This window comes from Scyliorhinus torazame, chromosome 12, assembly GCF_047496885.1.
Source record: "Scyliorhinus torazame isolate Kashiwa2021f chromosome 12, sScyTor2.1, whole genome shotgun sequence".
NCBI classification, from domain to species: Eukaryota; Metazoa; Chordata; class Chondrichthyes; order Carcharhiniformes; family Scyliorhinidae; genus Scyliorhinus; species Scyliorhinus torazame.
The window spans coordinates 200615304-200759482 of NC_092718.1; the positions used below are offsets into that span (position 1 = coordinate 200615304).

The 144179-nt window shown below is 47.2% G+C and overlaps 1 protein-coding gene across 7 annotated transcripts; it reads right to left on the minus strand.

Annotated features, from left to right (window-relative positions):
- Nucleotides 1–1159: 1159 nt before the first annotated feature.
- On the minus strand, nt 1160–111293 carry nek8 (NIMA-related kinase 8). 7 transcript variants are annotated; one of them, XM_072469653.1, is made up of 18 exons: nt 110914–111291; nt 110342–110479; nt 100308–100429; nt 99276–99391; nt 90153–90358; nt 87067–87296; nt 79984–80115; nt 67177–67385; nt 66934–67013; nt 57495–57679; nt 56276–56423; nt 51408–51484; nt 45495–45612; nt 34421–34571; nt 31973–32136; nt 14409–14567; nt 4036–4194; nt 1160–3761 (listed from the first exon to the last, which is right to left on the minus strand). In XM_072469653.1, exons 4-18 carry the CDS (start codon nt 99344–99346, stop codon nt 3733–3735), a joined length of 2118 nt encoding a protein of 705 aa, XP_072325754.1. In that variant the 5' UTR covers nt 99347–99391; nt 100308–100429; nt 110342–110479; nt 110914–111291; the 3' UTR covers nt 1160–3732. The 7 variants fall into 7 exon arrangements, with proteins under 7 accessions (XP_072325754.1, XP_072325753.1, XP_072325757.1 ...); XM_072469652.1 differs by having other exon boundaries at nt 100308–100434; XM_072469656.1 differs by lacking the exon at nt 99276–99391 and having other exon boundaries at nt 100308–100434; nt 110914–111290.
- Nucleotides 111294–144179: the final 32886 nt, after the last annotated feature.

The window sequence follows — 144179 nt, forward strand, 5'->3', positions numbered from 1 at the left end:
CAGTTCAGCCATGACCATATGAATGGCGGAACAGGCTCGAGGGGTTAAATAGCCTGCCCCTTCTGCTATTTCTTGTATTCTTAAATGCACTTCTTTCTTTTATACCTTCTACACCTATAGCTTTCCGGGACTGATGATTCTGAAATCTTTACACAATGGAAAAATCACTTCTTTCAGCTGCATGCTAAATTATCCTCCAACATCTGTTTTTCTGCCAACAGCACGTTTGACTATGATGTATTACAGCGGACTATATTTTTGTAAAATATTTCCAGCTCTTAATCTATTGGGGCTTCAGTGCTTCATGCTGATAGGATGCAAGGTTTTAGCTGATTAAACACCAACATTACACTTTCTGGGGAATATTTAAGACTCGGCTGTTGTCAACCTGTGCCTGAGCTGTCTGGATCTGGGTAAGGCAGAGCAGGCCTCAGAGGGGGAAATATGTGCACGTCTCATATTGATTGCCTTTGTGTGTCGATATCTCCGTCACTTTGGACTGAAACCTTTCGAACAAGGTGACCCCGCTTCTACATGTGCCAGCATCTGGCGGGACCCGCTCCTTCAAAAGGGAAAGAAAACAAATTGAGGATTTGAAAAAGAACAAAATGGGGCAAGTTGAAAGCAGTGCGCCCCATTGTATAATGCAGTTCAGGAAATTAGATAAAACCTCACATTGCCCGTTAAATGTTCAGTCTATGTAGAATATGACAGGTGATACACTTCAAGTCAGAAGTGCTTGCTCGCCATTTTGGGCCTTCATAATAATCTTTATTAATGTCACAAGTAGCCTTACATTAACACTGCAATGAAGTTACTGTGAAAATTCCCTAGTCGCCACAGTCCGGTGCCTGCTCGTGTACACTGAGGGAGAATTCAGAATGTCCAATTCACCTAGCAAGCGCGTCTTTCGGGACATATGGGAGGAAACCGGTGCACCAGGAGGAAACCCACGCAGAAACGGGGAGAACGTGCAGACTCCGCACAGACAGTGACCCAAGCCGGGAATCGAACCTAGCATCCTTGCGAAAGTTACAGAGGGTCTGAAACATGGACTTTACAGAGCCCCACTTTCTCAGTCGGTGCGTCTCAAATTAACCTGTACTTTACCACCTTTTACGCCTTCTCGTGAAATGCACGACACCACAACAAAAGAACGTCGTTGGAGAACAAATCATCAGTTTTAATTCAGATTTCAGTGCTTCTCAGCATTTATACAGTTAAACCCATTTTCTGGAGCACCATGACAGGCTTACGTACTGGTGTCATGGAATCTGGATTGAGAGGATAGAAAAGCAAGCTGAAAATTAGCAATGATTACAGAGCCCAACATAATGGAACATTTAAAGCTTGAACTCCATCCTCAATATGTATTTTATGCAAAAAGTGTAGACACCAGGGACTGAATTACAAAACAGTAACCGAAAATTAAGCATTCAGATAGTGTTCAGAGATGTTTATCACATTCCTTGATTGGGTTATGGTCTTGTAACTCACTCACAGGCATCCATTATTCTAGATGTAATTTCCTGTCAGACTAAAATGGACTACAAATAGATTGATGTTCTTGTGCATTAAAGCACATTTCTGGAAAAGACAACAGGGATAGAATTACAACAAGCAAATGTGATACAATGCATGAGGATCCTTAAGATTTCTAATGTGGTAACCTGGCTGGAGCGTCTGCTACGTGTCCAGACCCAATGAGCTAAATTTTAATTCAGGATATAAATCCACAGTGGTGCAAACCTGATGATTTTTAATAATCCTATTGAATGTGCAGAATAACTAAAGGGAACAGATTGCGTTCATTGACAAATAGGGACCTGGCACAAAGAAAAGAAAATACAACATATTGTATCGGTTAATATTACAATTGAATACTTAGAAGGAAAACTTACATGATTTCTAAAGGGCCAACATATTTAGTTAATAAAGGCAGTGAATCATTAGGCTATGCATGTCAGGAGATGCCACCAAATGTAGGTGTTGTTTCTCAGGATAGCAATCGCTCTCAGTGCTCCTAAAAGGGAGGGAAAGAAAAAATCAACAGTGGCTCCTGCTCACTAATCAGTCACCCCTGCTGAGATGTACAAGAGGGGACAGTGTGTGCCGTCATGATTGGCATTAATGGGGGGCAGCACGGTGGCGCAGTGGTAGCACTGAAGCCTCACGGCGCTGAGGTCCCAGGTTCGATCCCGGCTCTGGGTCACTGTCCGTGTGGAGTTTGCACATTCTCCCCGTGTTTGCGTGAGTTTCGCCCCCACAACCCAAAGATGTGCAGGGTAGATGAATTGGCCACAATAAATTGCCCCTTAATTGGAAAAATGAATTGGGTACTCTAAAACTTAAAAAATAATGATTGGCATTAATACTCTCCATAGTCAAATAGCCTGTTAATGCTCAGTGTCTGGGTTCACACTTGACAAAATGACACTAAAATGCACCAATGATATTGCACTGAATGTGAGTCTGCTTCTCCAAGTAATATGGGGGGACAAAACTGGTAGGAAAACTCAGATTTTTGAGAAAAGGAAGTAAATCGGCTTTATTTATATCCAATTAAATTCTCTCCTTTAAATTGTTCAAGTCACTGAACTCTTGAAGTGTCTGTCTTTAATACGGTTAGTTGGGAACATTCTACAATAACAGAACATCTTTCACAAACTGTGAAGGCTAACGTGAGCCATTTGAACAAAGTAATTTATTGGTAGCTTTCAGTGGCAGCTGTGAAATCCATTGGACTTTCTACCTAAATAAATACCAAAATAACAGCCTGGATTAGCTCCCAGAAAATGTCACAATAAACCGTAGAAAATTATAAATGCCTGCTCAAGATTTAATTTGCAGCTACTTTCTCTGGTCCTATGTTACATGTTATCATGCTCATTACTGGACGGAATACCTGGCACCGCTAACAAACCACAAATCTGGTTGCATTTAACCCTACGTCTTGGTTTAGTGTTTAATACCAAAGAGATTAATAGGGGCCCAAGTTTCCTAACGCTGGGATATATTAATGCTTCAATGGCAAAATGCAGCATATGACAACCAGGCATTTTGCAGTCTTAACTGTCTCATTTGAGGGCAGCACGGTAGCATAGTGGTTAGTACAATTGCTTCACAGCTTCAGGGTCCCAGGTTCGATTCCCGGCTTGGGTCACTGTCTGTGCGGAGCCTGCACGTTCTCCCCGTGTGTGCGTGGGTTTCCTCTGGGTGCCCTGGTTTACTCCCACAGTCCAAAGATGTGCAGGTTAGGTGGATTGGCCATGCTAAAAATTGCCCTTAGTGTCCAAAATTGCCCATAGTGTTGGGTGGGGTTACTGGGTTATGGGGATAGGGTGGGTGTGTGGGCCTGGGTAGGGTGCTCTTTCCAAGGGCCGGTGCAGACTCGATGGGCCGAATGGCCTCCTTCTGCACTGTAAATTCTATGAAATTAAGAACCATTTAGCATAGTCATAGTGCAGGTAGTAGGAAATTACACATTTAGTAGTATGGAATTTTGCTATCAAAACAGAATGTGACGATGTGGGGATATTTGGCTACTCATTGCCTATTCCCAAATGGCAACAATACCAGTCATTTGTGGTAATTAATATGAGAGGCATCTAGAGTGCTGCTGAAGAAGTCTGTCCTTTCTTTCAGGTTGGTCACCTTTTCTCCTGGCTACGTTTAGTTTTAGCCATTCTCCGATCCAGAGCAAAAACACCAGCGTCAACCGAATACTACCGATCATCTTGGAATGGATTCCTCGGCCAAAGCTAGAGAGTAAAAGAGGAAGTGGCATTTGAACACTCCTGTTTACTAGTTACAAAACAAAATTTCCCACCATAAACTAACATCAAAAATTCCAGTTTGCTTAAAACTGTTAATTTTTGTTTTATTTGGAAATGAATTATACTCGATGACTGTGTGTTAACTTTTGCTTGTCAACCACTAACAAAATGTTCAAGGAAAACACACTTCATTGAGAACTATACAACCACAGCAGATACTTAAATTAATTGAAAATTGTACCAAGTGGGGATGCCTTACGTTTTATTGCCAGCAATGTGTTTCCATGGCAACATGCGACAGAGGTAACAAAATAGAGATTATTTTCGTCCAGCTGCACTTGCTTAGGTATCCCCGTATCTTCCTCTTTCCTTCCCAGTCTTCCCCTGGCACCCTTTCCCCAGGTATACACTTCGCCTTCTGTTAGAATAAAAAGGAAATGACTCTGGCACCCTGCAGTAATGCAACTCATTTTTGCTGCTTTATTCAGACAAACTAAGGAGCTAGTTTTGCAAAATCATCACAAGATTCTCAGAGGTGTTGAAGTTTAAATATGTGAATCTTGCAGAGTGATATCTCTCGATAGTTCAGTGGCTAATCCTATCGCCTCGTGTGATACAATGACATGTAGGCCCAAAAGATCTTAAGTTCTATCTGTAGTTAATCTTAGCTTGGACATCGATTGGGTGCAACAAGTGGGTTCAGTGCCCCAGGGCTGGGATGATAACATCAGTGGGAAATCCTGCTTCATATTAGTATCCAATGATTTCTGCTGAAAAATGCACTTGAGTGGACGTCAGATGTGGACAATATCGAGGTCAATCATGATGCCCTTCAAGGTTATGCAGCTTGTTGCCTTTCACTGTCCAGGATCACAAATGAAGGATAATCATTTAGACAAGATACCATGAGACAGGGGGTGCTCATGGAACTGTATCCCAGTGAAAAGAGGTGTTCCCAAGAGAGGAAGGTGAGAAAAGTAGAGGTGGACGTGCAAAAGAGAGAAAGAGAAAAATAAATAAACCTCACTGAGCTGCTTTTCTAAGTTAAAGGGCATGGCATTCGTTTAAAAAAAAACACCGCCATTTAAGCACAATACCAGAGGCCAGGTTGTCCACATCACATATGGATTGCACAACAATTAGACTTTTATAGTCAGCACATTATAAACAAATGAAAATGCAAACAATACCAAGTAGTGTGGAATTAGCAGGCAAGTAGCAAACTGAGTAAAACTGTGGAAGGAAAGAGGGAATGAAATTAAGTGCAGTACCTGAGAGTAGTTGGAAATAGGTCATAATGTCTCACTGACTGATCTGGGACCACCCCCCACCTTTATGTCAAAGAATCAATGAGTTTGGACATAGGAAATAGGGAAAATGTGTCCAAATTTGCAGGCAAGACTGCAAATAGAAACTGGGTGATGTAGAAGAACAGAGATTTGGAGGTATAGGTTCATAAGGTACTGAAAGCACCTCAAGTGGATAGGCCATTAAAAAGCTGACAAGCACTTCCGGTTGCGGCGATGACCAGCTAAGCCGCACATTTCAGCGGCTCCAGCTCGAACGGACCTTCGAGCTCTTTTAAGAGCCCCAACGGGGAATTTTTTCGGGACGAAACCCGGTGTGGGGTGAGACAACAGGGAGTCACCTCCAACGAAAAAGAAAAATATCGGCGGCGGCGGCCAGATCGCGAAGCATCCTCGAGGACAGGGGCAGAAGAAAAAAAGGAGCAAGATGGCGGCGGAGAGAGCCCAGGCGACATGGGGGCCGGACCAAGACGAATTTTTGAGACGGTGTGTGGAGCTGCTTAAGAAGGAGGTGCTGGCCCCGATGCTACAGGCAATTGAGGGGCTTAAGGAGGCACAAAAGACCCAGGAGTTGGAGCTCCGCGTGGTGGAGCAGAAGGTGACGGACAACGAAGACGAGATCCTGGGCCTGGCGGTCAAAACGCAGACGCACGAGGCGCTCCACAAAAAGTGCATTGAAAGGATTGAAGTCCTAGAAAACAGATCACGGAGAAAGAACCTTCGGATCCTGGGTCTCCCCGAGGGAGTGGAAGGAGCGGACGGCGGGGCTTACGTGAGCACGATGCTATGCTCGCTAATGGGAGCTGAGGCCCCCTCGGGCCCCTTGGAAGTGGAAGGGGCTCATCAGGTCCCTGCGAGGAGACCAAAGGCGGGAGAACCACCTAGGGCGACGATCGTGCAATTTCATTGCTTCAATGACAGAGAGGTGGTTCTGAGATGGGCCAAAAAGGTACAAAGTAGTAGATGGGAGAATGCAGTGGTAGGGGTGTACCAGGATTGGAGTGTGGAGGTGGCGAGAAGGAGGGCGAGTTTTAATCGAGCCAAGGAGGTGCTACACAAGAAGGTGAAGTTCGGGATGCTGCAGCCGGCGTGACTGTGGGTCACGCACCAGGAGAGGCATCACTACTTCGAAACGGCGGAAGAAGCATGGACCTTCATTAAAAACGAGAAACTGGATCAGAACTGAGGGACTGATGTTAGAGGGGAAATGATAATGCCGATGTATATAGAGATGTAAATTGGGGAGGGGGGGACACTAAGAAATGTGGGCGCCGGTGGGGGGGAAGAAGAGACATAGGCGGGGGATGGGGAATGGGAGTGGGGCGGCAGAGGGAGCTGCGCCACAAGGGGCGGTACAACTATAGAGAACACGGGGCTTATTGTTCTTGTTCCCGCGCCAGAAAGATGATGGCGGGAAGATAGGCGCAAGGTAGATGGGAGTTCCCCACACGGGGGGGGGGTCAAGGAGAGAGCGGGAGAAGCCGGGGTCAGTTGAAGTCAGCTGACTTTCGGAAGCAATATGGGGGAGCAATCATGCTAGATGGGGATCTAGCGGGGGGGGGGGGGGATAACTGGGTTGCTGCTGCAGAAATCAAAGAGGAACTGGTAAAAGAAAGAGTGGTCGGGGCTGGAATGCGCCGCCGGGGGAACGGGTGGGTGCGCGGAACCGGGACGTGGGACTGGCCTAGAGAGGGTGATGGCTAGTCGACACGGGAAGGGGGCAGGTAGCCCCCCAGTTCGGCTGATCACGTGGAGCGTGAGAGGCCTAAATGGGCCGATTAAAAGGGCCTGAGTGTTCGCGCACTTGAAAGGACTGAGGGCAGACGTGGCTATGCTTCAGGAGACGCACCTAAAGGTGGCGGACCAAGTTAGGTTAAGGAAAGGATGGGTGGGACAGGTGTTCCACTCAGGGCTGGATGCAAAGAACAGAGGGGTGGCCATACTGGTGGGGAAACGGGTGTCATTCGAAGCTAGGAGCATTGTAGCAGACAGCGGAGGCAGATATGTGATGGTGAGTGGCAGACTGGAGGGAATGGAGGTCGTGTTGGTTAACGTATATGCCCCGAATTGGAATGATGCGGGATTTATGAAGCGGATGCTGGGATGTATCCCGGACCTGGAGGTAGGAAACCTGATAATGGGGGGGGGGGGGGGGGGGAGACTTCAACACCGTGTTGGACCCAGGGTTAGATAGATCTAGATCTAGGACCGGAAGAAGGCCGGCAGCGGCCAAGGTGCTTAGGGGGTTTATGGACCAAATGGGGGGAGTGGATCCGTGGCGATTTGTTAGGCCGAAGGCCAAAGAGTTCTCCTTCTTCTCCCATGTTCACAAGGTGTATTCCCGGATAGATTTCTTTGTTTTGGGAAGGTCACTGATCTCGAGGGTGGAAGGAACTGAGTATTCAGCCATGGCTGTTTCAGATCATGCCCCACACTGGGTGGACCTGGAACTAGGAGAGGAGAGGGAGCAGCGTTCACTCTGGCGGCTGGATGTGGGATTACTGGCGGATGAGGGTGTCTGCGGAAGGGTGTGGGGATGTATCGAGAGATACCTGGAGGCCAATGACGACGGGGAGGTCCGAGTGGGAGTAGTATGGGAAGCACTAAAGGCGGTGGTCAGAGGAGAGCTGATCTCCATCAGGGCCCACAAGGGGAAAATAGAGGCCAAGGAAAGGGAAAGACTACTGGGGGAGATTTTGAGGGTAGATAAAGAATACGCGGAGGCCCCGGAGGAAAGACTATACAGGGAGAGGCGACGACTCCAGACGGAGTTCGACCTGTTGACCACAAGGAGGGCGGAGGCACAGTGGAGGAAGGCACAGGGGATGAGATATGAATATGGGGAAAAGGCGAGTCGCCTGTTGGCCCATCAGCTGCGAAAGAGGACAGCGGCGAGGGAGATAGGGGGAATTAGGGATGAAAAGGGAGCTACGGTGCGGAGAGCAGGGAAGATAAACGAGGTGTTTAAGACCTTTTACGAGAGACTTTATAGGTCCCAACCCCCGGGGGGAAAAGAGGAGATGCGGCAGTTTTTGGACCAATTAAGGTTCCCGAGGGTGGAGGAGCAGGAGGTGGAAAGCCTGGGGGCGCCGATTGGGGTGGACGAGGTTACCAAGGGGCTGGGGAACATGCAGGCAGGGAAGGCCCCGGGACCAGATGGGTTCCCGGTGGAATTTTATAGAAAATATGTGGACTTGTTGGCCCCGCTGCTGGTAAGGACCTTTAACGAGGCCAGAGAAGGGGGGACCCTACCCCCGACAATGTCGGAGGCGACGATATCGCTAATCTTGAAGCGGGATAAAGATCCGCTGCAGTGCGGGTCCTATAGGCCTATCTCACTGCTAAATGTGGACGCCAAGCTGCTAGCAAAGATGCTGGCAACGAGGATAGAGGATTGTGTCTCGGGGGTGGTGCACGAAGACCAGACAGGGTTCGTAAAGGGGAGACAACTAAATGTCAACGTCCGACAGCTATTAGGGGTGATAATGATGCCCCCAGTAGAGGGAGAGGCAGAGATAGTGGCGGCAATGGATGCAGAGAAGGCATTTGACAAGGTGGAGTGGGAGTATCTATGGGAGGTGCTGAGGAGGTTTGGGGACAGGTTTGTCAGCTGGGTTAAACTCCTCTATGGGGCCCCAACGGCAAGTGTGGTCACAGGTCGGCAAAGGTCGGAGTATTTTCGACTATATAGGGGAACAAGACAGGGATGCCCGTTGTCCCCATTACTGTTCGCGTTGGCAATTGAACCACTGGCCATAGCGCTGAGACTCCAGAAAATGGAGAGAGGTGATTAGAGGGGGAGAGGAACACCGAGTGTCACTCTACGCGGATGACCTTCTGCTGTATGTGACGGACCCAGTGGGGGGGGATGACAGAGGTCATGCAGATATTGAGGGAGTTTGGAGATTTCTCGGGATATAGGCTTAACATGGGAAAGAGTGAGCTTTTTGTGATACACCCTGGGGACCAGAGTAGAGGGATAGATGGCCTACCGCTAAGGAGAGTGGAAAGAAACTTCCGATACCTGGGGATTCAGATAGCCAGGAGCTGGGGAACCTTACACAGACTTAATCTGACACGACTGGTGGAACAAATGGAAGAGGATTTCAAAAGGTGGGACATGCAGCCGCTGTCACTGGCGGGCAGAGTGCAGGCAATTAAGATGATGGTCCTCCCGAGGTTCCTATTTGTGTTCCAATGTCTCCCTATACTGATCACTAAGGCCTTTTTAAAAAAAATAGATAGGAGCATCACGAGCTTCGTGTGGGCAGGGAAGGTCCCGAGGGTAAGGGGGACTGGCATTGCCGAACTTGGGCGACTACTACTGGGCCGCCAATGTGGCGATGATTCGTAAATGGATGATAGAGGGAGAGGGAGCGGCGTGGAAAAGATTGGAGATGAAGTCCTGTAAAGGGACGAGTTTAAAAGCGCTGGTGACGGCGCCACTACCGCTCTCACCAAAAAGATTTACCACGAACCCAGTGGTGGCGGCAACATTAAGTATCTGGGGGCAATGGAGGCAACAGAGGAGTGTGCTGGGAGCCTCGGTGTGGTCCCCGATCAGGAACAACCATAGGTTTGCCCCAGGGAGGCTGGATGGAGGATTCCAGAGCTGGCACCGGGTAGGAATCAGGAGAGTGGGAGATTTATTTATAGACAGGACGTTTGCGAGCTTGGGCGCGCTTGAGGAAAAGTATAAGCTGCCCCGGGGAAATTTCTTTAGATATATGCAGGTGAGAGCGTTCACGAAACAACTGGTGAGGGAATTTCCGCTGCTCCCGACACAAGGGATCCAGGACAGGGTGCTTTCGGGGGTGTGGGTCGGGGAGGGCAAAGTGTCAGAGATATACCGGAAGATGAGAGAAGAGGGGGAGGAGTTGGTGGGCGAACTGAAGGGAAAATGGGAAGAAGAGCTTAGGGAGGAGATTGAGGAGGGTTTGTGGGCTGATGCCCTAAGTAGGGTAAATTCCTCTTCCTCGTGTGCCAGGCTTAGCCTGATCCAATTTAAGGTGCTGCATAGAGCACACATAACGGGAGCAAGGTTGAGCAGGTTCTTCGGAGTGGAGGACAAGTGTGGGAGGTGCGGGGGAAGCCCGGCGAACCACACACATATGTTTTGGTTGTGTCCGGCACTGGAGGGGTATTGGAGGGGAGTGACAGGAGTGATCTCGAAGGTGGTGAAGGTCCGGGTCAAACCAGGCTGGGGGTTAGCTTTATTTGGAGTTGCGGATGAGCCGGGAGTGCAGGAGGCGAAAGAGGCCGATGTCGTGGCCTTTGCGTCCCTAGTAGCCCGGCGTAGGATTTTACTCATGTGGAAGGAAGCAAAACCCCCCGGACTGGAGGCCTGGATAAACGATATGGCGGGGTTCATAAAACTGGAGCAGATGAAGTTTGCGCTGAGAGGATCGGCTCAAGGGTTCACCAGGCGGTGGCAACCGTTCCTCGACTACCTAGCGGAACGTTAGAGGGAAGATAGATGACCAGCAGCAGCAACCCGGGGGGGAGGTAAATTGTTTGGGTTTTTGGAGGGGGAGAGGGGGTGGGGGGGGAGTATTACTTTGTGTTATTTGGTTAGTTTACCATGTTAGTTACACAATGTCATATTGCAGTTATCATGTTACTTGTATTTTTATTTCTTTGATTTGTAAGGGAAAAAATTGTGTTTGAAAACTTTAATAAAATATATATTTTTTTAAAAAGCTGACAAGCGGGGGAGAATAGAAAAGTCAAGAACTAATGTTGAATCTATAATAACTCTTAGTAAGACCACTAAAATCACAGATGGAGTGCAATCTTGGGCTTCTACACTACTCAAAGGATGCGACAGTAATATTGCACAGATTCACTAGGAAGCTGCTTAGCTTGAAATATTATTGAAATGGTGAGGCTATTTTGGGAAGGGTAGATTAAATTACAGGGTGATTTGATAGAGATGGTTAAAATTATGAAAGCACGGGGCAGAATAGGTAGAAGTTCTCCAAGCAAGGACAGAGAGATAAGATCAAATACAAGAAATTTACAAGAGCGAGCAAGAGGAATTTGATTTTTCATACAAGGGCTGAGAGGCTGTGGAATGCGCTGTCAGTGACAGAAGAAGGTAGTGTTAATCATATCAACATTTAACAGTAGGCTAGTTAGATGGTTGAAAGAAAGGGGAGGAAAGGGATATGGGAAGAAAGAAAACATATGTGTTATTAAGATAACTGTTCCAAGTCAAGGTGGCACGTTGACGCAGTGGTGAGACACTGCTGTCTCACGGTGCTGACGACCCGGGTTCGACCCCGGCCCTGTGTCACTGTCCGTGTGGAGTTTGTACATTCTCCCTGTGTCTGCGTGGGTCTCACCCCCACAACCCGAAAAGATGTGCAGGGTAGGTGGATTGGCCACGCTAAAAAAAAAGATAAGTCAAGGATAAACCTGACACACACTGGTTAGGCAAAATGCCATGTTTTGCTGTTATTTTTTAACGCAAGTTCCCCAAAAATAGTATTGACAGGGAAAGACAACTTGTTCCTAACTTCAATCAACTTCTGTGTCATACTCAGCTTCAAATACATTGTTCCTGGCACGGATTCATTTTGGTCATTACTTCCAAAAACAAATCTAAAAGTCAGGTTTTTCACTCACTTGAGTGCAGCATTGATTGCTGTTGGATACCATCAGCAATTTATATTGACACGGGAATAGAAATTGCATACCTTGCGGAATGGAAATCTACTGATTTCTTTCTTCCACTCCAATTTATTCCCCTTAGCCTTTCTCTTCTGAAGTCAGTGACTTGTGTCTGGCTCCATTTCCACAGACATTTGCAGCAACCTATTACCTCATCCAAACATTGAATCTCAATTCTGGGTCGGGATTCTCCGCTACCCGGCGGGGCGGGGGGTCCCGGCGGGATGGAGTGGCGGGAACCACTCCGGCGCCGGGCCGCCCCAAAGGTGCAGATTTCTCCACGCTTTTAGGTGCCAAGCCCTCACCTTGAGGGGCTAGGCCCGCGCCGGAGTGGTTGGCGCGCCCCCAGCCGGCGGGAAAGGCCTTTGGCGCCACGCCAGCCGGGGCCGAAGGGACTTCGCCGGCTGGCGGAAGCCTGCACATGCGCGGGAGCGTCAGCCTCCGCGATGGCCAACCCGGTGGCGGATCGGTGGGCCACGATTGCGGGCCAGGCCATCGTGGGGGCACCACCCGGGGCCAGATCGCCCTGCGCCCCCCAAAGACCCCGAAGCCCACCAGTGCCGCCTGGTCCTGCCGGTAAGCGTAGTGGTTTGATTCACGCCGGCAGGACAGGCATTACAGCAGTGGGACTTCAGACCATCGCAGGCCGGAGAATCACCAGGGGGGGGGGGGGGGGCCGTTGACCGGCACGGCGCGATTCCCGCCCAGGCCGAATTTTCGGTGCCGGAGAATTCGGCGGCGGGCGGGGGCGACATTCACGCCGCTCCCCGGTGATTCTCCGACCCGGCGGGGGGGGTCGGAGAATCCCGCCCCTGATCCTGGACGACATGGGCTAGATTTTTCACCTGATTTATAATCATTTCACCAGCTCCCAGAAGGTTTTTCCACTCACTGAGGAGCAGCACTGATTGCTGTTGGATACCTTTAGCAATTTATATTGCTCGACCTGAGCTTGAGACAGAGGTTTCTTAAGCTGCCATTCCACACTCCACTCCACGAGAGCTCGTACTAGTGGTATCTCAGGAAAAGCTATTAGATCCACCCATGTATGATTGTCTGTATTGCAATGTCATGAAAATGATAAAAATATATCCTCCAACATATTAATCTTCATTTGTGCCATAACAATGCACTTCTTACCCGGAATTCATTTAATAAAAATAAATTCAGAGTACCCAATTAATTATTTTTCAATTATAGGGCAATTTAGCGTAGCCAATCCACCTACCCTGCACATCTTTGCGTTGTGGGGTGAGACCCATGCAGACAATACCTGGAATCCAAAATTTTATGAATGGTGAGCGGACCATTAATTTATAAAACAAAAAGCCCCTACACATTTCAGAACAACTAATTGAGGTGCAGTTTTATTAAAAGTAAAGGTTTTCCCTCATTTACCAGGCAGCATGCCAAGCCTACTCCAGCCAACCTCCGATCCCCTTCGGGCAGACTCGCAGCCACAGAATTGGTGTAAGACAAATGCAATGAGCCCTGCATTTAGCCTTCAAGGCCTGGTCAAGCTAATCTCTGCCTCGTTCCTCTTCTCCAAGCAGATTCACACCAGGGAGTTGGCCAAAACTGCAAACGATCCCGAGGTTAGTTTTTCTGTGGTCAGAGACGTCTCTTTAGACGCAAAAGGGGACAATCTCAGCCCGGACGGCAACAGGCTTTGATGTAGCAACCACTGGGTCATGATCAGCAACAGGGATCCCACAACCAGCTGCAGTGCTCCTGTTGTGATCCCAGCTGAAAATCTAGTCCAAAACAAGACAATAAAAGAGATCCTGGAGCTTTTCTGGTCTGTAACATACGATACAAGATCCTCCAGTATATTTATTCATTGGACCATTAGGATGCTATGTTTTATTATTGTTAAAAAAAAATCTCCCAATTTAAAAAAAATCTCTGCTCCTGACACTCTTTGCTTCCCTGTGTGCTTCATTCAGTAGTAATAAGCAGTCTGGAAATAATTAGCAACAAGAGGTTATTAACAATCTCTCTCCAAAGCTATGTAAACAAACAATAAAAAAAAACATCTTTCCTGTATGTGAAATAATAAAACTTAGTCCCAAGAATAAGGTATTAGAGCAATTTTCAGCACCTCAGGCAGACACTGTTTGATTACTCTACTTTTAACTAATGTGTGAAGCAACAGAACAGAGCAGGTTTTAATTATACAAATGTACTGCATTTCTGCAAGTAGAGGCATCAATATGTTCGGCACAATCATAATATTAAGAACAGAAAGTTGATCAAAAGTAGTTAATTTCCTGCACTGGGTTTTGTAATGATTCCGATCATCCAAAGGCTACTTTCAGATATTAACGGGAATAGATTCAACAAGATTAGTGTGATTTTTAAAAGCTGCCATTTGGGGCCCCTGCTGCCGGCAGAATATTCCGATCTCACCAAAGTCAATGGATGTTTGAGCGGCTCGCCGCATTTCAGAGCCCTGTACCCATCATAATGGGGGCCATAAAATTCAGCCCTTTGTTTCCATTAATAACACAACAGATTAGTCGAAGGGAGTGATTTCATTGTTCATAGCATGAAACACTAATCTGATCAACATATGATTGGATTTGCAATTTGGCATCCAGTAGAGATTTTATAAAATGCTAATTATACATCCATTGATTCAACTGCTACATACCTGCTCCAATCGCTACTGTGAAAGCATCACCACAAGCTACCATGGTAACCTTTACCCCACGCAGGTCAGAGACCAAGTACGGCAATCGATTGTTGTGACGTGTATTAGTGCCTAGCTGTCCATGTTGGTTACTGCCAAACGTATAACATTCTCCAGTTTCTGAAATGAACAAAGAAAGTTTTCGTTTAGAATTCTTAAACAAAAGACTGATGGCACAGCACAGTGCTGTACTCCCAGAAAAGTGAGTTAGGATAGATGTTTGGTACGAGAATCAACCACCCATCAGGTTAGGTCAAGTGGGAGGAGAAGAATATGAAGGGAAAAGTTGGCACCATTTGGATCAAGGCAATTCATACCAGATTGGAAATTGGAAGTGTCAAAGTGCACACCTCTTTGCAGCGAGCTTTGGGGCCGGTCTGGGTTCTTAGTTGGAGTATGGTTTATGCCTTGGGGAGTTTCGGGGTGACATTAAAGTAAAAGTGTGCACAATATAGTACCTTTCATATAGAAAAAACATTACAGGTGTTTCAGAGAAATAGAATCAAACAAAAACACATCTCAGGAAAAATAAAATGAAATGGCTGAAAGCAAATTACTGTGGATGCTAGAATCTGAAACAAAAACAGAAAATGCTGGACAATCTCAGCAGGTCTGCCAGCATCTGTGGAGAGAGAACAGAGCTACCATCTTGAGCCTGGATGACTCTTGGTCGGAACTGGAGAGAACTGGAAATAGGACATGATTTATATTGTAGCGGGGTGGGGATTGAAGTTGTAGGGCTGGGGAGAGATTGACAGAGATGTTGTGGACAAAAAGACAAAGGGAATGTAAATGATGGTGATAATGAGTATGAACGGTGCCGATAGTGGCACATTAAGAGATAAGAATATGTTAATAGAGAACAAAGATAAGCAGTATGTCAAAGGACAACATGGAACAGATGGCCCTGGTGGGGTAGGGGAACAGGGGTTTACCTGTTGTTTGGTCAAGGAATATTGACAGCTAGGATGTGGTCATCTGTTTCAAGCTGCAGCAGAGAGGTACCGAGCATTTTAGGATTGTTCGGCTTCTGTCATTCAGGTTGATAAGTGAAATATGACATCCAGATAGATTACTAATTAATCTTCTGTACCATTGCTCATTGCTAGCAACATCATTTTTTAAATAAGTACAGGCACACAATTTAATCAAAAGGTAAAATGCTGGCAGCACGGTGGCGCAGTGGGTTAGCCCTGCTGCCTCACGGCGCCGAGGTCCCAGGTTCGATCCCGGCTCTGGGTCACTGTCCGTGTGGAGTTTGCACATTCTCCCCGTGTTTGCGTGGGTTTCGCCCCCAACATCCCAAAGATGTGCAGGGTAGGTGGATTGGCCATGCTAAATTGCCCCTTAATTGGAAAAATGAATTGGGTACTCTAAATTTATTTTTTAAAATACTCACCCCAAAAAAAGGTAAAATGCTGCAGTGTAGATGTGCACCCCTTTACGCATGTTTTAATGATAGCACGCTTGCTGCTGCCTCAAGGCGCTGAGGACACAATTTCGATCCCGGCCCCAGGTCACTGTCGTGTGCAGTTTGTACGTTCTCCCCATATCTGCTTAAGTCTCTCCCCCACAACGCAAAAAGTGCAGTTTGTACGTTCTCCCCATATCTGCGTGAGTCTCTCCCCCACAACCCAAAAAGATGTGCAGGGTAGATGGATTGGCCATGCTAAATTGCCCCTTAATTGGAAAAAAAATAACTGGGTACTCTAAATTTATTAAAAATATTATAGCCCCTTGCATATTGAGTCAGGTGTTTGTGGGTTCTAGTCCCACTCCACAGACTTCAATACAAAATGCTGAAGCAGTTCATGTCCAAATGCAGCACGATCTGGACAATATCCAGGCATGGGCTGACAAGTAATATTTGCGCCACACAAGTGCCAAGCAATGACCATTTCCAGCAAGAGAAGATCTAACCATTGCCCCTTGACATTCAATGGCATTACCATCGCTAAATCCCCCACAGTCAACATCCTGAGGTTACCATTGACCAGAAATGGAACTGGACTGGCCATATAAATACTGTGGCTACAGAGCAGGTCAAAGGCTAAAAATCCTGCAGGGGGTAACTCACCTCCTGACCCCCCAAAGCCTGTCCATCATCTAGAAAGCACAAGTCAGGAGTGTACCAGAATACTCCCTACTTGCCTGGATGAGTGCATCTCCAACAACACTCAAGAAGCTCAACGCCATCTCGGACAAAGTAGCCCGTTTGATAGCTAGCCCTTCCACAAACAACCAATCCCTCCACCACCGATGAATAATAGTGTGTACCATCTACAAGATGCACTGCAGGAACTCACCAATGTACGCGTGCTATAATGTAAAAAAATAAATTGGCAGCATCTTCCAAACCCAGGACCACTACCATCTAGAGCAGTGCTTTTCAAAGTGCGGGTCACAACTTGCGGGTGGGTCTCAGGCATGTGTCAGGAGGGTTGTGGAACGATCGGTCGCAACATTCTGCAGTGGTCCCAATCCCGGGAGAAACGCCCAGCGGCCACTACTGGCATTTTTGTTGAGAATGGCAGCTGAGAAGGAAATTAGGCTGTGTGCAGTCTTCCGGCCAGAAATGGCAGTAGTGAGCAGGTCACACGCCATGCATGTATACTTGATGTCAAGCACCCTGTATGTACAAACTTTTGGTGTCAAATCACAGAGGAGAGCTTCTTCCATTTTCTAGCTTCTAGCAAACAAGGCAAGTGGACTGTCAAGATGGGTCGCTTGGTTGCAAGAACGAGCCCTGCCAGAGACGCGGATAGGCAAAGTATCTACTGACCAAGACCTCGCATCTGAATCTGGTGGAGAGAGCTGCTAAGGAGAGTCCAGGGCAGGACAGAGCAGTGCTAGTGTTAGTTCTGTACAGAGCGCTAGGGCCTCTGGTTAATAACCTACAAAGAAGAAACTTAACACAGGCCAAAGCAGTATGCAGATGATTTCTTGAGGCATGGCTCTGTCAATTGTGCCAACGTAAATAAGGATACAAAGCCCCTGTGCGTTCTGTGCAGGGAAGTACGGGCAAATAAGAGGAGAAATTTCAGATTTTGAAAGAGAAGTGGTGGGTGAAAAATTCCTTTTGAGGTTGAAACCCCAGAGTCAGTTTTTAACTTAAAGCTGACTGTAAATGAAAAGATTACGCTGCTGTAGCTGACCTGTGACAGTACATTAAAAACACGCAAAAACCTCATATGGCTGTCAGAATTCTGGAGTAGCATCTCCCAGGAGTATCCAGTGCTGAGCAAAACAAGCATTTTGTTGCTATTGCCCTTCACAACGACCAGCATGTGCGAGGTTAGATTTTCCGTTCTCACAAAGATGAAGACGGCACAAAGGAACTGGCTGAAGTTGCTCCTGATGGGCGCATTGCCCTCTCCTCCTGCGAGGACCAAGCAGACTCCCCTTGCATTAAAGGTAAATGAATGCGGTGTGGGTCACACAGGTCAGCCGGCTAGGATCACAAAGGCTGGCCGGCTTGGATCACGAAGGATAGCCGGTTGACAAAAGTGGGTCCTGAGAAACAAGTTTGAAAAACACAGATCTAGAAGGACAAGAGCAGCAGATACCCGAGAACATCACCAAGAGGAGGTTCCCCTCCATGTCACTCACCACCCTGACTTGGAAATATATCAATGTTCCTTCACTGTCGCTGGGTCAAAATCCTGGAACTCCCTCCCTAACAGCACTGTGGGTACAACTACACCTCATGGACTCCAACGGTTCAAGAAGGCAGCTCACCACCGCCTTCTGAAGGGAACTGAGGATGGGCAATAAATACTGGTCTAGCCAGGGATGCCCACATCCCGTAAATGCATTTTAAAAACTCAGCGCAACACTGAGGGTGTGCTTCAAAGGTACCGTTTTTTGGATGAGCCTTACCCCAAAGATCCTGTTTGTTCTCTCGGATTAAAGTAAATTATCCCACGGCATTATTTGGAAGAGGAGGAGGGCAGTTCACCCGCGTCCTCACCAACATTTATTCTTTAATCAACATCCCCAAAACAGTAATTATCACATTGCTGTTTATGGGAGCTTGCTGTGCACAAAGAACATTTTCCACAGGACAACCGTGACCACTTAAAAAAGTACTTCATCAACTGAAATGCCTTTGGGACATGCTATGAATGGCAATCTTGTATTTTTTCTTGATTGTTTTGCATTCTAGAAATCAATACCTAAATCATGTTCAGGTTAGATTGGTTCGATTTCTTTTGTAGCAACATAGCCCAAGCGCTAAATAGGCAGATGCAGAGCGGAATTATTTAATTTTGTTTGGTCAAACAATGCTAATACTGGGTAGGGCTCATCTATTTGTGATGTAGGTGAGAAACTAACTCAAGCCACATTGTTCTTTGCTCTGGGACGTAGGTGGACCAGAACAAAGCAATATTTATTGTCCATCCTTAGTTGTGCAGGCAAATCCTTCTGAAAGGACATTAGGAAACTAACTGCGTTTCTATGAGTTTGGCTCCATTCATGCTCATTTTACTGATGCCCATTTACAAACTGAATTCAGTTTCTACAACTTGACATGGTGGGAACTTAACCTCATGATCTCGAGATGACTGATGCAGTACCAGAGATACTAGGGCGTTGTTAAGTCACAGACGCTGCCTGACATGCTGAGCATTTTCAACATTTCTTGTATATATTTCTGACTTCCAGCACACACATTATTGTGCCTTTACACACTAAAGTCACTGGCTCTCTCTTTAAGTTTTCTGACTTAAATACCAAGTTTTCTGGCGGTCAATGACAGCCGATACTTTTCAGAGTGTACTCTTTGTCACTGTGTATTCGACAAAGAAGGTGGCATGGTGGTGCAGTGGTTAGCACTGCTGCTTCATGGCGCGTAGGACTCGGGTCACTGTGTGTGTGGAGTTTGCACATTCTCCCCGTGTCTGTGGGTCTCACCCCAGAACTGAAAGATGTGCAGGGTAGGTTGCTTGGCCACGCTAAATTGGAATTTTTTTTTTTTTTTTTTAAAAACACCAAATCATTCTAACCCTATTCCAGCACTTGGCCCATAGACATGCATGCCCTGGGATCACAAGTGCCCATCTAAATACTTCTAAAATGTTATGAAGGTCTCTGCCCCCACCACACTTACAGGCAGCAAGTTCCAAACTCCCACCACCCTCTGGGTAAAAAAGGGTTTCCTCACATCCCCTCTAAACCTCTTGCCCCTTACCTTAAATCTAACTGCCTGGTCACCGACCCATCCACCAAGGGGAAAAGTTTGTTCCTGTCTACTCTATTGAAGCCCCTCATAATTTTATACATCTGTCATGTCCCCCCTCAGTCTCCTCAGCTCCTAGGAAAAAAATTCAAGTCTATTCAATCTCTCATTATATCTAAAACTCTCCAGCTCAGGCAACATCCTGGTAAATAGCCTCTGCACCCTTTCCAGTGCTATCACATCCCTCCTGTAATGTGGATTCCAGAACTGCACACAATACTCTAGCTGTGGCCTAACCAATGTTTTATGCAGTTCCAGCATAACCTCCCTGCTCTTAAACCCTATGCCTCGGCTAATAAAGGCAAGCATACCATATGCCTTCTTAACCCCTGTATCCACCTGCTCTGCAATCTTAAGGGACTGGTGTACATGCACACCAAATTCCCTCTGATCCTCGGTGCTTCCCAGGTTCCTGCTGTTTATCATGTATTCCCTTGCCTTGTTTGTCCTGCCCAAGTGCATCACCTCACACTTATCCAGATTGAATTATATATGCCACTGATCAGCCCATCTGACCAGCCCATCTCTATCCTCCTGTAATCCAAGGCCACCATCCTCACTATTTACCACCCCATCAATTTTCGTATAATCCGCATGTTTACTGATCAACCCTCCTACATTCATATCTAAATCATTTATAGAAATCACAACCAGCGAGATCCCCAACACTGATCCCCGCAGTATCTCACTGGACACAGGCTTCCAGTCAGAAAATCATCCCTCGACCATCACCCTCTGCTTCCTGCCACTCCGCCAGTTTTGGATCCAATTGCCAAATTTCCTTGCATCCCATGGGCTCATATCTTCGCTATCAGTCTCCCATGTGTGACCTTATCAAAAGCTTTGGTGAAGTCCAAATACTCTACGTCAAATACATTGCCCTCATCTACACAAAGAACAAAGAAATGTACAGCACAGGAACAGGCCCTTCGGCCCTCCAAGCCCGTGCCGACCATGCTGCCCGACTAAACTACAATCTTCTACACTTCCTGGGTCCGTATCCCTCTATTCCCATCCTATTCATGTATTTGTCAAGGTGCCCCTTAAATGTCACTATCGCCCCTGCTTCCACCACCTCCTCCGGTAGCGAGTTCCAGGCACCCACTACCCTCTGCGTAAAAAACTTGCCTCGCACATCTACTCTAAACTTTGTCCCTCTCACCTTAAACCTATGCCCCTAGTAATTGACCCCTCTACCCCAGGGAAAAGCCTCTGACTATCCACTCTGTCTATGCCCCTCATAATTTTGTAGACCTCTATCAGGTCGCCCCTCAACCTCCTTCGTTCCAGTGAGAACAAACCGAGTTTATTCAACCGCTCCTCATAGCTAATGCCTCCATACCAGGCAACATTCTGGTAAATCTCTTCTGCACCCACTCTAAAGCCTCCACATCCTTCTGGTAGTGTGGCGACCAGAATTGAACACTATACTCCAAGTGTGGCCTAACTAAGGTTCTATACAGCTGCAACATGACTTGCCAATTCTTATACTCAATGCCCCGGCCAATGAAGGCAAGCATGCCGTCTGCCTTCTTGACTACCTTCTCCACCTGTGTTGCCTCTTTCAGTGACCTGTGGACCTGTACTCCTAGATCTCTTTGACTTTCAATACTCTTGAGGGTTCTACCATTCACTGTATATTCCCTACCTGCATTAGACCTTCCAAAATGCATTACCTCACATTTGTCCGGATTAAACTCCATCTGCCATCTCTCCGCCCAAGTCTCCAAACAATCTAAATCCTGCTGTATCCTCTGACAGTCCTCATCGCTATCCGCAATTCCACCAACCTTTGTGTCGTCTGCAAACTTACTAATCAGACCAGTTACATTTTCCTCCAAATCATTTATATATACTACAAACAGCAAAGGTCCCAGCACTGATCCCTGTGGAACACCACTGGTCACAGCCCTCTAATTAGAAAAGCATCCTTCCATTGCTACTCTCTGCCTTCTATGACCTAGCCAGTTCTGTATCCACCTTGCCAGCTCACCCCTGATCCCGTGTGACTTCACCTTTTGTACTAGTCTGCCATGAGGGACCTTGTCAAAGGCCTTACTGAAGTCCATATAGACAACATCCACTGCCCTACCTGCATCAATCATCTTAGTGCTCCTCTATCTCCCGCTGGCTGTTGGGAGGCCTGTAGTAAACCCCCAACATTGTGACTGCACCCTTCTTATTCCTGATCTCAACTCATATAGCCTCACTGCCCTCTGAGGTGTCCTCCCACAGTACAGCTGTGATATTCTCCCTAACCAGTAGCACAACTCCGCCTCCCCTTTTACATTCCCCTCTATCCCGCCTGAAACACCTGCTTACCTTCTCGAAAAATTCAATCAGGTTGGTCAAACATTTTTTTTAAAAAATCTTTTTATTGGCATTTCTCATATTTATAAACAGTAGGTTGGTCAGACATGACCTCCCCTCACCAAAATCATGCTGACTCTTCTCAATTAATCCCTGCCTCTCAAAATGCAGATTAATTCTGTCTCTCAGAATTGCTTCCAATAGTTTCTCCACCACTTGAGGTTAGACTGGCTGGCTTGTAGTTTCCTGAAGTATCCCTTCCTCCCTTTTTGAACAATGGTACCACATTGGCTATCCTCCAGTCCTCCTGCATATCTCCTGTGCCCAGAGAGGAACTGAAATTTTTTGCCAGCGCCCCTATTTCCTCTCTTGCCTCATTCAGCAGTCTGGGATACATTTCATCTGGCCCTGGAGATTTGTCTACTTTTAAGCCTGCCAGACCACTCAGAACCTCTTCTCTGGCTATGTTAATCTCTTTAATTTTATTACAGTCCTTCTCCCTGACTTCTATACCCATACTGTCCCTCTGAACAGTGAACACTGAAACAAAGAATTCATTTAGACCTCTAACTACATCCTCCGGCTCCACACACAAATTATCACTGTGGTCCTTAATGGGCCCCACTCTTTCCCTAGTTATCCTTTAACCCTTAATATACTTGTAAAATAACTTAGGATTTTCCTTTATTTTACCTGTCAGTGTCCTTTCATTTCCCCTTTTTGCTCTCCTAATTTTCCTTTTTAATTTCCCTCTTGCACATTCTATACACCTCTAGGCCTTCTGCTGTTTTGAGCCCTCGACATTTGCCATAAGCCTCCCTTTTTCTTCTTATCCAATGCTGTATATCCCTCAATATCCAGGGTTCACTGGATTGGTTGGTCCACCCTTTTTCTTGATTAGATCATGTTGGTCCTGTACTCCCCCTATTTCTTTTTTGAATGCGTCCCAGAAGTATCCGCTCCCAGTCCACTCTGGCCAAACCATATCTGATATCCCCCACTTTAGAACTTTGATCTCAGGCCCATCTTTGTCCTGTTCCATAACAATATTGAATCTAATGGTTACGATCCCTTTCTGCACAATACTCCCCCACTGATACATCAGCCATTTGCTGAACTTCGTTTTCGAAAATTAAGTCCACGACTGCCCCCTCTCTTGTAGCTCCTCCATTTTCTGCTTCAATTCAATGATTTTCATCAGCTCTATCTCCCTAGAGCTACACTTGCTAGAATGGATCCTGCCTGTGCGAGATGTCATTTGGCTCCTGCAACACCAAACATCATATGTTTTGGTCATGATCAAGGCTGGCTATATTCTGGTCCTCTGTGATCTTAACTTTTTCATGCATGTGTGGCAAATCTATTGATATTAGGGCAGCACGGTAGCATAGTGGTTAGCACAATTGCTTCACAGCTCCAGAGTCCCAGGTTCGATTCCTGGCTTGGGTCACTGTCTGTGCGGAGTCTGCACGTTCTCTCCGTGTGTGCGTGGGTTTCCTCCGGGTGCTCCGGTTTCCTCCCACAGTCCAAAGATGTGCAGGTTAGGTGGATTGGCCATGCTAAATTGCCCTTAGTGTCCAAAATTACCCTTTGTGTTGGGTGGGGTTACTGGGTTATGGGGATAGGGTGGAGATGTGGGCTTGGGTAGGGTGCTCCTTCCAAGAGCTGGTACAGACTCGATGGGCCGAATGGCCTCCTTCTGCACTGCAAATTCTATGAAATTAGTATTTCTGGGGTAATCAATAACAAGATCATCAGCAGTCAGGTGCTTTGGCCTTTGCCTCATTGTTTACAGGTCGATTTATTTTATTCAATTGGAAGATTGCGGGTTCCACCCTTCCATTTGCAATGGGTTGAGGAATTGATGACGATTCTTAACTTAAGATTCAATATACCTTGCACAGGTCAATTAAAATATTTGATTCAATCTGGCAACCTTTTATTCATTCTTTCAACAACCTTTCTTTTTCCTCTACAAGTTTTTGTATAATTCTTTTTTTTAAATTTAAGAGTACCCAATTCATTTTTTCCAATTAAGGGGCAATTTAGCGTGGCCAATCCACCTACCCTGCACATCTTTGGGTTGTGGGGGGGCGAAACCCACGCAAACACGGGTAGAATGTGCAAACTCCACGCGGACAGTGACCCAGAGCCGGGATAGAACCTGGGACCTCGGCGCCGTGAGGCAGCAGGGCTAACCCTCTGCGCCACCGTGCTGCCCTCAGTTTTTGTACAATTCTGCCTATTCCTCTTCCTTTTTCTTTCTCCTCGGTCTCTTTTTTCATCCTCTTTTCTTCTAACTTTTTCTTTGCCTGCATTTTACGATGTACCTTTTTGTAAAAGTTAATAAAGTTTGGGAAAGATTTGCGTCCTCAACAAAGTGTGACATGTAAACAAGCCAAACAATCTACAGTATCGCTGGCGATGATAAATCAGAAGAATGTTGTACTGTGTAAAATACGACGCATCATTCTACTGCTAAAGTATAACTGTACCGGTATTTTTTGAGGCTATAAGATTAATTAATACGAAGTAAACATGGAGCTGTACTCATTAAAATTTTAATTGTTGTAGATCAGAACACTGGCTCTGATCGAGAGAATATCAATTCAGACCCTACAGTCACTGCAGGGGTGGTATCTGTATGAGCAAAGAGATATTCTGTGCGTTGCAAATACCAGCACTTATATATATTTTTAAGAATTTGGAACTGGACAATATGTGACATCAGAAGTGTGACGGACAGGAGTGGGTAATTAAGCCAAGTGTTGAAATTATGGACTAAAGGCACAATCATGATGAGAAATTAGGTATTTTCATCACATGCCAGAGGCACAGCAACATGTATTGGTCACTGAAAGCTTCAACAAAAGGAGATTTCTCAAGAAACTGACTCAAAGAGCTTAGAAAGACTTGAACAATGTGGCAGGATAAGAGGCAAACTAGAATTTTCCCTAAATGCCTGTTGTGGCTCAGTAACTGATGTTCAACGCTACATTTAACTTGCAGTAAAAAATAGCTTCTCAGTTCCTCGTAACAATAAACAAGTTACAGGCAGCGGCAACGAGCAAATGTTATAGGGAAGTATGTAAAGCCTCTCGGCTAATGGTCCATTGTTGTGTAAAGGACAATATTCAAATCAGAATCTTTATACGAGTCCTCATATTGCTCGTTTTTCCTCAACTCCTGAAATTTAGTCTTCTATCGTAGCGCAGTCATGTTCTGCTCTTCCGCAGCCTTTCCTTGTCTCCACTTCTACCAGGTATTGTTCTGCAAGCGGAAGGAGCCCAGAAATACCTCACTAAATAATCATTCTTCATTCAAGGTACTGAATGCCAGTGGACTATTTGACTGTGCAAAGCATCACTGCCAAACTTTATTTAGTCACCAAAGTCCACATAAATATACTTTCCAGTAAGGAGCACTGAATGGCATGAAGGATTTTACATCCTAGCACAAGGGCAATAAAGCCACTTGCAATTCTTAAATGATGCCCTATGAAGTTAATGCTCTTCTATTTTTAACAGGAGAGCTAACATGGTTGCTATATGGTGCAGGTAATCGGAAGAGCACTTATACAGTGCCAAAACTGAATGTGGTATTGATTTTTGCTACCGAAGAGGGTACCCTGAGAACAGCTGTGTAGTACACAATGTGGTTGGTAGCTTCAAGCATGTAATTTTACTGGGATTTAAAACTTAACTACAGTAGAGCAAAGCAATTATCTGAACTGCTACTTCACATCATTTGTACAGCCTTATTTCTAAAAAAACTGCTTTAAATCAGAGCCTATGATCATATATAAGTTAGTGCATATCTTCGCAATGCAGTTTTAATGCCTGTTAGCACAGTGCAATTTTAATGCATATAGTTTTGTCACAGCGCAACGTACCATTCTGTTTTCTGTTCAGAATCTCAAATTTGTTCGTATAAAAGGAGGCCACGCGGCCCATTGAGTTTGCACCTGCTCTCAGAATGAGCATTTCCCTCAGTTCCATTCTCCCCTTTCTCTCTGTACCCCTGCACAGTCTGCCTTTTCAGACAACAGCAATTCCCTACTGAATGCTTCAATTGAACCTGCCTCCACCACACTCTTAGGCACTGCATCAAAAACAGGATGTTTCACAAGTTCTGTTTCACTGCATATTTAGCACATTATGAATCAGTGACTTAGAATTACCACTCTGCACTTTGGTTTCGAGGAAGATGCTTAGCGTTATCACATACAGTGGGTAATGTGTAAAATAGGCTAATTCTGAAGAACGATGAAAGCAGAGAATATCAATTTCTAGCAAGTGATGGATGATTTTTTTGTGGACAGAGCTATTGCAGATAAAATATGGTATACAATTTCTGAAGTTTGAGACTGGAAGTGATGAAAAGGGTCTTTATCAGTCCTTACAGTCCTTTGTTACTAAGGATATTAAGACATGGAGTGGGGTAGGGTGGTGGGAGGAGGAAAAGGGAAAGCAAGATACGCTCCTTAACTATATCTGGCGATGAATCATGGATAACTATTTTGCGTACTGTAGCTTACTTGATTATATTAAAAAGAGCCAGAGCGGAAGTTCCCCAAGTTTTTACCCTTGGTTAGAAGTTAACATTACTAATAGTGGAGTAGGTAATGCACTAAGCTGCGGTGTCCAACAAAACAAGGGAATATTAATGGGCCTGCTAGCACTGTCTTGCCTTTTTCATATATTAATAAAATTCTAACAGTGATATTGGGCACAGTTGAAGTTTAGGAAGGTGGAATATTTTCCCTGCAATTTCCTAATATCTCTCTAATGCTCGGGTACCTATGCCCAAGTGCCAATTATTCCAAACACAGGCGGACGCATGCTAATTGCTACCACTGTCTTAACTGAACTGTGCACAGAATCACTTTCATTGTTCTCAAATACAAATAAAAAATAAAATATTTCCTGTACAGCAGGTAACTATTTCAATTAATAGAATAGAATTTACAGTGTAGAAGGAGGCCATTCGGCCCATCGAGTCTGCACCGGCCGGCTCTTGGAAAGAGCACCCTACCCAAGGTCCACACCTCCACCCTGTCCCCATAACCCAGTAACCTCACCCAACACTAAGGGCAATTTTGGACACTAAGGGCAATTTAGCGTGGCCAATTCACCTAACCTGCACATCTTTGGACTGTGGGAGGAAACCAGAGCACCCAGAGGAAATCCACGCACACACGGGGAGAATGTGCAGACTCCGCACAGACAGTGACCCAAGCCGGGAATCGTACCTGGGACCCTGGAGCTGTGAAGCAATTGTGCTATCCACAATGCTACCGTGCTGCCCACTATATTCTGAATTATATTCTGAAATCACATGCCTTGTGGTGGAGCACTTTCGATCCAAATTAGCATGTGCAAGGGGATGCAGCACCATGCAGTGACTCCTCCAACCCCAGATCATTTTTAAAATGTGTTCATGGGATCTGGACATTGCTGGCTAGGCCAGCATTAATTGTCCTAGAAGGTGGTGGTGAGCTGCCTTCTTGAACCACTGGAGTCTCTCTGGAGTGGTATAAGTACACCCACTGTGATGTTAGGGAGGGAGTTTCAGGATTTTGACCCAGCGACAGTGAAGGAACGGTGATATATTTCCAAGTCAGGGTGAGGAGTGGCTTGGAGGGGAGCTTCCAGGTGAGAGTGTTCCCATGCTGCCTTTGTATTTCTAGGTATTAGAGGTCACCGGCTTAGAAGGTGCTGTCTATGGAGCTTTGGTGAGTTGCTGCAGTGCATCTTGTAGATGGTAACACACTGCTGTCACTGTACATTGGTGGTGGACGGGATGCCAAACAAGTGAGTTGCTTGGACCTGGATGCATCTGGCTGAAAACTAGCATTCCCAGAAACCCAAGAGCACTGGCCAGATGTGCAAACATCAGAAATAATGGAAATAGAATCACAGCCTGATCTTTCAAAAAGTAGGATTACAAAATTGAAGGTATAAATTTAGAGTTCTAGGCAAGTGAGACTTGCTTGCCTCAATACTTGGATCAGTTTGCATTGGATACAAACTGGAACATGCCTGGATTGGAGAAAAATAGACATTGAAACAATCCCTACAATGTTAGCAAAGAACCAAATTAATCAGTGTTTGTGGAGAAACCTATGCTCCAAGCCAATCTGATATGCAATGGAGAAAAGTAATGATAATCTTTATTATGGTCACAAGTAGGCTTACATTAATACTGCAATGAAGTTACTGTGAAAATCCCCTAGTCGCCACACTACGGCGCCTATTCGGGTATACTGAGGAAGAATTCAGAATGTCCAATTCACTTAACAAGTGCAACATCTACAAAGAAAGAGTTATCAATCATCACATTGGGGAGGTGATGACATAGTGGCATTGTCATTGGACCAGTAGTCCAGAGACCCACGGACTTGGGTTTGAATTGTTGAAATTTGAATTCAATTTTTTAAAAAGGCCTGGAACCAAAAGTCTAACGTTGACCATTAAACCATTGTCGATTGTCGTAAAACCCCATCTGGTCCACTAATGTCCTTGCGGGAAAGAAATCTGTCGTTCTTACCTGGTCTGGCCTACAAGTGACTCCAGATCCAGAACAATGGTGATTGCCTTCTAAATGCCCTCTGAAATGGCCTAGCAAGTTTAAAGGAAATGAGGGATGGGGCAGCAAATGCTAGCACATCCCACAAATGAATATTTAAAATGTTAAAATGACGACCTTAGCATTCAAAGGACAATTTTGACCAATGCAATGCATTTTATTACATTTATCCTGCTTATGGAAGCTAAACAGGAGAAAATCTAGGGTAAATATTGCAACACCCCAAATAACAGCAGTGCCCCACATGCAGCAAGAGCAGATCAAAAAGACTCTGGCAAATGGTAAGGTGGTTTGCAAATTGATTCTTGTATATTTCCAATAATTGGTTCCCCATTTCCTGACGCCAATCCATGCTGGGATACAGGTTGACATGCACGAGCAGCCCTTCAGCACTGCTTCATGACCATTATCCATAACTGAGCCCAGAGGCTGACAGAAGTACAGATGCGCCAGTTGTGCCCCACAAATGTCATGCCACACTAGGAACCCTGACTGATTTTATTCTCTTCCTTAACTAGGTGTACAACAGGCAGTTGTGACATTCTAACTGCTAACTTCCCCAAGACCAGGCCCAGATTTTGTGGTACTAATGATGGTAAAACTGTCAGTATTTTCTGTCATTAATCATCTGAAGCTGACACCAACGTCTGGAGTCCACACAGACATAGCTAAATACTGCAATGCAGAACTTTTTGTCAGTGATTCTACAGTTCCCCAGAGGGAACTAATGAGAGCTTTCCCTTTCACTCTGCTCGGCTTGCTGTTAAAGCCGTTGAAAAAAAATGCGCGCTCGATTATACTACATTTCAAGGAGCTGGTTACCGTCGACTGATGGGGGGAGGGAAGTGGGTTTAGGTTGTTGGGGAGGCGGGTTTGGGGTTTTGTGTTGGTTTTACTTTGTAATGCTAGGTGTTTTGAATGTTAAACTGTTAAAAACTTGAATAAAAATACTTTTTTTAAAAAGAAAACAAATTGCATCTTGAGGGCAGCACAGTAGCATGGTGGTTAGCACAATTGCTTCACAGCTCCAGGGTCCCAGGTTCGATTCCCGGCTTGGGTCACTGTCTGTGCGGAGTCTGCACGTTCTCCCCGTGTGTGCGTGGGTTTCCTCCGGGTGCTCCAGTTTCCTCCCACAGTCCAAAGGTGTGCAGGTTAGGTGGATTGGCCATGATAAATTGCCCTTAGTGTCTAAAAAATTGCCCTTAGTGTTGGGTGGGGTTACTGGGTTATGGGGATAGGGTGGAGGTGTGGGCTTGGGTAGGGTGCACTTTCAAAGAGCCGGTGCAGACTTGATGGGCCGAATGGCCTCCTTCTGCACTGTAATTTCTATGATTCTATAATTTCTATGAATGAGGGGTAACTTGTTGTTTTTATTAAACAGCTTACAAAGTTTATACATACCGCTGAACACCCTCATTGGTCCTGAACAAAACTCATATTTGGCATGTCAAATCTTTCCATTATTGAGTATACTGTAAACAAACTAGGTAGTCCCAGTCATTCATTCCTCTCTCTGTAAAATTCTGATTGTTCACCTCCTCTATGGCCTGGCGCTCTTGTGCAGGCTATTATGTCAGCAAATTTTTGAACCTGTCACGTGAGAGTACCTTTAAGAAATGGGTGATTATCAGTGATATCAGAGTGTGGGTGGAGCTGGACTGTCTGTCAGTTTTTTTTACTTTTGTTTTAGGCTGTTTGCTTCTGGGTGTGTTTTAGTTTTGTTTTCAGTGTTGGAGCTAAAGCCAGAGCAGGTGTACTGTTGATCTCTCTGCCATGAAAAGACTATCTCTTGATCATTTGGTGAATTCAGAATTATAAATGTTCTCAGTAGTGAACGTAAACCTAATGTGCTTCTGTTAAAAGGTGTTTCTTTTGTCTTCTGGGTGTTGTTTGGGAAGTTATTAAGGATTACTTAGTGTTGTATTCTTTGGGGGCTGTATTTGAATTAATGGTTGCTAAGATGTTCACTGTATGTTTTAAAAAGGTTAATTTGAGTTCATAGAATAAACATTGTTTTGCTTTAAAAAATACTTTTCCATTTTTGCTGTACTACACCTGTAGAGTGGGCCGTGTGCTCCCCATACCACAATCTATTAAAAGTTGTGGGTCGGGCAGCACGGTGGCACAGTGGTTAGCATTGCTGCCTATGGCGCTGAGGACCCGGGTTCGAGTCCTGGCCCTGGGTCACTGTCTGTGTGGAGTTTGCACATTCTCCCCGTGTCTGCGTGGGTTTCACCCCCAGAACCCAAAGATGTGCAGGATGGGCGAATTGGCCACACTGAGTTGCCCCTTAATTGGAAAAAATAATTGGATACTCTTAAAAAAAAAAATTTTTAATTAAAAATTAAAAAAAGTTGTGGGTCAGATGAACTCCATGATACACTTTGGGGTTCTCTAAGCCCTGGCCCATAACAAACCGGTGAGATGGTGGAGGCTCCCTCTTCCTCGTGTCGAGGGAAACCATATCTTGGTTTCCTTTTCTCCGTCTCCCTCAACTTTTAAATTGAATATTTAACGTGAGTGGATTTTTTTGTTGTCGATTTCTTACCGTCTGCAGCATTTTCCTGTGCAGGCTATTAGCCTCCTGCCTAGTTATTGGATGTCAAACTCATTCATTAGTGGCTAACTTGGAAAAGGCAGGGATGGCACAGTGGTTAGCACTGCTGCTTATGCCAAAAAGAAAAAAAAAAGTAGTAGTTTGTAGCCTCTGGGAATAGTCAATGTGACTGGCTGCTTACCTTTCTTCATGACATCACTGCAGCTGGGGGTGGGGGGGTTAGAGAGAGAGAGAGAACACGAGAGATGAACAAGCAGACAGCACAAAGCCAATGTGGGTTGCTTTCTTAAAGGTCAATGGCGAACACTGTCGTTTTGCTGTTGACAGTGAAATCAGGACCACGGTAACTCAACACAAACCAGGGCCCAAACATGATGCCATCTCCTCTGCATGCTCCTTACCCACTCAGCCATGAATAAAAACCTGTATTCATATCATCACCTTTTGCAACCTTGGGACTTGCCATCGTGCTTTACACGCAGTGAAGTATTTTTTACCTATAGTCACTTTATAATGTGGGAAACGTAACAGCCTATTTGTGCACAGCACCTTCCCACTAACTGCGACATGCTCATGAGCAGATAAATCAGTCTTTGCAATTTTGAGGGACGAATATTGGACAATGCCCCTACTCCTCTTCAAAATATTCCCATGAGTTCTTCCACATCCACTCAAGAGCAGGTAGAGCCTCGGTTTAACATCTGATCCAAAAGGTAGCACCTCAAAAAGCACAGCACTCTCTCAAGAGCTGCACTGGAGTGTCAGCCTAGAATTCTGAGCTCACGTCTCTGGAGCCAAAGGAGGCAATTACTTTTAAACAGCACCTCTCACCTGTAATTGCTGCAGAGTGAGCTGTCCCAACGTCTGCATGCACAATATTTCCTTCATTAAGGGGATATGATTGCACAGGAATGAAAATGCTAACTTCTTCAACTTGACTGGAGGGATGAGGGTGCTCAGCTGGAGTCAAGTTATCCAAACCGAGCTTGTTAAATCTGGGAAGCAGAATGTTGTTATAGTTAATATGCAGTAACAAAATCAAATCCAATACAGAAACGTATTTTAGGATTTATCACTAACACAAATTCTTCTGGCTGGTGAAAGGAATGGGCATGTTCTACACAAGGGAGCTTCACCCATTAACAGATGCTGGCAACCTGAAGAACTAAAATGGATAATGAGCGATAACTTTTCTTTGAGCTGCCATATGCCTGACATTCATGGAACTTGATCACTATGTTTTTTTTAATTATTTAATTTTTCCAAATAAGGGGCAATTTAGCATGGCCTATCCACCTACCCTACACAACTTTGGGTTGAGGGGGTGAGACCCACGCAGACACGGGGAGAATGTGCAAACTCCGCACGGACAGTGACCCTGGGCCGGATCGAACCCGGGTCCTCGGTGGCATAAGGCAGCAGTGCTAACCACTGCGCTACCCTCTGATCACCAGGTTTAAGAGTTTTTAGATCAAGCTACTGAACAATCTACACTCACCTGTAAGGTTTCTATGTGCTCAATGTAGAGCATTTATTCTCTCCTAATACAAATTTAATCTATTTACCCAAATCTAGAGTGAAGGCACAAGTTGCAAAGCTAAGACAGAAGGTTCGCCATGAGCATCTTGTTGTGTTATGCTTCTTCATGTAGCATAAGCTGCTTCCTTGATGTATACTCTGACAAAGGAAGGTTCAGACTTGGAGATAGGTTTAACACATTTATTGAACAGTTAACAATTCTCCTACTTGAGTTCGACTCTCCTGCTGATCTTGCTATCGTAACTCAATCTAACTAACCAGTCTGCTCTAATCCATGCGGTGGGTGTGATGCTTCCTGATCTGCCCCTGTCTCTCTAAGTGTCGCCTGTGGAAAGAGAAAGAGCATGTGTGCCCTGTCCTTTTATATGGGTAGCCCCCTTGTGGTAGTGTCACCTCTGGGTGTGTCTTGACTGCCCATTAATGACCTATTGGTTGAATGTCTGTGTGTCATGATGTCTCTGGTGCTCCCTCTAGTGTTTACTCAGTCCTAGTGTATCTACATTAACCCCTTGTGTATCTACAGTGATGCATATCACCACACATGTAAGGGTACTAATGGTGTTTCACGGTTTGTTCAACTAGATTCAAGTTAGCCATTGTGACATTGGCTTTTAGAGTCATCTAAAACGCAGCAGGATTAATCCTAGCTCTGATGACAAGTTAATCGCTCCAGATTCCTTAAGTGAGACATGATGGTCGGCCAATCATTAACAAGGATCTCGAGTATTGGAAACATGGATGATTCAGGTATAGGATTTCTCAAAGAAGCCAAACCTGGTTCCAGTTTCCATGGTGGGTATATAATTTTGTCAGTTCAACCTGAACGAGATCTTGCCCCATCGAGGAGCAGGGCCGGTTTAGCTCAGTGGGCTAGACAGCTGGTTTGTAATGCAGAACAAGGCCAGCAGCGTGGGTTCAATTCCCGTACCGGTTTACCCGAACAGGCGCCGGAATGAATATGAAAATATGAAAATCGCTTATTGTCACAAGTAGGCTTCAAATGAAGTTACTGTGAAAAGCCCCTAGTTGCCACATTCCGGCGCGTGTTCGGGGAGGCTGTTACGGGAATCGAACCGTGCTGCTGGCCTGCCCTGGTCTGCTTTCAAAGCCAGCGATTTAGCCCTGTGCTAAACAGCCTGATGTTTAATGTGGCGACTAGGGGATTTTCACAGTAACTTCATACTTGTGACAATAAAAGATTATTATTATTATAAGTATCACTCATTGGACATGAAACATCTGACAAATGTAGCTATGAGGTTTCAATGAGTGCACAGTTCAGAACTAGCATCATTAATAATACACCCCAAAATTTCTCAAAGCATATTAAGTCAAATTATGGTCATAGATTATCATAGAATTTACAGTGCAGAAGGAGGCCACCCGGCTCTTGGAAAGAGCACCCTACCCAAGGTCAACACCTCCACCCTATCCCCACAACCCAGCAACCCCACCCAACACTAAGGGCAATTTTGGACATGAAGGGCAATTTATCACGGCCAATCCACCTAACCTGCACATCTTTGGACTGTGGGAGGCAACCGGAGCACCCGGAGGAAACCCACGCACACACGGGGAGAACGTGCAGACTCCGCACAGCCAGTGACCCAAGCCGGAATCGAACCTGGGACCCTGGAGCTGTGAAGCAATTGTGCTATCCACAATGCTACCGTGCTGGTCAATCACAATGTAATTTTCTTGGAAAACATCGCTGATTATTTGATTTAAAGTCCCCATTACCTGTTACTCCCACAGGCCAAAATGTGATTCTGTGTTGTGAGAATCATTGAACAGTCAATTCCACACAAAACTCTCTGGGCTTCATGTTCGGAAGGGACATTCACTTGCTGAGGGGAATTATGAGACTCCTGAGTTTCCAAGCCAAGCCGACCTTCAACAGAAATAGAAAAGAAAATCAAGAACCAACGGAGAAGAGATTTGGTTCAAAAGCACTCGTTTTATCGATGCTAGGAGTGGACACTCAACCAGTGCCCTTGCTTAACCTTGCAGAGCTAACCATGCCTATTTTACGATTACTTACAGGTTCGTTGCTGGTTGATTTTTTCTGGCTGTGTTTCTATCTAATTTTACAGGCAGCACAGTGGTTAGCACTGTAGCCTCTTAGCGCCAGGGACCCAGGTTCAATTCTAATCTTGTGTGACAGAGTGCATGGGTTTCCTCTGGGTGCCCCGGTTTCCTCCGACAGTCCAAAGATGTGCAGGTTAGGTGGACTGGCCATGCCAAATTGTCCCTTGGTGTCCAAAGATTAGGTGGGGGGTTACAGGGTTACCAGGACAATGCAAGGGAGTGGGCCTACGTAGCATGCTCTTTCAGATGGTTGGGACAGACGTGATGGACTGAATGGCCTCCTTCCGCGCTGCAGGGAATTTCTAAGTGTTTGGTGTTTTCTATGTTGTTTCTCTGTTATTAACAGTGGGTCTAGTTTTGGTTGTCCTTCGTTAGGATCAATAAAGACTGCTGGAGGCATGACTCTTCATCAACTTTTATTAAGCATTATTCCAACTATGTACAGTAAAAGGTTTCTCGTAAAACTCTCTCAGCACACTGTGTTCATGTCATCTTACATCATTGATTATGTACACTGTCTATTTAGATATTTAACATTAACCCTTTACACTAGGGCAGCACGGTGGCCTAGTGGTTAGCACAGCTGCCTCACGGCACTGAGGTCCCAGGTTCGATCCTGGCTCTGGGTCAATGTCCGTGTGGAGTTTGCACATTCTCCCCGTGTCTGCGTGGGTTTTGCCCCCACAACCCAAAAATGTGCAGAGTAGGTGGATTGGCCATGCTAAATTGCCCCTTAATTGGAAAAAATAATTGGGTACTCTAAATTTATTTTTAAAAAACCTTTACACTAGTTTCAATCTGCAATGGTCTACAAGGAGTGTGGTGAACCTCAAGCCTTCTGCATTGACCAGTTGCTCCCAGGCACATGTACATTAACAGGCATTCTCATTGGAGTATAGAATGACTTGAATAGAGGCCATACTGAGCAGATCAAGCTGTTGGAAGAGGGGGGGGGGGGTATGCTGTCAGCAGGAGGTCATATCCACCCAGAGTGTTTGATCAGTGAGCAATCTTGCGAGAAAACTGCTCCTCAGTTAGGACATTCTCACTGAAATGTGCTATTTGCTGCAGCCACTATTGCAACCTCAGAACAGGTCGAGGGCTGCATTGCCAATGACTCTTGAGGATGAGCATGTCAATCATACTTCATGCTTCCAGTTCCTTCCAGGCTGGTCATGGAGAAATTGGCAACATCTCACAATTTGCCATCCAATGTAGCATGAGCGAGGCTACTGAGGCTCTCTTGTTAGACCAAGCAAACAGGGTGAACATGTCGCTTTGCTAGGATTACAGGCTTCCCAATGATCCAGGTACCACTGACTGCACACATATCACTTTGTGTATGTTGCATACCAGCACTGCCCTATTCCAGAACCAAAGTCCGTTGAGCTCATGTCATCTCTCTGCAAGAGCAATCCAGCTGGTCCCACTCTCCACCCTTTCACCCGTAACCTGCAATTATTCCCTTCATGTACTAATCTAATTGTATGTTTTAGCCGCCTTCTCAATGCACCAAGCATTTAGTTGTGCATGCCCCATCAGCGTTCTTCAGTAGCCTGTCACAAAGAGCCCTCATCCAAATCCTCTGGAGCAGAACCCATGTGCAATTCCATCCTCCAGTGAGCTGGCAGAAGTGCTAACCTTGTCCAGTGCCCTTACTGCAGCCCATAGATGTTCACTTTCTCACTGTGTACAGATCCCACCTCTAATTTCTCCTCCAAGATATTCCAAGTATCTGAGCTGGTAAATGCAAGTGGATAATCAAGTAGCAGTCCTTGTATTCATCAGCACTCTCATCTTTGGTGTAAATCTGTTGCCTGGACTGATAGCCAAAAAGGAAAAGGCACTCAGGCAGGTTTGAGGTGAGAAGTAAGCTCATGCTTACAGCATTAAGGAAGAGTTAAGGCAAGCAGGTGTATCTGTTCCCTCTGCTTAGCACCTGCTGCCTCCAGTTGTTTGCCATCTTTTCCTGCAAGAGAGAGGGAGTGTAGCCAGTGATTGTCTGGCTGAGGCAAATAATGGCTGAATAGCTGATTATGTGTGCAATCTCTGATTCAGATGGAAGGCTTGCAGCTTTCCTAATTTTGTGAAGGCAAGGTGAAGCAACTGAATGTTAGCCCTGAGGCCTGATTGATAGACTGCTGTTAGGTGAGTGATGGGGGACTGCAGTCATATAAGCAGTGGCTGAGGTTGGTGCTCCAGTTGGTAGGATCTGGCATTTGAAGATGCATTCATTCACATTGCCCACTTGTCTGACATTATTGAAGTGCTTACAGCACTAGAGCCAATTCCTTGGGCCACAACCCCTGGCATTAACTTCCATGGCTATGTACTCCTTTAGGATATATTTCTGGAGAACCCCCTGCAGATACAGGACATTTCTGCTCTTTCCTACCACCTCCTGCAAGGCATCCACGGTGCCCAAAAGCCTCAAAGCCTGCTCGCTTGTGCATATTGTTCCATTCCTCACCATTTCTCAGAGCAAGCTCTTTTCCGGCACGACTACTAGCACCACTGTACTTGTCACAGTATACATGGCCTTTAAGAAGTATTCGATAGCTTTAAGCAATACAGGTTCGTTTTAAGTGGTGCTAACTCATCCCTATTGATGCATCCATCACTGACTGGACACAGAAATCATACAAATGAACAGGTAAAGTGAAGTTAGTGTGCTGCCTTCATTACAATCAATGGGCTTGGGTTAATCGCACATTGTGATCTTGATGTCTCTTTTCAGGAGTTGTAGTATTTAGTCCCCCTTATTTCTAAAATTTTCTGATAATTCACTTCATAACTTAAAACAAAAGCCTTAAGAAGTCTTGTCTTATGAACTACTGTTATATGAATAGAATGTTAGACATTCAAGACTTTCTTTTATATTAACCTGTTTTGTAGGTACAACAAATTAGCATTTTAAAATGTAACATGAATCAAAACCACGGATATGTAAATAAATTGATGGATGGCTGGACAAGTTGACAGATTTGATTGTGGTTTTCGAGTTTGTCGAAGACCGCACATGTACAAGTGGTCCAAGTACTTAACCACCAAGGGATTTAGAATAGGTCTGCATCTCACCCCCAGCCATCTGTTTTTCAATGTAATCTAGTCAGGCTAATTTTGTCTTCTGAGAAAAGCTACATAACAGGCGTGATAGTTGGCAATGAATAGAAGACCAAATTACATCTGAAGTGCAGAATATCAGCAAAATAATTTGTGCCTTCTGTGATAAGAGTGTGAAGGCCATGAGGTTTACAGGGGGGAAAAAAACATATAGAGAAAGAAACAGAATTATGTGTCACATCAATATGAAAATCCTGAAAGAAATGCACATTTCCTGGAAACCTACAGGCATCGCAAAGTAGCCATATTCAGCCATGTTTATCTCCTTTGCTTTTTCTCTCTTTTAGGCAGGTGTTTAAATGACTGATTTCAGGCATAGCATTTTATAATGTTCTCGGTACCTTGCTGAGTCAACATGAGACACTATTATAATAAGAAAAAAAGGATAAACAACAAATTTTAAAGAGAGGTGCAATTTCTAAATCATCAGTGATTAGACAATTGCACTGCATTTTCATTGCCCCTCATCAACATGCATCCCAGATCTTTGAACGTGTTGTGTAAAACTCATTATTGAAGGGCAGCACGGTGGCACAGTGGTTAGCACTGCTGCCTCACGGCGCCGAGGCCCCAGGTTTGATCCCAGCTCTGGGTCACTGTCCATGTGGAGTTTGCACATTCTCCCCGTGTTTGCGTGGGTTTCGCCCCCACAACCCAAAGATGGGCAGGGGAGGTGGATTGGCCAAGCAAAATTGCTCCTTAATTGGGAAAAAAGGAATTGGGTACTGTAAATTTATTTTTTTGAAACTCATTATTGTGAAATGCAGTGAATGCCAATGTATAAGCAATATAGGAGCCATCTTAACCACAGTAAGATCCCACAGGCAGAAATGATAAGAATAACCAAATTGTGATGTTGGTTGAGGAAAGAATGTTGGCCACATAGCTCTTTCATTCTTTTTTTTATATATACCTTTCGAGAACCCAATTCTTTTTTTTTTCCAATTAAGGGGCAATTTAGTATGGCCAATTCACCTACCCTGCACATCTTTTTCGGTTGTGGGGGTGAGACCCACGCAGACACGGGGAGAATGTGCAAACTCCACACAGTGACCGGGGGCTGGGATCGGACCCGGGACTTCGGCACCCTGAGGCATCAGTGGTACCACTGCGCCACCATGCCGCTCAATCTGAGACCATCTGCAGCATTGAAAGGAGGCACGTTCATGGAACAGAAGGCAGTTAATTCCAATATGGACTCCAGACTGCAGTTTTGGGTTTCAGAAAATGAATAATTTATGCAGACCTCAAACCGCAAGTGAGCAATAAAAGGAAAGCCTCCTGTACAAGATGTCGCTCCAAGACAGACAAACACGCTTTGACCCTTCCTCCCCGCTTGAATAATGGTACGTCATTGGCTATCCCCCAGTCCTCTGGCATCTCTCCTGTGGCCAGAGAGGAATTTAAAACTATTGCAAGCACCCTTATTTCTTCCCTTTCCTCACTGAACAGCCTGAGATAAATTTTTATCTGGCCCTGGAGATTTATCTACCTTGCCTGTTTATTCATGCTGCGTAACAGTTCAATCAGCATTAGTTGCCCTTCAGTACCTCATACAAGTGCGAGCCTAAATGGCGATATTTGGTCTCTGGGAGTGCACAACAAAGTCGATTCTTCACCTATAATCTTCATGCACATTCCACTAGGCAACACTTTCCACTAGGAGACACTGAAAAGCAAAGAGCAGCAGGAACCCTAGCTGATATTTCTCCCGGTATGCAGGCACAGTGCCATTGTGGAAAGTGCATTTCACCAGCTGAGCCACAAGAGTAGACCACTAAAGAAATAGGTGAATGAAAAGTTTTTTAAAAAAAAATCACAACTCATTTTTGGCAACACAAATGAGCTCGCTGACCAGGTAATAATACCTAAACTTCACAATAAGAAAAACAAACCTCACTCCAGTCCATTGTGAGTTTTTAATCATTCTTTCCACTCAGAGAATGGTCAGTAACCAGAGGTTTAAGGTAATTGTCAAAACTCCAGGGGAGATCATTTTCTTTTAAATGCACGAGTTGTTCTGATCTGAAATACACTCTCTGAAAGTGTGGCAGAAATAGATTTGATAATAACTTGCAGAAGGGAATAATAGTAATAATAATCTTTATTGCCATAAGTCGGCTTACATTAACACTGCAATAAAGTTACTGTGAAAAGCCCCTAGTCGCCACATCCGGCGCCTGTTCGGGTACACTGAGGGAGAATTCAGAATGTCCAATTCACCGAACAGCACATCTTTCGGGACTTGTGAGAGGAAACCGGAGCACCCGGAAGAAACCCACACAGAAAAGAGGGAGAACGTGCAGACTCCACACAGACAGTGGCCCAATGCGGAAATCGAACCTGGGACCCTGGAGCTGTGAACCAACAATGCTAACCACTGTGCTACCGTGCCACCCAAAGTATATAAATGCTTAAAAGGAAACATTTGCAAGTCTGTGAGGAAAAAGGGTGGCATGTAGCGCAGTGGTTAGCACAGGCACTGCAGCGCTGAGGGCCTGGGTTCGAATCCTGGCCCTGGGTCACTGTCTATGTGGAGTTTGCACATTCTCCCCGTGTTTGCGTGGGTTTCACCCCCACAACCCAAAAGATGTGCTGGTTAGGTGGATTGGCCACGCTAAATTGCCCCTTCATTGGAAAAAGAAAAATAATTGGCTACTCTAAATTGAAAAAAAAAAGTCTATGAGGAAAAAGCGGGGATAATTGGATAGCCCTTCAAAGAGCTGACACAGGGACAAGGGGTCAAATGGCCTTCATCTGTGCATTTTTGTCATCAAATTAATCTGATGAATCTGTCAGGTGTACTCCTCTTTAAAGCACAGCTACGGGTTTCCATCTTCCTTCACCTTCACCCCCCCCCCCCCCCCCAAAAATCGGGGCCAATTTAACGTGGCCAACCCACCTACCGTGCAATCTTTGGATTCCAGGGGCGAGACCCATGAATACACGGGAGGAATGCAAAAAGTCCACACGGACACTAACCCGGGGCTGGGGAAGAACCCAGGTCCTCGGTGCCATGAGGCAGCAGTGCTAACCACTGCACAACCATTTTTTTTTTCTTTTCAATAAATTTAGAGTACCCAATTAATTCTTTCCAATTAAGGGGCAATTTAGCGTGGCCAATCCACCTACCCTGCACATCTTTGGGTTGTGGGGGCGGAACCCACGCAAACACGGGGAGAATGTGCAAACTCCGCACGGACAGTGACCCAGAGCCGGGATCAAACCTGGGACCTTGGCGCCGTGAGGCAGCAATTCTAACCACTGCACCACCATGCCGCCCTTTACAGGAATGCATCATGACATAAATCTGTTGTGACAGTGACATGCTGGTGGGGTTTTCTTTTAGGAATTTCCCTACCATGGACCTACAGGCAGAGATGTAGCAAATCCCAATATAAATTAGAGTCAGTGGCCGAAGGGGCTGGGGGGAAATTTCCTACTGTCCTCGGACTTTTGAGTTGCGTAAAAATGCAAAAGAAACATCTATAAAAGAAACTGTGGAATAAAAAGCTATTTAAGAGTCTTATCTTTGAATTGCATCAATGTTATTTATCTGATGTGACTAAGGTTTGACCACCAAATAAATTTGGAGCCTGGTCCATTGACTGCACAGTCCCAACAGGGCACTGTTATTTGCTGATAGCATTGTGTGTACAAGTATAGATGAATCTGTCCTCAGGTGACAAATGGCGAGGAAGCAACAGCATTGCAAATATTGCCCGCAGCATGCAGTTGGTGTCTCCACTGGTACCTTCATTAGCATGGCAAACATAGGTCTGATAACTGCCTGTTTGCTATTGCTGCTTGTTCAGTTTGAATTGTAGGGCTCTGGTGTTCATGTTCTGGCTCCCTGGGTACCTACTGCTGAAAACAGTCCACTTACTCTGACAGCAGAATTAAAGGCCTCATCTGCAATGAAACCAGTGGGAATAAGGGATCCAGTGTTTGCTCTGTAAATAGAGGAGGGCAGTGGAAGGTTGCTCATCGCCCATAATCCAAAACTAAGTAAGTGCCAGTGTAAAAGTGCCTCCCAACTGAACAAGAGGAAGGAAAAACTTGTGGTACCTTGAAATTTAATGCTGCATTCACATTCGTGTTCATATGTTAACAGATATTCCAGATACAAATTCATCCCCACTTCCTTCAGCAACAATAACTTACATCTCAATGGTTCACTTCCTACACAAAAAAGGTGGTGCAGAGTATTAGAGGGAAAATGTGATCATCAGGAAGGAGGAATAATGGAAAACAGGAAACGTTAGAGAAAGTGTGAACCACTGTCAAAGAGATGATTTTTTTAAAAAGAGGATTTTGGAAGCAAGGATGAAGGGGGAAAGGTGCAGGATTGGCTAACAGGTGAATCTCAGAAGTCAGAAGTGGAACAGTAATAAGTAGTCAACCTATAGTTTAGTATATAGGGCACTATTCTCCCCCCCCACGCCGGGTGGGAGACTGGCCGGGGCACGGCACGAATCGCGCCAAGCCGCCCCGACCCCCGCACGCGATTCTCCCACCCCCCCGGAAACCAGCGGCACGCGATTCGCACCGGGCCGCTCGGAGAACCGGCTAGCGGAGATTCTCCGGCCCGGATGGGCCGAGCGAAGGCTACGACACGACAGGTTCCCACTGGCGCCGTCCACCCCTGGTCGCTGCTGGCGGGAACTCTGCGAGAATGCTGGGGGGGGGGGGGGGGGGGGGGCGGCCTGTGGGGGAGGAAGGGGGGCTCCTTCACCGGGGTGGCCTCCATTGGGGTCTGGCCGGCCTCTCCCCCCCCCCCCCCCCCGGGCCTACCTCCTTCCGCGTGCGGCCCCAGAACACCGGCTCCATGTTGGTGAGGGGCCGACGTGCGTAAGACATTCCCATGCATGCGCTGGATGGCGCGGCCCAACTGCGCATGCGCAAGTTGGTGCGGCACCCATTTGGCGCCGCGTAAGGACGCTGGAGCGGCGTGAACCGCTCCAGCGCCGTGCTGGCCCCGTGGGGGCCAGAATAGGTCGTGCCCGGGCCCTGTTTGCGCCGTTGTGAAACGCGATGGCGTTCACGACGGCGCGAACACTTGGCCTCCATATCGGAGAATCGCCCCCATTGTATATAGGGTTTGATATACTATGAATCTGCAGACCTAGAATTATAGGACTGGATTTTACTTGCATATATTTGACACAATGATGTGGCTTGTGCAAGAGTGATATTAATTTACCCAGCTGACCAAACATATACTGAACTATTTAAAAAGGACTGTTTAAAAAACAAGAAAAGTACTGACTATAGATGGCTGCCGCAAATCATCTGACATCTGGTACTGCAGGTTGACCAGCTTCTGGAAAGTTCCACTGTGAATTCAGACATGCCACAACACACCTGAGAATGTCAGGAACCACTTCAAAAGATTAATTGAAACCTAGTGGACGTAACATTTTCATTTCTATAAGTTACCTCTCCAGCAGTGACAGAAAATCTACTAAAACAATGATCATATGAGGTTACATGTTCCTATCTCATCAAGCTGGATGCTGACTCATTCAGGGAGTTAATGGCTGGGATCTTACAGAATATATTCACAGCATCACCACTTCCCCCACCCGCTCACCTCTTTTCAGGCTATGGAACAAATGCAACCAGCGATTCATACGTCAGATAAACAAATCCGTTCTGAAATCGTATGGGTGGCAGAAGTCATTTGATTGAAGTGACCATTTTGAAATCTCTTTGATACATGCTTTTAAGGACAGAACAGTCTGGGAAACCTGCCATTCACTCTCCTGTCTCAGGTCCATTCCCTCACAGTTTTAAAAATTCAGAACAGAGATAGTGGGTGCAATTCTCCCATCGGGAGACTAAGTCCCGACGCTGGAGTGAAAACCGGAGTGTTTCACTCCAGCGTCGGAGGCCGTTACCAGCCCCCTATTCTCCCTCCCCCGGGGGGGGGGCTAGGAGCGGAGCCCCGCGTAAAAGCCGTCCTCCCCACGGCCACCCGCAAGAAGATGGGGGGGGGGGGGGAGGGGAGAATTCCACCCAGTGAATTTTCATTAAAAGGAACCTCAAGTGCAAAAATCATCGACTTCTGGAGGAGATCAATGACATTTTTAAAAGGATATTCTCTTCAGTAATTGGGAATTACATGGCTTGCAACTCAACTCCTGGAATCGAAAGGCGAACCTGGAAAAAGTTCTGCCACATCCACAGTGACCAGCAAAGGACTCAAACAGTAAAACGTTTAATTTTGTACCTTCCAGCATTGAACTTTACTTTGGCTAAGAAATTAACTACCCATGGTATAACTTGTAAATTTTGCTTGCTTGTTTGTGTGTGTGATATACAGTCACAAGAGGTTGAAATCCATGAGATTACCTTTTAAAATATTTCTGCGATATTTTTTTAAAATTTAGAGTACCCAATTCATTTTTTCCAATTAAAGGGCAATTTTGCGTGACCAATCCACCTAGCCTGCACATGTTTGGGGTTATGGGGGCGAAACCTACGCAAACACGGGGACAATGTGCAAACTCCACACGGACAGTGACCCAGAGCCGGGATCGAACCTGGGGCCTTGGCGCCGTGAGGCAGCAGAGCTAACCCACCGTGCTGCCCTTTATTTCTGCTATCTTTACGTGGGTGTTGTTTTTATAAAAAGCTCAGTGACAACTGACCCCTTTTTGTTTTAAACTTCAAGAAACCCTACCAGACTTGCTTCTCTGCAATCAGCACATGAATGGTTCAAAACAGACATTGAGAAAATTCCTTCATCATTGTGAATCCTTAATGAAACCTGTTAGTCAGGCTTGGAGTGAGAGGTCATCTTTACCCCTCCTCACATGATCATAACATCTTAACTGCAAAAATGTAAATAACCTCTACAATCAACCTGAAATTAGAAAGTATTAAACTACAGATGAATTATACGTCTGGAGAAATATATTTTAAATTAAAGTATTATTGTGGCATGGTCTTTTTCCCCCCCAAAAATGGATCAATTAATTTAATATGATGCAAAGCCATTTTACATTAACTAGATTTATACCTACTCTTACAATATTGTAACATTATGTTTAGAATTTCCTCCAGTGAGGTGACTTTTGGATCTTTAACAAAGCTCACATCAACTAAATAATTAAAAACTCTTTAATGTTTTAGAACAATTTATATAAAAGCCTGAAGATTAATAGCTTTTGGCTCCATTCAAGTGGTGCCAAGATAGTTCAGGTGGTAAACTGCCAAGATTGCAATTAAAAGGTTACAGGTTCAAATCTCATTGAAGTCCAACATTTGGCATTCCATCATCTCAAGGTAAGAGCATCACGACAAGGGTCATCAAAATGCACCTATGTGTTGCATTACCCAACCATGGAGACTTGTTAAATAGGTTTCCTGGCTCAAAGCCAAAGCAAAGAAAACGTGGCCCAACAGACCACATCAAAATGCTCTGAAGCTGGTGCTCTCAGAAAAGCCACCCCTGGCTCAGTTAGGCAACTGCTGAGGCATTTCGTTTAACAGCTAGCTTTCTGAAAGCCACATTAAATTTAAGAGGATTTGACTGAATGTTGTACAGCATTTTATAGAGGCTCTGTATTTCAAACAAACAAACAAAAAACATTCTCACCATTGTCGCCTCTTCCCCATGAGAACACTTCACGGTCATTGGTTGCTGCCAAAACATGTGATGCCCCACACGAAACCTGGGCAATCTCATATCCAAGCAATGCCTCAACAATTTTGGGCTGTGGGGAGGGATCAGAAACAGACTGATCACAACACATTAGCAGAAAATGCGATGTTCAATTGATTTCTGAGCAAACTACCTCGGCCTCTCCAAAAATGTTTTTTTAAGGTGCCAAAGGTGCTGCTGTAGCTAATGCCAGCAAAATTGTTCCTTTTAAACAATGGAGCAATCTACCATCCACACTGCGCCCGAAAAGCAGCAAGCGTGACCGGTAAAAAAGGGGAGACCCCGCTCCCGGGATCTACCCAGCTTGCTATGCCTTGCGACATCTAACATTTTTTTAAATATAAATTTCGAGTCGCCAATTATTTTTTTTCCAATTAAGGGGCAATTTAGCGTGGCCAATCCGCCTAACCTGCACATCTTTGGGTTGTGGGGGTGAAACCCACGCACACACGGGGAGAAAGAGCAGACCCTGCACAGACAGTGACCCAGCGGGGAATCAAACCTGGGACCCTGGCGCTGTGAAGCCACAGTGCTATCCACTTGAGCTACCGTGCTGCTCATAGAGCATATTAGAGCAAGTCAGCTAGTCTCAGTCGTGGGGGTCTCCCAGGGAGTCGGAGACCACCAGATGCATGCCGTGTGGGCAGGGCAAGCCTGGCAGTGCTAAGATGACAAGCTGGCATTTTGTGCGCTGCAGTGATTGGACCCAGGAGGGTGCCCTGTACATGTGAGAAGAGGTGGGAGTGGGGGGCGGGAGGACCCCCTTATAGGTGAGTTGAAGCTTGGGGGGTGGTTCAGGTGTTGAGAGATCAGGATGCTTTTAAAAATGGCCTCCCGATCTCTCCCTGCACTGAGGAGTTCCGGCGAGCGGGGATCCTCAGTGCAGGAAATGGGACTAAGTGCGGCCTCAGCACCGTGTTTCCCGCTGAGGCCCTGTATCTAACCGGAGTCGCGTTAGACAGTATTCTGTTTCTCAGCGTTGCGAGTGCCAGGAAACATGCAGCTAAATGCACTCGCTATGGCACTTAGATTACCATTCGATTCGATTGCATATTATATTATTTTTCCACTCTTGCTGCTAATTTTCTCCAAACTCCCCTTCCTCAATGCACATTAACTAAATGCTTGGGTATGTGATGAATGTAAGAAATTGTTATATATATTATATTTTAGATTTTGTTGTATTAATGCTATTACAATGTATCTGCTAAAACTGAGATTAAGGAGTCATAAAGGTGAGGTAATCATTGATTTCAACCATTTACTTGTTTACAGAGACATGGCAAATGGAATATTGTTTATAGAAATGGGATTCCCTGGTTCCCTGAGATTATTTATGTGGGATGGTGTTTAGTCCTAGCTAAGCAGGTTATGGCACATCTTAGTGGGATACAGATTATGTAATTAACGGGAGGAGCCAGGTCTGTGTGATTTTTGGCTGTTTTGCAATAGGGTTTGAGTCTGACAAGACAGAAGGATTTTCAGGTTGATCCTGAATGGGTCTCTCTCCAAAAGTCTGCACGGAGAGCATCAAGTAACCCTGTTACTAACATTATTTCTGAGTGGATTTTGAAATGCATTAGGTTGCTTGGTTGGAACATAAATAGTGGCAGGTAGTCAGTTAAAGTTTTTACTTTTATTTAAGAACGGTTTAACTGTTAATTATAAAGGTATCTATTTTGATGTTAATGTGGTCAGTTCTGTGCTTAAGTTAAAGTTTGTTTTAACATAAGGTATACCTGTTGGACAAAGTCACCACTTCTGAGGTGAAGTATCAATTCCTCACAGTTTTACAAACTGCAAATTGTTTGGGTTTTCACATCCGGAACCTAACAAAAATTGTGGCCTTGTCCAGTAACCCAACAGGTACAATAGAAGGCAAAGAATAGCAATGGAAGGGTGCTTTTCTGATTGGAGGGCTGTGACTAATGGTGTTCCGCAGGGATCAGTGCTGGGACCTTTGCTGTTCGTACTATACATAAATGATTTGGAGGAAAATGTAATTGGTCTGATTAGTAAGTTTGCGGATGACACAAAGGTTGGTGGAATTGCAGATAGCGATGAGAACTGTCAGAGGATACAGATCGTTTGGAGACTTGGGCGGAGAGATGGCAGATGGAGTTTAATCCGGACAAATATGAGGTAATGCATTTTGGAAGGTCTAATATAGGTAGGGAATATACAGTGAATGGTAGAACCCTCAAGACTATTGACAGTCAGCGAGATCGAGGTGTACAGGTCCACAGGTGATTGAAAGGGGCAACACAGGTGGAGAAGGTAGTCAAGAAGACATACTAAGAAGTTTTACAACACCAGGTTAAAGTCCAACAGGTTTGTTTCAAATCACTAGCTTTCGGAACACTGCTCCTTCCTCAGGTGAATGAAGCGGTAGGTTCCAGTAACATTTATATAGACAAAGTCAAAGATGCAAGGCGATACTTTGAATGCGAGCATTTGCAGGTAATTAAGTCTTTACAGAGCCAGAGATAGGGGTAACTCCAGGTTAAAGAGGTGTGAATTGTCTCAAGCCAGGACAGTTGGTAGGATTTTGCAAGCCCAGGCCAGATGGTGGGGGGGTGAATGTAATGCGACATGAATCCAAGGTCCCGGTTGAGGCCGTACTCATGTGTGCGGAACTTGGCTATAAGTTTCTGCTCGGCAATCCTTCATTGTTGTGCGTCCTGAAGGCTGCCTTGGAGAACGCTTACCCGAAGATCAGAGGCTGAATGCCCTTGACTGCTGAAGTGTTCCCCGAGTCATGTTGCAGCTGTATAGAACCTTTGTTAGGCCACACTTGGGAGTGTAGCGTTCAATTCTGGTCGCCACACTACCAGAAGGATGTCGAGGCTTTAGAGAGGGTGCACAAGCGATTTACCATTAGCTATGATGAGAGGTTGAATAAACTCGGTTTGTTCTCGCTGGAACAACAGAGGTTGAGGGGCGACCTGATAGAGGTCTACAAAATTATGAAGGGCATAGACAGAGTGGATAGTCAGAGACTTTTTCCCGGGGTAGAGAGGTCAATTACTAGGGGGCATTGGTTTAAGGTGCGATGGGCAAGGTTTAGAGGAGATGTACGAGGCAAGATTTTTTACACAGAGGGTAGTGGATGCCTGGAACTCGCTGCTGAAGTGTTGGGTACTCTGATACACAGACGAACCAACACGGTTGCGAATGGTACAACGTAGTTTTATTTCAATCAACTATTAACATAGTAAACTCTGGTACTCAGCACATGGTGAATGTCTGAGTGGCTGGCAATGAGGTCTGTGCCCTGAGCCATCTCCTGCTCGAGTGCCCAGGAAGTGTCGTGTTCCCTGTTTTGTACTGTGTATGCTCTTGTCTGTGATTGGCTGTCGTGTTGTGTGTGTTGATTGGTCCGTTGATCTGTCCATCATTATGTATGTATGTATGTGCTGTTATGTTCGCCTGAATATCATGACATCCCCCCCTTTTTTACAAGATTATGTGCCTACGTAGTTATAAATAGAGATGTGTACTGAGTGTAGCTAAATGTGTGTGCGCGTAATATTTACAGCATGTACATGGGGCTTAACTATATACAAGGGGCGATGTCGGGTGTGACATAATAACGAGGTTGTACCAAAACAAAGAACGGGGTAATGTTGAACGATAAAACAAATTCCTGTAACGACAAGAACATAAACATATTAACACAGTGGTTGCATGAGTTCAATGTATAAACAGTCTCATAAGTCCAGTCTAGCAGATGGGCGACAAATTCGGGTTGACCGTCAGGGTGGCACACCATTCATCACCCGGATTGATCGTGTTAACTCGGTTCCCATCAATGACCGCAACACGGAAGGCGTCTCGGTCATGTGTGTCACCGGTCTGGATGTCGCCTGGGCACGATTCGTAATGGGGAGTCTGAATGGTCCGCACGTCCCTGCTAGGTTGTCGGAGTTGTGGAAGATTGACAGGTTGAGCTGCTCGACAGTAAGCAGCGTAGTGGCCCACCTTGCCACAGCGTAGGCATTGTCGGGTTCTTGCGGGACATTGCCGCTTTAAACGTGCAGCTCCACAGTTGCCGTACGTCGTGACGTCATGGCATTCGTTGCGCCACTGCGCATGCGCAGTTCGGTCTTGCGTCGACCGCGCCTGCGCATCACGTCCCTCAGTGTTGCCGTAGGTTTGGGTGCGCACAAGCGGGCGAGGCCTCGAAAAGCGCGCAAAATGGCCGCCCTCATCCGGGCCGCGGGCCGGGAGGAACTCGATCGCCTGGACCCGTTCGGCCTCGTGGGGCACCTGGCTCGCCGATCCGGCCGCGTAGGACCCCCACCGCGCCGATTCGGTCTCCTGAAATTGGGCATAGCGGCTAGTCGTGTTTCCGTGCAGGACACAGGCTTCGATTGCGGAGGCTAAGGTGAGGCCTTTTATTTTTAAAAGCTGCTGGCATAGGGTGCCCGAAGCGACCCCAAAAACGATCTGTCCCGAATCATGGAATCTGAGGTGGTGTCATAACCGCAGGACTGCGCGAGGATGCGGAGATGCGTAAGGAATGACTGAAAGGGCTCATCCTTACCTTGCAGGTGCTGCTGGAAGACATACCTCTCGAAGCTCTTGTTGACCTCGCCGTTGAAGTGTTGGTCGAGCTTGAGAAGGACCGTCTTGTATTTGGATTTGTCCTCGCCTTCCACGAATACCAGGGAGTTGTAGACATGGATGGCGTGCTAACCTGCGGTGGTGAGGAGGATGGCGATCTTTCTGGTGTCCGAGGCGCTATCTTTTTCGTTGGCTTCCAGAAAGAGCTGGAAGCGCTGCTTGAATAGCTTCCAATTGACGCCGAGGTTCCCAGCGATTTGCAACGGCTGCGGTGTGTTGACGGTGTCCATGGCGCAGGATGGCAGATTTGTGGGTAGGTATCAAATCACTCCTGGTATAATGAAGTGTTGGGTACTCTGATACACAGACGAACCAACAAGGTTGCGAATGGTACAACGTAGTTTTATTTCAGTCAACTATTAACATAGTAAGCTCTGGTACTCAGCACATGGTGAATGTCTGAGTGGCTGGCAATGAGGTCTGTGCCCTGAGCCGTCTCCTGCTCGAGTGCCCAGGAAGTGTCATGTTCCCTGTTTTGTACTGTGTATGCTCTTGTCTGTGATTGGCTGTAGTGTTGTGTGTGTTGATTGGTCCGTTGATCTGTCCATCATTATGTATGTATGTACGTGCTGTGAAGTTCACCTGAATATCATGACAGCTGCCGGAGGAGGTGATGGAAGCAGGGACGATAGTGATGTTTAAGGGGCATCTTGACAAATACATGAATAGGATGGGGATAGAGGGATACGGACCCCGGAAGTGTAGAAGATTTTACTTTAGACGGGCAGCATGGTCGATGCAGGCTTGGAGGGCCGAAGGGCCTGTTCCTGTGCTGTACCTTTCTTTGTTCTTTGTTCTAATTCCACAGTGGGTAGATTATCTGAGTGCCATTATGTGTGTGTAACCCATAAGGACAAGCAGCATTTATCTGTCACTGTATGCGCCACTTCACTGGAACCACTTGACGCTTGGTTAATGCATTAGGGTTTAAGGAGCGTCTTACGGATGAGAAGTTTAGGGAGGGATATGCAGATACTATGGCCAAGGCTGCTGGAGACCCAGCTGCCAATGGTGGAGTATTGACACTGTGCATGCATAGGCTACTCTATAACAGGGGCATCACTACCAATCCTCCTACCAATCCTGAAATACTGAAGTGCAGCTGATTCAGTGGAACCATACACAGCAAGAACTGGAAGATTCAGGTGAGGAAAGAAATAAGCAAGAAAACAAAAACTTTAAGCATCACTGATATGAGTAAGGGAAAAAAATTGCACTTACTTGGGTGACATCATTAAAAGTGCCATGACCCAGACAACCATTGCTACCATTTCCAAATGACATTATTATCCCTCTGTCTGAAATAGAATAGTAGGAAAGTGTGAAACAGAAGTTTCTGAACAGTTAGGTCTTCTTCTACATATTTAATTGCAGTGCCTAATTCAAAGTCATAATTTGCACTCTCTACTTAACCTAATTCTGGGGCAGCACAGTGGGTAGCAGTGTAAATTCACAGCGCCAGGGTTCCAGGTTTAATTCTCGCTTGGGTCACTGTCTGTGTGGAGTCTGCACGTTCTCCCCCCTGTCTGCATGGGGTTTTCTCCGGGTGCTCCGGTTTCCTCGCACAAGTCCTGAAAGACGTGCTGTTAGGTGAATTAGACATTCTAAATTCTCCCTCTGTGTACCTGAACAGGCGCTGGAATGTGGCAACTAGGGGCTTTTCACAGTAACTTCATTGCAGTGTTTATGTAAGCCTACTTGTGACAAGAAAGATTATTTTTTTAAAAATTAGTAATTCTAAGTATTTTAATCATTCAATAGGTTTGTTTAATACACAGGGATGATCACCATCAAAGATATAGTACAACTCCTACAAAAAAGTAACATCAAGTTCTCCAAAAAATGGGAACAATGCCAAGTAATTATCCAAGACCCAGAGGACATGGCCCAGAAATATATTTGCAGAGTACTTCCCATTAGATTGTCCTATTTCTGAGTTTTCACTTGTAATATCAGTTGAGAATTCACTAAGGCAGGACTAGTTATTCAGCTTTTCATAGACCTTGCTGAAATTCACATAGGTGCCTGACAGAAAAGGAAGCACTCTTCCAAAAAACTTTGAAACATTGTGCTGCCACCATAGGGTTATGCTTAAGATTTTAATGATGCAAGAAATGTTCTCCCTCTGTGCTCTGTGGCAGGCTGAACATTTCATCCGTACCCCCAAACCTCTTGTCCACGGCTGCTCAGCCTAATGGTCACTTAATCATTAGAAGCACCACGATTAAATCTATCTACTGTTATAATCTTAATCGAGACCAGTGACTTTGCAACAGAATCAGAAATCCTAGTTATTTGCTGAAAAAAATGAAGCCAGAATTTTCCAGTTTAAAACAGAAGGGTTTTACTGTACAAGAGTCAAACAAATCACACACTGATTAACATCTTAGATAACCATCTCAGCATATATGTTCACAATCTGTCACAGAGTCCTCCAAAAGTCGGTCTTCCTCACAAACAATTTCAATTCCTCTTCGTTTAGGATTTAGCCTGATCACCAGCTGACAGCACCACAGAATCAACCCAAGTTGCTGAGGCACGGACTTCACCAAAAATGGCACAGGTCTATGCAACCTCCTTAATTCTGCTTATGGTCGTTTGGTTGGTGTGGATCTACTAATGGTATAGTCAAGTAACAGTAACAGCTGTAACAACTGTATATTCAACTATCCTCAGCTCTGGATCTAGTCCCTGCCTGTACTGTACCACTGGACCCATCACCTTCATCACCAAGCTCTGATGGCTCTGTCCCCTTTTATATAGCCTCAAGCAAAGTTTTGAGTTCCAATACAGTCTTAGTTTCCTTAACAAATGGGAGGATCAATTCCCCTTTGCAATTAGGGTCTATCTCAAAAATGTACAAGCTTTAATATTATGATCCCGAACGAGACGCCAACAGTTGGTAGGATACCGGACAGTAGCCCCAATATTATATTTAATTTGGAAAACTGTGAGGAAAGGACACTTCGCTCCAGGAGTGATTTAATGCACAAATAGGGATATGGTATATTAAAACAAACTTCATTACTAACACTGGTTAAACTAACTCCCACAGTCCAAGGATGTGCATGATAAATTGCCCTTAGTGTCCAAAAAGATTGGGTTACAGGGTTACGGGGATAGGGTGGAGGTGTGGGCTTAAGTGGGGTGCTCTTTCCAAGGGCCGGTGCAGACTCGATGGGCCGAATGGTCTCCTTCTGCACTGTAAAATCTATGAACATAAACATCATACAAGAACATTGCTTACAATTACCCATTAAAGAATGCTTAACAATGGCAACAGTAATTAACTGCTAACTTTTGTCTCCACTCAAGCAAAATCCACTTTTAAATACAGTTAGCCAGCCTACCCAGGAATACTTGCTGTACAAATTTGTATTTAATAAACTACTTTGAGAGATCCTTCAGGAAGCAGGTTGCATATTCTTGCCTGTGTCAAACTACTGTTTAACCTGCCAGCCTTTTCAGAAACTGCTGTTCTGTTCACAGGCAAAATCTTTTTAACTAAACTGCTTTGAGAGAAGCTGCTGGCCTATCTACAGTCAAACCTTTAACTGAACTCCAGAAACTGCTAGCCTGATCACAGACAGATCCAAACTGAACTCAATAACTGACTGCTTCAGCCCCTGGTTCCTCCCATTAATGACATCATCTTACTAATGCCAAACATAATGGGCGGGATTCTCCGGGAATTGGCGGGGCCGGCAGAAACAGCACAATGGAGTGGCGGGAACCACTCCGGCGTCGGGAACATAGGCTATTCCATATTCTAAGGGCAAGCTGCCATGCCAGCTGAGGCCAAGAAGTTCAACACAGACCTAAGGAACAAAAAAGCACCGATAGTTGTGACATTATAACCTGAGCTTTTAGTAGAACATTAAACCTGATTAAGTGAATTGGATTGCCTCCAATTTGGTGGGTAATATTTTCACATTTGAAGAGTTGCAGTTTCAAACAGGTTCTACTCAAGCAGAACTTTAACTTCTACAAGGCAGTAAATGATTTCTGTATTGATTAATTGTAGGGGTGCTTTGCTGATTAATTTGTTCCAAAAGGGAGAAGGGCAATTGACAAGTTGAACATATCACTGCACTAATGTTTAGCAAAAACATTTGTAGCTTTAAACAAAAATAAACCCGCAATAGCAAAATAAAAGGGAATGTATCAAAATTATTATGGTAACAATAAAATGTGCTGAGTCCAGATAGCTTCAAACACAGTAGGGTGGGGGGCGGCCCACCTTTGGCTGGCGGTGGGATTTTCTGGTCCAGCTGCTGTCAACGGGATTTCCTGTTGTATATACCGCATGCCGTTTGGTAATCTGTGGCAGCGGTGCACCATTGGCAGGACTGGAAGATCCTGCCAGCGTAAACAGCTGGAAAATTCCAGACAGTATTGCCTAACTTGAATGGAAAGCAACAGAAGGCCAGCACATATCGCACTTCATGACAACTGGACAAAGCGCTTTACAGTCAATTAAGTAATTTTAAAAAATAAATTTAGAGTATCCAATTTATTTTTCCAATTAAGGGGCAATTTAGCGTGGCCAATCCACCTACCCTGCATGTCTTTGGGTTGTGGGGGGGGCAAAACCTACGCAAACACGGGGAGAATGTGCAAACTCCACACGGACAGTGACCCAGCGCCGGGAACGAACCTGGGACCCCGGTGCCGTGAGGCAGCAGTGCTAACCACTATGCCACTGAGCTGCCCTTAATTAAGTACTTTTGAAGGTAGGTCTACCTGTTGTAATGTAGAAAACGCAGCAGCCAATTTGTGCATAACAAACTCCCACTAACAGCAATATGATAATGACCAGGTAATCGGTTGATTGAGGGATAAATATTGGCCAGGACACTGGGGATAACACTCCTGCTCTTTTTTAACAATACAGGCCGTCTGCGGACTTACAACACATTTGGTTCCCAAAAACTGAAACGTTGCAAGTCAAAACATCATAAGTCAGAACCGGTTTTCCTATGGGAATACTGTCTTAAATGGGGGATTGGTTCCTGAACCAATGTGTGATACGCTATTATCGTAAATGTCGCCACATTCCCAGAGGACTTTAGGCTGCTCTCCCCTTTGAGAGCTGACTAGTGGGGATTTAACCCGAGGGTCACCACACCTCTGGGGAGTGGCACGGTTCAGAGGTGGGGACCTTCATGAATAACCTCAGTCGGTGCAGGAATTGAACCCGTGCTGTTGGCATCGCTCCCCATTACGAACCAGCAGTCCAGCTAGCTGACCCCCTCACCCTATTATCATTGCATAGTGAAAGGTTTTTGAGATCTTGCTTCAGTATAATTGCCTTACAGTACTGTATTTCCCATGACATAATAGTGCCTTCACATTCAAAAATACTTTCATATATGAGAAGTAATTCCTGACGTTGTGAAAGGTGGAACATAAAGGAATATATCAGAAGGTAAAGAACAACTGTTCAGTGGCAAGGCGTCGTCAAGTCGAAACTGGCATAGTAAAGTCGCAACAGGGTGTGAATTTATAAACGGTGTAAGTGTCGTTCATCATAATCCGTACATCGCGGAATGTTTATAGTTACTTGGGTACTTTTACACGCACCCGAGCAGGCAGAAGGGACCTTGGTTTAATGTCTCAAAATAAAGATGGCACCACTGGCAGTGCTGCACTCCCCAAGTACTGCACCAGGGTGAGGAGACTGAATTCATTAAATCTTTTGAGCACAAGGAAAATATTTCAGTCAAGTATTTTATCCTACAGGGCAGCACGGTGGTGCAGTGGGTTAGCACTGCTGCCTCACGGAGTCAAGGTCCCAGGTTCAATTCCAGCTCTGGGTCACTGTCCGTGTGGAGTTTGTACATTCTCCCCCTGTTTGCGTGGGTTTCGCTCCCAAAACCCAAAGAGGTGCAGGGTACAAAGAACAACAAAGAACAAAGAAAATTACAGCACAGGAACAGGCCCTTCGGCCCTCCCAGCCTGCGCCGATCCAGATCCTTTTTCTAAGGTAGGTGGATTGCCATGTTAAATTGGCCCTTAATTGGAAAAAATTAATTGGGTACGCTAAATTTATTAAAATAATAAAAAATAGAAAAATAATTTTATCCTACCTGTAAGGCATGCTGTAAAAAGGTCTCCACAAGACACGTGCTTGATTGCCACTCCAGACTGACCTTCCAAAAATCTAGAGATAAACTGGGGCTGAGTTTGTTCCATGGAACCAGGGAGGGATGCATCTCTTGCACCTACAGGAGGAGCCTGAAAAAGAGTAGAGGCAGTTCGAAGCAGATTGAGCATTAGTTAAGGTACTTGCATGAGGAGAGTGATGCTATGTTAATCGTTATGTGCATTATCCTTCCAATATTTATAATTCAACAGTTGCGCAAAATGTAGAAGCAACAGGAAGTCAATCAGGAAACTGGAGAATTTTGTGGAGGGGATTATCGACCTGAAGTGTTAACTAGGTTTCTCTCCACACAGATACTGCCAGACCTGGTGAGTATTTCCAGCATTTCTGTTTTATTTCAGATTTGCAGAATCCACAGTATTTCTCTTTTACATCTGGAGAGCTGTGTATGTACAGTAAAATATTATGGATCTTGCCCTCGATCTCAAGTTCTAAAAAGGCTGCTCCTGGGATTAGCACCGTCACGTCTTCCTAATCTGCTCCTTAATTCATCTGGGCCGGTTGTGCGGTTGGCGAGAGTTACTCCGATGTCTTGTCCTCGGATTCTCTTGCCTCTTTGTGAGGAAATACCTACAGCCAGGAATGCACTTTGTGGGGAATGCTGCCGTCTGCCTCATCAGCAAGATAGCTAGACAGTGCCTACTGACAGGACTAATGATCTTCGACCTGAAAAAGATGCTTCACATCTATTGCACATGGCAGCTTCCCACTCTGTCCCTGTATCACTCCAATTCCTTCTTCCTAATCACAACTTCCATAAACTTCATAAAGTGCTTTGATTGTATGCTATAATATACAAGGCATGCATTGTAATAGCAGGATAATTTTTTTATTTTGAGCGTTGGTTGACGGCAGAATCTATGTCAGGGCATTGTATGAGCTTCCTGCCCATGATGCCATGAGATTGTCACCATTTACCTGAGCCACTAGTAGACTGCTTAATGCCTCTAAAAATGCAAAATTCTTTCAGATCGGCAGTACTGCATTAGTGTCAGCCAGAATTTTGCTCATTCTCTGGAAGAGGGTTTTCAGTCCAGAATCCACTGACCCCACAGGCAGTGTTGGCAGCTGTAATTTACATTTAATCATCACATCTTTTATCCCTTAAACATAAAATTTCTGCACAATTCTCTGAAGCTTACCTCCCACATGATGAGCCGTCCCGATCTGGTCACCCCTGCCTTTTGAGTTCTCCCGGCAGAGACCTGCACTACCTCAGTGTTGAGCATTGGCAGCCTGAGAGGAGAAATGATCCCACTTCCCCAGGTATACACAGTGGAAAGGGGAAGGGGTATTCCTGACTTACTGGAGTGTGCAAGGAACCCACCTGCCATCACAAAATAGAAGGAGAATTTGAAATCTGATTTAAGTGCACTGTACGTTTAGACTATCAAAAGATTTATATGACAATAAAATATGAGTGAATATCTGCTGGGTAATCTATTTTGCTGGTTAATCTTTGTGGCAGAAAATATAATGTTTTCAGTAGTAAGTTTTGAAGTTGCAGTGACAGTGTCTGCTTTTGTTTTAATACATTTAGAGTATCCAATTAATTTTTTCCAATTAAGGGGCAATTTAGCGTGGCCAATGCACATCTTTGGGTTGTGCGGGCGAAACCCACGGAGAATGTGCAAACTCGACACGGACAGTGACCCAAAGCCGGGATCGGACCTGGGACCTCGGCGCCGTGAGGCCGCTGTGCTAACCACTGCACTACCGTGCTGCCCGACAGTGTCTATGCTACCTGGCGTTATACTAAATAATGTTGTTCTTCTCAATTATATGGACTTTGGGTATGGAACCACAATCTCAAACTTTGAAGATGATACATAATTATGTAGCATGGAGATGACCGCAAGTAATTTCACAAGATATCTGTGGGTGAGGGAATTAACTTAATTTCCCCTTCACCGTTTCCTGGATGACTCCAGTGTTTTCACTTCCTGGTAGATATCCCAATTGTTAACCACTCTTTTCTTTAATTTAGAGAACCCAATTCATTTTTTTCAATTAAGGGGAAATTTTAAGACGGCCAATCCACCTACCCTGCACATCTTTGGGTTGTGGGGGCGAAACCCACGCAAACACGGGGAGAATATGAAAATTCCACATGGACAGTGACCCAAAGCCGGGATCGAACCTGGGACCTCGGCGCTGTTTGTTAATACTCTCAGATGTTGGGGAAACCAAAACTTCACAAACTGTATTTTTCTTTTAAAAATTGAAAGGCCATTGCATTATTATTATTTGGACGCTTGAATTTTCTTTTACTAAAAGATCATCGCGGGATTCTCCGTTCAGGGCTGGTTTAGCACACTGGGCTAAATCGCTGGCTTTAAAAGCAGACCAAGGCAGGCCAGCAGCACGGTTCGATTCCTGTACCGGTCTCCCCGAACAGGCGCCGGAATGTGGCGACTAGGGGCTTTTCACAGTAACTTCATTTGAAGCCTACTTGTGACAATAAGCGATTATCATTTCATTTTCCTGAGACTAAGTTTGACTTCGGGATAGAGTTTGCGAACTTCCACAACAGCAAAACTGGCGCCGCACCTGGACTGATTCAGCGACCGTTGAGGGCTAGCATCGGCGCCATGTGGAACATCGAACATACAGTGCAGGCCATTCGGCCCATCGGGCCTGTACCAACCCACTTAAGTCCTCACTTCCACCCTATCCCCATAACCCAATAACCCCCTGTCATGTGAGAGTACCTTTAAGACATGGATCTTTAAGCAATGTACCTTTAAGAAAACAGTGATGGACTTCCGGTGACGGCGGGCGGGAGGCAGCCACACAATGGAGGGCTCCCGTTCGGGAACGGGATTTTCGGGGCTTTAAGCCCGGTCCCAGGGTCCACGGAGGTGGCAAAAGCAGGGAGAAGGCACAGAGGCGGAACAGTGAAGGAAAATGTCGAGGGTGAGCAAAAAAACGGCCGTAAAGAAAACAGCTGAAGGTCCGTCGGGGAGTGGAAAGGTCAACGCGGGGTCACCAAGGAAATGGAGGCTGGAGCACCAGGGGAGGCCGCATTGCTTACGGCTGAAGAAATAACTAAGGTGATGGGTGCGGAATTCGAAAGGCAGTTTACAAAATACATGGAGACAATGAGGAAGGAGATGAGAGAGGTTTTGAGTGTGCTGGTGGAGGAGGCGATTTCCCCGGTGACGACGGCGGTGGCGAGCGCAGTAGCGGAGGTGCGGGAGCAAGGGGAGGCGCTGAAGGAAGTGGAGGAGACATTATTGCAGCACAGTGATCAACTTACCTCGATGGGGAAGGAGATGCGGAAGGTGATGGACATTAACAAGGATCTGCGAGGAAAAATGGAAGACCTGGAAAACAGATCCAGACGACAGAATTTGAGGATTGTGGGGCTGCCCAAAGGAGTTGAAGGACCGAGGCCAACTGAGTAATTTGCCGCAATGCTGGCGAAACTATTGGGGGAGGAGTAGGATCCCTCCCGATATGAACTGGATCGGGCTCATCGGTCGTGGAGGCCTGTACCAAAGCCGAGTGAGCCGCCAAGGGTAGTGACTCTGTGCCTCCGTAGGTACAGTGTGAAGGAGAAGGTCCTGTGCTGGGCCAAGCAGAAGCGGGTGGTGCAGTGGGCTGGAGCTGGTATACGTGTATACCAGGACTTTACGGTGGAGCTGGCGAGGAGGCGGGCTGTCTTCAACCGGGTGAAGAGGGCACTGTACATTAGCAAGGTGCGGTGCGGCATTGTATATCCAGCGAAGTTGAGGGTGACTTACAAGCTCAAGGACGTTTATTTTGGAACGGCGAAAGCAGCAGAGGAGTTTGCGAAGGCAGAAGGACTGTGGCAGAACTGAGAAATTGAGAAATGGCCATGTGCCGATGTAACCTCATGACTGTATTTTCTTCTTTTTTGTTTCACTGCGTGCGGGTGTATGGGCTAAAGGAGCCAATGTTGTATATATTTGGACAAGGGAAGTGGTGGGACTTTCACTCGAAGGGAGGGCTCTTTGGGGTGAAGGTGGATATGCGGGGTTTGTGTGCTAAAAGGGGATTTCTGGGCTTTCCTGGGGCCGGGCAAGGGGGAAAGGGACTCGGGCGGGGGCCTCCACGCAGGCCGGTTTAAGCCGGCCAGTGAACAGGAGTGAGGTGGGGGGAGGGGCTACGACCATCGGAGCCTGGCAGAACAGGGTCCGAGTGGTCTAGCCGGGGTGGAAAGTTGGGGTGAAGGAACCAAGGTTGGGGGAGGAGTTTTCCAAGAGGCAGTGGATGGGTGGAGTTGGAGACTGGGGGGGGTGGTGTTTCCAACTCTTGGGTATCATGTACGGTACTCTTACAGAGGTTGGATGGCGTTGAGTGTGGGGGTGGGGGGGGGGTGGACTCTATAGGTTAATGGTGACCATGGGCGGTCCCGGACTCCTTTTTCTTTATCTCCTTTGTTTTTTGTTTCCACCGTGGGAGGGTTTGTTTTATTGGATGCATATATTGACAGGTGGGCCGTTGTTTGGGGTGGTGGGAGGATGGGATCGTTGGTATTGTTAAGGGGATTGATTTTGTATTTGTTACCATTTACTGATTGTGGGTGGGGTGTAAACTTTGAAGGAAAATGTGAAAATAGAGAATAAAAACATTTAAAAAAAAAGAAAACAGTGATGTCAGAGAGTGGGAGGAGCTGAGGTCAGGTCAGCCATTTTGCAGTTTAGTTTTGCAGTTTGAAAAGAGCTTGGGAGTGTCGGTGTTTGCAGTGAGCTGGATCTCTGCCATGAAAGACTATCTCTGGATCATTTGGGTGATTTAAACCCATAAATGTAAAGCCTTTAACCTGATGTGATTCTGTTTAAAGGTGTTAAGTCTCTTGGAAGTTTGAAGGAACATTTTGAGGAATTATTTACTGTTGCAATATTTTCTGAGTTATCTTTGAAGTAAGGGGTGTCAAGAGATCCAGTGTTTATTTAAGATGTTAAGTTGAGTTCATGGAATAAACATTGTTTTGTGTTTAAAAACCCACGTCCATAATTGTAATCCCACAATTGTAAAGCAACAAATACATTAAAGGGAGAGGTTGGTTGAACTCCATGATATATTTTGGGGTTCTGAAAACGCCTCGCCCATAACACCCTACTAACCTTTTTGGACACTAAGGGCAATTCAGCATGGCCAATCCACCTCACCTGCACGTCTTTGGACTGTGGGAGGAAGCCGGAGCACCCGGAGGAAACCCACGAAGACACGGGGAGAACGTGCAGACTCCGCACAGACAGTGACCCAAGCCGGGAATCGAACATGGGATCCTGGCGCTGTGAAGCCACAATGAGAAACGAAGAATTCCACCCCATATGCTCACCTTTGGCTGGGACCAAGCATGCCTTTACCAAGAAATCACCTGACCAGCATGGTTCATGAGAGGGGGAGGGGGAGAAAGAGCTGTTTGCGCTGCAATTAGTTTAATTGATGGAAAATAAACTGGTTTAAAGGCAAAGGCTAGTGATTTACTGAAAAACACATGACAGAGGTGAGGTATAAGTTTTGAATTTAAAAAAGAATTCAGCTGGGAATGAGTGGAGAAGGGGAAAAGCTAACCAGCTTAAAATTCTCGTTGCCTTGCCTGAAACCGTGAGATTGTCAGTATCCTTCTAAGAATCCTCATCGCAGTGGAACTTGTTTATATTTGGAAAGGAAACCAGAGAGGCGAAGACGAGAAGGATTTATCCAGCCGAAGCTAATTTCGTGAGAAACCCCGGGTCTTGACCGGGACGAGCGATCTGTCTGCACACGAGGGAACTCCAGATCGACAGCATCAAAATCCTACAAATGTTGTTCTTTTTTCCTCCCCGAAGTGTACTCCTCAACCGCCCTTTTGGCAGCAATGTGTGTGCATATCTGTATGCACACATGCATTGGGGAATTTTAAAAAGAATAAGTGGCTATACTTCCAGATTACGATTGTGTGGTAACCAGTTTTTGCATTTAAATCAATCACTCTGCAGTTTTTAAATAAAGCCTGGCTAAAGTCTTTTTTATTCAGGGTGAAGATAAACAATTAGCTATTTTGTTGGTGACTGAATTAAAGTTATACTAATGTTGCAACCTGTGGAGAAGTGGGGCTAGATGAACTGCACAATCCTCCCATGATTTATTTTTAAATTTAGAGTGCCCAATTATTTTTTTTCCAATTAGGGGGCAATTTAGCGTGGCCAATCCACCTACCCTGCATATCATTGGGTCGTGGGGGTGAGACCCACGCAGACACGGGGAGAATGTGTCAATCCTCCCATCCCATCATAACAGTGAGGGTGGCCCAGTGTCAATCCTCCCATCATAACAGCACGGTGGCCCAGTGGTTAGCACTGCTGCCTCATGGCGCCGAGGTCCCAGGTTCGATCCCGGCTCTGGGTCACTGTCTGTGTGGAGTTTGCGCATTCTCCCTGTGTTGCATGGGTCTCACCCCCACAACCCAAAGATGTGCAGGGTAGGTGATTGGCTGCACTATTTGCCCCTTAATTAGAAAGAAAAATAATTGGGTAGTCTAAATTTATTTTTAAAAATAACAATGAGGAATAATTTCCTGATATGAGCCCCAAATTTACTATTTGTTTTATACAAGCTGCATCTTTAATTCTCCCGCTCCCATCCTATGCGCCAGTTTAATTTGATGGAGTATTCCATCCTTGTAATTCTACAATATCACAACTCAGATGAACGTTTAAGCCAGGAAAAATGTCACGTTGCTTGAGCCTATTCTTCATAATTCAGTCCACCGAGCTTGAAAATCTTGACCAAAATAAAATGGTCAGTTTGATCATGATATCCTCTGATTTGTATTCCACTCTCCTGGCTATCTAATTCAATATTCTACATACTTCGGGAAGGCAGAGTGAAATTGGTAGATTGTAAAGATAAATGTCAGATAAAATGAATGTGGAGAAATATGAGATGTGACATTTTAGAAGAGAAAATATTTTTTAAAATACATTTTTATTAAGAAACGTTCTTCAAATCTACAAGCATATTCAAAGAACAATTACTCTTTAAAATAAATTTAGAGTACCCAATTATTTTTTTTTCCAATTAAGGGGCAATTAGATGTGGTCAATCCACCTACCCTGCACATCTTTGGGTAGTGGGGGTGAGACCCATGTAGACATGGGGAGAACGTGCAAACTCCACACAGACAGTGACCCATGGCCAGGATCTTAGCTAATGGGACGGCCCCCACACAGAGTATCCTTCATCAAAAGTCCCAAATACGAACCAGCCCCCCCCGCCTCCCAAAACCAACTTTATTATCTCCAAAGGAAAGAGAGAAAAAAAAACACAGAAAGAAACCTGAATAATAGTCAGCCCCATCCCTCCAACCCCTACAATAAAATTCCCCATTAAGAAAAAACTCCAAAACCACCCAATAAACACCCCATCCAAAAACCAGAAATCACCCATTCGCCTCCATACAGAATCACCCAGCCAATGCAAAAAAACATTTATCTCGCCCCAGTCCATTTCTCTCCACGAACACTTCAGCGTCCTCTGGAATCTAAAAGTAATAGTTTTTTTAAAAAAAGTCACATGAAAGCATGTGGGGTAAACCACGCCAAATTGAACCTTACTGCGATACAATGCAGCCTTGGCCTTGTTAAATGCAGCATGCCTCTTGGCCAGCTCCGCTCCAACATCCTGATAAATTCTCACTGCACGATCCTCCCATCTGCAATCACGATGATCCTTTGCCCACCGTGAAACTCTTCTTGTCCTGAAAGCTGTGAAAGCGCAAGACGATTGCACGCAGTTGTTCACCTGCACAGGGCTTCTGCCTCAACGACCTGTGGGCACGATCCAGCTCGGGAGGGGTCACCATTTCCAAACCCCCCCCCACTCCCCACCATCTTCCAAAACAACTGCAACATTAACTTTGTCGGGCTCTGGTCCTCTAGACCCCGTCCGGCAACCCAGCCACCCTCAAGTTCTGTCTATGAGACTGATTTTCCAAATTGTCCACTTTGGCCCTCAATATTTTGTTATCGGCCGCCACCCGAGCCATCTCACCATCCAGGGCGGTGATCTGATCACTCTGCCTCGGCAGAGCCACCCCCACCTCTTTCAGCTCCACAACCTGCACCTTCCCCACCTCGTGCAGCTTAGCCAAGGCCGCTCGAATCAAGGACATTGCTGCCTCAAATCGTCTTCTCATGGTCCCCCGAGACCTCCCGGCGTAATTTCTGTAGCTCCGCCACTAAAATCTCAACTGTTAGTGGAGTGGAACCTGATACTACAACAACATCCGCTACTTTCGGTTCCAGACAGGACCCTCGAAGCTTTCAAATTCAATGCAGGTTTTTTCTTTTTCTGCTGCCTGGTTCAGTACTTTTTGAGCATCCCTTTGATGTGGGACACTAAACCCATCAATAAAAACTTGAGCTCAAGGTTTCTCCAAATATTGGGCAAAAAGGCCTTAAATAAAGTTTTCTGATTGGAGCCACCTCATGTGCAACTTCTCCCCTACATGTCACCTCCCGACGACTTGGAAGAAAAAAATAAAGAAATAAAAGAAATGAAGAGGTGGAAGCGAATTATCCACTTGTAGGTCCTGAAAATGCCCTTTTAATGATGAAGACCACCTCCATGGCCCAGGATATGTCCAGACATCCTCCTTCTCCTTTTATGGCTACAGCCAATATTGCCCCCAACACACCTCCACGTAGCCATCTACATGCAGTACATATATGCAGAATTAAAGTCAGGCTATATACAGAGACTTCACTATTCCCAGTTAGAAATGGAGGTAATTGGGTAATTCCCTCTGTGTGGTTTATGCATGTAGTGTGTATTATGTAACCATCCTCCACTCACTTCACTTTGCTGGAGAAATAACCTTGCTTTTATTGGGAGACTTTGCTGCAGCTTGTAGAATCTAATTAGACAGAGTTTCTGTTTGTTTTGTTGTGAAATAAGTAGCTTGCTATAAATACTGCTGTAAATGTCATTCCACTTGCAACTAATTCACAGACACAATGGTATCTCACTTGGTTAAAATTAAAGCCCCAGAAGACATTTAGGACCTTTGGTTCCCTCCGCACTAACTACTTCCAAACAGTGCAAAGTGCGAAAGATCAGCATTTACATTTTTTTTACATTTAGAGTACCCAATTCATTTTTCCCAATTAAGGGGCAATTTAGCGTGGCCAATCTTCCTACCCTGCACATCTTTGGGTTGTGGGGGCGAGACCCATACAGACTTGGGGAGAATTTGCAAACTCCACACGGACAGTGACCCGGGGCCGGGATCAAACCCGGGTCCTCAGCGCGTGAGGCAGCAGTGCTAACCACTGTGTCACCATGTCGCCCAAGATCAGCGGCATGTTTCTACATCACAATGTTGCCCACCAATAAATATCCCATAATTACCAGTCATGTGTGTAATTTGCTATGCCAGGTATCAGATGGACCTCGCTAAAAGGAGTTAATGGAAAGCCTCATAACTCCCTTCCAGTCCATGGTGGCAAAGTGGCTAGCACTGTGCCTGACAGCACCAGAGACCCGGGTATAATTCTGGCCTTGGGTGGCTGTGCGGAGTTTCCACGTTCTCCCTGTGTCTGTGTGGGTTTCCTCCAGGTGCTCCGGTTTCCTCCCACTGTCTAAAGATGTGGTTAGATGGAGTCATGCAGGTAGGGTGGGGGAGTGGTTCTAGGTAGGGTGCTGTTTCAGAGGGTAGGTGCAGACTCGATGGGCCAAGTGGCCTCCTTCTACACTGTAGGGATTCCATGACTTCTCACTTAATAGGAAGCATTCTTAACACAGCAGGTTCTATACATGTTGGAAGTCAGACAGAAGTGCACAATGTAAATTATAAATACAGTGAGTTATGAGAGGCAAGACAAAAGGTGAAACGTGGTTGTGTAGTGGTTTACGATGCTCATCCATAATCCAGAAATCAAGAAATCTGAAAGTTTGTATAGCTATTAGCCAATGAATTGCCAGGTTGTCATAAAAACCTGGATAATCTCAGCAGGTCTGACAGCATCTCTGGAGAGAGAATGGGGCTAACGTCTCAAGTCTGGATGACTCTTTGTCAAAGCTTTGTCAAAGAGTCATCCAGACTCGAAACGTTAGCTCCGTTCTCTCGCCACAGATGCTGTCAGACCTGCTGAGATTGTCCAGCGTTTTCTGTTTTAGTTTCAGGTTCCAGCATCCAGAGAACTGCTTCGCTAGTGCCCTTCATCCGGCCAGCGCGTGACTCTAGCGGCTGACACAAAGGCTGCGATTTTCCACCCCATTGTGGCACGGCCCACTGTGGGAGGTTTGGTGGCCCAGTCAAAGATCTATTAACTTTCGGCAGGACAGGACGATTCCAGCGACGGAGAGGGCTGGAAAATCCCACCCTATGTCCTGTAGTGTGACCTAGAAAACTACTCAGCTGAAAAAAAATCATTCAGATGACCCATCACCATTCTTTCAGGGCATAAATGCCGACATCCCAAGAACAATTTTTTAAAAAGGGTACTTGAAGAAATGCACTACAAGCATCAATGCTTTGGTACGTGTGGGTATTTAGCCAACTGCTGGAGATCACTTTAATTTCAAATAAACCGGTCTCCCTGCCTGCCGCAGCTTTCTCCTTACCTCTTGACCTAGCACTGTTCACCCTTCCACCAGCCCGCCGGTGGGAAGCAGGTGCTACTGTCGATAATGGTTTTTCAATTCTGTCAAAAACAAATTGCAGCCTGCTTTAATTTCCATTCAGTCCTTCTGATAAACTCACAATATAAAACCGGACGTGCAAAGAAATTGGGACTAAAAATGACATTGAGAAAGGTATGCAAAATACGCGCATATTCAGGCAGTGAATGAGTTTTGGCCACTTACCTCCTCATCTTGACACTGCCAATGTCAGTGTAGAGATTCAGAAGAGCCCGAATGCAAATTGACTGAGCCATTATCTCACTGAGCTGAGGGCGTTTGGAGGGGTCAAGGCTCAACATGCTCAAAATCAGTTGGCGCAGCTCAGGGCTGTACTGGTCAGATATGGGGGCAAATGTACCGCTCATGATCTTCAGCACGAGAGCTGGCAGATTCTGGAAAGACAGTCAAAAGTTGAATAGGTGTGAAAGATATCGATCCACCTTGCTGAATTTCTTTCCTTTAGTTGAACAAAAGCAGCCCAGATTCTAGCATTCAACAACAGCCTGCATTAAATAACTCTATTCAAATGTCAGAGTAACAGGCTGAAATTCTACTCTTTTCCAGGTTTATCGTCGCTCCAATAGAAAAATGCCACTGGAATAAAAATTACTCATCAACCCGTATTTCATCCTGTGTTAAGTTACAAGAACTTTATCTACATTTTCCTGGCTAGAAAATATTCTATATTTTCTTCTGATAACATACAAATCTTATAATTAGAATGTTATGGCCAACAGTAAGGTGCATTAAATATACCCACTTCCTCACAGCAGTTATCTGGTCAGCCTGATTTGTGGAAATGTTTTTCAGATCTCACCACTGGCATTACTTCGCATCCCATTTATCAGTCCTTTTAGCATATAAAAAAAATCTTTTCAGAGCCTCTACTGAAATTTTTAATGTAAAATCTTTATCGCCTCAATATGCCTTTTCAATCGCCTTGCCTTGTCAAAAGTATTTTATTGCAGCTTCTTCAAAAAAAAGTGAGTCAGAAAGCTGCATTAGCTGAAAGCACTGACCTTCTCATGCTGAACTCCATTTTCATTCTCATTATTAACAATATTTTCACAACTAGCAGAACCTCCATCATGCACACTCCTGATGCCTGGCAACCCCATTAGCCACCAATATCTTCAAAGGACAGTCTTGAATAAACGCACCACCCATTCCTTTCATTACTTGTTCAGCAAATACAGTTTCTTTTGTTTCTTGGAATGTACTTTATAAAATATTCATTTACGGGATGTGGGCTTCGCTGGCTAGGCCAGCATTTATTGTCCATCCCCAATTGCCCTTGAGAAGGTCTCAAGCTGTCTTCTTGAACCGCTGCAGTCGCCGAGGTGTAGGTACCCAGAAAGTGTGATAAGGCGGGAGTTCCAAGATTTTGACCCAGAAACAGTGGAGGAATGGCAATATATTTCCAAGTCAGGATGGGAGGAAAACTTTCAGGTTTCTGCACGGGAGGTTGCAAGACTGTCTGAAAATCTACCAAGTTAGTTCCCTCCATCACATTCATCAAAGGAGGTTGCCCTATATGAATGAATGAAATGAAATTTGCTTGTCACAAGTAGGCTTCAAATGAAGTTACTGTGAAAAGCCCTTAGTCGCCATATTCCGGCGCCTATTCGGGGAGGCTGGTATGGGAATTGAACCGTGCTGCTGGCCTGCCTTGGTCTGTTTTAAAAGCCAACGATTTAGCCCAGTGTGCTAAACCAGCCCCTAATGAAAATCGCTTATTGTCGCAAGTAGGCTTCAAGTGAAGTTACTGTGAAAAGCCCCTAGTCGCCACATTCCGGCGCCTGTTCGGGGAGGCTGGTACGGGAATTGAACCGTGCTGCTGGTCTGCTTTCAAAGCCAGTGATTTAGCCCTGTGCTAAACCAGCCCCGTATACAGTGTTACTCCAAATTATTTCCTTCTTCTCAATGTTTTAAATTATATGTATGTATCGGTTTCTCAATCTTATAATGGTTCGATTCACTGCAGAGATAATGCTTCTTTACAGAATATAACTTAGCTGCCAAACAACGTTAAGGTTTCAATCTCCATATTTGGAATGAAAATGCTCATATTACCCAATCATTTTTCCTTGCTTTTGCATTTCAGGGATGCTTAAAAATTATATACATCATAGTAAAAAACTAAATGGGAAAAGGGCAATATTACAGGTGTCATCACCTACTTAATCCATCCTCTGATTACAACCTCCAGCAGAAGGACATGGGCACCTGTAACTATTTACTTTCAAATAAACTGCTCTCTTAATCAGTTTATTTAGTCTAGGGCGGAACGGTGGTTAGCATTGCTGCCTCGCAGCTCCAAAGCCTCGCGTTCAATTCCAATCTTGGTGTCTGTGTGGAGATTGCACATTCTCCCCGCCTTTGCGTGGATTTCCTCCGGATCCTCCGATTTCTTCCCACATGTCCAAAGATGTGTAGGTTAGGCGGATGGACAATTATAAATTATCCCTTAGTGTCCAAAAGGTTAGGTGGGGTTACGAGGATAGGATGGGGGAGCGGGCCTAGGCAGGGGGCTCTTTCAGAGGGTCAGTGTAGACTCAACGGGCCAAATGGCCTTCTTCTGCACTGTAGGGACTCTACGATTCTAATCTTTTTACAAGGTTTAATCCGTGGGCAGCATGATGGCATCGCACTGCTGCCTCACTGCGCCGAGGTCTCAGGTTCGATCCCGGTTCTGGGTCACTGTCCGTGTGGAGTTCGCACATTCTCCCCGTGTTTGCGTGGGTTTCATCCCCACAACCCAAAGATGTGCAGGGTAGGTGGATTGGCCACGCTAAATTGCCCCTTAATTGGAAAAAATGAATTGGGAACTCTAATTTTAAAAACAAGGTTTAATTCTACATTACATTCTAAATACACTCTGCAAAAGCAATCATCTCATGATTTGGAGGTCATCAAATTAATATGTGCATTCTGACGAATCAATCTTTGTTGTCGTGCACTAAATCAGACATTTCAGGTGATATTTGGTCAGGTGCCTTCAGTAATGCAGCACCATATGGAACAAAACCTGTTCTATTCAGCAGCAAAATATAGAGTACAGGCCACAAATTTGGATGGTCGCCTAATTCTGCAGTGGAATTATATAGTGAAATTCAACCCTGCTTATTAAAAGAGTTGCACGGTGATTAGCACTGTTGCTTCACAGCACCAGGGACCAGGGTTTGATTCCCGGTTTGGGTCACTGTGTGGAGTCTGCATGTTGATTTGAATTACTATTTTTTAAATCTCACTTAAATAATTATTTTGGGTGGGTTTAAATTACTATTTTTAAATTGATTTAAATAACTTTAAAATTTTAATTAAATAACTTTTTAAATTTCAATTAAATAACTATTTAATTTGTTGTCAGAGCAAGCAAGATAAATACTCAGGGATAAAGCTAATTAAATAGTATACAGGAAATTGGATCTAATTCGACACAAAAACATCTTTCTAAAGTTTAATTTCAAAAGTTTAATTTAAAGGAATAAATCATGGCAGGACAGCTCCAAGGCGTGGTCTGCTCCTCTTGCTCCATGTGTCAGGCTGGGGACAGTTCCAGTCCCCGGGGTCAGCGTGTCTCCAGTTACAGCTCCTGAAAGCTCAAGTTTCAGAGCTGGAGTGGCGGCTGGAGACACTGTGGAGCATCCATGAGTCGGAGAGCATCGTGGATAGCACGTATAGAGTTGGTCACACCGCAGGCTCAGACAACGCAGGCAGGAAGGGAATGGGTGGCCATCAGACAGAGCAAGAGAGTGAGGCAGGTAGTGCAGGAATCTCCTGACCAAAATGGGAGGGGTGGACCCTTGGAGATTTGCAAGGCCGGGGACTAGGGAATTTTCATTCTTCTCACATGTACATAAGGCTTATTCTCGAATCGACCTTTTTCATTTTGAGTAGGGCGCTGATAGCTGGAGTAGAGTATACCGAGTATTCGGCAATAGCCGTTTCGGACCACGCCCCACATTGGGTGGACTTGGAGATGGGGGAGGAGAGGGACTAGCGCCCGCTGTGGCGCTTGGCGGTGGGACTGTTGGCGGATGAGGAGGTGAGCGAGCAGGTCCGAGGAAGTATAGAGAGGTACTTGGAGACCAACGACAACGGGGAAGTCCGAGTGGGGATGGTATGGGAGGCACTGAAGGCGGTGGTGAGGGGAGAGCTGATCTCCATTAGGGCCCACAAGGAGCGGAGGGAGCGGGGGGAGAGGGAGAGACTGGTGGGGGAGATGGTGAGGGTAGACAGGAGGTATGCGGAAGAGCCTGAGGAAGGATTGTTGAGGAAGAGGCTCAGCCTCCAGGCCGAATTCGACCTGGTAACCACCAGGAAAGCGGAGGTGCAGTCTACGAGTATGGGGAAAAGGCAAGCCGGATGATGGCGCATCAGCTAGGGAGATTGGGGGAGTTAAGGACAGGGGAGCGAGCGTGATGCGGAGTGGGGTGGGGTTGGCATCAATGGGGTCTTCAGGGACTTCTACGAGGAATAGTACCGATCCGAGCCCCCATGGGAGGAGGGAGGGATGGGCCGTTTCCTGGACCAATTGAGGTTTCCAAAGGTGGAAGAGGGACTGGTGGCGGGACTGGGGGCCCCGATTGGGCTGGAGGAGCTGATCAAAGGGATAGGAAGCATGCAGGCGGGGAAGGCACCGGGGCCGGACGGTTTCCCAGTCGAGTTCTATAAAAAATATATGGACCTGTTGGGCCCGCTGTTAGTTAGGACCTTTAATGAGGCAAGGGAGGGGAGGGGCTGTACCCCCGATGTTGTCCCGGGCACTGATCTCCTTGATCCTGAAGCGGGACAAGGATCCCCTGCAATGTGGGTCTTACAGACCGATTTCCTTGCTAAATGTAGATGCCAAAGTGCTGGCGAAGGTCTTAGCCACGAGGATTGAGGATTGTGTGCCGCAGATCATCCATGAAGACCAGATGGGGTTTGTGAAGGGGAGACAGTTGAACGCGAATGTGCGGAGGCTTTTGAACGTTATCATGATGCTGGCGAGTGAGGGGGAGGCAGAGATAGTGGTGGCGATGGACGCTGAGACAGCCTTCGATAGGGTAGAGTGGGGGTACCTGTGGGAGGTGCTGAAGAGGTTTGGGTTTGGTGAGGGGTTTGTCAGGTGGGTTAGGCTGTTGTATGAGGTCCCGATGGCGAGTGTGGCCACAAATAGGAGGAGGTCCGAGTACTTTCGGTTGCACCGAGGGACGAGACAGGGGTGTCCCCTGTCCCCCCTGCTCTTCGCATTGGCGATTGAACCCCTGGCTATGGCACTGAGAGAGTCGAGGAACTGGAGGGGGTTGATGCGGGGTGGGGAGGAGCATAGGGGGTCGCTTTATGCGGACATGACGGTGCTCCCAAGGTTTTTGTTCCTGTTCCAGTGCCTCCCCGTGTTTATCCCGAAGGCTTTTCTCAGGCGGGTTAACAGGAGTATAATGGGGTTTATGTGGGCGCGAGGGACTCCGAGGGTGAGAAGTGGAGTAGAGATATGGGGGGGGGCTGGCGCTACCCAACCTCTGTGGGTACTACTGGGCCGCCAATGCGACGATAGTGCGCAAATGGGTGATGGAGGGGGAGGGGGCTGCATGGAAGAGGCTGGAGATGGCGTCCTGTGTGGGTACGAGTTTGGGGGCGCTGGCAACGGCGCCGCTGCCGCTCCCTCCAAGGAGGTATACCACAAGCCCAGTGGTGGTGGCGGCCCTCAAAATTTGGGGCAGTGGAGGCGGCATAGGGGGGAAGTTGGGGCCTCGGCGTGGACCCCATTACGGGGGAACCACCGGTTCGCCCCAGGAAGAACAGGTGGAGGGTTTTCGGGGTGGCACAGGGCAGGGATACGAAAGCTGGGGGACCTGTTTGTGGACGGGAAGTTTGCGAGCTTGGGTGAGCTGGAGGAGAAGTATGGGCTCCCCCCGGGGAACACCTTCAGGTACTTACAGGTAAGGGCGTTTGCCAGACGGCAGGTGGTGGAATTCCCGCGGCTACTGCCACACACAGTACAGGACAGTGTACTCTCGGGGAGGTGGGTAGGAGTGGGGAAGATCTCGGAAACGTACCAGGTGATGCAGGAGGAGGAGGAGGCCTCGGTGGTGGAGTTGAAAGGTAAGTGGGAGGAGGAGTTGGGAGAGGAGATCGAAGAGGGGACGTGGGCAGATGCCCTAGGGAGGGTGAACTCTTCCTCTTCGTGTGCGAGGCTCAGCCTCATACAGTTTAAGGTGCTGCACAGGGCACACCTGACCGGGACAAGGATGAGCCGGTTCTTGGGGGGTGAGGACAAGTGTGTTAGGTGCTCAGGGAGCCCAGCAAATCACACCCATATGTTCTGGGCATGCCCAGTGCTGGAGGAATTTTGGAAGGGCGTAGCGAGGACAGTGTCGAGGGTGGTAGGATCCAGGGTCAAACCGGGCTGGGGGCTCGCAATATTTGGGGTGGCAGAGGAGCCGTGAGTGCAGGAGGCGAATGAGGCCGGAATTCTGGCCTTTGCGTCCCTGGTAGCCCGGCGAAGGATTCTCCTTCAGTGGAAAGATGCGAGGCCCCCCAAGCGTGGAATCCTGGATCAGCGATATGGCAGGGTTCATTAAATTGGAGAGGGTGAAATTCTCTTGAGAGGGTCGGTACAAGGGCTCTTTAGGCGGCGGCAACCGTTCTTAGACTTTCTGGCAGAACGATAGACATTGGCCAACGACAGCAGTAGCTCGGGGGGGGGGGTTACTTTATTTTTGTTTATGTTATTTACGCTGGAGGGTCTGAGGGGGTGTATACACCTGTTGTGTTAAGTTGGGGTGTTAATGTTAATTAATTATTTATGTACAGGGTGGGGGAGAAGGAGTTTGGGGGGTTGCTTTTTTAGATTGTGTTTTGTACTTAACCCTGTTGGGTTCTTTTTTCTTTCTCATTTTGTTATTGATATTTTATGAAAACCTTTAATTTAAATTTTTTTTTAAAAAAAGAAGGAATCTCCTGACCATTCCGCTGCAGAACAGATATACCGCTTTGGATACTGATGAGGGGAATGGCCTCTCAGGGGAAAACAGCAACAGCCAAACTCATGGCACCGCGGTTGGTTCTGCTGCAGAGGGGAGGGGGTGATAAGTGTGACAGTGCAATAGTTATAGGGGATTCAATTGTAAGGGGAATAGACTGGCGTTTCTGTGGCCGCAAACGAGACTCCAGGATGGTATGTTGCCTCCCTGGTGCTATGGTCAAGGATGTCTCAGAGTGGGTACAGGACATTCTGGAGGGGGAGGGTGAACAGCCAGTGGTCGTGGTACACATCAGTACAAACGACATAGGTAAAAAAAAAAGGATGAGGTCCTAAAAGCAGAATACAGGGAGCTAGGAAGGAAGTTAAGAAATCAGACCTCGAAGGTAGTGATCTCAGGATTACTACCGGTGCCACGTGCTAGTCAGAGTAGAAATGACAGGATATATAGGATGAATACGTGGCTGAAGGGATGGTGTCAGGGGGAGAGTTTCAGATTCCTGGGGCATTGGGACCGGTTCTGGGGGAGGTGGGACATGTACAAACTGGACAGATTACACTTGGGAAGGACTGGAACTGATGTCCTAGGGGGGGCTATTTGCTAGAGCGGTTGGGGAGTGTTTAAACTAATGTGGCAGGCGGGTGGGAACCGATGCAGGAAGTCGGAAGGTAGTAAAACAGGGACAGAAACAAAAAGGCAGCAAGAGGGAAAGTGGAAGGCAGCGAAGCCATAGTCAAAAATCAAAAAGGGCGACAGCCGTTGGCTCAGGACTTCGGGGGATTGGAGGAGACTGGTGCACGGAGGGGAGGAGCACCGGGTCTCCCTCTACGCGGATGACCTGCTGTTGTATATTTCGGACCCGTTAGAGGGGATGGGGGAGGTCATGCGGATCCTGGGGGACTTCGGGAGGTTCTCGGGGTATAAGTTGAACGTGGGGAAGAGTGGTCCACGGTAGGGGCCAGGAGGAGAGACTGAGGGAGCTCCCGCTCAGGATAGTGGAGAGGAGCTTTCAGTACTTGGGGATACAAGTGGCCAGGAACTGGGATGCCCTGCACAGGCTCAACTTAACCCGGCTAGTGGAGCAGATGGAGGGAGAGTTTAAAAGGTGGGATATGCTCCCACTTTCCTTGGCAGGACGGGTACAGACTGTGAAGATGACGGTTCTCCCCAGGTTCCTCTTTGTGTTTCAGTACCTCCCCATTTTCATCCCCAAGTCCTTTTTCAAACGGGTAGAGGCGGCGTCGTGTAGAAGCACCAGTCTAGGTGTACTTGTTAAGGCTCTGCTGCCGTTCTTGCCGGCGCGATACACCACTAGTCCGGTGGTGACGGCGGCACTGAGGATCTGGGGGCAGTGGAGGAGACACAGGGGAGAGGAGGGGGTCTCGGTGTGGACCCCGATACGGAATAACCACAGATTTGCTCCGGGTAGGTTGGATGGGGGATACCAAGGCTGGTATAGGGCAGGTATTAGGAGGATGGGGGACCTGTTTATAGACGGGACTTTCCCTAGCATGCAGGCACTGGAGGAGAGGTTCGGCCTATCCCCGGGGAATGTGTTCAGGTACCTCCAGGTTCGGGACTTTCTTAGAAAGTGGGGACATTTCCGCTGCTGCTCCCGCGTAGGATCCAGGATAGGGTGGTGTCTGGCGTCTGGATAGGGGAGGGGAAGGTGTCGGACATATATCAGGAGCTGCAGGGGGTGGAGGAAGCCTCAGTGGAGGAGTTGAAGGGCAAGTGGGAGGAGGAGCTGGGTGAGGAGCTGGATGAGGGCTTGTGGGCCGACGCCCTGGGCAGGGTGATCACTCATCATGTGCCAGGCTCAGTTTAATTCAGTTTAAGGTGGTGCATCGGGCGCATATAACGGCGGCAAGAATGAGTAAGTTTTTTGGGGTGGAGGACAGGTGCCCGAGATGTGCAGGGAGTCCGGCGAACCATGCCCACATGTTCTGGGCATGCCCGGCGCTTAAAGAATTCTGGCAGGGGTTTGCGAGGGTGATGTCTAGGATTTTGGACACTCAGGTGACGGCAAGTCCAACAGTAGTGATATTTGGGGTGTCGGAGAATCCGGGAGTGCAGGAAGCGAAACAGGCCGAGGTACTGGCCTTTGCCTCCCTGGTAGCCCGGAGACAGATTCTGTTAATGTGGAGGGACTCAAAACCCCCGGGTGTGGAGACCTGGGTTAGCGATATGGCGCGGTTCCTCAGCCTGGAGCGAATAAAGTTCGCCTTGAGGGTTCTTGATGGGGTTCTCCCGGCGGTGGCAACCTTTCCTTGACTTTCTAGGGAAGCAGTAAGTGTCAGCAGCAGCAGCATCCTGGGGGGGGGGGGGGTTCAGGTGGGGGTACTGTTGATACAATGCGAGTTGGGCGTGGAGACAAAACCCACCTTGTTCTGTTTAAAAAAAAAAGGGAAAAACTTTTCTGTTGTGTAAGTAGTTTCACTGTAAGCTTTGGGATATGTTGATTGTTATTTTTTATTATCTGTATTTCTATTTTTGTTATGTAAAAACACTCTTTGGAAAAACTTTAATAAAATATTTATTTTTTTAGAAAGGGCAACAGTATAAGGTACAGTGACTGAGGGGAACTCGGTGAATAGGCCCAGTAATACTAAAAGGAATAAAACGGGAAGTAAAAACATAAATGGAAAGCGACGCGGCAGGTTGTTACATGAAGATATGGGTTCAACGACAAGGAAAATTAGGAGAAAGGTTAAGAGGAAAAATAACTTAGGAGAGGTTACTGATCAAGGTGTTAAGATTTAAAACAGAGGTATAAAAGCCAACATGCGTGTGCTTTACCTGAATGCTCGTAGTATTCGGAATAAGGTAAATGAGTTGATGGCGCAAATCAGCGTGAATGACTATGATTTAGTGGCCATTACTGAAACATGGTTAAAGGATGGTCACGACTGGGAGTTAAATATCCAAGGGTATCAAACTTTTCGGAAGGACAGAGTGGATGGTAAGGGAGGTTGTGTACCTCTTGTTATTTAAGGATGACATCCGAGCAATAGTAAGGGATGACATTGGTGCTATGGAGGATAAGGTTGAATCCATTTGGGTGGAAATCAGGAATAGTAAGGCGAAAAAGTTACTGATAGGAGTAGTCTATAGGCCACCAAATAGTAACATTATGGTGGGGCAGGCAATAAACAAAGAAATAACTGATGCATGTAGAAATGGTACAGCAGTTATCATGGGGGATTTTAATCTACATGTCGTTTGGTTTAACCAGGTCGGTCAAGGCAGCCTTGAGGAGGAGTTTGTAGAATGTATCCGCGATAGTTTCCTAGAACAGTATGTAATGGAACCTACGAGGGAACAAGTGGTCCTAGATCTGGTCCTGTATAATGAGACAGGATTGATTAATGATCTCAAAGTTAGGGATCCTCTCGGAAGGAACGATCACAATATGGTGGAATTTAAAATACAGATGGAGGGTGAGAAGGTAAAATTAAACACTAGTGTTTTATGCTTAAACAAAGGAGATTACAATGGGATGAGAGAAGAGCTAGCTAAGGTAGACTGCGAGCAAAGACTTTATAGTGGAACAGTTGAGGAACAGTGGAGAACCTTCCAAGTGATTTTTCAGTGCTCAGCAAAGGTTTATACCAACAAAAGGAAGGACAGTAGAAAGAGGGAAAATCGACCGTGGATATCTAAAGAAATAAGGGAGAGTATCAAATTGAAGGAAAAAGCATACAAAGTGGCAAAGATTAGTGGGAGACGAGAGAACTGGGAAATCTTTAGGGGGCAACAGAAAGCTACCATAAAAGCTATAAAGAGTAAGATAGATTATGAGAGTAAACTTGCTCAGAATAAAAACAGATAGTAAAAGTTTCTACAAATATATAAAACAAAAAAGAGTGGCTAAGGTAAATATTGGTCCTTTAGAGGATGAGAAGGGAGATTTAGTAATGGGAGATGAGGAAATGGCTAAGGAACTGAACAGGTTTTTTGGGTCGGTCTTCACAGTGGAAGACACAAATAACATGCCAGTGACTGATGGAAATGAGGCTATGACAGTGAGGACCTTGAGATGATTGTTAACACTAAAGAGGTAGTGATGGGCAAGCTAATGGGGCTAAAGGTAGACAAATGAAATGGAAATGAAATGAAAATTGCTTATTGTCACAAGTAGGCTTCAAACAAAGTTACTGTGAAAAGCCCCTAGTCACCACATTCCAGCGCCTGTTCGGGGTGGCTGGTACGGGAAGTCTCCTGGTCCTGATGGAATGCAAGCCAGAGTGCTAAAAGAGACGGCAAGGGAAATTGCAAATGCACTAGTTATAATTTACCCAAATTCACTAGACTCTGGGGTGGTCCCGGCGGATTGAAAATTAGAAAACGTGACACCACTGTTTAAAAAAGGAGGTAGGCAGAAAGCGGGTAATTATAGGCCAGTCAGCTTAACTTCGGTAGTAGGGAAGATGCTGGAATCTATCATCAAGGAGGAAATAGCGAGGCATCTGGATGGAAATTGTCCCATTGGGCAGAGGCAGCATGGGTTCATTAAGAGCAGGTCGTGCCTAACTAATTTAGTGGAATTTTTTGAGTACATTACCAGTGCAGTAGATAATGGGGAGCCAATGGATGTGGTATATCTGGATTTCCAGAAAGCTTTTGACAAGTTGCCACATAAAAGTTTGCTGCATAAGATAAAGATGCATGGCATTAAGGCTAAAGTAGTAGCATGGATAGAGGATTGGTTAATTAATAGAAAGCAAAGAGTGGGATTAATGGGTGTTTCTCTGGTTGGCAATCCGTAGCTAGTGGTGTCCCTCAGGGATCAGTATTGGGCCCACAATTGTTCACAATTTACATAGATGATTTGGAGTTGGGGACCAAGTGCAATGTGTCCAAGTTTGCAGACGACACTAAGATAAGTGGTAAAGCAAAAAGTGCAGAAGTCTGCATAGGGATTTGGATAGGTTAAGTGAATGGGCTAGGGTCTGGCAGATGGAATACAATGTTGACAAATGTGAGGTTATCCATTTTGGTAGGAATAACAGCAAAAGGGATTATTATTTAAATGATAAAATATTAAAACATGCTGCTGTGCAGAGAGACCTGGGTGTGCTGGTGCATGAGTCGCAAAAAGTTGGTTTGCAGGTGCAACAGGTGATTATGAAGGCAAATGGAGTTTTGTCCTTCATTGCTAGAGGGATGGAGTTTAAGACTAGGGAGGTTATGCTGCAATTGTATACGGTGTTAATGAGGCTACACCTGGAGTATTGTGTTCAGTTTTGGTCTCCTTACCTGAGAAAGGATGTACTGGCGCTGGAGGGTGTGCAGAGGAGATTCACGAGGTTAATCCCAGAGCTGAAGAGGTTGGATTACGAGGAGTGGTTGAGTAGACTGGGACTGTACTCGTTGGAATTTAGAAGGATGCAGGGGGATCTTATAGAAACATATAAAATTATGAAGGGAATAGATAGGATAGATGCGGGCAGGTTGTTTCCACTGGCGGGTGAAACCAGAACTAGGGGGCATAGCTTCAAAATAAGGGGAAGTAGATTTAGAACTGAGGTTAGGAGGAACTTCTTCACCCAAAGGGTTATGAATCTATGGAATTCCTTGCCCAGTGAAGCAGTTGAGGCTCCTTCATTAAATGTTTTTAAGATAACGATAGATAGTATTTTGAAGAATAAAGGGATTAAAGGTTATGGTGTTCGGGCCAAAAGTGGAGCTGAGTCCACAAAAGATCAGCCATGATCTCATTGAATGGCGGAGCAGGCTCGAGGGGCCAGATGGCCTACTCCTGCTCCTAGTTCTTGTGTTCTTATGTCCTTGTGTTCTTATGTCCTCCCCGTGTCTGCGTGGGTTTCCTCCGGTTGCTCCAGTTTCTTCCCACAAGTCCCGAAAAAAGTGCTTGTTAGGTGAATTGAACATTCTGAATTCTCCCTCAGTGTACCGGAACAGTGGCGACTAGGGGATTGTCACTGTCACTTCACCGCAGTGTTAATATAAGCTTACTTGTGACACTAATAAAAGATTAAAGATTAAAAGCTTTGCTTACAGCAGCTTCAAATGCCCTCTTCAAACTGGCCAGCTCATACAGGACACATCCCAGTGCCCAGATATCACTCTTTTGGTTATATGGCTTTCCTTCACACAGTTCTGGAGAGATGTAGCATGGGGTTCCCACCACCTGTAAAATAAAAGAAAACTGCCTTCATCCAAGTTAAATCAAACAGGCCATAGGAAAACAGGTCGGAACAGAAAATCAAATTAATGAGACCAACTCAATTTGATTTGGGAACCATAATGACAATTCAAAGCAATGGCTTGCACCCCTTACGATGCTAAATTTGTTTTCATGGCCCCAAAGTGGAATTGCACACCTGGAGCCTGATGACTGCCACTAGACTCCCAAAACCTCAACCAAATAAAACAATATAAAGGAAACTTAACAAAAGCGAGCAGTCATTTTGGGTACCAACAAAGGTCCTTAGGAGTCAGATCACGAGCTATTGTTTCATGTAAGCCAGTAGTAACAGTATCCAAAATAAAGAGCAGACAAGAATTACTTTATTTGACATTCCACTGTACTCCCTGGAGACTTTTTCCCATGCAGGGTTGGTCTGGCGCCTTGGCCTCCTCCTTCCAACCTCTGGGTATAGAACACCCCTCCTGGCGTACACTGCATTGAGCAGAACTTCAAAGGGTGCGTCACTGAATCTGGGGGCCAGAACACGCTGGGATTGACATGCCATCTCCTCCTTTAAATGGTGGGTAAGCTGATTTCTGAGCACCTTTTAAACATAGGGCCTGGATTTGACAGCAGGGCACGCACCATCTAGCCTGCCTCGTTGCGTGAAATGTTGGGAAATTCCTGAATGCATAATTAATTAGGCTAGTGTCGCACAATAGGACACAAATTCCTACTGCAAGTTCTCAGCGGCGGGAGCACTCCCAGTCCTACCCCCACCACAGAATTTATTCCCGGATTGGAAAATTCCCGCCGTTCTGTAAAATAGCTCAGTTAGTGGCAGCAGCCATACCACAACAATGCAAACCAAACACAAAAAGCAGCAAACGCCTCACTTAACTGACTGCCAAATGAGAGAAAATATATTTGAGATAATCAGAAGGGTAGTGATGGTTAGAAGAAAATACTTTGCAGAGAATGTACAAAACATAGAATGCTTCAACAATTTGCGCAGAAAAAAGTCCTTTTTTGTTTAAAATGGTATTTCACGAGTTACTTGAAGATCTTACATTTTAAAAAAAATATATTTTATTGAAATTTTTTTCCCTGAGCAACATTTTTCCCGCTTACAAAACAAGCGAAACGATAACAGTAACAAAACAGAAATTTTTAAACTTTTTAACAATAATAATAGTAGTAATAATATACAAGTAACAAAACCTCGTACTCTATTGACCTATACTCAACTGCCTCCCCCCCCCCCCGCCCCCCCCCCCCTCCCCCCTGGGTTGCTGCTGCTGGTCATCCGTCTTCCCTCTAACGTTCCCCTAGGTAGTCAAGAAATGGCTGCCACCGCCTGGTGAACCCTTGAGCCGATCCTCTCAGGGCAAACTTTATCTGCTCCAGTTTAATAAACCCCGCCATATCGTTTACCCAGGCCTCCAGTCCGGGGGGTTTCGCCTCCTTCCACATGAGTAGGATCCTGCGCCGGGCTACGAGGGACGCAAAGGCCACGACATCGGCCTCTTTCGCCTCCTGCACTCCCGGCTCTTCCGCAACTCCAAATAGAGCTAACCCCCAGCCTGGTTTGACCCGGGCCTTCACCACCTGCGAAATCACTCCCGTCACTCCCTTCCAATACCCTTCCAGTGCCGGGCACGCCCAAAACATATGTGCGTGGTTTGCCGGGCTCCCGCCACACCTCCCAAATTTGTCCTCCACTCCAAAGAACCTGCTCAATCTTGCCCCCATTATGTGTGCTCTATGTAGCACTTTAAATTGAATCAGGCTAAGCCTGGCGCATGAGGAAGAGGAATTTACCCTGCTTAGGGCATCAGCCCACATACCCTCCTCTATCTCCTCCCCTAATTCTTCTTCCCACTTTCTTTTTAGTTCGCCCACCGACTCCTCCCCCTCTTCACTCATCTCTCTATAAATCTCTGACACCTTGCCCTCTCCGACCCACACCCCTGAAAGCACCCTGTCCTGTATCCCCTGTGTCGGGAGCCGCGGAAATTCCCTCACCTGTTGTCGAGTAAACGCCCTCACCTGCATATATCTCAAGAAATTCCCCCGGGGTAACTTATACTTTTCCTCCAGTGCTCCCAAGCTCGCAAAAGTCCCATCTATGAATAAATCTCCCACCTTCCTAATTCCCAACTGGTACCAGCTCTGAAATCCTCCATCCATTCTTCCTGGGGCGAACCTATGGTTGTTCCTGATAGGGGACCCCACCAGGGCTCCCCGCACCCCTCTCTGTCGCCTCCACTGTCCCCATATGTTCAGTGTTGCCGCCACCACCGGGTTCGTGGTGTACTTTTTCGGTGAGAACGGTAGCTGCGCCGTCACCAGCGCCTCTAGACTCGTCCCTTTACAGGACCTTCTCTCCAGCCTTTTCCACGCCGCTCCCTCACCCTCCATCATCCATCTACGTATCATTGCCACATTGGCGGCCCAATAATAATCTCCCAAATTCGGTAGTGCCAGTCCTCTTCTGTCCCTACTGCGCTGCAGGAACCCCCTCCTTACTCTCGGAACTTTCCCTGCCCACATAAAGCTCGTAATGCTCCTATCTATTTTATTAAAAAAGGTCCTGGTGATTAAAATAGGGAGACATTGAAATACAAATAAGAACCTCGGGAGGACCATCATCTTAATTGCCTGCACCCTGCCCGCCAGCGATAAAGGCTGCATGTCCCACCTCTTAAAGTCCTCCTCCATTTGTTCTACCAGCCGTGTCAGATTAAGTCTGTGCAAGGTTCCCCAGCTCCTAGCGATCTGAATCCCCAAGTATCGGAAGTTTCTTTCCACTTTCCTTAGCGGTAAGCCTTCTATCTCTCTACTCTGGTCCCCTGGATGTATCACATATAATTCACTCTTCCCCATGTTTAACCTATACCCCGAAAATTCCCCAAACCTCCTCAAGATTCGCATAACCTCTATCATTCCCCCCCCCGCTGGGTCCGACACGTATAGCAATAGGTCATCCGCGTATAACGAGACTCGGTGTTCTTCTCCCCCTCTAGTCACCCCTCTCCATTTCCCGGAGTCTCTCAGCGCCATGGCCAGAGGTTCAATTGCCAGCGCAAACAACAATGGAGACAGCGGGCATCCCTGTCTTGTTCCCCTATATAATCGGAAATACTCCGATCTATGTCGACCTGTAACTACGCTTGCCGTTGGTGCCCCATAAAGTAGTCTAACCCAGCGAATAAATCCGTTCCCAAACCCAAGCCTCCTTAACACTTCCCATAAATACTCCCACTCCACCCTATCAAATGCCTTCTCTGCGTCCATTGCCGCCACTATCTCTGCCTCCCCCTCCACTGAGGGCATCATTATCACCCCTAATAGCCGTCGCACGTTAACATTCAATTGTCTCCCTTTTACGAACCCTGTCTGGTCTTCGTGCACCACCCCTGGGACACAGTCCTCTATCCTCGATGCCAGCACCTTTGCTAGCAGTTTGGCGTCCACGTTCAATAGTGAAATAGGTCTATAGGACCCACACTGCATCGGATCTTTGTCCCTCTTCAAAATTAGCGATATCGTCGCCTCCGACATTGTTGGGGGTAGTGTTCCCCCCTTCCCTGGCCTCATTGAACGTCCTTGCCAACAACGGGGCCAACAAGTCCACATATTTTCTGTAGAATTCCACCGGGAACCCGTCTGGCCCCGGGGCCTTCCCTGCTTGCATGCTTCCCAGTCCCTTAATAACCTCGTCCACCTCAATCGGCGCCCCCAGGCCTGCCACCGCCTGCTCCTCCACTTTCGGGAACCTCAACTGGTCCAGGAACTGCTGCATCCCCTCCTCTCCCTCTGGGGGCTGAGACCTATACAGTTCTTCGTAAAAGGTCTTAAACACCTCATTTATCTTTCCTGCCCTTCGCACGGTGTCTCCCCTTTCATCCCTAATTCCTCCTATCTCCCTCGCTGCTGCCCTCTTTCGCAGTTGGTGCGCCAACAGGCGACTAGCCTTTTCCCCATATTCATACCTCCTCCCTGCCTTCCTCCACAGTACCTCCGCCTTTCTGGTGGTCAGAAGGTCAAACTCGGTCTGGAGTCGTCTCCTCTCCCTGTACAGCTCCTCCTCCGGGGTCTCTGCAAATTCCCTGTCCACCCTTAAAATCTCCCCCAGTAATCTATCCCTTTCCTTGACCTCTGTTTTCCTTTTGTGGGCCCCAATAGAAATCAGCTCTCTCCTCTGACCACCGCTTTTAGTGCTTCCCAGACCACTCCCACAGGGACCTCGCCGTCGTCATTTACCTCCAGGTATCTCTCAATACACCCCCGCACTCTTGCACACACTCCCTCATCCGCCATCAGTCCCACATCTAATTGCCAGAGTGTTCTCTGCTCCCTGTCCTCTCCTACTTCCAGGTCCACCCAATGTGGGGCATGATCCGAAACCGCTATGGCTGAGTATTCAGCTTCTTCCACCCTAGAGATCAACCACCTTCCTAGAACAAAAAAATCTATCCGGGAGTACACTTTATGGACGTGGGAGAAGAAGGAATACTCCCTAGCCCTGGGTCTAAGAAATCGCCATGGATCCACTCCCCCCATTTGGTCCATAAACCCCTTAATAACCTTGGCCGCTGCCGGCCTTCTTCCAGTCCTTGAGCTGGATCTATCTAGCCCCGGGTCCAGCACCGTATTGAAGTCCCCTCCTAAAATCAAATTTCCTGCCTCCAGGTCCGGAATACGCCCCAGCATCCGTCTCATGAACCCCGCATCGTCCCAATTTGGGGCATACACATTAACCAACACGACCTCCATTCCCTCCAGCCTACCACTCACCATTACATATCTACCTCCACTATCTGCTACGATGTTCTTTGCTTCAAATGCTACCCATTTCCCCACTAAAATGGCGTCCAGTCCTGAGTGGAATACCTGTCCCACCCATCCTTTCCTTAGCCTAACTTGGTCCGCCACCTTTAGGTGGGTCTCTTGGAGCATAACCACGTCTGCCCTTAGTCCTTTCAAATGCGCGAGCGCTCGGGCCCTTTTTATCGGCCCATTCAGGCCTCTCACGTTCCACGTGATCAGCCTCACTGGGGGGCTACCTGCCCCCCTCCCGTGTCGACTAGCCATTACCTTCTCTAGGCCAGTCCCATATCCCGCCTCCGCGCTCCCCCTCGCTCCCCCAGCGTCGCATTCCGCCCCCGACCACCTTCTCTTTAGCCATTTCCTTTTGGATTTCCGCAGCAGCAACCCAGTTGTCCCCTTCCCGCCCCCCCCCCCCCCCCCCCCCCGCTAGATCCCTATCTAGCTTGATTGCTCCCCCCATATCACTTCCGTAAGTCAGCTGACTTCAACTGACCCCGGCTACTCCTGCTCGCTCCTCGGCCCCCCCGGTGTGAGGGAACTCCCATCCGCCTTGCGCCTGTTTTCCCGCCTTATTCTTTCTGGCGCGGGAACATCCCTTTACCTGTCCCGCCTCTTATGGCGCAGCTCCCTTTCCCCTCCCCCTCTCCTTCCCCATTCTCTGACTATGTCCCGCCTCTCCCCCCTCACCGGCGCCCACATTTCCCCAGTGTCCCCTCCCCTTCCCTGTTTACTTCTCGCTTAGCTTTCACCATCCTTTTGTGCAAAACCTCTTTGGCTCGGTTGAAGCTCGCCCTCCTTCTCGCCACCTCCGCACTCCAATCCTGGTAGATCCTTACCACCGCATTCTCCCATCTGCTACTCCGCACCTTTTTGGCCCATCTCAGGACCTCTTCTCTGTCCTTAAGGCAGTAGAATCGCACGATTATCGCCCTCGGTGGTTCTCCCGCTTTTGGTCTTCTCGCCGGGATCCGATTTGCCCACTCCACCTCCATGGGGCCCGCAGGGGCCTCAGCACCCATCAGTGAGCTCAGCATCTTACTTGCGTACGCTCCACAGTCCACTCCTCCCACACCCTCCGGGAGACCTAGTATCCTAAGGTTCTTCCTTCGCGCTCCATTTTCAAGGGCCTCAATCCTGTCAGCACACTTTTTATGAAGTGCCTCGTGCGTCTGAGTCTTGACCGCCAGGCCCAGGACCTCGTCCTCAATACCTGACACCTTCTGCTCCACCACGCGAAGTTCCGTTCCTGGGTCTTTAAAGTCTCCTTAAGCCCCTCAATTGCCTGTAACAACGGGGTCATTACCTCCTTCTTCAGCAGGTCCACGCACCATCTCACCACCTCGTCCTGCTCAGGCCCCCATGTCACCTGTGGTTTCTCCGCCGCCATTTTGTTTCACTCCCTCTCTCTCTCTCTCTCTCTGATCTTCTGGCTGCAGATTCTTTGGGCTGCAGCCGCCGCCGCCGGTTTTTCCCTCCGTCTTTCGGGGGGGGGGCTCCCTTCCCTCGCGCCTCGCACCAGGTTTTACGGCCGTCCAAGTCCCCGTTGGGGCTCTTAAAAGAGCCCGAAGTTCTGTCGGAGCTGGAGCCGCCGAAACGTGCGGCTAGCTCATCCCTGCCGCAACCGGAAGTCGAAGATCTTACATTTATATAGAACCTTTAACATTATAAAACATATCAAGGCGCTTCGCTGGAGAGTTATAAAGCCAATTTAGACTCTCTAAGGCAGGTGGCGAACAGCTTGGTCTAAGGGGTAGTAGGTTTTAAGGAGCAGCTTAAAAGAGGGAGAGGTAGTGATAGAGAGGTCTAGGGAAAATCCCTGAGCTTAGGGCATGGGCAGCTGGACGCACTCCCACCAGTGGTGGAGTGATTAACATCACGGATGCTCAAGAGGCCAGAAGCACAGAAATCCTGAAACAAACATCTGTCTAAACACCTAGTCTCGCCAAATCCAAAAACCTCCTCGAAAACCTCTCTCCTTGAATCCAGTTTTGGTCAGCACCCGAATTGTCCAGCTTTTATTGTATGAGCATCTGGCTCCATTTATTATGTTAATGGTGCTATATCGTTACCAGATATTATTGATGACAATGTTGAAGTGTTCCAGAAAAGTAATCTTACTGTGTAGGCTTTACTTTTGCTGCTTAGGATCTTCGAGATACCAAAGTCACCGATCTTCACTATCATTTGATACTTATCGAGCAGGATATTTTGTGTTTTCAGATCTCGGTGCAGGATAAGTTTGTTGTGCACATGATGGAGGGCCAAAAGGATCTGTACGAAGAAGTGCAAGATGGTCTCTTCATCCAGCAGGGAATTACGCTTCTGGATATACTCAGCTAATGTGCCTCCTGAAATCAAAAGATTCACAGCGAATTCAAAATAGAAGTAAAAATGTGCATTGTCCGAGTTACTGACAATAACTCTGACACCAAGACCCTCAAAGTCTTAGGATGGTTATCAAAGCAACTTTTAAAAATATCAGTTATGTTTGCATCTACGCTACAAATTTAGAAGTTGCAGTGTTGGTTACTACTCCACACCGCAAAGTTGTAGAACGTGAGCTGAGGCTCTCTATCTAACTCTGAAGTAAAGTGAGATTCCTTCCTCCCCAGAATCATAAACTGTTTTGCTTCGGTGTTGGGTCAGTCCTCTGGCCTGGATTTAGAGCATGGTTATATCCTCACGATAATCTTGTTGCTACGTGAAACTGCTTTGCACCGATACAGTGGCTGCACTGCCAATATAACATCAATCGCTTCCCTTCCCCATCTACCCCTTTAGTAACTCTTGAATTTGGTATTTTTCCTTCAACAACCCATCTGTGATCTTTCAGTTTCAAGTACAATATACTTCATCCGACCATATACGATTGCATTGTGCAATGAGTCAGGATTTCGATCTCCTATTCTAACTCTTTCAAAATGCAGGCTGCAGTAGATTCAAACACGAGAGATAAAAGGCAGTGTATCAATCCACTGCATCCACCCAGTCTGACTGACTTCAAGTGTTTAATTACAGGTCAGGTCGGTACTGTAATTGAGCACAGTATATTATTTAGCAAGTGCGCAGCACTCTTAATATCCCTGAGCTGGTCACTGTGATCATCAGTTACTGATTAAAAGCAGCTATTGTCCTCCTTTTCAAAACCAATATGATACCCAATTCCAGTAAAAGGTTACAGACAAACATTAACTCTGTTTTTCTCTCTCCACAGGGTGGCACGGTGGTTAACACTGCTACCTCACAACGCCAGGGACCCAGGTGCAATTCCGGCCTTGGTTGGCTGTGTGAAGTTTCTCCTCGTGTCTGCGTGGGTTTCCTCCGGGTGCTCCAGTTTCCTCCCACAGTCCAAAGATGTGCAGGTTAGGTGAACTGGCCATGCTGAATTGCCCCGTAGTGTCCAAAGACGAGGTGGGGTTACGGGGAGAGGGTGGGGTATTGGGCCTAGGTAGGGTGATCTTTCGGAGGGTCGGTGCAGACTCGATGGACCGAATGGCCTCTTTCTGCACTGTGGAGACTCTATGATGCCAGATCTGTTGAGTATTTCTAGCATTTTCTCCTTTTGTTTTAGATTTCCAGTGTCCACAGTAAATTGCTTTTGAACAAATTCAATTAAGGTGGGCTGAGTTCTAAGTCTTCCAACGTGTTTTCTTTTTCATTGTTAGTCTGTCCAAGCTTTAACCAGGACATCAGAATGAGAAAATTGTAAACCTCGATCAGATCCCCTCTCATCCGTATAAACTCCGAGTATTAGCCCAAACTGTTTAATCTCTCCTCATTTGTCAACCCTTTCAACCCCAGAAGCAATCTGATAAACCTCCTCTGAACTGCCTCCAATACTACATCCTTCCTCAAATAAGGAGACCAAAACTGGACACAATACTCCAGATGTGGTCTCACCAACACCCTAAACAATTGCAACAACGTTTCTCTACTTTTCTACTCCAGTCCTTTTGCAATAAACACTAATATTCCACTTGCCTTTTTAATTACATGCTGTACCTGCATACCGACTTTCTGCGATTCATAACCAGATCCCCCTTCCCAGTCGCATTTTGAATCTGCTTTCCATTTACATAATTTGCCTTTCTATTTGTTCAGCCAAAATGGATAACCTCACACTTATCCACATTAAACTCCATCGGCCAAACTTTGGCCCAATGCCATAGCCTATCTATATCCGCCAGTAAAATCTTTATCCCCTCTTCACTGCCTGCTTTCCCACCTATTTTACTATCGTCCGCAAATTTTGCTTTGCTTGCAGATCATTTATATAGATTGTAAACGATTTGAGGTTGGAGGACTGACCCCTGCGACACCCCGCTAGTTATAGTTCACCAGCCAGAGAGGGATACATTTATCCCAACCCTCTGCTTTTTGTCAGTCAGCCAATCCTCAATCCAGTCTAATATTCTACCCCCAAACACCTTCTGGATCAGCCTTTTGGGCGGCACCTTGTCAAACGCCTTCTGGAAGTCCAGATAGACCACATCCACAAGTTCCCCATTATGCACCTCGCCGGTTACGTCCTCAAAGAACTCAAGTTTGTCAAGCATTAACTTACCCTTCATAAACCATGCTGACAATGGTGGATTGAGCTTTGTCTTTCCAAGTGTTCAGTCATCTCCTCCTTAATTATTGATTTCAGCAACTTCCCCACCACAGAGGTCAAGCCAATCGGTCAATAGTTTCCTACATTTTGTCTTTCTCTCATTTTGAATAGGGACGTCATATTAGCGTGTTCCAATCCACCAGGACTCTTCCAGAATCCAGGGAATGCTGAAATATCATAAATCCTCATGATTGAACCAAACAGCAGAAAAAGCTCAAAGGGCTCCTGTTTAAATACTTTTAAAAATAAATTTAGAGTACCCAATTCAGTTTTTCCAGTTAAGGGGCAATTTAGCGTGGCCAATCCACCTACCCTGCACATCTTTTGGGTTGTGGGGGGCGAAACCCACGCAGACACGGGGAGAATGTGCAAACTCCACACGGACAGTAACCCTGAGCCGGGATCGAACCTGGGACCTCGGCACCGTGATGCAGCTGTGCTAACCACTGAGCCACTGTGTTGCTCTCCTGTTCCAATACTTGGCCATTATCTGATCAAGTCTGTTAGTGGGCCAGTCTAATACAACTAAAGCTGATACAGATGTGTAAAAATACTACTCAATATTAGTTTCACCCGCTCAATCCTTATGTACCTGGTGCATATTCCATGGCTATCATCAGTGCCTTGTCCTCCAGGAAGTTTTCATAGTACTCAATTATGTTTGGGTGGTTGAGGAGCTTAAGTACTTGGCATTCATTCTGAGCCGCCAGTCTCTCATCTTTCGTCATCTGCTCCACAGGGATCTGTTTGAGGATCACCAGCTTTTGGTCAACTTTCCGCAAACACAGGTGGACAATGCTGTGTGGAGATATAAATGGACAGTGTGCACACAGGTAAATACAGTGTGCCGCTTGCTCTCCCCAAAAATCACAGCCACCAACATTAATGAACCAGGAGTGACCAAGTGTTTCGGCTTTGCGGACACCATTGTGCCTGACCAGCCACACAGCAGCCAAAGCTGCTGTGTGGGGCTGGTTTAGCACAGGGCTAAATCGCTGGCTTTGAAAGCAGACCAAAGCAGGCCAGCAGCACAGTTCAATTCCCGTAACAGCCTCCCCGAACAGGCGCCGGAATGTGGCGACTAGGGGCTTTTCACAGTGACTTAATTGAAACCTCTGCTGAGTGGATTTCCCCAGTCACAATGTTAATTTAAATCAATTCCCAAATCAAGGGGATCTCCTGGCATTTAGAAACAGTGATGTCATCAAACAGCCAACCACACTGCAGTAATCTCAGACAGAGGGCATCACGGTGGCACAGCGGTTAGCACTGCTGTCTCACGGCACCAAGGACCCGGGCTCGATCTCGGTCCCGGGTCACTGTCCGTGTGGAGTTTGCACATTCTCCCCTTGTCTGCGTGGGTCGCACCCCACAACTGAAAGATGTGTAGGGTGGGTGGATTGTACTTTAGAAGTAATCCATCATTGTGCTGTGTTTTGAGACATCCAGAGGTTGTAAAATGTGCTCTTTGAAGTCAAAATGTAATCCCATGTCATCCTGGGCTCATGAGAGCTGATACTGTACCAGAACTAAGAACTGTCTCTGGAACGTCTTGAGTCCCCTTTCAGGAAGTCTACTTCAATTTTTTTATATGGACTTGCAGTCACATAACCAGACTTAAGTGACCTGGCGCAGTACAATCCCAAAAGTAGGGTACTGTTCTCTTCTGATCGCGACTATAATAAAAATATAACCCAATGCTGAATATTTAAAAGCATAACTTTTCAGCAAATTATATCAACACAAAATTGATTTTGTTATTCACCTAGGTCAGCTGATCAATAGCGTGTGAAAAGGCATACTCTACCCCCAAACACCTTCTGGATCAGCCTTACAACACGCATTCTTGAGAATTTTCGTAAAGGAAAACTATTAGAAAATTGCTAGCGTCGACCAAGAAAACATCAAAAACAAAAACAGAACGTAACGCAAAACCTCAGCGTGTTAGACAGTGTCTGTGAAGAGAAGTGACAAGTTAACATTTCACGTATAACCTTTCTTCAGAACTGACAAATATCGTTCTCTATATTACTGACAATGCAAAGTCAAGTCATACTTGGTGATTCTCTGACTATTATACATAAAGTGATTGCTACTTCTTAGAACAGGAGGTCCACACCTAAAAAAAACGCAAAGTACTAGAAGAAACTAGTGCTAGGGGACTGTTGCTAACTTTTGGTTGGCTCTTAATTCGTAATTTGCTCTGTTTGTTTAACCTTTGCTCTAGAGTCGCCAGGTATCTTTGTGATACCGCCACGAGGCTCAAGTTCAAGTAATGATCAATAACTCAACACACCAATTGGTAAGATTCACATCAAAACACATTTATTATACACAGTAAATCACTACTCATGCATAAACTCTACTTTCTAGGCTATTCCTATCACGAAAAGGCCGATACGTAGCTTCGGAATTGGCCCACCAGGTCAGGCGAACAAATGGCCTTTCGTTCAGGTCCTGAGTCTGCAGGATTCAAAAGCTGGTATGGACTGGTAGCTAGGAGCGCCTATCTCGTAGCGAGCGTTAACTTGAGACTTACTTAGTTGGCGGCAGCGAGGCAGGTCATTGTCAAGGGTTGGTTCAAGTTGTTGAGTGACCCTGCCAAAGAAGGACGATTTGAACTTGGGGACTCTACTTTATAGTCCCCAGGGGCTTCCCGCCCTTCGGGGCGGACCCCGTACCTGGTTCCAAGTGATTGGACTGCGTCCCGATCACTTGGATCGATTTCTCCAATTCTGGAGTTGTTCCCTGATCGTTGGGCGGTCCCTAAATGTCCGTTGGCCTTCCTTTGTCTTGGCTCCTGCTGGCGCCGAGGAGTCTGGCTTGGCTTTATTCACCTTAACTGATGCCATTGTGCCTTGGAATCGCTTATTACTATGCAGATGACTGCTGTATTACTATGCAGATGGCTGCTGGTTTCAGTGCTGTCTGGTTGTTTTGCAGGTTTCAATATACATGTTTTCTGCACTTGCTAGTCTTTGCCTATGTTGGCTGAATTTCCCTTCAGCCTTTGCGGTTCTCCATTTTAAGTCGGGAAGTGGCCAACTCAGGTGGCTACGGGACACAGTTTAAGATGGAGATGAGATGAATTTTTTTCTCTGAAGGTCATTAGTCTGTGGAATTTTCTTCTCTAGGAGCAGAGGCTAGGTCAGTGAACATATTAAAGGCAGACTTAGACAGATCTTTGATTGGCAAGGGAGTCCAGGATTATGGGAAACAGAAAGCGGAGTTCAGATCACAACCAGATCAGTCATGATCTAATTGAATGGTAGAGCAAACTCGAAGGGACAAATGGTCTACTCCTGCTCCTAAGTCCTATGTTCCGACAGGAAACATACAACAAGCCCACAATATTCAAAGGAGAAGGGTCAGCAATTTAAAGGTGCGACCTGCACCATCCGAAAGATTAACCGGTCTTTCTCTTTTAGGCCTTGACTGATTTGCTGTGCAATTTCCAACATGTTATTTCAGTTTTCCATCTTTGCTTTACGCCTTCCCTCAACATCTCCATGCTCGGTTAGTAGCCTCCGAGTCACAAGGTTCTGAATTCAGGTCCCACTTCAAGGCTTGCACATAAAAGTCAAGTCTGATACTCCAGCATAGTTCTGAGGGAGTGCTGCACCCGCAAAGGTATTTGGAGCGAGGGCGGCATGTGGCGCAGCGGATAGCACTGGGACTGCGGCGCTGAGGACCCGGGTTTGAATCCCGGCCTTGGGTCGCTGTCCGTGTGGAGTTTGCACATTCTCCCCATGTCTGCGTGGGTTTCACCCCCACAACCCAAAAGATGTGCAGGTTAGGTGGATTGGCCATGCTAAATTGCCCCTTAATTGGAAAAAAAAAAATTGGGTACTCTAAATTTATTAATAAAAAGGTATTTGGAGAGAAATGTGAAATGTCGGGAAGGTCGCGGAGCTATTAGTCACGTTGGTCGCGTGGCATCCTGACCACAGGAGAATCACCAAATGGCCGCTACCATCTTTTACATTGAAAATGGCAGCTGCTACCACCTTTTATAAATGAGGCTGTGTAGCGTCTTCCGGCCCGAAGCAGCAGCAGAGAGAAGGGCTGCACAAGTGGATAGCACTGTGGCTTCACAGCGCCAGGGTCCCAGGTTCGATTCCCCGCTGGGTCACTGTCTGTGCGGAGTCTGCACGTTCTCCCCGTGTCTGCGTGGGGTTCCTCCAGGTACTCCGGTTTCCTCCCACAGTCCAGAGACATGCAGGTTAGGTGGATTGGCCATGATAAATTGCCCTTGGTGACCAAAAAAGTTAGGATGGGTCATTCGGTTATGGGGATAGGGTGGAAGTGAAGGCTTAAGTGGGTCGGTGCAGACTCGATGGGCCGAATAGCCTCCTTCTGCACTGTATGTTCTATGATCTAAGGTCAAATGCCCAGCACGTTCACCTGATGTCAAGTTTGTGCTTTTGTTGCTAAATTATGGAGCAGAGTTACTTCTATTTTCCAGCTAAGGGCAAGAGGTCTGTGAAGATGGATCACTTTCTTAAAAGTATGAGACCGCCAGAGACTTAATTAGGCAGTGTACCTACTGGACAGGATCTCACAACAGTGTCTGCTGGAAGGAGCTGCTCGGGGGAGTCCAGGGCAGAACTCTGTTCAGAACTCCAGAGCCTCTGGTTACCTGCCTACAAAGAAGAAACTTAACTCAGGAACAAAGGAATATAAAGATGATTTCTTTATGGTTTTGTCAATTATGCCAATGCAAAGAAGGATGCAAAGCCCATGTGTGTTATATGCAGGAATGTACTGGTAAATGAAAGAGGAAGTTTCAGGTTTTGAAAGAAACGTGGTGGTGAAAAATTCCTTTTGAGGTTGAGACCACAGAGTTTGTTATTAACTTGGAGCTGAATCCAAATTAAAAAACTACACTGCTGTAGCTGACCTGTGATATCACATTTAAAACATGCCAAAAGCCCATGAGGCAGTCAGAATTCTGGAGTAGCATCTCCCAAGGGTATCCACAGCTGAATAAAACAAGCATTTTGTTGTTATTGCCCTTCACAACAACATACATGTGCGAGGTTGGATTTACCATTTTCACAAAGCTGAAGACGGCACAAAGCAACAGGCTGAGGTCAGCACCTGATATGCACATTGCCCTCTCCTTATTTGAACCTGATTCAAGTGAGATTGTGAGGACCAAGCAAGTCCCTTTTCACATTAAAGGTAAGCGAACATGGGTGGGTTGCGAAGGTCGGCCAGCGTGGGTCGTGAAGGTCAGCCGGCATGGGTCCCAAAAGTCAGCCGGTTGCCAAAAGTGGGTCCCGGGAAAAACATTTTTGAAAAGCACTCATGTAAAAGGTCCAACGGCACTATTTAAGAAGAGCAGCAGAGTTCTCTCTAGTGTCCTGGCTAATATTTATCCTTCAACTATTATCATAAAATCAGGTTAGCTGGTTACATTGTTTGTGGGAGCTTCCTGTGTGCAAATTGAGCTTTTCCGTTTCCAACATTACAACAGTGACAACAGGGATTGTAAAAAAAACACTATATAAATGCAAGTCTTTCCGTTTCCTCATTCAGTGAACCTGATAACAGTTCTCCCCACTCACTGGATGTGGTGTGGGCATCACTGCAAGGCCATCATTTATGCACCATCACCCAAACAGCCGCCAGGACGTGGCAGTGAGTTTGTTAGCCCATTTCAGAGGGCAATTAAGAAATAGATGTTGGTAAGAGCAGGCAGAATTCCTTCCCTACAGTGAAGCAGCCTGGTTTTTTTTGACAACATGATAGTTTCATGATCACCATAACTGATTTATTGAATTAAATCAAGTTGGAATACAAATATTGTTTTTATAAAATTAATTTACAAGAACTGGGCATCGTTGGTTCTACCTGCATTTATTGCCCACCGTTGAGGTGGTGGTGTTGTGAGTTGCCTTCTTGAACTGCTGCAGTCCCTGAAGTGTAGGTACACCCACAGTGCTGCTAGGGAGAGAATTCCAGCAATTTGACCCAGGGACAGTGAAGGAACGCTGACATATTTCCAAGTCAGAATGGTGCATGACTTGGAGGAGAACATCCACATGGTGGAGATCCGACATATTAAGTGCCCTTGAACATCTGGATGGTGGCAGTCATGGGTTTGGAAGGTGTTTGCCTAAGGAGCCTTGGCAAGTTGCTGCGGTGCATCTTGTCGAGGTATGTGCCGATGCCACTGCTCAAGGGTGGTGCAGAGAGTGAATGTTTGAGGTGGTGGACGGGTGCCGATCAAGTGCGGCTGCTTTGCCCTGGATGGTGTCGAGCTTCTTGAGCGCCGCCAAAGCTGCCCTCGTCCGGGCCAAGTGGGGAGAGTGTTCCGTCACACTACTGACTGTGTTTTGTAGATGGCGGACAGGCTTGGGGGGGGGGGGGGGGGGGGGGGGTCAAGAGGAGGCGAGTCACTCGCTGCGGGATTCCCTGCCCCTGACCTGCTCAGGTAGCCACAGCATTTATGTTGCAGGCGGGATTCAAAACTCATGCTCCTGAGTCTATGTGGGCAAAGAGTCCAATTAAAAGGTGAGGTAAAGACCCAGATGACCACAGTCTGCTTTCCCCTTTGGGGGGGGGGAGCGGAGACAGCTGACTGATGGTGGTTCAAAATTGGGCAGCTCAGCAGCAACATAACCATTCTCATGTCAAATATCCCCTCTCCCAAATCACCCCCTCCCCTCTCCCAAATCACCCCTCCCAAATCACCCCCTCCCCTCTCCCAAATCACCCCCTCCCCTCTCCCAAATCACCCCTCCCAAATCACCCCCTCCCCTCTCCCAAATCACCCCCTCCCCTCTCCCAAATCACCCCCTCCCCTCTCCCAAATCACCCCCTCCCTTCTCCCAAATCACCCCCTCCCCTCCCCCGCGAACACTGACTGACTTGTTTGTTAACTTTTGGGTCGAGCCGATTTGCAGCAACTCATTAAATGTCCCCGGACAGGGAGGAAACGGGGTGGAAACAGCTCGCTCACCCAAAGGCTCCCCGGCCCACCACCTTCACTTTCTGGTACTTCTCCATATCTCCGTCTCCAAGGAGCTGCCAACAACTTCCCGTACGGGAGCCCGAGGCTTCAAAGCTGCTCGGCGCCTCTTCGCGTTCCGGCCAGCAGCTCCGCGGAGGAAGCAGCGCCCGTCCAGTCCCAGTCCAGCCAAGCTCAGTCCAAGTATAAGGCCAGCACAGCCCAGAATAGCTCAGTCCCAGCCCAGCTCAGTCCAACCCAGCCCAGATCAGCCCCAGTCCAGTCCAGCTCAGTCCCAGCCCACCTCAGCTCAAGCCAAGCCCAACCCAGCACAACTCAGTCCTAGCCCAGTCCCGCCTAGTCCAGTCCAGCCCACCTCAGTTCCAGCCCAGCCCACCTCAGTCCCAGTAAAGCCCAGTCCTAGCCCCAGCCCAGCTAGGTCCCAGCCCAGCTCATCCCAGTCCAGCCCAGCTCAGTCCCAGTCCAGCTCAGTCCCAGTCCAGCCCAGCTCAGTCACAGCCCAGCTGAGTTCCAGTCTAGTCCAGCCCAGCCCCTTCTCGTCCAGTCCAGCCCCAGTTCATCGCAGCAGAGCCCAGCTCAGTTCCAGTCTAGCCCAGTCCAGCCCAGCCCCTTCCAATCTAGTACAGCCCCAGCCCAGTCCCTTGTAATCCAGTCCAGCCCAGTCTAGTCCAGTTCAGTCCAGCCCAGCCCCTCCTAGCCCAGTCCAGCCCCAGCTCAGCCCCTTTTAGTCCAGGCCCGCCTAGCCCAGTCCAGCCGAGGACGCGATACTGAGAGACTGCAACTCCTCCCCAAATGCCTCAATGGCAAAGTCCATTCATCCTCCCCTCCTCTACTTGGCCGCAAACCTTCAACATTTAAATGGGGATTGTTGGGGGGGAGGGGGTTATTGTATGCCCAGAGCAGGCGAACCTCTGGAAAATGTCGACTTGAGACAGATGGGAAGTACCTGATAAGCGGCTCAGTTGTGCCCGAGAGTGAGATGCATATACATCAAAGTCATCTGTTCCCCCCAAGTCTCCCCATGAGTGGGACTTGATGGTCCTGCAGTCCACTGGCTGCCTCCCAGTCTGCCCAGCTGTGCAGTCCGGGGTGCAAGAGAGTCCACAGAACCCATAGAATTCCTACAGCACAAAAGGAGGCCATTCGGCCCGCCAAGTCACCGACCCTTTGAACGAGCACACTACTTAGGCAGGCTATCCCATCCCCATCAACTCACCTGAGTTGACCTAAACCATCTTTGGAAACTATGGGGAAGTTTAGCATGGCCAATCCACCCAACCTGCACACTTTCGGACTGCGGGAGGAAACCAGGGCACCCTGAGGAAATCCACACACACACCGGGAGAAGGTGCAAACCCCACACAGACAGTCAACTGAGGCCGGAATCCCTGGCGCTGTGAGGCAGCAGTACTAACCATTGTGCCACCGTGTACACCTCTCAGAGGGCCTAATAACAGGGAACTGTAATACAGATTCAAGGAGGGAGAAAAGACTCGAGAACACGAGGAATGTTAGAGGCAGGAGGGAAGGCCGGAGAGATATAATGAAGGATCTGAAGACTACTGAACATCAGAGGGACAAATGGATTCAGGACAATGAGGGAAATTAGGCAATAGGTAAATTGGGCACTCAATAGGGCAGCACGATGGCGCAGTGGGTTAGCCCTGCTGCCTCACGGCGCCGAGGACCCGGGTTCGATCCCGGCTCTGGGTCACTGTCTGTGTGGAGTTTGCACATTTTCCCCGTGTTTGCGTGGGTTTCGGCCCCACAACCCAAAAGGTGTGCAGGGTAGGTGGATTGGCCACACTAAATTGCTCCTTAATTGGAAAAAATGAATTGGGTACACTAAATTTATTTTAAAAAGCAAAAAATTAAAATTGGGCACTCAATCAAAAAGATTAGGCAATCTCTGGATGTGAGCATCAAGAACATAGAAGATGTGAAGGGTTTTAGAGAATACTGGCACAAAGATTCTCTTGGGACCTGTACTAGGACATGGATGAGAACATCCTGAGGCATTCTAGTTTCTGAATGTCCTGCCCTGTGGGAACCTCTTATGTACACTTGTGAACAATAACTCAGGTGGGAAATAATGAGTATAAATCCACACACTGACACTTTAAGGTGCAGTTATACCTTAATCTCAAATCCTGGCAAACTGTGCATTGGTAAATAGTGCTAGTTTTAGTTAATTCACTGTTTTGGCAGTGGGCCTTGCTGGCCCATGTAGTTAGTTCCATGCCAGTCACATTGCAGAGTGTAGAGGATAGCATCATGGAAATACCAGAGGATACATTTAACACTTGCTGTGCTTTTTAATGATCATTCTTTTTTTTAAATGAATTTAGAGTACCCAATTCTTTTTTTTCCAGTTAAGGGGTAATTTAGCGTGGCCAATTCACCTACCCTGCACATCGTTTGGGGTTGTGGTGGGGGTGAAACCCACGCAGATACAGGGAGAATGTGCAAACTCCACACGGACAGTGGCCCAGGACCGAACCCAGGAACTGGGCGGCATGAGGCAGCAGTGCTAACCATTGCGCCACCCTGCTGCCCCCTTTGAGGATCATTCTTCTTTCATCCAGATCATTCTCCCATCGATCACTGGTAATAATTCACAAATCTGTTCCCACTACCAGTAGAGTAACTGGTGTGCTTGCTGACTTGACTTCTATCCTTCACGGCCCCATTCACCTGAGGAAGGAGCAGTGCTCCGAAAGCTAGTGATTTGAAACAAACCTGTTGGACGTTAACCTGGTGTTGTAAGACTTCTTACTGTGCCCACGGCAGCAATATAGAGATGCATTCATCCAAGCAGAAGCCTTCAGATTTGCAGCATCAGGATAGTACGGAACCTATTAACAAAGAGTTAAACCATCCCTTAGTTCATCCCAGAACTTGGGGACCCTGGGAAGGAGAACCACTTTCATCTCAAAGGTCTGATATTAGTTGGAGCCCCCGCTTGTATCCTGAAACCCAGGCCCTCAGGTGGCAAGTGAAAGAATAGGGCAGAGGAAAGTTTGCATAGTCAGAACAATAAACATTTCAGATTGATGACCGTTTGTCTGGTTCCAGGTCAGTGAATTGGTGATATATGCAGCATCTAGACAGCATATTGTGAATTTGCATGCAAGAAGCTGTTGCTATCACCATAAATGATCTAAGCATTCAGGGAATGTAAATATCGGGGCTTAGTTTTGAGGTCATCCATTTTGGATTTAACATTATTAATATTTTATTCATGATGAGAGTCTAAGAACAGCGGAGAACCAAAGGGATTTTGTTATTCATGTACACAAATCATTAAACGCTAGTGTACAGGTACAAAGAGTAATCAAAAATGCTAACCTTCTGTTAGCCTTTATCACAAGGGCAATGGAATACAAACATGAGCAAACAGTGCATCAATTGTACAGAGCCTTGGTAAAAGCCGACCTGGAGTGCTCTGGACACAGAGGGAGGAATTATCAGTCCCACGGAAGAATGTTCTGGTCCAGCTGATAGCAACACCGCACCGCATATTCCCCTGTGGGGAGGGTGCGACCAACAGAAGCCTCGTGGACAGTGGCGGGTCTAAAAGGTACCACCGCTGGCCATGGCGGGCAGTCACCTCCACCGCAAAACACGCCATGGGGGGAGGGTGCAAAATCGTGTCCTGAATCTCAGGAACGCTTTTGCCCTTGAGCAGAACTGGGGTTTAATATAGATACCAGGATTTAGACGTTTAAATTATGAAGGCAGGCAACATAAGCCTGGTTTACATTACTGTACCTTGAGTTGAGGGGACGCCAGGTGATGCAGTGGTTAGCACTGCTGCCTCACGGTGCCGAGGACCCGGGTCCGATCCCAGCGTTGGGTCACTGTCGTGTGGAGTTTGCACATTCTCCCTGTGTCTGCTCTGACAATGTGGAATCAGTATGGATAGAGTTGAGAAACACCAAGGGGCAAAAAACATTAGTCGGCATCGTACATAGACCCCCAAAATTCAGTGGTGATTACCGGAATGGCATTAAACAGGAAATTAGAGGTGCATGCAATCAAGGAACATCTGTAATTATGGGTGATTTCAATCAGTATATAGACTGGACAATCAAATTAGCCACAGTATTGTAGAGGAGGAATTCCTGGAGAGTATACGGGATGGTTTTCTGGACCAAAACGTTGAGGAATCAACTAGAGAGCAGGCCATCCTAGACTGGATACTGTTTAATGAGAACGGAATCATTGACAATCTAGTTGTGCAAGACCTCGTGGGGATGAGCGTCTATAATATGATAGAATTTTTCATCAAGCTAGAGCGTGAAGTAGTTAATTCTGGGACAAGGGTCCTAAATCTTAATAAAGAAAATTAAGATGGTAGGAGACGCAAGTTGGCTGTGATAGATTGGGAAATGTTACTTAAGAGGATGGCAGTGGATAGGCAATGGCAAATATTCAAGGAGCGCATGGGGAATCTGCAACTATTGTTTATTCCTGTCTAGTACAAAATTAAAGCGGGAAAGGTGGTTAATTCATGGCTTACAAGGGAAATTAGAGCTAGTATTCGATCCAAGGAAGAAGCATAAAAATTGGCCAACGACATAACAGGTCTGAGGATTGGGAGCAGTTTAAAATTCAGCAAAGAAGGACCAAGGGCTTGATTCAGAAGGGGAAAATACAGTACGCGAGTAAGCTTGCAAGGAATATAAAAACTGATTGTAAAAGTTTCTGTAAATACGTGAAGAGAAAAAGATTGGTGAAGACAAATGTAGGTCCCTTACAGTCAGGTGAATGTATAATTGGGGACAAACAAATGGCTGAGCAAGTAAACATTTACTTTGGTTCTGTCTTCACAAAGGAGAACACAAATCAGATACCAAAAATGTTCGGGAGCACAGTGTTTAGTGAGATGGTGGAACTGAATGAGATCAATATTAGTAGTGAAACAGTGTTGGGAAAATTGATGGGATTGAAGGCTGATAAATCCCCAGGGCCTGATAATCTACATTCCAGAGTACTTAAGGAAGTAAGCAAGTGGCTCGAGAAATAGTGGATGCATTGGTGGTTATCTTCTTGGATTGTATAGACCCTGGAAAAGTTCCTGCAGATTGGAGGGTAGCTAATGTAACTCCACTATTTAAAAAAGGAGGTAGAGAGAAAAGAGGAAATTATAGACTAGCAAGCCTGACATCAGTAGTGGGGAAAATTCTAGAACCCATTATCAAAGATTTTATAGCAGAGCACATTGAAAATAGTGACAGGGTCAGACAGAGTCAGCATGGATTTATGAAGGGAAAATCATGCTTGATGAATCTACTGGAATTCTTCAAGGATGTAACTAGTAGAGTTGACGAGAGGGAGCCAGTGGACATGATATATTTGGACTTTCAGGAGGCTTTTGACAAAGTCCCACATAAGAGATTAATGTGTAAAATTAAAGCACACGGGATTGGATGTAGTGTATTGAGATGGATAGAAAACTGATTGGCAGACAGAAAACAAAGAGTAGGAATTAACGGGTCTTTTTCCAATTGGCAGTCAGCGGGATACCGCAGGGATCGGCGCTAGGACCCCAGCTATTCACAATTTAAATTATTTAGATGAGAGACCAAAATGTAATATCTCCAAATTTGCAGATGATACCAAGTTGGTTGGAAGGGTGAGCTGTGAGGAAGAATGAAAAAAAATGAATGAAAATCGCTTATTGTCACAAGTAAGCTTCAAATGAAGTTCTTGTGAAAAGCTCCTAGTCGCCTCATTCCGGCGCCTGTTCGGGCAGGCTGGTATGGGAATTGAACCTTGAGATTTCTTAATTCCTTGGAAGTGCAGGGTCGGATTAGGACAAGTCAGCATGGATTTAGTAAGGGGAGGTCGTGCCTGACAAACCTGTTAGAGTTCTTTGAAGAGATAACAAATAGGTTAGACCAAGGAGAGCCAATGGATGTTATCTATCTTGACTTCCAAAAGGCCTTTTATAAGGTGCCTCATGGGAGACTGCTGAGTAAAATAAGGGCCCATGGTATTCGAGGTAAGGTATTAACATGGATTGACGATTGGCTGTCAGGCAGAAGGCAGAGAGTTGGGATAAAAGGTTCTTTTTCGGAATGGCAACCAGTGACGAGTGGTGTCCCGCAGGGTTCAGTGTTGGGGCCACAGCTGTTCTCTTTAAATATTAACGATGTAGATGATGGGACTGGGGGCATTCTGGCTAAGTTTGCCGATGATACAAAGATAGGTGGAGGGGCAGGTAGTATGGAGGAGGTGGGGAGGCTGCAGAAAGATTTAGACAGTTTAGGAGAGTGGTCCAAGAAATGGCTGATGCAATTCAACGTGGGCAAGTGCGAGGTCTTGCACTTTGGAAAAAACAATAGAGGCATGGACTATTTTCTAAACGGTGACAAAATTCATAATGCTGAAGTGCAAAGGGACTTGGGAGTCCTAGTCCAGGATTCTCTCAAGGTAAACTTGCAGGTTGAGTCCGTAATTAAGAAAGCAAATGCAATGTTGTCATTTATCTCAAGAGGCTTGGAATATAAAAGCAGGGATGTACTTCTGAAGCTTTATAAAGCATTAGTTAGGCCCCATTTAGAATACTGTGAGCAATTTTGGGCCCCACACCTCAGGAAGGACATACTGGCACTGGAGCGGGTCCAGCGGAGATTCACACGAATGATCCCAGGAATGGTAGGCCTAACATACGATGAACGTCTGAGGATCCTGGGATTATATTCATTGGAGTTTAGGAGGTTGAGGGGAGATCTAATAGAAACTTACAAGATAATGAATGGCTTAGATCGGGTGGACGTAGGGAAGTTGTTTCCATTAGCAGGGGAGACTAGGACCCGGGGGCACAGCCTTAGAATAAAAGGGAGTCACTTTAGAACAGAGATGAGGAGAAATTTCTTCAGCCAGAGAGTGGTGGGTCTGTGGAATTGATTGCCACAAAGGGCGGTGGAGGCCGGGACGTTGAGTGTCTTTAAGACAGAAGTTGATAAATTCTTGATTTCTCGAGGAATTAAGGGCTATGGAGAGAGAGCGGGTAAATGGAGTTGAAATCAGCCATGATTGAATGGTGGAGTGGATTCGATGAGCTGAATGGCCTTACTTCCACTCCGATGTCTTATGGTCTTATGGTCTTATGAACCGTGCTGCTGGCTTGCCTTGGTCTGCTTTCAAAGCCAGCGATTTAGCCCTGTGCTAAACCAGCCCCTAGATGAACCAGATGAAGAGATCCTTCAGTGTGATTTGGGCAAGTTGAGTGAGTGGGCAAATGAATGGCAGATGCAGTATAATTTGGATAAATGCGAGGCTATCAACTTTGGTAGTAAAAACGAGAAGGCAGACTATTATCTGAATGGCCATAAATTAGGAGAGAAAAATATATAACGAGGTCTGGGTGTCCTCGTACACCAATCACTGAAGGTAAGCATACAGCTACAGCAGGCGGTAAAGAAGGCCATTGGTATGTTGGCCTTCATTGCGAGAGGATTCTAGTACAGGAGCAGGGATGTCTTGCTGCAATTATACAGGGCCTTGGTGAGGCCACACTTGGAATATTGTGTGCAGTTTTGGCCTCCTTATCTGAGAAAGGATGTTCTCGCTCTAGGTGGAGTTCATTGAAGATTTACCAGACTGATTCCTGGTTGCCGAGACTGACATATGAGGAGAGATTGAATCGGTTATGATTGTATTCGTTAGGGCAGCACGGTGGCGCAGTGGTTAGTGTTGCTGCCTCACGGCGCTGAGGTCCCAGGTTGGATCCCAGCTCTGGGTCACTGTCCGCGTGGAGTTTGCACATTCTCCCCATGTTGCCGTGGGTTTCGCCCCCACAGCCCAAAGATGTGCAGGGTCGGTGAATTGGCCACGTTAAATTGCCCCTTAATTGGAACAAATTAATTGGGTACTCTAAATTTATTTTTTAAAAAGGTGTTCAGAAAGATGAGTGGGGGGGCTCATAGAAACGTATAAAAGTCTAACAGGGCTAGACAGGGTAGATACAGGAAGGCCGTTGTCGATGGTGGGTGTGCCCAAAATACAGTGTAGGTCATTTAGGACAGAGATGTGGAGAAATTTCTTCACCCAGAGAGTCGTGTGCCTGTACAATTCATTACCACAGGAAGTAGTTCAGGCCAAAACATTGTATGTTTACAAGAAGCAGTTAGATGTACCACTTAGGGTGAAGGAGATCAAAGGATATGGGGGGGGGAGGAGGGATTAGGCTATTGAGTTGGATGATCAGCCATGATTATAATGAATGGCGGAGCAAGCCCGAAGGGCCATATAGCCTCCTCTTTCTCCTATTTTCTATGTTTTCCCCGATACAGTAATTTAGGAGCATTGTGCCACTAGGCTGTGTACACACTGGTGGTTTGAAGTCTAAATCCAGTCCTCTTCTCTACTTGCTGCCATGCACATACACTTTTTAAAAAAAAAAAATTTAGATTACCCAATTCATTTTTTCCAACGAAGGGGCAATTTAGCGTGGCCAATCCACCTACTCTGCACATTTTTGGGTTGTGGGGGCGAAACCCACGTAAACACGGGGAGAATGTGCAAACTCCACACGGACAGTGACCCAGAGCTGGGATTGAACCTGGGACCTCAGCGCCGCGAGGCAGCTGTGCTAACCACTAGGCCACCGTGCTGCCCTCACATACACTTTCCACCAAGGCTCATTAGATATCTCTCCTCTCTTCAGGTGACATGCCCTGAGGGGGCATTGGCAATTGTGGACCACCATGTTGACGTTTTTTGGGAGGCATGGATCATCTTTGTTTGTGGTGCATTCGTCCAGTTTGTGCTGCTCTTAAGAAAGATTGTTCTTTGTCGACCTCAATCTCTTTTACCGTCAGTCTTTCCCATCAGCTTCAGACTTTCTGAATCATGGTTTCTTATTAGTTGCCAAGAAATTCCAACTGTTTCTTCCAGTCAGCAGAGTTCTTTTGGTTTCAGACTTTACCAGCACCTCTTCACTGGTAGTGTGGCTTGCCAAAATACCTTCATTATTGGGACTAGTCTGGAAGGACTGGTGGCAGAGTCTCTGCCATGTGCTCCAGTGAAATACCCTGTGAATCCAGTGGCAGTTCCTAAAGATATGGTGGCAATTCCGCCAGCATTTTTCTAAAATATAAATTTAGAGTACCCAATTTTTTTTTCTCATTAAGGGGCAATTTAGCGTGACCAGTCCACCCACTCTGCACATCTTTTGGGTTGTGGGTGCGAGACCCACGCAGATGTGCAAACTCCACACGGTCAGTGACCTGGGGCCGGGATCGAACCCGGATCCTCGGCGCCGTGAGGCAGCAGTGCTAACCGTTACGCCACCGTGCCACCCTTTTCCGCCAGCATTTTGAGCCGCCAGTTGTGTCAAGGTGGGCCCCTAACTGTAGGAACCATTTGTTTGAGCCAGCGAAATTGGATGCTACATTTGGGGTTTGATTATTGTAGTCCTGCGTTGCTGAACACTCTAAACCCCGCCCAACTATTTCTGCCCAGACCCAGAATCAAATTAGAGACTTTATGGTTTGGATAGCTTATCAATGCATTGGGTGGTGCCTTCACCCCAGACACTCTGAACCAGTTTTACCACCGGACAGCAGGTACATATGTATTCATTTATGTATGCATAAGCATTGTACAAGAACTTTCACATGGCTAGAGCTGTAGCTTAAGAAATCAATAACTGGAACACATTTAGATGCTTGCAGCTTTTTTCCAGCCATTGATTTTTTTTCGTTAAAAATAATGTATTTTTGTCAAGTGCAGCTTTGAAATTCATGTTGCAGGCCCAGGTAGAAGCCATTTCAAAAGTTTTTGGATAGAAACCATTGATTCTAGGACAATGCATTCTCATTTTTTTAACGTCTAAATTTCAAACCCAGTCATGTTGGAAACTGTTCAAATCAGGCTGCAGCTATTGTTTTGATCGTTTGTAAGGGCCTTTAACATAAAGAAGCCTGGGCTCATTGCACAGTATTGAGTGCATCGTTGGTTCGAGGCAACATTGATTTATAACATTATGTTTTGTGTGACATGATGTATCGAGCATTTTGAAAGTACCTGCAATGGTTCGAAATTGTATATGACATATTAATCTTGTCAGAGGTAATTGAATTTCTGCAACTTTGTGACAATTCTTTCCCCACCTCAATTTTTTCAACTTTTTCTTTTTCTACTTCCCTCTCCTGAGAGACCCCACTCGGGAGTGCTGTGAGCAGTTCTGGGCACCACACCTTAGGAAGGATATTTTGGGCTTGGAGGGAGAGTTTAAAAAAAATAAATTTAGAGTATCCAATTATTTTTTTCCAATTAGGGGGCAATTTAACGTGGCCAATTCACCTACCCTGCACATCTTTGGGTTGTGGGGGTGAGACCCAGGTAGACATGGGGAGAATGTGCAAACGCCACACAGACAGTGACCCGGGGCCGAACCCGGGTCCTCAGCGCCGTGAGGCAGCAGTGCTAACCACCTGCTCCACCGTGCCACCTTGATCTGGGAGGGAGTGTAATGTAGGTTAACTAAAATGATACCTGGACCACAGGGGTTAGGCTACAAGGAGGGATTACACAAATTAGGCCTGCTTTCGCTAGAATTTAGAAGTTCAAGGAGTGATCTGATCAAAGTATTTCAAATATTAACAGGGAAAGGCAGGGTAGATAAAGATAGACTATTTCCACTGGTTGGAGATTCTGTAACTAGGGGGCATAGTCTAAAAATTAGGGCTAGACCATTCGGGAGAGATGTTAGGAAGGTGGTGGTTGATGGGAAATGTTCAGAATGGAGTTCAGTCACAAGTGGAGTACCACAAGGATCTGTTCTGGGGCCGTTGCTGTTTGTCATTTTTATCAATGACCTAGAGGAAGGCGCAGAAGGGTGGGTGAGTAAATTTGCAGACGATACTAAAGTCGGTGGTGTTGTCGATAGTGTGGAAGGATGTAGCAGGTTACAGAGGGATATAGATAAGCTGCAGAGCTGGGCTGAGAGGTGGCAAATGGAGTTTAATGTAGAGAAGTGTGAGGTGATTCACTTTGGAAGGAATAACAGGAATGTGGAATATTTGGCTAATGGTAAAGTTCTTGAAAGTGTGGATGAGCAGAGGGATCTAGGTGTCCATGTACATAGATCCCTGAAAGTTGCCACCCAGGTTGATAGGGTTGTGAAGAAGGCCTATGGAGTGTTGGCCTTTATTGGTAGAGGGATTGAGTTCCGGAGTCAGGAGGTCATGTTGCAGCTGTACAGAACTCTGGTACGGCCGCATTTGGAGTATTGTGTACAGTTCTGGTCACCGCATTATAGGAAGGACGTGGAGGCTTTGGAGCGGGTGCAGAGGAGACTTACCAGGATGTTGCCTGGTATGGAGGGAAAATCTTATGAGGAAAGGCTGATGGACTTGAGGTTGTTTTCGTTGGAGAGAAGAAGGTTAAGAGGAGACTTAATAGAGGCATACAAAATGATCAGGGGGTTGGATAGGGTGGACAGTGAGAGCCTTCTCCCGCGGATAGAAATGGCTGGCACGAGGGGACATAGCTTTAAACTGAGGGGTAATAGATATAGGACAGAGGTCAGAGGTAGGTTCTTTACGCAAAGAGTAGTGAGGCCGTGGAATGCCCTACCTGCTACAGTAGTGAACTCGCCAACATTGAGGGCATTTAAAAGTTTATTGGATAAACATATGGATGATAATGGTATAGTGTAGGTTAGATGGCTTTTGTTTCGGTGCAACATCGTGGGCCGAAGGGCCTGTACTGCGCTGTATTGTTCTATGTTCTATGTTCTAATGTCTTCACTCAAAGGGTGGTAGAGATTTGGAACTCTCTCCCACAAACAGCAGTTGAAGCTAGATCAGTTGTTAATTTTAAATCTGAGTTGGATAGATTTTTGTTGAGCAAAGATATTAAGGGATATGGGCCAAAGGCAGGAATATGAAGTTAGACCACAGATCTGCCATGGTCTCATTAAATGGTGTGACAGGCTTGAGGGGCTGAATGGCCTACTCCTGTTCCTATGAGAGTGTAGGACAAAATGCACTGCAACAACTCGCTGGGTTTACCTTGACGTGGCAGACTGATAGAAGGTACGAGCCCGTGGGATCCAAGGAAATTTGGCAAATTGACTCCAGAATTGGCTGAATTCCCTGTGGGGTCCCGCAGGGATCATAGATTTCATAGAATTTCATAGAATTTACAGTGCAGAAGGAGGCCATTCGGCCCATCGAGTCTGCACCTTACCCAAGGTCAACACCTCCACCCTATCCCCATAACCCAGTAACCCCACCCAATACTAAGGGCAATTTTGGACACTAAGGGCAATTTATCATGGCCAATCCACCTAACATAGAACATAGAACATTACAGCGCAGTACAGGCCCTTTGGCCCTCGATGTTGCGCCGACCTGTGAAACCACTCTAAAGCCCATCTACACTATTCCCTTATCGTCCATATGTCTATCCAACAGTGTTGGGGCTCTTGCTGTTTGTGGTTTAGATCAATGATTTAGACTTGAATGTAGGAGGGTTGATCAGTAAGCCCGCGGATGATACAAAAATTGGTGGGGTGGTAAATAGCGAGGATGATGGCCTTGGAGGATAGAGACAGGCTGGTCAGATGGGCTGATCAGTGGCAAATGCAATTCAATCCGGATAAGTGTGAGGTGATGCACTTGGGCACAACAAACCAGGCAAGGGAATACATGATAAATGGCAAGACCCTGGGAAGCACCGAGGATCAGAGGACCTTAATGTGCATGTACATTGGTCCCTTAAGGTAGCAGAACAGGTGGATACAGTGGTTAAGAAGGCATATGGTATACTTACCTTTATTAGCCGAGGCATGGAGTTTAAGAGCAGGGAGGTAATGCTGGAACTGCATAAAACATTGGTTAGGCCGCCACAGCAAGAGTATTGTGTGCAATTCTAGATCCCATATTACAGGAGGGATGTGATAGCACTGGAAAGTGTGCAAAGGAGATTTACCAAGATGTTGCCTGGGCTGGAGAGTTTTAGTTGGATATTGGATAGACTGGGGTTGTTTTCCTTGGAGCAGAGGAGACGGAAGGGGGATATTAATGAGATGTATAAAATTATGAGGAGTGTAGATAAAGTAGACAGGAACAAACTTTTTCCCTTGGCGAAGGGGCCAATGACCAGGGGGCGTAGATTTTAGGTAAGGGACAGGAGGTTTCGAGGGGATGTGAGGAAAAGCCTATTTACCCAGAGGGTGGTGGGAGTTGGAATTTGCTGCCTGAAAGGAGGGGAGGGGGAAGGCAGAGATCCTCATAATATTTAAGAAGTATTTAGATGTGCGCTTGCAATGGCAAGGCACACAAGGCTATAGGCCAAGTGCTGGAAAATGGGATTAGGAAGAGTAGGTGATTGTTTTCGACCGGCACAGAAACGATAGGCTGAAGGGCCTTTTCTGTGATGCATGATTCCTTGACTGTATATAAAGAAAGATTGTATTGTCAATATGTTGCGTAAAGACTTGGGGAAGATGTAGAATAAGGGTGTTCGGCATAGCAGGGTTAAAGTGGGACTGGAGAACAGTACAACCCACAGTGTAGTGTGGAGAGTAATATGGTAGTGTTTATAGAGTATGAGGGAAGTTGGCATGAAGATAGCGGCTAGATAGGATTATACCTTGGAGAAATGTATATAGTGTGTGTTACCAATAAGTAGTTTATGTTCAGCCACACATGACTGCAGAACTCCTAGTGAGACACCATACACCCTTATGACATGGTGACAGCTCTGGACCCCAGAGAAGCTGGCAAAGGACACTAGAATCTGAAAGACTAAAGGAATAGAATCCTGACCTGACTGTAGTGTACCTGAACTGAAGACGCAGGTGGAGATCGCCTGAAAATAAACTCGATTGTAGACCTGGAGGCTGCAAGAGTAGCTATAGGACTCCACCAGAGCATATGGAGGTCCATTGTGAATCCCCATCGATTGCAGAGTCAAAGGACCTAGTCAGATCACAAGGGTGCGCAATAAAAAAGAAATTAAGTACCAAAGCCGAACTAATTTTTAAAAATAAATTTAGAGTACCCAATTCATTTTTTCCAATTAACGGCAATTTTAGCGTGGCCAATCCACCCAGCCTGCACATCTTTGGGTTGTGGGGGCGAAACCCACGCAAACACGGGGAGAATGTGCAAACTCCACACGGACAGTGACCCAGAGCCGGGATCGAACCTGGGACCTCAGCGCCGTGAGGCAGCAGTGCTAACCCACTGCGCCACCGTGCTGCCCAAAGCTAAACTAATCTTTAACAGTATTCAGGCATTGATCAGGCAGAGCAAACTGTTTCTGATGATAGCTAATTTAAAGTTTGATTTCTTTTAGGGTTTGTGTTTACTGTTGGGGAGTAACTATCTCCATTGTCCACAGAATTGATTACCTTTCAAATGTGGTGAATTGAAGGAAAGCAGCAGGGGCTCCAATTCATCTGAAAATATATTTGCCATTCCTAGTGCCTGTTTCTGGAGTTCGAGTTGGCTCTTTGTCCTGCGATTGGAAATCTTAAAATACCTTGTCAACAACAGTGTTCTCATGTGCATTTGAAAAAGAATTTAGTGATATTTCTGAACCAGACACCTACTGGGATTTCAAAACAATAACCGTGAGTGTCAGTCACTGAGACGCCAATTGTTCCCGTACAAAGAAGTGACATGTAAAATGTGAGTGCCGGAGCTACTCATGCTGTGTACCTTCCCATCCACTACACACACAGAAGTATTGAGGCAAAACCAGAGGGATCCTTCTTTTTGTCTGGCAAATAATTAAACCCAGCTGACATCTTGTCTCCAAGAACTTGACACGCATTTCCAGAGGTTAGACAGTTCGCAGTCTGAGATCAGACGAAATTAGCCGGATCTGCAATTTCATAGATCCAAAGGTGGACGCTAATCCTCCTTTGGAACGTCATCTCTGTTGACAGCCAAACCAAACCAAACAATCAGAGCCGATCACTCCACATAATTCCACTTTCCCCTCGCTCGTGAATCGCCGTTGACATTTAAGCGAGGCACTTGGGTTGAAAGATCGCATTTTGTTGGTGAATTCGTACAGTCACCACCATTGTGAACGGAGCTCAAATAAATTAACCAAGATAAAGTCGCAAATACGGCTAGCTCTTTGTGAATTCTTTGTGAAGTGGGTTTAACCATTGTGGACAAATAAGGGTCAAAATCCTTGAGGCAAAAGTGATAGATCTCTGAATCCACCCACAGCAAGTGCTTAGAGGCAACATGCATTAGAGTTTGACAAAAATGGGTAAGATTTATTAAGTCAGATGGACAGCTCCTCTTCTTGTGTTGCTGCCTGCAGGTGTCACAGACACTTAGCAATTATCTTGTCATGTTTAACTGTTTGCAAAAAGTGCTTTTTTTTTGGCTTGCAAACCACAAAGTAAAATCTGTGGGCATAAGACCCTTAAGATGTACTTTGTAACGAGAATGGTAAGTATCGGTGGAGAGCTGTCAGTTTCCTTTCAGGCAAGCAGATATTATTTTAATAAGAAGCTCTCCTCTGAATGCTTTTATATCCTTTTATTGAAACTGGCACCTTTCCGGCTGTTATCAACCCAGAACATAGCAAAAGGAAAATGGTTATAATTTCCGACACTCTGCTTTGGACAAAAATAAGAATGAGGGAGGAGTGGGCTTTCGCTTTATTAAATAAAAATATTACTTCAATAAGAAAGCACCTGGAGACATAGCAACATTGATGCAAAGAAGCCTTTGTATTCATCATGAAGTAAAGGGTGCCAGTGTTTTAAAAAAAAGTTAGAGTACCCAATTCATTTTTTCCAATTAAGGGTCAATTTAGCGTGGCCAATCCACCGATCCTGCACATTTTTGGGTTGTGGGGGTGAAACCCACCAAACGCGGGGAGAATGTGCAAACTCCACATGGACAGTGACGCAGGGCCGGGATCGAACCTGGGACCTCGGCCCCGTGAGGCAGCAGTGCTAACCACTGCGACGCCGTGCTGCCCCAGACCCATATATTATTTGATATTATTTCTCACTTGAACCTTTGACATGCAAAACAACCAAATAGCTCAAGTTAAACAAGGACCACAATGAGATTAGGCTTAACCTATTAAAGCACCCACAAATTTGCGCGCTAGAAGCATTTGCAAAAAAGATGCCTGAACCCAACGTTATTGGGGCAATTGGGAACTGCGATGTCGTAGGGGTTGCAGAAACATTGTTCATCATCAAGGAAGGTGTCGTGTTGGGTGCTCTGCTACATAGACGAACCAACACGGTTGCGGATGGTACAACTCAGTTTTATTACTAACAATAACAACATCTGTAAACTGGTTACTGTGGTTCGTTCATTACCCTCTCACCTGTGGACCTAGCCCTAACACTATCTTGGAGAAGCACTCAGCACATGGTGAATGTCTGAGTGGCTTGCTGTGAGCTCTGGGCCCTGAGCTGTCTCCTGCTGGAATCTGCGGGAAGTGTCGTGTTCCCCGTTTTATAGTGTGTATGCTCTTGCCTGTGATTGGCTGTGATGTTGTGTGTGTATTGATTGGTCCGTTGATCTGTCCATCAGTGTGTATGTATGTTTGCACCATGATGTTTATCTGAATATCATGACATCCCCCCCTTTTTTACAAGAATATGTGCCTATGTGGTAATAAGTATAGATGTGTACTGAGTGCAGCTGAATGTGTGTGTGCAATATCTACAACATGTACATGAGGCTAAACTATATACATAGGAAGGTGTCAGGTGCAACATAGCAACGAGGTTTTACCATAAACAAAACACGTGTAAACATCAAGCATCAAAACGAACTCCTGTAATGACAAAAAGAGAAACATATTAACATTGTGCATAATACGTCAGTGAGTTCAATGTTCAAACAGGCACATAAGTCCAGCCTCGTAGGTGGGTGACGAATTTGGGTTGACCGCCTCAAGGGTGGGTCAGGATCCACCGGCTGAGGAATGGGCCTGGCCACAGGCGACAGAGGAATGGGCATGGTGGCAGGAAGCTCCACGAAGTCGACATCAGGAACAACAGGAGGGCATGGCACCGGTGTATGATCACGTAGTGAACGTGGAGGCAGGCGAAGAGCCGACGATTGCGCCGGCGAATGGAGCCATCCGGCATGTGAACCAGGAACGAGCGGGGAGCCACGCGTCGGAGAACTTCGGCAGTTGCCGACCAGCCACCCTCTGGTAGGTGGATGCGGACGTTGTCTCCAGGCATCAGGGCAGGAAGTGTCATGACAGTTGCCCGAGTGTCATGTGCCACCTTCTGCTGAGCACGCTGCTGTCGCATCCTTTGCAGTACTGGAGCATAGTTGGGTGTAGGGACCAGAATGGATGGCACAGTGGTCCTGAGGGCGCGACCCATTAACAGCTGGGCTGGTGAGAGGCCAGTGGCTAGTGGGGCCGAGCGATAGGCCAGCAGGGCTAAGCAGAAATCCGATCCGGCATCAGCAGAGGAGCCGCTTGACGATGGGAACGCCCTTTTCTGCCTTGCCATTTGACTGGGGATGCAGAGGGCTGGACGTCACGTGTGTGAAGCCATACGAAGCAGCAAAAGAAGACCATTCTTGGCTTGCAAAACAGGGCCCATTGACCGACATGACAGTAAGCGGAATGCCATGGCAAGCGAAGGTGTCTTTGCATGCCCTGATGACAGCGATGATGTCAAATCATGCAGGCGTATGACTTCTGGATAATTCAAAAAGTAATCTATGATGATGATGTAGTCCCTGCCAAGCGCATGAAAAAGGTCCACACCCACCTTTGCCCAGGGGGACGTCACCAACTCATGGGGCTGAAGCGTCTCAGGGGGTTGCGCCGGCTGAAACCTTTGGCAGGTGGGGCAGTTGAGCATCATATTGGCAATGTCATCGCTGATGCCTGGCCAGTATACAGCTTCTCGGGCCCTCCGTCTGCACTTCTCAACCCCCAAATGGCCTTCATGTAGTTGGTCGAGGACCAGCTTGTGCATGCTGTGTGGAATCACAATCCGGTCCAGCTTTAGGAGGACACCGTCAATGACGGCCAAGTCGTCCCGGACATTGTAGAATTGTGGGCACTGTCCTTTGAGCCACCCTCCCGTCATGTGGCGCATCACACGTTGTAGAAGGGGGTCAGCCGCAGTCTCCCGGCGAATACGGGCCAGACTTGAATCATCGGCTGGCAGATTTGCCGATGTGAAGGTCGACCTGACAGACGAACCCCTCCAAATCGGGCGGTGTGCTCACTGCTCTGGATAGGACATCCGCAATTATGAGGTCCTTTCCCGGGGTGTAGACCAGTTGGAAGTCGTACCTCCGGAGCTTGAGCAGAATGCGCTGGAGGCGAGGGGCCATCTCATTCAGGTCCTTATGTATGATGCTGACCAGGGGGCGATGGTTGGTTTCCATGGTGAACTGGGGGAGACCATACACGTAGTTGTGGAACTTGTCTATGCCGGTTAACAAACCCAGGCAATCCGTCTCGATCTGCGCATAGTGCTGCTCTGTGGGGGTCATGGCCCGCGAGGCATAGGCGACCGGGGCCCATGATGCAGTGTCGTCCCGTTGCAGGAGTACCGCTCCAATGCCGGACTGGCTGGCATCAGTCGAGATCTTCGTATCATGAGAGGTGTCGAACGCCAACACCGGGGCTGTGGTGAGCTTAATCTTGAGCTCCTCCCATTCCTTCTGGTGTGCGGGCAGCCACTGGAACTCCGTGAACTTCTTTACTAGGTGGCGAAGAGCCGTTGTGTGGGAGGCAAGGTTGGGAATGAACTTCCCCAGGAAGTTGACCATGCCTAGAAAGCGTAGCACTGCTTTCTTGTCTGCCGGCTGCGGCATGGCTGTAATGGCGCTCACCTTGTCTGCATCCGGACGCACTCTGTAGCCACCTAAAATGGCTGATTCCCGATTAATTTGGCCAAACCCCGATGTAAAATGGCGAACTGAAAAGGCTGATGGGAAAATCAGCCAACAGGACTCAAACGGACAGCTGCAGACAGAATAGTGTATTCGGCTCTGGGGAAGTCGGCCCAGACCGATACCTGCAACCATTAGCAGCACATCAACCCAGACATCTGCAGTTTAATCGGCTATCCCCGGGAACAATTGCTACAAATTAGCAATTGAAAGCCGATCCAGACCTCTCGGCGCCAGCAGTGGCCGAGACAAAGAAAGGTGAACGACCACCCCCCGTTCAAGAATTGGGGAGCATTGGCAGGTTGAGCTGCTCGACAGCAGGCAGCGAAGTGGCCCATCTTGCCACAGCGGAGGCATTATCGGTTCTTTGCCCCGCATTGCTGCTTTAACTGTGCGGATCCACAGTTGCCGCACGTCGTGACGTCATGTCGTTCGTTGCACCATCGCGCATGCGCAGTTCGGTCCTGCGTAGAGCGCACCTGCGCGTCACGTCCCTCTGCGTCGACGTCTCTTTTGGCGCATACAAGCGCGGGAGGCCACGGAAAGCGCGCGAAATGGCCGCCCTCGGCCGGCCGGCGGGCCGGGAGGAACTCGATTGCCTGGACCAGCTCGGCCTCGTAGGACCCCTGCCTTGCTGATTCGGCCGCGTAGGACCCCTGCCGTGCCGATTCGGCCGTGTAGGACCCCTGCCGTGCTGATTCGGCCGCGTAGGACCCCTGCCGTGCTGATTCGGCCGTGTAGGACCCCTGCCGTGCTGATTTGGCCGCGTAGGACCCCTGCCGTGCTGATTCGGCCGCGTAGGACCCCTGCCGTGCTGATTCGGCCGCGTAGGACCCCTGCCGTGCTGATTCGGCCGCGTAGGACCCTTGCCGTGCTGATCGGGCGCGTAGGACCCCTGCCGTGCTGATTCGGCCGCGTAGGACCCCTGCCGTGCTGATTCAGCCGCGTAGGACCCCTGCCGTGCTGATTCGGCCGCGTAGGACCCCTGCCGTGCTGATTCGGCCGCGTAGGACCCCTGCCGTGCTGATTCGGCCGCCTGGAATTGGGAGTACCGGCTGGTCACGTTTTCATGGAGGACGCAGGCTTCGATGCCGGTGGCTAGGGGGAGGCTTTTAATTTTGAGGAGCCGCTGGCGTAGGGTGCCCGAGGTGAGCCCAAAAACTATCTGGTCCCGAATCATTGAATCGGAGGTGGCCTCGTAACCGCAGGACTGCGCAAGGATACGGAGGTGTGTTAGGAAAGATTGAAAGGGCTCATCCTTACCCTGCAGGTGCTGCTGGAAGAGGTACCTCTCAAAACTCTCATTTACTTTGACGCTGAAGTGTTGCTCGAGTTTGAGAAGGACCGTCTTGTACTTCGTCTTGTCCTCACCGTCCGCGAACACCAGGGAGTTGTATATGTGGATGGTGTGTTGCCCTGCCATGGAGAGGAGGAGGGCGATTTTCCTGGTGTCCGAAGCATTCCCCATTTCTGTGGCTTCTAGGAAGGACTGGAAGCGTTGTTTAAACAGCGTTCAGTTGACGCCGAGGTTTCCAGCGATTTGAAGCGGCTGCGGCGGGCTGATGGTGTCCATGGTGCAGGATGGCAGATTCCTTAAGATGCGTAGGTAGGTCTGACAGTTACTGGGTTCCAATCCTGGTACTATGTCGTGTTGGGTGCTCTGCTACATAGACGAACCAACACGGTTGCGGATGGTACAACTCAGTTTTATTACTAACAATAACAACATCTGTAAACTGGTTACTGTGGTTCGTTCATTACCCTCTAACTTGTGGACCTAGCCCTAACACTACCTTGGAGAAGCACTCAGCACATAGTGAATGTCTGAGTGGCTTGCTGTGAGCTCTGTGCCCTGAGCTGTCTCCTGCTGGAATCTGCAGGAAGTGTCGTGTTCCCCGTTTTATAATGTGTATGCTCTTGCCTGTGATTGGCTGTGATGTGTGTGTATTGATTGGTCCGTTGATCTGTCCATCAGTGTGTATGTATGTTTGCACCATGATGTTTATCTGACTATCATGACAGAAGGTGCACATATAAAAGTTTAGTGTGTTCAGGAAGGATGGACTAGACAAGAAAAAGAGTGGAACAGCTCTATCTGAAATGGGCACCTGGGAAGTAAGGAAATTGACGCATTAGTACAGGTTTGCAATTATATAGTCTATCTGACTGGCAGAATACAGTGTGATGGGAAGAAAGATAATCATAAATGTTTGCAATAGGCACTGAGTCAAACCAGAAACAAAAGCCTGCCAATTTCAAAACATGACAATGGGGATATGTGAGAATAGATTTTTTTTAAAATGGGGAATTTTAACTTGAGTTAATATCAACTAGTAATGCCCCAAGAGTCGAGAATCCAAACGAGTGAATCTAGCAGAGGACTGCTTTCTGATCCATTACCAGGAAAACCTCCACGTAATTCATATTGCAACTCAGCCGTGACATGTGACCTGGATAACATGCTGGGAACGGATTATGGGGAACAGTAATTATGACCTGATCTGATACGACACGACCTGACCCAGATACTTAGGTGTCCAACTTAAAAATGGTTCATTTCAAGATAATGAGGAAAGAGGAAAAGTGAGCCATTCTCTGTATAATTCAATGTAGGTGATGCATTGTTCAGGGAGGAAAGGGCATCCAGCAAGGCAGCCACATAGTGAGGGTTTGCATAAATATGTTGAAGGAAATGAAATGAAATGAAATGAAAATCGCTTATTGTCACAAGTAGGCTCCAAATGAAGTTACTGTGAAAAGTGTAATGGCCCAGGGTTTAGAGAACCCCAAAGTGTATCATAGAGTTCACCTGACCCACAACTTTTAATAGATTGTGGTATGGGGAGCACACGGCTCACTCTACAGGTGTGGTACAGCAGAAAATGGACCAGTGGTTTTTAAAACAAAACAATGTTTATTCTATGAACTCAAGTTAACCTTTCTAAAACAAACAGTGAACATCTTAGCAACCAGTAAATCACATGCACACCCCAAAGAATACAACACTAAGTAATCTGTATGCTGTTCTTTTAACATCCAAAAGACTTAACACACCTCTGTATTCATCATATAACTCCCACTTCTGGAGTTATGGAAGACTGAGGCAGGAGATAGATGGACCGAGTGGTCCCCCTCATCGCTACTTTTCTTTGTGACAAAAGGGACCTCCAGAGAAATCCTTACCACAACACAGGACAGTCTGACAGGCTTAACACCGCTCCGGGAGAAACAAAATATATTTTCTACAAACCTAAACAAAATTGACTGATGGCCCTGCAATATTTCTCAGGTTTCACTGCTGGGATGTGTGCATGGTTCAGGATAATAATAATCTTTATTAGCATCTCAAGTAGGCTTACATTAACACTGCAATGAAGTTACTGTAAAAAGCCCGTAGTCGCCACATTCCGGCACCTGTTCGGGTACACAGAGGGAGAATTCAGAATGTCCAATTCTGAATTGTGGGAGGAAACTTTCGGGACTTGTGGGAGGAAACCGGAGCACCCGGAGGAAACCCACGCAGACACGGGGAGAAGGTGCAGACTCCGCACAGACAGTAACCCAAGCCGGGAATCGAACCTGGGACCCTGACACTGTGAAGCAACAGTGATAACCACTGTGCAACCGTGCTGCCCATGAGCAGGCTCATTTACAGCACTCTTCCATGACCAAATAGGCACCAATGTGCACAGAAGAATGGCAGCTTTGATGAGGCCTGCCAGGAGTCAGCATCTTCAAGAGAAGGGCAAACACCCTAGGGCAGCACGGTAGCACAGTGGTTATCACAGTTGCTTCACAGCTCCAAGGTTCAAGGTTCGATTCCCGGCTTGGGTCAATGTCTGTGTGAAGTCGGCACGTTCTCCCTGTGTCTGCGTGGGTTTCCTGGGGGTGCTCCGGTTTCTTCCCACAGTCCAAAGATGTGCAAGTTAGGTGGATTGGCCATGCTAAATTGCCCTTAGTGTCCAAAAAGGTTGGGTGGGGTTACTGGGTTATGGGGATAGGGTGGAGGCGTGGGCTTAAGTAGGGTGCTCTTTCCAAGTGCCGGTGCAGACTCGATGGGCCGAATGGCTTCCGTCTCCACTGGAAATACTACGAGAGAGAAATTTTTAAAAAATATTGCAGTGTTACAAAGCCAGTGCACAGAGAGAACAGGGCAAGCCCTTAATCCATCTCGCTGCTCCAATTCTAATTCAATCCAATTCATGGTCCTCACAAAACGGACACACTGGATCCAAGCTGACAAGAACAGGTGTTACACCTGATCTTACGCTTGATCCTACACTTGATCTCAGGCTGAGAAGCAAAAAATTCACGGTGCCATCAGCATAAGTGTAGGACGAAATCTGAAGTCGCTGCTCGTGCTCGGCGAGCGAAGAAACATGGTGCCATTTGTCAATTTAATAATTGTGGTGGAGAAGCAATTTTGAACGCAACTTTAATGTGCCCTCATTCTCCGGAGAGTCACTCTATTTTTAGCTAGCATAGCCTGATGTTATTTGGCCCATCTCCATCCACTCTGTCAGTCACGGTGACAGGCATGATAATGAGCACATCAGTCAAGGTCAGACTGCAGATGGACAAGAACATCCATCTGCAGTTCTGCTAATCTGGCTGCACCATGAAGACCATGGCTTCAGCAGAGGCGGTTCCCTTAGCCGTGGTAACATTGCCTCTTGTGCTGTAGCAAGATCCGTCAATCGCTTTAAACATCTTTCTTGTAAAGTGGTTTGAACCTCAAGGTAAATATGGTTTGAACATTTTGTATCGGCCCTTTTCATGCCCAGTACAGTCATGGTGCTGGTAGCATGATGCCAGAACAATCTCTGGGCACCTGTCAATCATATTTAGAATTGCGATCTGTCCCCAGTGTGTCCTGATCACGGCTTATTGGATTTTTGGACATCTTTTTAAAAACATTTTTTTAAAAATGAATTTCGAGTACCCAATTCGTTTTTTCCAATTAAGGGGCAAGTTAGCGTGGCCAAATCCACCAACCCTGCACACCTTTGGGTTGTGGGGGCGAAACCCACGCAAACACGGGGAGAATGTGCAAACTCCACACGGACAGCGACCCAGAGCCGGGATCGAACCTGGGACCTCGGCGCCGTGAGGCAGCAGTGCTAACCCACTGCGCCACCGTGCCGCCCGATTTCTGGACATCTTAATTCCAATGACAGATTGGACCAATGAAAATGTGGGTCGTCAGTACTGCTGCAACAAGGCAAACAAAGAACAAAGAAATGTACAGCACAGGAACAGGCCCTTCGGCCCTCCAAGCCCGTGCCGACCATGCTGCCCGACTAAACTACAATCTTCTTCACTTCCTGGGTCCGTATCCCTCTATTCCCATCCTATTCATGTATTTGTCAAGATGCCCCTTAAATGTCACTATCGTCCCTGCTTCCACCACCTCCTCCGGTAGCGAATTCCAGGCACCCACTACCCTCTGCGTAAAAACACTTGCCTCGTACATCTACTCTAAACCTTGCCCCTCTCACCTTAAACCTATGCCCCCTAGTAATTGACCCCTCTACCCTGGGGAAAAGCCTCTGACTATCCACTCTGTCTATGCCCCTCATAATTTTGTAGACCTCTATCAGGTCTCCCCTCAACCTCCTTCGTTCCAGTGAGAACAAACCGAGTTTATTCAACCGCTCCTCATAGCTAATGCCCTCCATACCAGGCAACATTCTGGTAAATCTCTTCTGCACCCTCTCTAAAGCCTCCACATCCTCCTGGTAGTGTGGCGACCAGAATTGAACACTATACTCCAAGTGTGGCCTAACTAAGGTTCTATACAGCTGCAACATGACTTGCCAATTCTTATACTCAATGCCCCGGCCAATGAAGGCAAGCATGCCGTATGCCTTCTTGACTACCTTCTCCACCTGTGTTGCCCCTTTCAATGACCTGTGGACCTGTACTCCTAGATCTCTTTGACTTTCAATACTCTTGAGGGTTCTACCATTCACTGTATATTCCCTACCTGCATTAGACACATGGCGTGATTTACACTTGGGCTTCTTAGGAGTCAACTTATAAGGAACCATGTTTGAATGCTCCTTAAAACCACTTTCTTCAACCAAGCTTCGGGTCATCTGACTCAATATTTCCATAGTCTGAATTACATGGACCCCCCAGGCAGGATTGCAGGCAGAGGGGCCCATGGGCACCATGCCCACTGCCTACAGACCCCTGCCCCACACATTTTTACCAGTGGTTGGGGAAGCACGGGCAGTCCACCCACCAATTAATGGCCACATCCCGCCACCGCACGGGTTAAACCAACAGTCGGAGAGGCCCAAACCAAGCAACCGACCTGGCAGCTCCCACTGTGCAGTCTGGTGGCAGGAAAGGGGGGAGGGGGAGAAGCCTCATCACTGGGCTCCCTGCACCCATCCAAGGCCCGCCTGCACCACAGTTTGTCTCTCCCAAATCCCTCCACTCCGGCATCCCACCCAACCCACGGCCATCGCCAGTGCCTTCTAGCCTGGCCCTAGTGATAATCACCCCCCCCCCACCCCCTCCCCGCCAAACCCCCTCCCAGCCATTAACCTTTCATTCAATCTCCAGCTCCTCAGTAATAAAAGCAAATTACTGCGGATGCTGGAATCTGAAACGAAAGAGAAAATGCTGGAAAATCTCAGCAGGTCTGGCAGCATCTGTAGGGGAGAAAAGAGCTCCCGTTTCGAGTCCGATGATTCTTTGTCGCAGCCCAAAGCTTTGTCTGCAGCTCCTCAGTGTTGGAGCCTGTCGTAGTCCCAGTAGTGGCCACTGCTCCCTGATGGCACTGCTGAGACCGGAGAGTTGCCAGCCATTTGATTGCTGGTGAGGGCCGTAAATAGCTGTCAACTGACCAATGATTTGACCTAATCAGCTGAGCACCTCCCATCAATGGGCAGTCTGCCACTTTTGAGAAAAGCTGTGGCGGGGGAAGACATAGAGCTCCCTCTGGAGACCTTCTGCTGCCATTTTCCAAGATATCCGTCCTTTTGGACAGTCGAGAGAGGGCTGGCAAATTCAGCTGTGTGTTAGCTCTGGATCAATAATAACACAGGTCTTCTGTCTGCGAATTGTAGAAGAATGGAGCCTAAATTCATTTTATCCATGATCCAGGGAGCTGCGGTAACTGCTATGGACACTCCCAGGAGAACCAGCAATTTGAATCCATTGATTTTAATATGTGACAAGTGAACGTTTGCACGTGAAAGTTGGTCAGATTGTGATGCATATTTTGTTATTTGTTCTGAGAGTTTGGGAGGGTGGGGCAGCTACTTTCTTTATTTAACCTTAACTGTAGCTGCTGAGAGGCTAGAAAATCAAATCAAAGAACTGACAGCAGCTCCACTTGCATTGGTGCGATTGCTTTTCGCTCTCCATCAGGCATGTCCCTATCACTTATGGTCGGCCTGCTATGTGCGGTGTGCGTGAAACCAAAAAGTGAAATAACAAGCATATTTTAAACGTCGCAGACAGCCTTTCCTAATTGTAAGCATTCGCGCCCAGAATCTCTGATCGAGGAAATCGCACATTTACGCTGCACTTCTCGAAACTGCTTGAAGATCTGACGTTGCTGAAATCAGCAGCGTGCAGGATAAGTACTTATTGCACTACCCAAAATATTCAGCACACTTAATATTTTGTAAGTGGAGTCCTTATAATTGACACCTCTGCAAATAACAAAATGTTTTGTGCTAGTTGCTCGATGTAGGCGGTTGTTCTGACGAGTGTGGCTGGTGTAAGGTTTTTTAAAAATTCTTTCACAGGACATGAACGTCGCTGGCTAGGCCAGCATTTATTGCCCATCCCTAATTGCCCTTGAGAAAGTGAGCAGTCCACGTGTTGTAGGTTGACCTACAGCACTCTTGAAAAGGGAGTTCAAGGATTTTAACCCAGCGACAGTGAAGGAACAGCGAGATAGTTCCAAGTCAGAATTTATCATAGATTTATCATAGAATTTACAGTGCAGAAGGAGGCCATTCGGCCCATCGAGTCTGCACCGGCTCTTGGAAAGAGCACCATACCCAAGGTCAACACCTCCACCCTATCCCCATAACCCAGTAACCCCACCCAGCACTAAGGGCAATTTTGGACACTAAGGGCAATTTATCATGGCCAATCCACCTAACCGAATACTTGGAGGCGATGGTGGTCTCATGCATTGGCTCTTGTCTTTCTACATGGTAGAGCTCAGGCGTTTGGAAGGTGCTGTCGAAGGAGCCTTGGTGGGCTGTTGCAGTGAATCTTGTAGATGGTGTTGGAACTGCAGCTATCTACAGGTCTACCAAAGAAAGAATTGATATTTATACCTATAAAAGCTCAGTAAGAAGTCTTACAACACCAGGTTAAAGTTCAACAGGTTTGTTTCATACACTAGCTTTCGGAGCACTGCTCCTTCCTCAGGTGAATGAAGAGGTATGTTCCAGAAACATATATACAGACAAATTCAAAGATGCCAGACAATGCTTTGAATGCGAGCATTTGCAGTTAATTAAGTGTTTACAGATCCAGAGATAGGGGTAACCCCAGGTTAAAGAGGTGTGAATTGTCTCAAGCCAGGACAGTTCGTAGGATTTCGCAAGCCCAGGCCAGATGGTGGGGGATGAATGTAATGTGACATGAATCCCAGGTCCCGGTTGAGGCCGCACTCATGTGTGCGGAACTTGGCTATAAGTTTCTGCTCAGCGATTCTGCGTTGTCGCGTGTCCTGGAGGCCGTCTTGGAGAACGCTTACCCGGAGATCAGAGGCTGAATGCTCTTGACTGCTGAAGTGTTCCCCGACTGGAAGGGAACATTCGCGCCTGGTGATTGTCACACGGTGTCCGTTCATTCGTTGTCGCAGCGTCTGCATGGTCTCGCCAATGTACCACGCTTCGGGACATCCTTTCCTGCAGCTTATGAGGTAGACAACATTGGCCGAGTCGCACGAGTATGTACCGCGTACCTGGTGGGTGGTGTTCTCACGTGTAATAGTGGTATCCATGTCGATGATCTGGCACGTCTTGCAGAGATTGCCATGACAGGGTTGTGTGGTGTCGTGGTCACTGTTCTGAAGGCTGGGTAGTTTGCTGCAAACAATGGTTTGTTTGAGGTTGCGCGGTTGTTTGAAGGCAAGTAGTGGGGGTGTGGGGATGACCTTGGCAAGATGTTCATCGTCATCAATGACGTGTTGAAGGCTGTGAAGAAGATGACGTAGTTTCTCCGCTCCGGGAAAGTACTGGACGACGAAGGGTATTCTGTCGGTTGTGTCCCATGTTTGTCTTCTGAGGAGGTTGGTGCGTTTGTTTGCTGTGGCGCGTTGGAACTGTCGATCGATGAGTCGAGCACCATATCCCGTTCGTACGAGGGCATCTTTCAGCATCTGTAGATGTCTGTTACGCTCCTCCTCGTCTGAGCAGATCCTGTGTATACGGAGGGCTTGTCCATAGGGGATGGTTTCTTTAATGTTCCCTTCCAGTCGGCGAACACTTCAGCAGTCAAGGGCATTCAACCTCCGATCTCCGGGTAAGCGTTCTCCAAGGCGGCCTTCAGGACGCGCGACAACGCAGAATCGCCGAGCAGAAACTTATAGCCAAGTTCCGCACACGAGTGCGGCCTCAACCGGGACCTGAGATTCATGTCGCATTACATTCATCCCCCACCATCTGGCCTGGGCTTGCGAAATCCTACCAACTGTCCTGGCTTGAGACAATTCACACCTCTTTAACCTGGGGTTACCCCTATCTCTGGATATGTAAACACTTAATTAACTGCAAATGCTCGCATTCAAAGCATTGTCTGGCATCTTTGAATTTGTCTGTATATATGTTTCTGGAACATACCTCTTCATTCACCTGAGGAAGGAGCAGTGCTCTGAAAGCTAGTGTTTGAAACAAACCTGGTGTTGTAAGACTTCTGACTGTGCTCACCCCAGTCCAACGCTGGCATCTCCACATTATAAAAGCTCAGGCAGCCCGAGAAGGAGATTCAAACGGAGGTTTATTTACAACCATAAGAATAGTCTGCAATGGGGCGTACAACACATAGGTCCCAACCGGGACTACCGATCATTCCGGTTCCAATCTGGGCCGGCTTTTAAGGGTTGATTCTATAAGCCCCAGCTGATCGGCATTTGCCCATCAGTGGGGTATCTCGTATTCCACATGCCCCACTAGGCCATCCCCATGGGCCTCGTGAGAGACCCCCTGTTGCTGGATGCAAAGGGGATCAGCCTCCTTCGCCACTTTGCCCACGATTGTGCTTCCAACAGCTGTGGGGCTGGTCCAGGGGGGTGTAACATGTCGGGGGGGGGGCATTTTCATGCCGACCATCGGAGGAGTCCTGTTGGAGGCCTGTCTCTGACCATACTGTCCTCCGAAAGTATTGTGGATTCCGTATCCATATCCATTGCAGAGTATTCCACCTCATGCAAACCTGGGCCCTAATCCTTGGGGAGTTGTACTCCCTGACTCATTCATGGATGGTAGGCAAGGGGGATGAGGGACTGATTCAGCTGGCCGGGCTACCTCTGGTGAGGTTTCCCTGCTTTGAGATGGCCCACATGTTTGCGTATAGTCTATTCTCTGGTTTTGACTGTATACGAGGCTGGTCCTGTCTGCTTCACTGTGACCTCGATATCCACCAGGCACTGACCCCAAACCTCTGGCCGTATACCGTGTCCCGTGGCTTGAACCCTCTGTCCTGCTTCCAGTGGTCATCACTTCTGATTCCCGCGGCTACTGCCACACACAGTATAGGACAGGGTGCTCTCGGGGGGGTGGGTGGGAGTGGGGAAAATCTCGGAAACTTACCAGGTGATGCAGGAGGAGGAGGAGGCCTCGGTGGTGGAGGTGAAAGGTAAGTGGGAGGAGGAGTTGGGAGAGGAGATTGAGGAAGGGACGTGGGCAGATGCCCTTGGGAGGGTGAACTCTTCCTCTTCGTGCGCGAGGCTCAGCCTCATACAGTTTAAGGTGCTGCACAGGGCATACATGACCGGGACAAGGATGAGTCGTTTTTTTGGGGGTGAGGACAGGTGTGTTAGGTGCTCAGAGAGCCCAGCAAATCACACCCATATGTTCTGGGCATGCCCAGCGCTGGAGGAATTTTGGAAGGGCGTAGTGAGGACGGTGTCGAGGGTGGTAGGATCCAGGGTCAAACCGGGCTGGGGGCTCGCAATATTTGGGGTGACAGAGGAGCTGGGAGTGCAGGAGGCAAAAGAGGCCAGTATTCTGGCCTTTGCGTCCCTGGTAGCCCGGCGAAGGATTCTTCGTCAGTGGAATGATGCAAGGTCCCCAAGCGTGGAATCCTGGATCAACGATATGGTGGGGTTCATTAAATTGGAGAGGGTGAAATTCGTCTTGAGAGGGTCAGTACAAGGGTTCTTTAGGTGGTGGCAACCGTTCTTAGACTTCCTGGCAGAATGGTAGACATTGGTCAATGGCAGCAGCAACTCGGGGGGGGGGGGGGGGGGTGGTTAACTTTATTTCTGTTTTTGTATTTACTGTGGAGAGTCCAGGGGGGTGTATATACCTGTTGTGTTAAGTTGGGGTGTTAATGTTAATTTATTATTTATGTACAGGAGGGAGGGGGGTATGGAGGGTTGTTTTTCTGGACTGTGTTTTGTACTTAACCCTGTTGGGTTCCTTTTTAATTTTGTTATTGATATTTTATGAAAACCTTAATAAAAATTATTTTAAAAAAAATAAAAATGATACCTCTTCTGGAGGTCTTGTTTCTTCTCCATCTTCCCATGGTTGGGAAATGTAAATGGGTATGGAGCCGTCAGCCCAGCAGTAGCTCTGCCAGCGCTGCCCCCGCCGTCAAACGCAGCATGGTCCATTAACTAAATAGAGAACATGCCAGATTTGTTTCAACTAACCCCGTGGTTTGTTTTTTCATGCCCCTCTCAAAGGTTTGCACTGCCCTCTCAGTCAGACCGCTCGAAGAAGGGGGGTATGGGGTGGCCTAGTGGAGCATGTGGAATACGAGATACCCCGCTGATGAGCGGGTGCCGATCAGCTGGGGCTTATTGGGGTGGTTTGAATGTGCCTCACCCCATCCATCTGCATAAACCCCAGAAATTCCTCACTGCGAAAAGGGTACCATTATCGGCGATGAGCACCTCTGGAATATCGTGAATGCTGAATGATTGACGCAGCTTCTCTAGGGTGGCTCGCAGAGTGGTGGATGGCATCCGGCACACATCACCCACTTTGAGTGGGCGTCGATCAACGGCAGAAACATTGGCTCCAGGAAAGGCACGGCGAAGCCGGTGCGCAAAGGCACTCAAGGGCGCCCCGGCAACTCCCATGGGTGGAGCGAGGCTGATGGTGAGAGTTTTTGAGGGTCTCTGCATGCCGCACACTGCTGCACCAATCTCTCAATATCGCCATCGTGCCCTGGCCACCACACCTAGCTCATGCCGAACATCTTCATTTTGGAAACCCCCCGGATGTCCGCTATACAAGTCCTGCAACGTGGATTTTTCGCCTTGCATCGGGACTACCCAGCAGGCTCCCCACAGGAGAATGCCGTCCTCTACACTGAGCTCCTGTTGCTTGGTTGCGAAAGCTCACTGTTCTTCCGGACGTTTTCCCTGTAGTGCCCCATGTAGGATGACGTGGTGCAATCTTGCCTGCGTAGGATACTTTTGTTTTCCCTGCACGATTTTGTGAGGCCGTGACAGGCAACATGTCCATAAAATTAATTGCCAACACAACTTCATCCGCTACTGGTGGGGACATGGATTGTATAGGCAGTAGAAGTCGGCTAAGGGTATTTGCGTGTGCAATCTGTGCACCCAGGCAATACACGGAAGTATATTCATACGCTGCCAACAGCAATGCCCATCACTGGATCTTGGCCGAAGCTATCGGCGGTATCACTTTGTCTTCTTTGAAAAGGCCGAGTAACAATTTGTGGTCCGTGATTGTTGTGAAATGACATCCATAGACCTACTGGGGAAATTTTTTACCTGCGAAGATCACAGCCAGTTCTCCCTTTGCAATTTGAGTGCAACGGCGCTCTGCATCAGCCAAGGATCTTGATGGGTAAGCTATAGGCCGCTCTGTCCCATCGTCCCACCAATGGGACTACACTGCCCCGATGCCATATGGGGAGGCATCGTACATGAGTATCAGTAGTTCTGACGGGTCATAGTGCATCGGTAGCCTGCAGGATAATAGTTAGCGCTTTCATTTGACAAATGTCTCTTCTTGTGGCGTCTTCCATGCCCATTTCTGCTACTTCCTTAAGAGCGAATGTAGAGGTGATGGTCGCCAGATTACATTTTCCATCATAGTTAACGAGCCCTTGGAAAGACCTTATCTCTGTTGCATGCTCTGGTTGTCAGGCCTGCTTGATGGCTTGGACTTTCTATTCTACCGGGTGCAACCCATCCATGACTTCTCTTGTCTGGAAGACACATTGGCCTCTTTTCAGTCGGAACTCTACTTCCAAGAATCGGCGGAGGACTTCTTCCAGGTTGTCCAGGTGTTCCGTTGGAAGCACCAGTATTCAACACGTCATCCAGGTAGACAGCCACCCTGGAAGCCCTTGAAGAATAATTTCCATAACCCGCTGGAAAATGGCACATGTGGACGATACACCAAATGGGAGCCGTGTGCACTCATACAATCCCCTGTGGGTGTTAATGGTTACATATTTACGGACACCATGCCCACCTCCAGCTGGAGATACATGTGGCTAATGTCCACCTTCGGGAAAGAAAGGCCCCCAACCAACTTCACTTGTAGGTCTTGCACGCGTGGCCTAGGGTACCTGTCCAAGGAGGAGGCCTTTTGACCTCCATTTTACTGTCGCTGCACAAGCAGACGGTCTTGTCCGGCTTCAGCACAGGAACCACCGGTGCCGCCCTTTCTACAAATTGGACTGAGTGAATAATCAGCAAATTCTCTCGCCGGCTCAGCTTGTCACCCACTTCTGACGGCAGAGCGTATGGGACTGGGCGGATCCTAAAGTACTTGGGGTGGGCATCCGAGTCAATGTAAATTTTATCTGTGGCTCCATTTATCTTTCCTCGGCCTTCCTGGAAGATTTATGGGTATTTTCCCAGAACCTCATACAATCCACCTATATCCAATTTTTAAAAAAAATTTAAGAGTACCCAATTCATTTTTTCCAAGGGACAATTTTAGCGTGGCCAATCCACCTAGCTTGCACATTTTTGGGTTGTGGGGGGAGAATGTGCAAACTCCACATGGGCAGTGACCCAGAGCCAGGATCAAACCTGGAACCTCGGTGCCGTGAGGCCGCAGTGCTCACCCACTGCACCACTGTGCTGCCCTCACCTATATCCATTCTAAAGAACTGTTGCCAACCTAGGCAGAGCCTCTGTAACCAGTCGCGGCCACTGTACCATTACCAATGGCAGGCAAACTGATTGTTGTCCATGGGTAACCGGGGTCATTGTTGTCACAACAATTGTTAATGGCTCCGCGATATACGTAGCCAGTCGTGCCGTAATGTCCTTTAGGTTCAGATGCTGGATCTCCAAATGAATTTTCCAGAATGTCTGTTGTTCAATGACCGAGGTAGCAGCCCCTGTATCTATTTCCAGATCCAAGGGGTGGCCATTCTCTTGGAGGCCTACCTTAATTGAGGCTACCTTAGGTGTCGTTACGCAATTTAGTTGCATGCGATCATCGTCATCGGGCTGGGCAATATGTAGAGTTATGGCTCGGGGTAGCAGGGTCACCCAACAGGGCGACATGTTCGCTGTAGATTCTGGTGCCCCCGGCTGCCACGGTTCCTGGGACCACAAGTGAAGGACCATTCTGAGTCTTCTTCCTGGACCTCAATGGCGATGTCTCATCAGGCTGCGCTGGTTCTTGGCCAAAGGGTCTGACCACAACGATGCTCAGGTGGCTTCTGGATACCATAGGCCCTACTCCTGGGGGGGGAGGGGGGGAGGGGGGGGATGTTATTGCCAGAATGGGGGACAGCCAGCGCAATGTACACCAAGGTCCATGGAGCCCTGGAGTTCCTGGACTCCCTTTTCCTCATTGTCACGAAAGAGGGATAATTCTGTGGCCCCTTTTAGATCCTAAGACGGTTCTGTCAACAATTTCCGCTGAGTCACCATGTTATTAATGCCATTCCCCCCATGTCTGCATGGGTCTCACCCCGACAATCCAACATGATGTGCAAGGTAGGTCAATTGGCCACGCTAAATTGCCCCTTAATTGGAAAAAAAGAATTGGGTACTTAAAAAAAATATATATTTTTTAATTAATGCCACACACTCGACGGCCTCGCAACATCTCTGGTAGGGATGGGCCGTAGTCACAACACTCAGCCAACTTGTGAAGGTGCGTCAGGAATTTTGTGACCGATTCCTCCTGGGTTCGCGTGGCCCTGTTGAACCTGTATCCCTGCACGATCACTGATGGTTTAGGGTTATAATGGTTCGCGACAAGCTCTACAAGTTCATTGAAGGTCTGCCAATCTGGAGCTGCTGGGTAGGTAAGGCTTTTGATCACACTGAAAGCTGGGACTCCGCAGACGGTCAGGAGTATTACCTTTTATTGGTCGTCTCCTGCAATACCATTCACCTGGAAGAAGTACCACATCCATTCGGTAAATTGGGCCTAATCTTCCATGCCTGCGTCTATGGTCGCTAGCCTTCCAAAAAGCCGCATTTCAAAAACCTCTCCGACCTTTCCCTCGTGTTGAGGAATTCATGTGCAGCCCGGGTGTCAAGAATAGCAGCCATAATTTTATTCTCGTCGCCAGTATAAAAGCTCAGGAGACCCGATAAGAAGATTCAAACTGAGGTTTATTTACAACCAAAAGAAAAGTCTGCAATGCGGCGTACAACACATCGGTCCCAACCGGGACTACAGATCATGCTGGTCCCAATCCGGGCCGGCTTTTAAGGGTGGATTCTATGAGCCCCAGCTAATGGGCCTCTGCCCATCGGCGAGGGATCTCGTACACCACAAGCCCCACCAGGAAATCAATCGGGTCATCCCTGTGGGTCTCGTGAGGGTTATTAAATTATCACCCCTTACACATGTCAAGACATTCCAAAACACTTCATGACCAATAAAGTACTTTTGAAGTGTGGTTCACTGTTACAATGCAGGGGTTGTTTGTTCAGGGATACATGTTAACCAAACCTTTCTTCACATCATACCAATGGATCTTTTACATCCACCTAAGAAGATAGATTGGGCCTCGGATTAGCATCTCACCTGAGACAGGGCACCTCTGAAGTATCATCCTTGATTATGTACTCTGGAGTGAACCTTCAACCTATAAGATGTGGGATCTGGGCGTCACTGGCAAACACCAGCATTTGTTGCCCGTCCCTAATTCCCCTTGAATGGAATGAGTTGCTAGGCCATTTCAGAGGGCAGTTAAGAGTCAGCCACATTACTGTGGGTCTGGAGTCACTTGGAGGCCAGACCGGGTGAGAACGTCAGATTTCCTTCCCTGAAGGGACATTAGTGAACCAGATGGGTTTTTACCTGAGCCAAGGCCGACATGTAGGAAGGGAATGTTGGGCTGGATTCTCCATGCGGGCGTGGGAACGGGTTACGCCAGGAAAACTGGTGCTAAATGGCCACCGATTCCCTGTTTTGCTGGGGGATAGCAGGAAGGTATTGTAGAGCACCCGGTTCTAGCTGCCGATACGGCCTGGAGAATTGTCGGGTCCGTGGCCACGCATGCGCACGGCGGCAACCCGCAGCGGCCGCGCCGTGCTTCATCGTGGATGCTGCTCGTGGACCCGGTCTGCGAAATAGTCCCCACCTCCGACCGGCCCGCGCACCCGGACCGCCCCACCACAGTATCCCCAGCCCCGAATAATGTCCCTCATACCTGCGGATTGCCCATCTCCCGACTGTGGCGTTGCTGGACTGAGTTCCCGACGGGTGAGACAATGAGAGACACATGCCGTCGAGGAACTCTGCTGGTCGGGGGGGGGGGGGGCGGGGAGCCTGAGGCCATGGATCTGTGGCGCAGCGTACGAGCACGCCGCTTTGGAGGGGGCGGAGCATCGCAGAGTCGGCGCCGCCCCCGGGTCGGTCGCGAATTTGGATTCTCTGGCCCGTCACCGAACGCAGGTTCGGCGTCACCGACCGGTGAATCTAGCCTGATGTCTCAGGAATCAAATTCCAACTGTAAATAGAGTGCAGGTGAACCCTGAGATAGATAATAAATTTGTTACTATATAATATGCATAACTATATAAATATGTAGAAATGTGTGTTAATTATATATATATATTGTCATGTGAGAGTACCTTTAAGAAATGGGTGTTTAAGAAACGTACCTTTAAGAAATGGGTGTTTATCAGTGATGTCAGGGTGTGGGTGGAGCTGGGCTGTCTGTCAGCTTTTTACTTTTGTTTTAGGCTGTTTGCTGCAGGGTGTGTTTTAGTTTCATTTTCAGTGTTGGAGCTGAAGCCAGACAGAGCAGGTGTACCGTTGATCTCTCTGCCATAAAAAGACTATCTCTTGATCATTTGGTGAATTCAGAATTATAAATGTTTTCAGTAGTGAATGTACACCTAATGTGCTTCTGTTAAAAGGTGTTTCTTTTGTCTTCTGGATGTTGTTTGGGAAGTTATTAAGGGTTACTTAGTATTGTATTCTTTGGGGGTTGTATTTGAATTGATGGTTGCTAAAATGTTCACTGTATGTTTTAAAAAGGTTAACTTGAGTTCATAGAATAAACATTATTTTCCTTTTAAAAAATACTTTTCCATTTCTGCTGTACCACACCTGTAGAGTGGGCCGTGTGCTCCCCATACCACAATCTATTAAAAGTTGTGGGTCAGGTGAACTCCATGATACACTTTGGGGTTCTCTAAACACTGGCCCATAGCAATATGTAAATGAAAATATTCTTGTGTATATATATTTATGTGTATCATAGTGCACGTGTGTGTGTATAAATATCCAGGAGACATAAGATAATTACATTTTATAACACGTTGCTATCTCAAGTCAAATTTTATGATTCCTGAACAGTTTTTCAGGTCCGTGTAAACTGACATTCAAAGTCAATGTTCAAACAGTGAAACTTTTGCTTGTTGTAAATTCAGTATTGGATGGATGTGAACGGCAATTGCTTTTTCAAGGACTCCATCATTTTGTTAGCACCATTGACTTTTCCAATACACCATTAATTGGCTGGGAGGCTAAGATTGTGCCTTGAATCACAGCCCTGCAAAGGCAATAATTTACAGTGTACCACTGAGTTGGATGCACTGCTCCTAAACAATCCCGCTGGCTAACTTCCAAAACAGAGAAGGTAGATATGGAGATTGATTTTAAATCTCAGATTGTAAATCTTGGGTTGAAGGGCCCCTTGTCAGCTGCCTTCTAGTTCGACTTGAAACAATTTGTGAGAGATCATCATGTCAAAAGACTTGGGTGCTAAGTGCACTATCTCCTTCAGTCTGGGAAATCAGAATATTCCACATTCAAACCTTGGTCGGCATTAACTTCACTTGCCTTCTAAAAAATTAATTTAGAGTACCCAATTATTTTTTTTTCCAATTAAGGGGCAATTTAGCGTGGTCAATCCACCTTAACCAGCACATCTTTGGGTTGTAGGGGTGAAACCCACGCAGGCACGGGGAGAATGTGCAAACTCCCCACGGACAGTGACTAAGTGCCGGGATTCGAACCCAGGTCCTCAGCGCTGCAGTCCCAGTGCTAACCACTGTGCTGCCCTTGCCTTTTTTTTCCAAAGAATGTTTTTTTTTAGTAAATTTAGAGTGCCAAATTCATTTTTCCCCCCCATTAAGGGGCAATTTAGCGTGGCCAATCCAACTACCCTGCACATCTTTGGGTTGTGGAGGTGAAACCCACGCAAACACGGGGAGAATGTGCAAACTCCACACGGACAGTGACCCAGAGCCGGGATCGAACCTGGGACCTTGGCGCCGTGAGGCAGCAGTGCTAACCACTGCGCCACCGTGCTGCCCGTTAAAGAATGTTTATTAAAGTTTTACACAATGACCAACTCTCAACAGAAATACACGAATCAAGTGCCACAAACAAAGAAAAAGTTTTAAAAAACATAAACCAAATACCTCTAACAGCTGAACGTGTGTAAATCTTTGAAAAAGGAAGTAAACCGTTGCCACCTCAGATAGAATCTCTCCACTGCACCCAAAGAACAAAGAAAAGTACAGCACAGGAACAGACCCTTCAGCCCTCTAAGCCTACGCCGAACATGCTGCCCGTCTAACCTAACACCTTCTACACTCCCTCTGATGGAGAATTTAATTTTCTCGAAGTGGAAGAAGGACATTAAATCCCCCAACCAGCCAGAGGCACAGGGCAGAATGGGAAACCTCCGACCAAGCGATATCCACCACCGGGATAACTTGGTTAACCGCCTGTGTGTAGTCTGCACGTTATCCCCGTGTCTGCGTGGGTTTCCTCCGGGTGCTCCAGTTTCCTCCCACAGTCCAAAGGTATGCAGTTCAGGTGGATTGGCCATGATAAAATTGCCCCTTGGTGTCCAGGGATGTGCAGGATATCTACAGTTATGGGGTTAGGGTGGGGGAGTGGGTCTAGGGAGGGTGCTCTTTCAGAGGGTCGGTGCAGACTCGATGGGACGACAGGGATTCTTTGAAATCCAAATGGCCATGGTGCTAAAAAAGGAAGCACAGACATTGGCGAGTCTGGCGAAGGACCAAAACAAACTGGTATGGTCAGCTGGGGCAAGCGAGCAGCGATCACATCTATTCTCGCCATTTGGGGAAAAACCCACTCATCCTAGCCTTGGTCAAGTGAGTATTTTTAAAAATAAATTTAGAGTACCCAATTCATTTTTTCCAATTAAGGGGCAATTTAGCGTGGCCAATCCACCTACCCTGCACATCTTTGGGTTGTGGGGGTGAAACCCACGCACACACGGGGAGAATGTGCAAACTCCACACGGACAGTGTCCCAGAGCCGGGATCGAACCTGGGATCTCGGTGCCGTGAGGCAGCAGTGCTAACCACTGTGCCACCGTGCTGCCCTTTGGTCAAATGAGTATAGGGACCAGTTTATTCTCCCATTTTGCCCTCACTCTGTCTAGTGGGGATATAGGTCTGAGATAGACCCCCTGCCAGGCTGAGCCAGAGGAGGAATCCTCTACAGCAAGGAAGAAGTTGGAGCCAAAGGAAAGGATGGGGAAACCGTGCGCAAGAAATCCCAAATTGAAAGTAATGAAAAAGACTCGAGTCAGGTCACTGGCAAACTCCACGAACCTCTCCTCCATGGACAGGTCACCAAAGTGTTCAAATCCCTTCAATTTCCAGGAGTTAAATATTGAGTCCAGGCTAGAAGGTAAGAAACGGTGATTGTTACAGAGACGGGCCAGTGGAGACAGGGAAAGGAGTTTAAAATGTTGTCAAAATTGTTTGCAGAGTCTGAGCGAGGAGATCATCACCGGGTTTGAGGAGAATCTCAATCGGAGAAAATGGTACGGTAACTATGGCAAGGAGCGTAGATGGAGGGCAAGAGTGCACCTCCATTTGACCCCAAATAGAATCGGGGTCACTAATCCACAAAAAGATTTTTGGGATATTAGCAGTCCAGTAATAAGTTAGGGAGGGCCAAGTCCCCTGACAGACTAGCTCTCTGGAGTAGAACACGATGCATTCTGGGATTCTTACCCACCCAAATAAAAGCGGATAGCAATTTATTAATCTTAATAAAAAAGGATTTGGGCAGGAACATGGAGAGGCGACGAAAGAGAAATTAAAACGTAGGGCGTGCGTTCATTTTAATTGATTGAATCCTGCCCGCCAATGATAGAGGACTCCTCAAGATGTGGTTACGATGCGTCGATTGCTCCGGAGGTGCCCTCCAGTACACCGCCCGGAGGGTCGCCCGCTTTGTTGTGATCTGCTGTGTCCTCCACAACCTTGCACAGCAGCGGGACGACTGGTGGTTGGTGACGAGGAATATGTGGCCACCTCTGAGGAGGAGGATAAGGACGAGGAGGGGGGGGGGGGGGGGTGGATGTGGGGGGGGGGGGGGGGGATGATGATGAGGCGCCGGACCAGCAGGGGCTGGAGGACCAGGCTGGGAAGGAACCTGAGGCCCAGCCGGAGGCTGCAGGACAGGTGACAGCATTGAGGGTCCGGAAAGCATGAAGGGCCAGGGAGGCACTCATAGTGGCCCGATTTTCCTAGGACGTGGCCTGGTCCATCGTCGCAACCTTACCCACCCACCACCCACATCTCCCACCCTCCCAGGGTCTGTGCCACATCACTCCAGGGTGCTGGGACTGTGTCGGCACTGTCTGCGGGTCACTGTCAAGGGCAGAGGTTTGATGATAATCCGCAGAGAGCTGAGCGCTGATGCTCCTCAATCTATCACATAGTCTGATCCGTGCCTGTCTGCTGAGTGCTCGCTCACACCCATCACCTGCTCGCGGTGATGCATTGCGGAAGAAAGTGACAGGCATGCTACTGGTTGAGCACAATGGTGTTTTGTTGTGCAATACAGGTCCCACTCTCCCAATGGTGCAGCTCCCCAACCCGCTTCGTCCCCTAATCCCCCATCCCCCTCCCCACCCCCTACCTACCCTGACCTCCCCCACCCCCACCCCCGCCCCCGGTGCCCTCAGTGATCCTCGATGTGCTTGGTCCTCCTAGATCTACCACTACATCTAGGTGTCGCCCCAGAATGCACATCTCAGGTGGAGGCAGCCAGCTGCTTACCTTGCCCTTGGTCTTCGATGCCCCTGGTGGGTATCCTCTGGGGCCGGAGGGCTCTGGCTCATTTGTCGGCGGCACATGCACAGCCATGCCACCCTGTCCCGTGTGCTGACCCTGAAATGCGGCCTCATCAGAGGGGTGGAACTCGGGAGAGCTTGTGGCCACCGTCGCCGCCCCATGGGATGGGCCCGGGTTGGCACTCAGCGCCCCCTCCTCCCGGTCTGTGCCCATCGGGCCCTGGGGGACGCCTTGGGTAGGTGGGCAGCTGGTTCAAGCCCCGGCTGCCCCAGCATCATCTGGCTCTGCCAACCCTGGTAGCTCCCCATGGTCCACACCATAGTGTCGACGCCCTCGGCGATTCTCCTCAGTGACTGGGACACATCCCCCAGTGACCGGGCCACGCTCTGCAGCGCCTCGGCAATGCCCACCTGTGACTGGGACGAGCTCCGCAGCGCATCAGCCTTTCCCATCTGAGAGCGGAACATGTCCTGCAGAACCTTATCAAGGTCAGCCTGGTACTGGGTGACATCCCCCAATGAGGCAGACATATTGCCGAGACCCTCGGCCATGGCCGTCACTTACTGCGCAACGCCTTGGACACCTTCACTCATGGCGCCGACGTCGTGCACCAGACTCTCCACTGCGGTCGTTACCCTAGCAGTGTTGACCTCTGTGCCACTCATTGCCGGTGCCATCTCCTGCGCCGGTAGCCTCTGGGACTCCACCAAGCTGCTATGGATCTGCTGGAGTGACGCTGACATCTCCCTCTGAATGTCTTGGCCGCTCCCTAACGCCACACAGTGAAAGAGCGCGAGGAGAGTGGCGGGGACACAGTAAAAGAGCGCGAGGAGAGCAGCGGGGACACAGTGAAAGAGCGCGAGGAGAGCGGCGGGGACACAGTGAAAGAGCGCGAGGAGAGCGGCGGGGACACAGTGAAAGAGCGCGAGGAGAGCGGCGGGGACACAGTGAAAGAGCGCGAGAAGAGCGGAGTGGACACAGTGAAAGAGCGCGAGGAGAGCGGCGGGGGCACAGGATAAAAGAACGCGAGGAGAGCGGCGGGGACACAGTGAAAAAGCGCGAGAAGAGCGGCGGGGACACAGTGAAAGAGCGCGAGGAGAGTGGCGGGGGCACAGGATAAAAGAGCGCGAGGAGAGCGGCGGAGACACAATGAAAGAGCGCGAGGAGAGCGGCGGGGACACAGTGAAAGAGCGCGAGAAGAGCGGCGGGGACACAGTAAAAAAGCGCGAGGAGAGCGGCGGGGGCACAGGATAAAGGAGCGCGAGGAGAGCGGCGGAGACACAGTGAAAGAGCGCGAGGAGAGCGGCAGGGACACAGTGAAAGAGCGCGAGGAGAGCAGCGGGGACACAGGAAAAAAGAGCACGAGGAGAGCGGCGGAGACACAGTGAAAGAGCGCGAGGAGAGCGGCGGGGACACAGTGAAAGAGCGCGAGAAGAGCGGCGGGGACACAGTGAAAGAGCGCGAGGAGAGCGGCGGGGACACAGTGAAAGAGCGCGAGGAGAGCGGCGGGGACACAGGATAAAAGAACGCGAGGAGAGCGGCGGGGACTCAGGATAAAAGAGCGCGAGGAGAGCGGCGGAGACACGGGATAAAAGAGCGCGAGGAGAGCGGCGGGGACTCAGTGAAAGAGCACGAGGAAAACGGCGGAGACTCAGTGAAAGAGCATGAGGAGAGCGGCGGGGACACAGTGAAAGAGCGCGAGGAGAGCAGCGGGGACACAGTGAAAGAGCACGAGGAGAGCAGCGGGGACACAGTAAAAGAGCGCGAGGAGAGCGGCGGGGACTCAGTGAACGAGCACGAGGAGAGCGACGGGGACACAGTGAAAGAGGGCGAGGAGAGCGGCGGGGACTCAGTGAACGAGCACGAGGAGAGCGACGGGGACACAGTGAAAGAGGGCGAGGAGAGCGGCGGGGACTCAGTGAAAGAGCGCAAGGAGCGCGGCGGGGATACAGGATAAAAGAGCACGAGGAGAGCGGTGGGGACACAGTGAAAGAGCGCGAGGAGAGCGGCGGGGACACAGTGAAAGAGCACGAGGAGAGCGGTGGGGACTCAGTGAAAGAGCGCGAGGAGAGAGGCGGAGACACAGGATAAAAGAGCGCGAGGCGAGCGGCGGGGACACAGTGAAAGAGTGCGAGGAGAGCGGCAGGGACACAGGATAAAAGAGCGCGAGGAGAGCGGCGGGGACACAGCTGCCGGAGAAGCGGCCTTCAGATTTTCGGCGGGAGCATTGGCCAGTGGTCTGTCGGGAAGGTAAGTGTACCTCTTTAAAAACTTACCTTGCAGGAGAAGCGGCCTTCAGATTTTCAGCGGGGGCAGTGGCCAGGGGTCTGTCGGGAAGGTAAGTTTACCCCTTTAAAAACTTTCCTTGAATTGTGACATCACAGCAAAGCAGTGACCTGATTGGCTGGTAAGGAAAGTGCTCCAATTAGCTGTTGCTGGGAGAAATTTAACTCTTCGTGTGTTGGTAAGTATTGTGATTGGTAAGTAAAATCTTTATTCCTTTCATTTATTCATTATTTGATATTATATTTGTAATCAGTTAAGGTAAAGTGTAAAAATGGCAGGAGATCCCAGACCCGTGTTATGCTCCTTGTGCTCAATGAGGGAGTTCAGAGACGCGGCCGATGCCCCTGACTCCTTCATGTGCGGGAAGTGTGTCCAGCTGCAGCTCCTGTTAGACCGCATGACGGCTCTGGAGCTGCGGATGGACTCACTTTGGAGCATCCGCGATGCTGAGGAGGTCGTGGATAGCACGTTCAGTGAGTTTGTCACACCGCAGATTAGGATTGGTGAGGGAGACAGGGAATGGGTGACTAAAAGGCAGAGAAAGAGCAGGCAGGCAGTGCAGGTGTCCCCTGCGGTCATCTCCCTCCAAAACAGGTATACCGTTTTGGATACTGTTGGGGGAGATGACTCACCAGGGGAAGGCAATAGTAGCCAGGCTCAAAGCACCGTGGCTGGCTCTGCTGCACAGAAGGGCGGGAAAAGACTGGCAGGGCTATAGTCATAGGGTATTCAATCGTAAGGGGAGTAGACAGGTGTTTCTGTGGTCGAAATCGAGACTCCAGAATGGTATGTTGCCTCCCGGGTGCACGGGTCAGGGATGTCTCAGATCGGCTGCAGGACATACTGACGGGGGAGGGTGAACAGCCAGTTGTCGTGGTGCATATAGGCACCAACCATACAGGTAAAAAACGGGATGAGGTCCTACAATCAGAATTTAGGGAGTTAGGAGATAAGTTAAAAAGTAGGACCTCAAAGGTAGTAATCTCAGGATTGCTACCAGTGCCACGAGACAGTCAGAGTAGAAATTCAAGAATAGTCAGAATGAATACGTGGCTTGAGAGATGGTGCAGGAGGGAGGGGTTCAGATTTTTGGGACATTGGAACCGGTTCTGGGGGCAGTGGGACCATTACAAATCGGATGGTCTACACCTGGGCAGGACTGGAACCAATGTCCTAGCGGGTGCTTTTGCTAACACTGTTGGGGAGGTTTTAAACTAATGTGGCAGGGAGATGGGAACCAGATTAGGAAGTTAGAGGTCAGTAAAGAGGCAGCAACTAAAGCCAGTAAGGTACTAGATAATAAACCCAATGTGACTAAGGGGAAGAGTAGACAGGGAAGAGATGATGAACGCAAAGAGACAGGTGGTCTGAGATGCATTTGTTTTAATGCGAGAAGTGTAGCACGTAAGGCAGATGACCTTAGGGCTTGGATTAGTATCTGGGAATATGATGTTATTGGTATTACTGAGACTTGGTTGAGGGAAAGGCAAGACTGGCAACTAAATATCCCAGGGTATAGATGCTTCAGGAGGGATAGAGAGGGAGGTAAAAGGGGTGGAGGAGTTGCATTACTGGTCAGAGATGATATCACAGCTGTGATTAAGGAGGGCACGATGGAGGATTCGAGCACTGAGGCAATATGGGTAGAGCTAAGAAATAGGAAAGGTGCAGTAACATTGTTGGGACTTTACTACAGGCCTCCCAAAAGCGAGCGTGAAGTAGAGGTACAAATATGTAGACAGATTATAGAAAAATGTAGGAGCAATAGGGTGGTCGTGATGGGAGATTTTAACTTCCCCAACATTGAATGGAACTCATGTAGTGTTGGAGGCGTAGATGGAGCAGAATTTGTAAGGAACATCCAGGAGAGGTTTTTTAGAGCAGTATGTAAATAGTCCAACTCGCAAAGGGGCCATACTGGACCTGGTATTGGCGAATGATCCCGGCCAGGTGGTTGAAGTTTCAGTCGGTGATTACTTTGGGAATGGCGATCACAATTCCATAGGTTTTAGAATACTCATGGGCAAAGACGGGAGTGGTCCTAAAGGAAGAGTGCTAAATTGGGGAAATGCCAAGTATAACAAAATTCGGCAGGAACTAGGGAATATGGATTGGGAGCAGCTGTTTAAGGGTAAATCCGCATTTGAAATGTGAGAGTTTTTTAAGGAAAGGTTGATTATGGTGCAGGACAGACATGTCCCTGTGAAAATGAGGGATAGAAATGGCAAGATTAGAGAACCATGGATGACGGGTGGAATTGTGAGACTAGCTAAGATGAAAAAGGATGCATACATAAGATCTCAGCGACTTAAAACTGATGAAGCTTTGGAGGAATACCGGGAAAGTAGGACAAATCTCAAACGTGCAATAAAGAGGTCTAAAAGGGGTCATGAAATATCTTTGGCTAACAAGGTTAAGGAAAATCCCAACACCTTTTATTCGTATATAAGGAGCAAGAGGGTAACTAGAGAAAGGATTGGCCCACTCAAAGACAAAAGAGGGAATTTATGCGTGGAGTCAGAGGAAATGAGTGTGATTCTTAATGAGTACTTTGCATCGGTATTCACCAAGGAGAGGGACATGACGGATGTTGAGGCTAGGGATGGATGTTTAAATACTCTAGGTCAAGTCGACATAAGGAAGGGGGAAGTTTTGGGTATTCTAAAAGGCATTAAGGTGGACAAGTCCCCAGGTCTGGATGGGATCTATCCCAGGTTACTGAGGGAAGCGAGGGACGAAATAGCTGGGGCCTTAACAGATATCTTTGCAGCATCCTTGAGCACGGGTGAGGTCCCGGTGGACTGGAGAATTGCTAATGTTGTCCCTTTGTTTAAGAAGGGTAGCAGGGATAATCCAGGGAATTATAGACCTGTGAGCTTGACGTCAGTGGTAGGCAAACTGTTGGAGAAGATACTGAGGGATAGGATCTATTCACATTTGGAAGAAAATAGACTTATCAGTGATAGGCAGCATGGTTTTGTGCAGGGAAGGTCAAGTCTTACAAACCTAATAGAATTCTTTGAGGAAGACAAAGTTAATTGATGAGGGAAGGGCTGTAGATGTCATATACATGGACTTCAGTAAGGCGTTTGATAAAGTTTCCCATGGCAGGTTGATGGAAAAAGTGAAGTCGTATGGGGTTCAGGGTGTACTAGCTAGATGGATAAACGACTGGCTGGGCAACAAGAGACCGAGAGTAGTGCTGGAAGGGAGTGTCTCAAAATGGAGAAAGGTGACTAGTAGTGTTCCACAGGGATCCGTGATCGGACCACTGTTGTTTGTGATATACATAAATGATCTGGACGAAGGTATAGGTGGTCTGATTAGCAAGTTTGCAGATGATACTAAGATTGGTGGAGTTGCAGATAGCGAGGAGAACTGTCAGAGAATACAGCAAAATATAAATAGATTGGAGAGTTGGGCAGAGAAATGGCAGATGGAGTTCAATCCACGCAAATGCGAGGTGATGCATTTTGGAAGATCTAATTCAAGAGCGGACTATATGGTCAATGGAAGAGTCCTGGGGAAAATTGATGTAGAGAGATCTGGGAGTTCAGGTCCATTGTACCCTGAAGGGGGCAATGCAGGTCGATAGAGTGGTCAAGAAGGCATACAGCATGCTTGCCTTCATCGGACGGGGTATTGAGTACAAGAGTCGGCAGGGCATGTTACAGTTGTATAGGACTTTGGTTAGGCCACATTTGGAATACTGCATGCAGTTCTGGTCGCCACATTACCAGAAGGATGTGGATGCTTTAGAGAGGGTGCAGAGGAGGTTCACCAGGATGTTGCCTGGTATGGAGGGTGCTAGCTATGAAGAAAGGTTGAGTAGATTAGGATTGTTTTCGTTGGAAGGTTGAGGGGGGACCTGATTGAGGTTTACAAAATTATGAGAGGTATGGACAGGGTGGATAGCAACAAGCTTTTTTCCAAGAGTGGGGGTGTCAATTACAAGGGGTCACGATTTCAAGGTGAGAGGGGGAAAGTTTAAGGGAGATGTGCGTGGAAGGTTTTTTACACAGAGAGTCGTGGGTGCCTGGAACGCTTTGCCAGCGGAGGTGGTAGAGGCGGGCACAATAGCATCATTCAAGATGCATCTAGACAGATATATGAACGAGCGGGGAACAGAGGGAAGTAGATCCTTGGAAATAGGCAACAGGTTTAGATAAAGGATCTGGATCGGCGCAGGCTGGGAGGGCCGAAGGGCCTGTTCCTGTGCTGTAATTCTTTTTGTTCTTTGTTCTCTGTTCTTTGTTCCAACAGCGCCGGGTCTACCTCTTCCAGAGGCTCAACATCCGGCTGGGACCCAGCTGGGTGCTGGGATTCACCAGCCCTCTGATTGCTGTCTCGCCTGGGGGTTCCTGCCTCCATCTGATGTGCATCATCAGCTGTGTGGTGCTCACCAGATTGCGCCCTAAGAAGCCTGACCACTAATAGTTCCCACCGAGGTGCGTGTATCTGTGCTGGTAGAGGATGGGGATGGCAGCTGTGCCGCAACTATAACGGTTGCATCCTCAGAGCTCTCCTCCAAGGTTTTCCCCTCGGGGTCAGGAAAGGGTGCCGCCCGGGACCGGACGGCGCCATTGGCTGGAGGACCTGGTGGGAAAATGGACATGTGGTCAGTGGGAGGGATGGGTTAGTCAGTAAGGCAATCAGTAGTCACGTTAGACAGGTCCTGCGGAGGGCACCAAGGTGGCGCAGTGGGTTAGCCCTGCTGCCTCACGGCCCCGAGGTCCCAGGTTCGATCTCGGCTCTGGGTCACTGTCCGTGTGGAGTTTG

Bases quoted from the DNA above. Each gene is read 5' to 3' on its own strand.
- nek8 (XM_072469653.1), bottom strand. From the start codon at position 99,346: ATGAATGCATCTCTATATTGCTGCCGTGGGCACAGTAAGAAGTCTTAC. The intron at 45,613-51,407 runs GTAAGTGCAATT...CCCTCCCCACAG, and splicing joins CTTTTAATGATGTCACCCAA to CCCAAAATTGTTGAGGCATT. The intron at 34,572-45,494 runs GTGAGAATGTTT...TTTCTGTTGAAG, and splicing joins ATGGGGAAGAGGCGACAATG to GTCGGCTTGGCTTGGAAACT.